The 144,179-nt window shown below is 46.2% G+C and overlaps 1 protein-coding gene, 1 long non-coding RNA gene, 1 other non-coding gene and 1 pseudogene across 8 annotated transcripts; 3 read left to right on the top strand and 1 right to left on the bottom strand.

Moving 5' to 3' along the window:
• Nucleotides 1-21,302: 21,302 nt before the first annotated feature.
• On the top strand, nt 21,303-21,409 carry LOC136490340 (small nucleolar RNA R71). Its single transcript, XR_010767630.1, has one exon. It is a non-coding gene; the product is annotated as a small nucleolar RNA R71 (small nucleolar RNA).
• A 1,799-nt stretch (nt 21,410-23,208) lies between these two features.
• On the top strand, nt 23,209-23,924 carry LOC136488742 (uncharacterized; annotated as a pseudogene).
• A 9,471-nt stretch (nt 23,925-33,395) lies between these two features.
• LOC136484775 (uncharacterized) lies at nt 33,396-34,936 on the top strand. 2 transcript variants are annotated; one of them, XR_010766206.1, is made up of 3 exons: nt 33,396-33,822; nt 33,930-34,309; nt 34,663-34,936. It is a non-coding gene; the product is annotated as an uncharacterized lncRNA (long non-coding RNA). The 2 variants fall into 2 exon arrangements; XR_010766205.1 differs by having other exon boundaries at nt 33,922-34,309.
• A 6,020-nt stretch (nt 34,937-40,956) lies between these two features.
• Nucleotides 40,957-102,891, bottom strand: LOC136486651 (receptor like protein kinase S.2-like). Of its 5 annotated transcripts, XM_066483604.1 has the most exons (23): nt 102,633-102,891; nt 102,334-102,483; nt 100,829-101,027; nt 81,556-81,811; nt 81,232-81,463; nt 80,985-81,132; nt 80,657-80,872; nt 62,881-62,970; nt 61,370-61,489; nt 61,024-61,285; nt 60,613-60,844; nt 60,374-60,527; nt 60,084-60,275; nt 59,378-59,845; nt 58,721-58,741; nt 58,559-58,620; nt 58,179-58,233; nt 57,881-57,917; nt 57,481-57,806; nt 52,799-52,930; nt 52,328-52,476; nt 44,403-44,471; nt 40,957-41,279 (listed from the first exon to the last, which is right to left on the bottom strand). In XM_066483604.1, exons 3-23 carry the CDS (start codon nt 100,913-100,915, stop codon nt 41,231-41,233), a joined length of 3,357 nt encoding a protein of 1,118 aa, XP_066339701.1. In that variant the 5' UTR covers nt 100,916-101,027; nt 102,334-102,483; nt 102,633-102,891; the 3' UTR covers nt 40,957-41,230. The 5 variants fall into 5 exon arrangements, with proteins under 5 accessions (XP_066339701.1, XP_066339700.1, XP_066339702.1 ...); XM_066483603.1 differs by lacking the exon at nt 102,334-102,483; XM_066483605.1 differs by lacking the exons at nt 62,881-62,970; nt 102,334-102,483 and having other exon boundaries at nt 61,370-61,528.
• Between the last annotated feature and the right edge of the window lie 41,288 nt (nt 102,892-144,179).

Genomic DNA, 144,179 nt, shown 5'->3' with positions numbered 1-144,179 from the left:
AGCTAACCAGCACCCTACGATGCATGGTCGGTGGAATCAAGGGTCGAGCGGCGCCCCTTTGAGGCTTCCCGACACCCAAGTAACCTCCACCGCCTTGGTGGATGCCTATAAGTACCCACCTGCCTTAGCTCAGCTATAAATAGGACTCAAGGTGCTCGGTTGTAACACACACAAGTGAAGAAAGAGCTCTCAAGAGAGTAGCTTAGCTTAGGTTAGCTAGTCTCTAGAGTAGAGAGAGAGAGAGAAGGCGAGGAGAAGCTAGAGGAGGAGCCGAGATTGTCGGCGACCTCTTCTTCTTGTAGCTCCATGACTCTTCTATGGTAATTCTATTACCATTCCTACATTAAGTTTTGTTACATTTCTATTGTTTATGGGTTTCACCACTTGGTTAGTGTGCTCTAGTCTTATTTCATCGGGATCTAGATTAGAGTAGTAAGCGCATAGATTAAGCGTGGTGCTTAGGCTATACCTTACCTATGTTTGTGGCTAAGTCTCCGGATAGATAATGGTAGGTGGCAACTGGTGATAGCCTTGTCCATCCTCTGTATTCCACCATGATAGGCTTAGTTATTAAATCGTAGGGCCCATGGCAGACCTTGTCTAGTTAACCCACTGGTTGGTAGGCAGGCTGTGCCCCGAACTAAATAGCTGCTATTTATCATTCCTTGTTCAGGTAATACTTATAGAATAACCCATAGTATTCCACTCCTTGCCTACCCAAAATTCATAGGAATCCCTTAGTTCTAGATTTTGATCACTCCTTGTTCCCTGTGGATTCGATACCCAGGATTACTCCTTGGTGAAAAGCTACTCTGACAACCGTGCGCTTGCGGTCTATTCTGTGTGTGCCACCCCTGGTGTCAACAAGCTTTTCTGGCACCATTGCCGGGGAACGGTAGCTGATCATCTTGAATCTAGAATTAGGATTTCAATTTTCAATCCTTGTTTTAGTCTTTTATGGAAAACATGTCTATATACCAGTTTACTGCTCCACGGAGTACATGATTGGAACCACCTTTATCATCCCAGCCTATATTTTTTTGATAGTTATGAACTATGCCCTAGTTTCACAACTAAAGTTCAGGAGCATATTTTCTCCAAAGATGAGAAAGAAAACCCATAAATTCATCTGCATGAATTCGAGCAAGTGTGCTCATGCTTGCATATTTCAGGCATGTCACAAGAGACCCTTAAGTGGAAGCTATTTCCATTCTATTTGATGGGATTAGCCAAACTATGGTACACTAGAAACGTGGGAAGTGTACATGGAGAATGGGAGATGTTGCAAACTAAATTTTGCATAGCTTTTTTCCCTATCTCCCGGGTAGCTCAACTCCATCATGAAGTTCTTAATTTCCAACAAAAGGAAAAAGAAACCTTAGGTGCAGCCTGGGCCCATTTCAATGATATAATATCTTCGGGGCCCGACCTAACTATTCCTGATCTGATATTGTTGCAACACGTATATCTAGGACTTAGTAAGGAGACTGCCCATTATTTAGATATCGCTTTAGGAGGATCATTCCTTCATCTGTCTCCTCGTGGAGGGAAAGATGTTCTCAACAAAATTGCTAAGAATACTCCCTACACAAGTATTCATGATGAATGTCCTGAAATAGATAATCTTCAACCACAAGAGCTAGAAGCTCTAGAGGCCAAAACACCGACTCTTAGTCTCGCTCAGTCCTCTAGTAGCTCTCCTGAAGCAATATCCGAGCCAATTTCTGAACCCCTAAAGGAGGAAGAAGAAAGCCCTTTAGAATTTTCCTTTGAAATTGAGGATAATCTGTTTGAATATTTTGGAAATATAAAAAACTATCCTCTTCAAGCAAAACTATCTTCGAGACAACGTTTTGACCTTTTTGATGAAGAATTTAGCCGTGAAGATCTACAAGACCTTTCTGCCATCCTTAGCCATGAATGGACTATGGAGGCTGAGGTAGCAGAGAATGTTCTTCGAATTGATGGAGCATCAGATTTGGTGCACTATCAAATCGGAGGAAGGGATATAGAAGCTTCATATGAACCTATCATAGGTTTAAATTTAATATCCACATCTTTCATAGCTAGGAATCTACCCTATATTCCTCTTTATCCTATGAACCAATGTCTTAGAGACCTGGATGGCAATATTCTTGAAAGTCATGGATTAGCCAAGACTATTTCGGCCATCATTGATGGTGTGGAAGCCTTTTTGGATTTCTACGTCTTTGAAACTGCCAACTTTAATGTCATCATAGGACAACCTTGGTTCAAATTATTATCAGAAGGATTTACTAAAGGCCAATTAAATGTTCGATTTGGTAGGAAGGAATATTCTGTTCCTATCACTCGGGCAATAAATGCTATTATTGAGCAACCTCCTGATCCTGACCCTCTAGAACAAGCAATAACGCGTGTTTCACAAGAAACCGTCCAGCCTAATTTCGAGGAGGACGCTTGAAAGCTCTAGTTTGGTTTTGGTGAATTGATGAAACCCTAAGTGCTAACCTAGTTTATCAAGTGATCATGAGATAGGTAGCACATTCCAAGTGGTGAAGCAAATGAAGATCATGACATGATGATGGTGATGCCATGGTGATGATCAAGTGCTTGGACTTGAAAAGAAGAAAGAGAAAAACAAAAGGCTCAAGGCAAAGGTATAAATGGTAGGAGCCATTTTGTTTTGGTGATCGAGACACTTAGTGAGGTTGATCACATTTAGGATTGATAGCCGTACTATTAAGAGGGGTGAAACTCATATCGGAATGTGATTATCAAAGTGCCACTAGATGCTCTAACTCATTGCATATGCATTTAGGATCCAGTGGAGTGCTAACACCCTTGAAAATGTTTGTGAAAATATGCTAACACACATGTGCACAAGGTGATACACTTGGTGGTTGGCACATTTGAGCAAGGGTAAGAAACCTCACCGACGGAGTGTCTGCCCGTAGAGTGCGGATAGTCCGACGGTGCCACTGACGCCCTAGATAGGAAAGACGGAGGTCACTATAAGTGACCGGACGCTGGTCTCGGTTGGACCGGCGCGTCCGGTCAGTGGCAGCAGAGGGTGCATAGTTTCGGTCACTTGACCGGACGCTAGCGCGAAAACTGACCGGACGCTCAGGGTCTAAGTCTGGTCAGTCTGACATATGATTACGTTGAGTTACCGGACGCTAGGTGTGTCCGATCGAGCATGATCGGACACGTCCAATCGTGAAAAGTCGTCTCTGGATGCTTACTAGAAACGACCGAACACTGGGGTTCAGCGTCCGGTCACTTTGAGCTGCTGCGTCCGGTCATCACTTGACCGTTGAGATCGGGCGATCGACATTTGAAGAGAGGAGACACGTGGCACGCATCGCGTGACCAGACGCTAAGGTCCAGCGTCTGGTCAATATGACCAAAGCATCCGGTCACCCCACGTTGTGCCCAGTGAAGGGGTACAACGGCTCTATTTCGTGGGGGCTTCTATTTAAGCCCCATAGCCGGCTCAAGCTCACTCTATTTGCCATTTGCATTGACATAGCAACCTTGTGAGCTTAGCCAAAGCCCTCCCACTCATCTCCATCAATGATTCATCATCTTTGTGAGATTGGGAGAGAATCCAAGTGCATTGCTTGAGTGTTTGCATCTAGAGGCACTTAGTGTTCGTGTTTCGCTGCGGGATTCGCTTGTTACTCTTGGTGGTTGCCGCCACCTAGATGGCTTGGAGCAGCGAGGATCATCGAGCAGAGGTTGGTAATTGTCTCCGTCTCCGATCGTGGTGATTGTGAGGGGTTCTTGACCTTTTCCCCGGCGGAGAGCCAAAAGGTACTCTAGTGAATTGCTCGTGGCTTGTGTGATCCTCATCTTGTGTTGGTTGTGCGGCACCCTATTGAGGGTTTGGCGTGTGATGCCAATTAGCGCGTGAACCTCCGAGTGAGTGAATAGCCACAATGAGGAGTAGCTTGCCGGCAAGCAAGTGAACCTCGGTAAAAATCATTGTGTTCATCATTTGATTCGGAGGTGATTGGTCTTCATTAGTATTCATTCTTGTGATTGATTGGCTCCTTCCTCGACACGGTGGTATAAACAATTTGCTCACTCTCATTACATTATCGCAAACTAGTTGTCAAGCTCTTTAGTGTAGCTAGTTGTGAGAGCTTGTTAGTTTGGTTAGTGTGGCTCTTTAATTAGCCTTTGAGAGCACACTAACTTAGTGTAGTGTCATAGCTATTGTGTGGATAGAAACTATACAAACTAGAATTGTGGTAGGTGGCTTGCATTTTTAGTAGGCTAGCGCAACACTTTCTTCGCCTCATAATTGTCTAACCGGTTTGCTAAGTGTTGTTATAGAAATTTTTATTAGGCTATTCACCCCCCTCTAGCCATTAGGACCTTTCAAAGCTCAATTATTTACTCAAGAGGAAGCCAAAATAGAAGAACCCTTCCATCTAGATGAATCCAAGAGACCACCTCGACCTCCAATCGAGTTGAAGCCTCTCCTTTCTGGACTGAAATATGCTTTTCTAGACCATGATCTTGAGACCCTAGTGATCATTAGTGATAAGCTATCTAAGGCTGAGACCTATAGACTCCTCACTGTGTTAGAAAAGCATAGATCTGTTTTGGGCTATTCACTACAGGATCTAAAAGGGATTAGCCCTACTCTTTGCACGCATCGTATTCCTATAGAGCATGATTCAATTCCATCTAGGGAGCCTCAAAGATGACTTAACAACGCTATGCGTGAAGTTGTCAAGAAAGAGGTGTTAAAGCTCTTGCACGCGGGGATTATTTAACCAGTGCCTTACAAGGTGGAATGATAGTCGTTCAAAATGATAAGAATGAACTTATACCACAATGCACTATCACGGGTTGGAGGATGTGCATAGATTATAGGAAGCTAAATAAAGCCACGAAGAAAGATCATTTCCCGTTGCCTTTCATAGACGAAATGTTAGAAAGACTAGCCAATCATTCTTTCTTCTGCTTTTCAGATGGATATTCGAGCTATCACCAAATACCCATTCATCCTGAAGATCAGAGTAAAACCACTTTTACTTGTCCATATGGAACTTATGCCTATAGGCGTATGTCTGTTGGACTATGTAATGCTCCTGCATCTTTCCAACGATGCATGATGTCCATCTTTTCTGACATGATTGAAAAGATCATGGAAGTCTTTATGGATGATTTCTCTGTCTATGGCAAGACATTCGATGATTGCCTAGAAAATCTAGATAGAGTCCTCCAAAGATGTGAGAAGCACTTAGTCCTAAACTGGGAAAAGTGCCACTTCATGGTCAAAGAGGGGATAGTTCTAGGCCATAGAGTGTCAGAGCATGGGATAGAAGTGGACAAAGCAAAGATCGATGTGATCGAGCAACTTCCACCTCCCACTAATACTAAGGGAATTAGAAGCTTCTTAGGCCATGCTGGTTTGTATAGAAGGTTCATAAAAGACTTCTCTCAAATTGCTAGACCTTTGACTAGTTTGCTAGCAAAGGATGTTCCTTTCAACTTTGATGATGAATGTCTGAATTCCTTTCATATATTCAAAAAGGCTCTAGTTTCGGCCCCAGTCATACAACCCCCTGACTAGAGCTTACCATTTGAAATAACGTGTGATGCTAGTGATTTTGCTGTTGGTGCTGTTCTTGGTCAAACTAAAGATAGGAAGCATTATGCCATTTCCTATGCTAGTAAAACTTTAACAACACCACAACTTAGTTATGCAACCACTGAAAAGGAGCTTTTGGCTGTAGTCTTTGCCATAGATAAATTTAGATCTTACTTAGTAGGGGCTAAGGTAATTCTTTATACAGACCATGCCGCTTTGAAATACCTCCTTGCTAAGAAAGATGCTAAACCCCATTTGATCCGATGGATTTTGTTACTCCAAGAATTCGACATAGAAATAAAAGACAAAAAGGGAGTAGAAAATTCTGTAGCAGATCACCTTTCATGCTTGCAATTCCATGATAGTGACAACCTCCCTATAAATGATTTTCTGTATGATGATACTCTTCTAAAGGTTACACACACAAATCCTTGGTATGCAAACATCGTTAATTTCATAGTAACCGGCTATGCCCCGCCGGGTGAAAATAGGAGGAAATTGCTATACCAAAGTAGAACCCATTTGTGGGATGACCCTTATCTCTATAGAGTCTGTTCAGACGGACTCCTTAGAAAGTGTGTCCCTTTAGAAGAAGCCACTAAAATCATAGAAAGATGTCACTCTGCTGAATATGGAGGACATTACGGAGCCTTTAGAACACATGCTAAAATTTGGCAAAGTGGTTTCTTTTGGCCCACCATGTATGAAGACACAAAAGACTTTATTAGGAGCTGTACTAGGTGTCAAAAACATGGAAATATAAACACCCAAGATGCTATGCCACTCACTAATAATCTCCAAGTAGAATTATTTGATGTTTGAGGAATATACTTTATGGGACCATTCCCAAAGTCTTATGATTCCGAATACATTTTAGTGGCCGTTGATTATGTCTCAAAATGGGTAGAAGCCATACCATGCCGAGCAGCTGATGCTAAGCATGCTAAGAAGATGTTTCAAGAAACTATCTTCCCCCGTTTTGGTGTCCCTAGGATGGTCATTAGCGATGGAGGACCTCATTTTATTGATAAAAACTTTAGACGCTATTTGACTAACCAAGGAATCCAACATAGCATAGCCACACCATAGCATCCTCAAACTAGTGGGCAAGCAGAAACTTCTAATAAGCAAATCAAAAATATCCTACATAAAACTGTAGAGGAAATGGGGATAGGGTGGAAACATAAGTTGCCACAAGCACTTTGAGCTTATAGGACCGCCTATAAAACACACATCGGTATGTCTCCATACCAACTAGTGTGTGGGAAGACTTGCCATCTCCCCGTAGAACTAGAATTCAAAGCTCACTAGGCCCTTAAGAAATGGAATATGGACCTAGATTTAGCAGGGCAAAATCAGAAAATGCAAATCTCCAAGCTAGAAGAATGGAGAGAAAAGGCTTATCATAGTGCCAAACTCTATAAAGGGAGAATTAAATGATGGCATGATAAGAGAATTAAGAAAAAGGAGTTTAACCCTGGAGATAAGGTATTACTCTTTAACTCTAGGGTCCGACTTTTCGGGCATGGAAAGTTGCGGAGTAAATGGGATGGAAAGTAGTTGCCACCTCACCCCATGGAGCCATCACACTGAAAAGTGATGAAGGCAACATTTTTAAGGTGAATGGTCAACGCTTAATACTTTACTATGAACCTGACATGCAAGAATTAAAAGAGCTAGACATAATAGAGTTTATAACCTTCTAGCACCTATGCATGTTCTTGTATTATGGAGTGGGATTGGTAGTCTATTTGTGTAAAAGGGCTATAGGACCCATTCGAACGCGAGAAAAAGGTATATTAGGGATTTTGGACCCCCATATGACATGACTATGGCAAGGGGCAGGCACGGGCCATCTGGGCCACGCCGCCCGGCTCCCTGTTGGCGTCGCCTGGTGTCCAGGTGCGTCCTCTGTTATCCCACATGCGAGGGGAGGATAACCCTTGGCATTTCCTTCATTATCCCCACATGCTTATCCGAGAGTCCAACTGATTCTTGTGATCCAAAGCACGGGATAATCATGAGGAGCCTCATCTCCTTCACCTACTTCCCTATAAATACCACCGGCCATTCCTTCCATCTCCATAAGCATTCCTTTCATTCTTCCACCTCCAAGGCATAGACGCTCTAGTTTTCCACCATGGGTAGAAACCCTCCAAAAAATAGCACCGCCACTCACGCTTTAATTGACGAAATCGATCAAGAGGGGGTCCTGGATGTGCAGCCACTAGCCTACGCCACACCACCAAAGAGCCCACTGGGGACTCTGCCTACCAAGAGCCTAAGGGGAGATAGCCCAGCACCGGCTGGCACCATGGCCTCACTGCCAGCCCCCGTGAAGCGCCCATTCAACTCTCCTCCACCTAGGCAGCATCCCTAGCCACTGGACTTCTTCAGCAAGAAGCTCTGTGACGACCAGCTCACTTGTCCAACCATCGGGGACATCACCCTGAAGAAGCCGATCATGGTGCGCCTCTACCCAGCGCTGGATCTCCCTACGCCCACACCTGCTAATGAACATCGTGCCCTGGTGATCTCTGACAAGTCAGAGGATAGCCTGTCTCTCACCAATAGTGAGAGCACTCGTAGCACCACCCCAAATCCTAAGAGAGTGAAGTACGAGCTCTCTGAGCACCAACTCCCTTTAGGGTGCTACATGAAGGTGCTCCACCGCCTTGATTCTAGTGACGCCAAGACTACAAAGGGGTCACTGTCGGCCCCCTCCATGCGCCACCATCTGACTCCTCCACCCATTCATGGATCTCCTGGGTAGCTGGAGCATAGCGAGGATGAGAAGGAGGAGCTCACCCTTGAAGGGCTCCAGGCCAAGCTAGACGCCCTCAAGGAGGAGAACCTGACCCTTGGGGAAAGGGTGGCAGAGCAGGAGCTTTGGTGCTTCGACATCGAGGACAAGATGGACGTACTCTGCAAGGGGCTCACCTTGAAGCTCATGCGCCTGTTCGTGGCCATGGGGAATGAGCACCTCTATGAGGCACCACTCCCCTAGACCCTGTGGTCGATTAGGTCTTTAGATTAGGCGCTTTTTAGGTTATATTTGTTTTCGTTAGTTCATTATAGGTCGTGTTAGGTTTGCATTGTTTGTGTTAGATTTGTTTTTAGTTTAAATTTCCATCATTGTAATCAAGCGCCTAAGTAATAAATAAAGTCAAGTTAGTGTCTCGTCCGCTGGTGTTTTCCCACCAGTAGGACTTTGTTATTTCATAGTTTGTCATTTTGAATAAAAGAGACATATTACCAAAGAAGATAGTGTGGGGGAAGCCGCCATTCGGATTTTTGATGGCTTCCCACAATCACAAAAAGTGCCATCACTAAGTCGTGCACGCGCTGCAAAACACCTCGAGTGAACGACCGGCGCGAGGGGCCACATGGGCCCGTTACCCAGCACCCTGGGCCCACTGCCCGGCTCCCTAGGTGGCCGATCGGCGCCCCTCTGCCGCCGTCGATGTGGCAAGGTTGGCCCTTGGGCCCACCTTGATCCACTACATAGGTTTGCACCTTTATTTTTTCTCTAGTACATGATTTTCATGTTAAAATTGATTATTTCCATCTCTACACACATGAAAATAAATTTAAAATGGATAAACATGTGACTATGTTGATCTTTAAAATTTGACTAGTATAAATTTTATTCTATTCTCATGCTTAGAACTTGTGATCTACTTTTGTTTAGTATGGTCCACCTAAGTTGTTGATTTGTGAGATATAGCAGTGACAAAGTAAGTTGCTTTTTCTTTACTCATAACCTTGGAGAAATTTGTTTTATGAAAAACAAAATACTATGATATCATGATTCCTCATGTGAGAAAAATGCCTACCAAAGCCAAAGTATATTTACTTATAAAACCAGCACAAATGCTATTCAATCTTACTTTGAGCGTTGTCAACCTTTGAGATCTAAGTAGAGAGTTGTGTCATGATTTATAACCAAATTCACATATACCGCCTCTCTAAGCTACATCTACACAAGAAGTATGCTCATTCATTCCACTATAAAGTCTTGTTTCTCCCTATTAAAAATATATATATACACACACCTTCTCTTTCCACAGAGGACATGGCTATCTAAAGAGAGAGAGAGAGAAAGAAAGAAAAAGAAAAGAAAGCTTGAGCACAAATGCTCATGAGTTCAGCTCTCTCCAAAAAAAAGGGGAAAAGAAAAAGAGAAGAGAGAGATAGCCATGCTCCCTGTATGGAAAAGAGAAGAAAAGATAAGGAGAAAAGACATCATCCACCATCTTATCCACCCACATATCTCGGGTTATGATTGCATGACATGACCCTCCTAGGATCCATTGTTTGACTTTGCAAAATAAGTAAGGTGAATATGCTTAGCTTTGATTCCTACCTATAGCCCCACATAAGCTTTAGGATAGAGAAGGGCAAAGTACTTATTCGCATGAGATGATTATCGCCAAACACTTTTTGAGTGACAAAGAGAGCTCACATGAGGATGTACATGAATCATATGTTCTTTAGAAAATGTGACTAAAAACTCCAAGGTAGTGTGAGAAGGGAAAGTGTGACTCTTTTAGTCATAGCTATTCCATTTATCAACCGCTCAAGGTTCGATCTTAGCCACCGGAAAGATCACAGGTATGAGTATGAGTATTAGAATAATCTTTATACTAATTCAAATTTTAGGAGAAAGCATAAGTCACTCATCTCTTATTTCACTCTTTACTAGGGACGAGCAAAGGTTTAGTGTGGGGGAGCTTGTTGATGGCTTTTAACACCCTCTTTTGCCATCAACAATTAGTCATAAAACACATAAAATCATGCATGAAATGACATTTTATGTTTAGATTTCACTTGGTTCCACATGTATTTGGAGAATTGTGTTTGCAGGGGCAAAATAGGCAAAAAAGGAGCGAAAACATACCTTCTAGAAGCCATCCACATGCCAGGAGAGGTAGGGCCCACAGGGGGGTGCCGCTCGGTGCCAGCATGGCACCGCTCGGCCCCACCAGGCGCCCTGCCACGTCACTGATCCATGGGAGTTGCTCCTAAGCCAATGACAAGCCTCCATTCCGATCGGTTTGATCAACGGACGAGATTTGATGCCGGAGGATTCATGGGCCCACTATCATACAAAGAGAAGCCCCAACCGACTTAGGAACCAACTTACCGTGGGAATTTCGACTTGTGCTTCCTTTGCTACCGCCTTGGAGAACTAACCAGCACCCTACGATGCAAGGTCGGTGGAATCAAGGGCCGAGCGGCCCCCCTTGATGCCGCCCGGCGCCCATGTAACCTCTACCACCTTGGTGGATGCCTATAAGTACCCTCCTGCCTCAGCTCAACTATAAATAGGACTCGAACAAGTGAAGAAAGAGCTCTCAAGAGAGTAGCTTAGCTTAGGTTAGCTAGTCTCTAGAGTAGAGAGAGAAGGCGAGGAGAAGCTGGAGGAGGAGCCGGGCTTGTCGGTGACCTCCTCTTCTTATAGCTTCGTGGCTCTTCTATGGTAATTCTGTTCCCATTCTTGCATTAAGTTTTGTTACATTTATATTGTTTATGGGTTTCACCGCTTGGTTAGAGTGCTCTAGTCTTATTTCATCGGGATCCAGATTAGAGTAGTAAGTGCATAGATTAAGCGTGGTGCTTAGGCTATACCTTACCTGTGTTTGTGGCTAAGTCTCCAGATAGATAGTGGTAGGTGGCAAGTGGTGATAGCCTTGTCCATCCTCTGTATTCCACCACGATAGGCTTAGTTATTAAATCATAGGGCTCGTGGCAGACCTTGTCTATTTAACCCCCCTGGTTGGTAGGCGGGCTGTGCCTCGAAGTAAATAGCTGCTATTTATCATTCCTTGTTCAAGTAGTAGTTACATAATAACCCATAGTATTCCACTCCTTTCCTCCCCAACATTCATAGGAATCCATTAGTTCTAGATTTAGATCACTCATTATTCCCTGTGGATTCGATACCTAGGATTACATCTTGGTGAAAAGCTACTCTGACAACCGTGCACTTGTGGTCTATTTTGTGTGTGCCACCCCTGGTGTCAACAATAGCGATGGTGAGGGCTATGACCATTGGAACAGAGGCCGAAATGTGGATGCGATGGGGGTTACGACGTGGCTGTGAAAGGTCTGAGTGTAGTAGTGGTTCTTCCTAAAATCTAAACATCACGATCATATTACCATGGTCTTCCTAGCAGCAGTTGGCATGCTTGCATAGGCACCACGTCGCACTCCACATGGTCATTATACCTCCCAATAGAGAAGGGAACTGTCACAACATGGTTCACACGCAGCGCACCACAATCATTAAGCCACTGCATCTTGTATGGATTAGGATGCCGCCGTTGTTTAAGTCCCATTCTATCAACCAATTCTTGACTTGCAATATTATTGCAGCTGCCATTGTCAACAATAATTCTACACAACATGTCTTTGATCATGCCTCGAGTATGGAAGAGATTGTGTCGCTGCCCATTCTCTTCTTTCACAGCAGTAACACTAAGCACTCGAAGAGAAATAAAGCAACTATTATCACCTTCATCAGGTTGGATCTCATTCCCTTCATTGCTCTCAGTTTCTTCTTGTATGTCTTCGCCTTCTCTATCACTTTCAGATTCCCATTCACCCTGTTCATTTACAATCATAGTCCTCCTACTTGGACATTGGGCAGCAACATGTCCATGTCCATGGCACTTGTGGCACACAATTTCTCTCCGCTACGTGTAGAGGAAGTAGCAGCTGAAACAACAATTGGAGCTGCTGTAATTGCAGCAGGTCATTGTTGATTTTCAGGCGATGATGCTGTAGAAACCGCCATCTTTGAAGGAGCAATGGATGGAGAAGGCCTAGCTGTAGCACCTTGGAACCGACCCCCACCAAAAGAAGTACCGGACTGCTGCTTGTGCCATGGGGCTGCAATGGATTGGCCTGCATATGATCTTCCACGTGCCTCTTGATGAATCTTTCTTTCAGTGTGCATAGCTTGATCAACAAGGTCTTGCAAAGTATGATATGAAAACATCTCAACAAAACTAGAAATTTCTTCATTGAGTCCACCCAAAAATCTTGCCATTTGTGACTCCGGATCCTCTCTAATTCTAGCCAGCACTAACAGCAACTCCATCTCCTTATAATACTCATCAACCGATCTTTTTCCTTGCTTCAACATTTGCAACCTATTGCGAAGGTCACGCTGATATCTTGAGGGTACAAATCGCCTTCTCATCACTTGCTTCATCTCTTCCCATGTGTTGATATGTTCACGTCCCAACACAAGTTGATTCTCCTGTATTTGATTCCACCAAGTGAGAGCATAACCAGAGAACTCAACTGAAGCAAGATTGACACACCTCTTATCAGAAAGATTATGCACTCTAAAAATTTGATCAAACTGCTCAGCCCACTCAAGATATGCATCTGCATCTTCTCTTCCAGTAAATTTTGGGATACTCAACTTGACACGAGCAATGTTGTCCGGGTAATCCCTATTATGATGACCACGATGATGCTCCCTATCTTCATGTCCAGCACGCCGGCGACAATCTCGGCACCGCTCAAACAACCCATCTATCGGTGTTTTAGACCGGCGGGCCCTCAACCAACTAGTAAAAATGTACTACGTGCCCCTAATCCCGGATGGTGATGCAAAGAGACACAAGGTTTATACTGGTTCGGGCAATGGGTGCCCTACGTCCAGTCTGAGAGATCGATCTTGTATTCCTTGCACCGAAATGCTCGTAGTAGGGGGTTACAAGCAAGGCGAGAGAGGGAGCTAGTCCCAGGTCCCTGCGTGGAGTGGCGTGGATTGCTTGAGATGTTGATCTCAGGCGGCAGGGAAGCGTGCGCATTACAGAGTGTCGAGCGTGTGTTTGTCTACCCCGTGAGCTTGTGAGCCTTAACTCGTCGTCCCTAGAAATAGCCTCGGTCTCTCCCTTTTATAGTTGAGGGGGGGACAGGGGGGATACATGTGTTAGCTACGTGGCATCGTGCGAACAGAGATGGCATGTCCGAGCCCTGTAGCCTGCTACTGTGGTGGCACGGTTGATGGAGTGGTTCTGCCCTTGAAGTGCTGGAGCAACGCGCCGGTCACATCTGATCCTATGCGACGTGGGAGCTCAAGTGATAGCTTGACGTAGGGCCTGGCAAGCGATGTGCTGGTTGTTGTGTGTTGACCGCGCGAAGAGCCGAGGCTCTGTCGGTGCCGAGGCCGAGCCATCGTGGGGGGGCTCGGCGGGCGCGAATCCCGAGGTTGTCGAGACCCTGAAGTAGACTGCCGAGGCACGGAGGGAGCAGTTGGTCATGTACACTGATTCCGAGGCTATAGTAACTTGGACTTGACTCCGCACGCCGCATTGTTCCTGGAGCAGGGGTTAGGTAGCACAACGTAGTACGGGCGCCGGTCATGGGCACAGCACCGAGCACAGCGACCGGTAACCCCTGCGCCGTCCTGTCCTGGACGGCATGGCTTCGATGTGACTAGCGTCTCGTCAGCCACTCCGTTGTGTCGAGCCGTCGTTCGGTTGATATCGCGGGAGTGGTTGAGCACGCCGGTCGGACGTGACATCTTGTCCGAGAAGTTGGTCGAGGTGGAGGCGACGGGGTTGTTTTGCCGAGCCAGCCTTGAGTCGAGGCGGAGAATCGGCGTCTCGTCCGAGGCTGTACGCGCGGGGCCTCAAGCGAGACGGAGAATCGGTTCCCTAGCCAAGGCCTTTCGCGCGAGACCTCGAGCGAGGTGGAAAATCGGTAGGCCGTCCGAGGCCTTCCGTGCGAGGCCTCTAGCAAGGCGGAGATTAGGTGGCCTCTGACATGTCCGGGGTTTAGCCAATAGTTGTCCCCTGGCTTTGATTTTGACGGGGTCTAAGCGATTTTTCTATTGTTGCATAGGGTACCCCTTCTCGTGGTACCCGACAGTAGCCCCCGAGCCTCAGGGAGAGTGTGAGCGCTCTCTTTGAGGTTTTGATGAGGCTCGGCTTGCAGCAGCTCCTAGCGGGATGGTGTTTCGTACTCGAGGCCTCGGTGGGTGCGCGTGAGCGCACCCGCCGGGTGTAGCCCCCGAGGCCCTGGAGGAGTGGATTTATTCCTCCAGGGGCTTTTCTTACGTCATGAGAGGGGTTTGCATTTGCCAAGCCCATGAGTGCGAGTTTGGGTCACTGAGCCTCGGCAAGGTTGCAGGAAGAGCCCCCTAACCTCTGCACGGAGCGAGAGGGCCATCAGGGGTTCCTCTGGCTTTTTGTGCAGCCCTCACGCGTCCTTTTCGTTCGGAAGGAGGGGTGGAGGGTGCTATGCTACCCTCAGTGGGCACGAGCAGTGACACCTCCGGTGAGCTGTTATCGGGTAAGTCTGAGTGGAGGCCCGTGCCCCATTCGATAGGGGTTGGCTAGCGGTCCAGAGACGCACTCCAAGAGTACCAGAGGGCTTCTCTAGTGGGTGCCGAGGCCGTTCGATGGGCCCCGGTGGCTCGGTGCCTCCCTATGGTGGGACCCCATTCGGAGACCTCCCTGCCGGTCTCGAACATGACTTAGGGCGTCCCGAGTGATTGTTTGCTTGGGCCTTGGCCATGCGCGGGCTCGCCCATAGTTGTCCCTGACTCTGCTGCCCTAGGGCGGCTATCAAAACCCTCGGGGGCCCAGCCTTCGAACCCCTGGACCGTAACGGGCTCGATGCCCTTTATCGCATTTTTCTGAGTCTTCAAGTGCGAGCTTAGGTTGCTTGTCTTCGTCTTAGGTGCAGGAAGAGACCTCGAGCCTCCGCACGGAGCGAGAGGGCGGTCAGGAGTTCCCCTGCCTTTTTGTGCGACCCTCACGTATCCTTTTCATTCGGACAGAGGGGTTGTTTGCCGAGCCCCCTCGAGTGCGAGCCTGGGTCGCTGGGCCTCGGCAAAGTTGCAGGAAGAGCCCCCGAGCCTCTGCATAGAGCGAGAGGGTGATCAGAAGTTCCCCTGGCTTTTTGTGCGCCCCTTGCGCATGAGGGTTTGTTTGCTGAGCCCCCCTCGGGTGCGAGCCTGGGTCGCGGGGTCTCGGCATATTTGCAGTAAGAGCCCCTTAGCCTCTGCACGGAGCAAGAGGGCCGTCAAGAGTTCCCCTGGCTTTTTGTGCGACCCTCACGCATCCTTTTCATTCAGAAGGAGGGGTTGTTTGCCGAGCCCCCTCGAGTGCGAGCCTGGGTCGCTGGGTCTCGGCAAGGTTGCAGGAAGAGCCCCCTAGCCTCTGCACTGAGCGAGAGGGCCATCAGGGGTTCCCTGGCTTTTTGTACGACCCTCGCGCATCCTTTTCGTTCGGAAGGAGGGGTGGAATATGCTAGGCTACCCTCGATGGGCGCGAGCGGTGGCACTTCCGGTGAGCTGTTATTGGGTAAGTCCGAGTGGAGGCCCGTGCCTCGTTCGATAGGGGTCGGCTAGCGGTCCAGAGATGCACTCCAAGAGTACCAGAGGGCTTCTCTAGTGGGTGCCGGGGCCGTTCGATGGGCCCCAGTGGCTCGGTGCCTCCCTACGGTGGGATCCCATTCGGAGACCTCCCTGCCGGTCTCAGACACGACTTAGGGCGTCCCAAGCGTTTTGCTTGCTTGGGTCTCAGCCCCGTATGGGCTCGCCCGTAGTTGTCCCTGACTCTATTGCCCTGGGGTGGCTGTCGAACCCCTCGGGGGCCCAGCCTTCGAACCCCTGGACCATAACGGGCTCGGCGCCCAGTTCCTTCGTCTGAAAGGAATTGGGTGGGGAATATCCCCCCATCATCGGTTTGACAACAGCAGGCGTGCCTTTTGAGGCGATTTTCTCGGGGAGGTGGAACGGCGCCTGCCACTGCAGCGGTCGGACGCGACGCCGTGTCAGCGGATGGAACATAACTGTTCACGTGATTAATGAGGAAAAGGTGGGTACGTGGGAGGTAAAATCGGATCTGGATTAATTGTGCCGGATTTGAGGGAAACTTTCCCAATTTCGTCGCCCGCCCGTTTCGCCTCCTTCCTGCATAAATACGCAATGAGCCTTGCCCCTCCCCTCCTTACCTTTCCTGCATTCGCCTTTGCCGCCCTTGAGCCGTTGCTAGAACAGAGAGCGCCGGGGAGAAGTAGAGAGAGAGGCAAGGTAGAGAGGGCGAGAAAGGCTCACCGCCGTAGTCGTACTCTCCGCCGCACCCATGGCTAGCGCCGTTGTCATTGAGGCGGACCCTTGGGGTCAGTCCGACGTATCCGTGGAGACGCTCCAGTCGCTCGTCGACGATGGCCTTCTCCGTCCGGTTACCGACCCCAACAGGCCGGAGTGGATTGCTCCGTCGGGCGAGCCGGAGCCGAGGCCACGCGACGGCTACGTTGTGAGCTTTGTGTCCTTTCACGAGCGCGGCCTCGGCCTACCGGCAGACCGGTTCATGCGGGTCCTCCCACACTACTAAGGCGTGGAGCTCCACAACTTCAACCCCAACTCCATCGCGCAGGCGGCCATCTTCGTCGCCATCTGTGAGGGGTACCTGGGGATCGCTCCCCACTGGGAGCTGTGGCTCCACCTCTTTCGGGCGGGACATACCACCAAGCCGACGGGTACGTCGGGCACGAGGAAGGCGGTGAGGGCCGGCGGCTGCACTCTCCAAGTGCGCCAGGACCGTCAGCACCTTTACATCCCGGCCCAGCTCGCGTCAACCAATCGCTGTTGGTACACCAGCTAGTTCTATCTCCGCAATGACGACAGCGGACTTCCCCCCTACACCGGGCGGATCGTGGAGAGCTGTCTAGAGAAGTGGAAGTATGGCATCCCGAGGGAGGATCAGCCCAAGCTGCAGCCGCTCCTGGAGGGGCTGGAGAGGCTACGGAGCCGCTGCCTTACGGCGGCTGTGGTCGTGGCTGCCTTCCACCACCGGAGGGTGCTACCGCTGATGGCTCGGCGGCGGCGCATGTTCGAGATGAGACCAGATGAGCCGATCGAGGGCATCCGGATGTTCGCCTCCACCCTCTCAGACAAGGAGATTCTTCGTCGGGTGAGGCAGACGGTGGAGGCGAAGCTGAGGAGCGATGGCCTGACCCCCATTGTGATGCGCCCATCGCGGGGGTTCCTCTCCCTGGTAAGTCACACACCGTTGCAGCCCCCGAGGCCTCCCCATTCCTCACCATTTCCTGTTCCCTTACCCGTGTTTGCCATTCCTACAGGGGATGAGGGATGTGCGAGCCTCCCCGCCGCATGTTCCCGAGGACGCAGCGCGGCGGGCGGTGAACCGGGCGCACGCCGAGGCGTAGAAGAGGCGGAAGGACACCAAGGAGGCAAAGCGTATGGGGAAGATCCTCACGCGTGAGGGATTGGAGAAGCGCCGCTGGCAGCAGAGGCAAGACGGTCTACCAGTGGAGTCGTCTCCGTCGCCGTCACTGTCGACGGACGCTTCGGATGGAGATGACGAGAGCGAGAGGGGGCGGGGTCCCCTGGACCATCTCCCTAACATCAGGGAGACGGCGCCCGGGGCATCGGCGAGCAGCCCGGCGCTCCCAGGAGGAGGAGGAGGGGACGCCTCAGGGCCAGTGATCGCCCGCCCCGGGGCCGAGGCCGACACGCCCGAGGCGTGGGCGTTGGGAAAACGCGCCGTCAGCCCAGTGGGCTCGATGGCAGAGGTGGAGCAGGTGGCGGCGAGGGCGACGCAACTGCCCCCGCAGAGGACCGAGGGGGTGCCGGAGTCCGGCGAGGGTCGGCTGGCACTAGCGGATACGGAGGTCGTGCCTCCGCCGCCGGCACCGCCGTTGCAGAGGCGGGTCGCAGTGCCGAAGCGGTTGCACCCCCGCTCGAGGTGAGTGTTTTTTCAGCGGAGTTCGTATCATTTCCCTCTCGCTTTATGTCATATGCTAACCAAGTGGGTGTTTCGCCTTCAGCCAGAAGCGCAAGGCGGAGGTGCCTGCCCTGGCGCCGCTTAAGTCGCTCAAGGTGAGCATGGGCTCCACTGCTCATCAGGTGGTGGAGGCGCAGGACGCCTAGGGGGAGGTTACCGGGGTGGCCACGGAGCGAGCAGGGGAGGAGACGCCTACGCCCCGCGAGGCCGAGGCCCGCGAGTTAGATGGGGCCGAGGCGCCCTCAGTTGCCGAGGCCACCGAGGGTGGGACAGAGGCCCCCCGGACTTTCGAGGCTGAGGCGATGGAAGCCGGGGCGCCCAGGACCGCCGAGGCCGAAGTGGCAGGGACCGGAGCCCCCGAGACCACCGAGGCCGAGGTGCTAGGGACCGGAGCCCCCGAGACCGTCGAGGCCGGGGCGGCGGGAGCCAGCGTGAGCGTGGCGAAGCCGGCGGCCCAGGAAGTGGAGGTGGAGGCGAGGCAAGCCTCAATACCGCCGCCGGTCCAAGGCCCGCCGCTGTTGCAGGAGAGCGCCCGGGAAGCGGAGGTCCATCCGATCTCCTCCGATGATACTTCCCATGCGAAGGAGGTGGTCGACGCCGAGGTGGCCGGCACCGTGGAGCAGCCGGCTCCGAGCTCGGGAGAGGGAAGCTCGGCCCTCGTGTGGGTACGACCCGAGCCCCGCGGGTGGGATCACCTGCGTGTCCTGTGGCAGAGCTGGGACGACCCTGAGGGGGAGCCGCTGTTCGCCCTTGAGGACGCGGCCGAGGGGGGGCGCTGGGACACCTTTGAGCAATACCTCCAGCTGGCGGAGCGGTCACTGTGGACAGCGATGTCCGTCGTGGCCGACGATCTGCCCGGGGTCGCCTAGGTTCGCGCCCTCTTTTCTCATGTAGTGTCGTCTTTTTCCGAGTTTTCTCGTAGTGAATGACCCCTGTTTTGTTTATCTAGGAGCTTGAGACCTGGTCCCTCGGGAAGTCATTGTTCCTCCGACGGGAGAGGGACGTCTGGGACCAGCTCCAGCGGCAGAAGGGCTTGCTTGCTGACGCCAACAAGTTTCTGTCGGCATGGAGCGTGGAGGTAGAGGACCTCCGCCTTCGCTGTGCCGATATGAAGGCCGAGGGAGATGGAGAACTAGTTTTATACCTGACAAAGGTTGGATGCGACCAAGCGACAGGGAGAGAGGCACCGAAACCACGAAGACTTTGACTCGATCTTTGAACGATCGCAAAACCACAATCTAGAACTAATCCACACAAAATGGTGCAGTCGTACTGAAAACCATAGAGCACAAACTAGGGGAACCCAAAGGGATCTCTTCATAGGTCCAAGAAGAACAGGGAAGAACAAAGGTTTCAGTAAGGCACTCGGCAGCTCGGCTGCAATATGAGGGGTTTATCAATTCATCAAAAGGTTTCTAATAGCTTAGAGACAGGGGATATTTATACTAGGAACAACTCTCCTAGTTAGGTGCGAAAACAAAATAGAGTTTCTGAAGATAGGCAATGTGAAAGGTCCCCTTGAGATGGATTCCCGAAGTGGTCTCACATGACTGTTGGCCTCCAGAGCAGTCTCCACTAATCTAGCCATAACTCCTTATTGAGAAGTCCAAATGACGAACTGTTTGTTGGGTGTGAAAGTAGATTCAAAGAGCTTTCCAGCAATGTGCAGCATGCACCACAAAACTTTGTAGATTAGTATAGTTTTGCATGGGAAGTTGTACCAAATTCTGCCTCTGGCAGACTATTGACCTTCTGCTCACTTTTTCCTAGGTCCGGTCGTCCGTCCGTGTTACTTGTCATCTGCGTTACTTTTTCCTGGGTCCAGTCGTCCGTCCATGTTACTTTTCCGATGGAGCTATTTTGTAGCACCGTGTCTTGATCCTTCATCCATGTGCCTTCCACGTCTTCATGTGTAAACCAAAGCATCGTCAAGATAGGACATTTCGGTAGTATAGCATTCTCAGAAGTGTTAAAATTACAATCGGTTAGGAATGAATTCACCTGCTCTTGTAGTTTCTTGGCATGGCTTCTTATAAGTGGCCCTTGATTTGTATCCTTTGGACTTGAGCTAGCATGCACGGTTGGGAGGTCCTCGTCAGTCGAGGAGATAGCCGCAATTTGATCAGAGTGGAGGCTTATCGATCCTCGTGGTAACAAAATGATAGTTTCAACTGGATCCTCTGGTTTCGAGGGATCTTACCTTGCTTGAAGGATGGGACAATAGCCGCTAATTGAGATAATTGTGTTTCTATCATTTTATTAAAACTCAATTGATTCTTAACGATAGAAGAAAAGTAGTCCATTTTCTCAATAAGGTTCTCATGAATCTTGTCATTAGCAAGCAACTTCTTATTTATGCTATCAATGATTTTAGATTGGCCTAAGACAAGATCTTTCAATGAAGGTTGGTTATTGTAATTGTTGTTGAAATTAGTATTATAGCCATTACCTCCATTACCTTGGTAGATGGGGCATGAATTCCATCCTCCTTGCTATTGAGATTGATACCCATTGTTGTTGCCATTGATGATGATGATGATGATGAAGTTCACATCCTCCCTTGTTTTGGGGCAATTGTTGCCCGAATGATCATCTCCACCACATACCTCGCACCAAGGATCAACTTCAGTGGCCTGTGCGGTGGCGTAGGGTTGAATGGCCTCGTGATCCTTCTTGGAGTTGGATCCTTCTTCTATCTTCTTCATCAAGAGGTCCATTTTGGCAGACAGCATGTCCACCTCATGAACAATGTGCCTACCTATCTTCTTTGGCTGGTGGTGTTACTCATTCCATCCTTGATTTGTAACCATCTTCTCAATGAGATCCTTGGCATCTCTCACATTAAGTGAGAAGAACGCTCAACAGTAGCATCCAGGTGACTACAAGCCATGCTGGTCAGCCCATGGTAGAAACCTTGGATAAGGAGTCAATCTTCTATCCCGTGATGAGGACAGGCACGAATGTACTATTGGAGATGCTCCCATGCTTCGGGGATCATCTCGTCTGGTTGTTGTTGGAAGCTTGAGATTCTTCTAGGAAGGGTGTTGGTCTTGCCCATTGGAACAACTTCTTGAGGAACGCGTTGGTGCATCTCTCCTAGGTGGTGGCTTCATTTTGTTGGCGTAGAACCATTGATTCACCTTCCCAAGCAAAGAGAATAGGAAAAGGTGAAGGTGGATGGCGTCGGACGTCACCCCCTTGATGGTGAAGGTACCACACACACCTCCATGATGTGTTGGAGGTGGGCATTAGTGTCCTCATGGGGCTTCCCACAAAACAGGTTGGCTTCCACCATGTTGATAAGCGCAGGCTTGAGGTCAAAGGTGGCATCCCCTAAGTTAACTTGAGGTCCCATGGCCACCTTAGAGATTGTCTTTTGGGCCATAGCTTCCTTGAGTGGTGATGCAGCCGTATTGAGAATCCCAAAATTTATGAATTTTCTGCTCCAAATCACCGAAACAGCAACCATGATATCAGACTTGATTATTGACCAGCAGGATTTGTAAAAGCAACCCGTAAAACTGTTTGGCCCTAGAGCTTTGTCTGGAGGAAGTGTTAAATATTATATGGGTCTAGGCCCATATTTTATTTAATAAATCAATTAATTCTAGGCCCATATTAAATGTTGTGGTACAATATAGTTTGTCATGTATGGGATTTTGACTGATTGTTGACTCAACTTAAATGGGCTACACACGTGTGCACCTATAGAGAGGTTGAAAGAGGCTAAAGGCGTGCCACACGCGCGCGCGCCGCCTCTGAGCCGAGCTGAGGCGTGGCGTGGCATAGCGTGGCGAGCGAGGCATTGCGTTGCGTGCCCGAGCACGGGTGTGGGTTGGTTTTGCCACTTAGGCTGGCTAAGGAAGAGGAAGGGGTACAGGCGCGATTGAAGAGGAGTTACTTACGGGTCAGTTACCATCCACTACGGTGGTGATTACTAGTAATCACTTCGATTGATTCTTCTTCGTCATCTCTCTGGTATTACCTTCCCTCCCGTCTCCTTGTTGCCTGACGCGAAAAACCACACCTTCCTCCTATTGAGTTGCATCCGAGTATTCCCCGTGCCATCCTCTGTGTGCACGGAGTTTTGGGAGAGCAGGCCTCCGGAACCGACATTCACATCAGGACACCTACTCGGATGTGTGCGGGCGATCAGGTTTTTGGGGAGCGTCTCTGCGACTGCTTGTTGTCTTCCTTCTCGCTGGAACATCTTCATCTTCTTCCTCGGATCGGCTTCGTCTACTTCCTAGTGGATGTTCGAGGGACAGAACTGCGTACATCTTCCTACATCAACTTTGGTCCGCGACTTCGAGCAACTCACCATGAGTGGGAATGGAGCCACCGGTGCTTTGAGCATGGGTCCCTCCACTGGGTATATCTCTATTTTCGAATTGGTTAAATTCAATCTCATTTCTGCTATAATCAGTATGCTATTCATGAACATATTTGTTGCTAATCTGAGTAGTAGTAAAATTACACACATGCACATATTTATCATCACTATTTTGCTATTAATTTTTTTGGATTAATTTTAACTTGAAAATGCCTAAATTCCTAACCATCCAAAAACATGATATTAGGCAATTTTCTGTTAGTGGTTTTGTTACTGCTTTGAAGCCAAATGGTTTTGATGGAACAAATTACAAGAGATGGCATGCTAAGATGGTGTTGTGGTTAACTGCTATGAACTGCTATCACGCCGCACAGGGGAAGCCTAAACAATATACTCCTGAGGAGGAGCAAAAGTTTATGGCAGCTGATAACCTATTTCGAGGCGCCGTGATTAGCGCACTTCATAGCAAGTATGAGGACAACTACATCCATTGCACGACAGGCAAGGAATTATGGGATGCACTTGATGCTAAGTTTGGTGTTTCTGACGTCGGTAGCGAGTTGTACATCATGGAGCAGCTGTTTGACTACAAAATGGTTGACAACCATTCTGTGGTCGAACAAGTTCATGAGATATAGGGACTGGCTAAGGAACTTGAACAGATCCCATGAGTGTTGCCCGACAAGTTTGTGGCTGGCGGTATTATCGCTAAGCTGCCACCTTCTTGGAGGGATTTTGCTACCTCCCTAAAACACAAGAGACAAGAGTTTAGCGTGGCTGAGCTTATTGGGTCTCTTGATGTTGAGGAGAGGGCGAGAGCAAAAGACACGCGTAGGAAAGGCGTTGAGTCTTCTAGTGTCAATATGGTGCAGAAGAAAAATTCAAATGCATCTCATAATAAGTAGAAGAATAACAAGCAAGAGAACAACTCGAAGCCTAAACAAACAACCACTTTGAAAAAGAAAAAGAACAACAAAGATGTTGGTTGCTTTGTTTGCGGGAGTGATGAGCATTGGGCAAGTTCGTGCCCAGACCGCAAATTTAAGCAAGAGAAGAAATCTACAAACATGGTTGTTAGCGAGGCTAAAGGAGGAACATCTGGGTATGGTAATTCTATACCTACTGTTCTTTCAGTTTGTCATTCGCCTGAGTGGTGGATGGACACTAGGGCTAATATTCATGTGTGTGTTGATGCTTCTTTATTTTCTTCTTATCAGGTCGGTAGGACTGGAGCCTTGCTGATGGGTAACGGATCCCATGCGCATGTTCTTGGTGTTGGTACAGTCAATCTGAAGTTCACTTCGAGAAAGACGGTGCTGTGGAAGAACATGCGGCATGTCCCCTCCATCAAAAAGAATCTAGTTAGCGGCTCTCAATGTTGTCGAGATAGTTATAAAATTGTCTTTAAGGCCAATAAATGTGTACTGTCAAAGTATGGAACTTTTGTTGATAAAGGTTATGATTGCGGAGGCTTGTTCTGCTTATCTTTGCATGATGATGTGTGTAATAAGATTGTGAACAATGCTATTATCCCTGATGAGTCAAATATTTGGCATTCACGTCTTTGTCATGTTAATTTTGGTTGTCTATCACGGCTTGCAAATCTGAATTTAATCCTAAAAATTAATTTGGTCAAAGGTTCTAAGTGCCATGTGTGTGTGCAATCTAAGCAACCTCATAAGCCTCACAAGGCTGCGGACGCAAGAAACTTGGCGCCATTAGAACTAGTCCATTCCGATCTATGTGAGATGAATGGAGAGTTGACTAAAGGTGGCAAAAGATATTTCATGACTTTTATAGACAATTGTACTAGATTTTGCTATGTGTAGCTGTTAAAAACAAAGGATGAAGCGTCAAATTATTTTAAGATCTATAAAGCTGAAGTAGAAAATCAACTTAAGAGGAAAGTTAAACGGTTAAGGTCTGATCGTGGTGGAGAATACTTTTCAAGTGAATTCTCTGAATTTTGTGTAGAACATGGAATTATTCATGAGAGGACACCGCCATATTCACCACAATCCAATGGGATTGCCGAAAGAAAGAACCGCACTCTAACTGAGTTGGTTAACACCATGTTGGAGACAGCGGGTCTATCTAAGGAATGGTGGGGTGAAGCTATTTTGACAGCATGTCATGTCCTGAATAGAGTTCCTACAAAGAACAAAGAAATCACACCATTTGAGGAATGGGAAAAGAAAAGATTAAATCTCTCATATTTGCGCACTTGGTGTTGTTTGGCCAAAGTGAATGTGCCAATTAACAAAAAGCGCAAACTTGGACCTAAAACTGTTGATTGTATTTTCCTTGGTTATGCTATTCACAGCATTGGATATAGATCCTTAATTATAAATTCTGGGGTACCTGACATGCATGTTGGTACTATCATGGAGTCCAGAGACGCTACATTTTCTGAAAGTGAATTTCCCATGAAAAATGCGCCTAGCACATCTAGTCATGAACCTATAATTCCCCATGAGCAATTTATTCCAATAGAACATTCCAAGGAACCTCATATGCATAATCCTGAGGAGGATGACATTGTAGTCACTCGAAAGAGTAAGAGACAATAGACTGCAAAGTCTTTTGGTGATGACTACATTGTGTACCTTGTGGATGACATACCAAGAACCATTGAAGAGGCATATTCCTCTCCTGATGCTGACTTGTGGAAGGAAGCAGTACGGAGTGAGATGGATTCAATTATGTCTAATGGAACTTGGGAAATTGTTGAAAGACCTTATGGGTGTAAACCAATAGGGTGTTAATGGGTGTTCAAGAAAAAGCTTAGGCTTGATGGTACAATTGAGAGGTATAAGGCAAGGCTTGTGGCCAAGGGTTATATCCAGAAAAAAGGTGAAGATTTCTTCGATACTTATTCACCTGTTGCTCGATTGACCACAATTCGAGCGTTACTTTCTCTGGCTGCCTCTCATGGTCTTATCATTCATCAGATGGATGTAAAGATGGCTTTCCTAAATGGAGAGTTAGAGGAGGAGATCCATACGGATCAACCAGATGGATTTGTAGCAAATGGTCAAGAAGGCATGGTGTGTAAATTATTGAAGTCCTTATATGGCCTGAAACAAGCTCCTAAGCAGTGGCATGAGAAGTTTGACAGAACTTTGACATATGTCGGCTTTGTTGTGAATGAAGGTGACACATGTGTATACTATCAGTATGGTGGGGGCGAAGGAGTAATCTTGTGTTTATATGTTGATGACATACTGATCTTTAGAACCAGCCTTAACGTGATTAAGGAGGTCAAAGACCTTTTGTCTAATAATTTTGAGATGAAAGACTTGGGAGAAGCTGATGTTATTCTTAATGTCAAGTTGCTAAGAGAAGGCAATGGTGGGGTTACACTTTCACAATCCCACTATGTGGAAAAGGTATTGAGTCACTTTGGGTTTAGTGACTGTCAACTTGCTCCAACTCCTTATGACCCTAGTGTGCTATTAAGAAAAAATTAAAGAATAGCAAGGGATCAATTGAGATACTCCCAAATTATTGGTTCGCTTATATATCTGGCTAGCGCTAAGAGGCCTGATATCTCGTTTGCTGTGAGCAAACTAAGCCAGTTTATGTCAAATCTGGGAGATAATCATTGGCGTGCTCTTGAGAGAGTACTGTGCTATCTGAAAGGTACTATGAGCTATGGCATTCACTATACTAGGTATCTAAAGGTACTAGAGGGTCTCCGTGATGCTAACTAGATATCTGATGCTGATGAGATTTATGCCACAGGCGGATATGTGTTCTTGCTTGGAGGTGGCGCTGTTTCCTAGAAGTCTTGCAAGCAGACCATTTTAACGAAGTCAACTATGGAAGCATAACTCACAGCATTAGACACCCTTGGCGTTAAGGCCGAGTGGCTTCATGAACTCCTTATGGATTTACCGGTTATAGAGAAACCTATACCTGGTATTTCTATGAACTATGACAACCAAACTGTGATAACTAAAGTAAACAGTTCTAAGGACAACATGAAGTCCACAAGGCATGTTAAGCAGAGATTAAAATCTGTCACAAAATTGAGAAACTCCAGAGTGATAGCGTTGGACTATGTCCACATGTCTAAAAATCTGGCAGATCAATTCACTAAGGGACTATCACGTAATGTGATAGATAGTGCATCGAGTGAAATAGGCTTGAAACCCACATGAAGTCTATCATGGTGGTAACCTGTTCTATGTGATCGGAGATCCCGTGAAGTAGGATAGTGAAACAAGCCAGGGATAGGCTATGAGGAAAGACCCTTAACTAAACCCATGTCAGATGCACTTCTTTCCTTTTCTATAAGGCAGGTTGGTTTTATACCTTAATGTGTTTCAAAGTGGTTTGTTGAAGCAAAGATGTTGACCTATAGAACATCTTTTGAGGAACACACATATGTGAGTTCGACTGCTAGTCATAGTCTATGAGTTTTGGGTAGTCTCTAGATACTCATGAATGGGCCAGGAGTATGACTTATATGCTCCAATCAGAGGGGATGTTTTTTGCAACCTAGTATCAGTAAAGGGCCTAGGTGAAACTTATTTTGCACAAAACTGTCAATTCAAGGCATAGTCCATTGTATAGTTGTGAGTAAGCGTAACATTTGCTCTAGGTGGAAGTTCAACTTGACAGTCTCTATCGAAACACTGGTATATCAAACGACAGAGAGAAATGAGAGCATTTCTTATGTGCCCTAGAATTTGGTGGGGATTGTTGAATATTATATGGGTTTAGGCCCATATTTTATTTAATAAATCAAATAATTCTAGGCCCATATTAAATGCATGCTGTGGTACAATATAGTTTTAGTCCCGCATGAGATTTTGACTGATTGTTGACTCAACTTAAATTGGCTACACACGTGTGCACCTATAGAGAGGTTGAAAGAGGCTAAAGCCGTGGCGTGGCGTGGTGAGCGAGCAATGCGTTGCGTGGCATGCACGAGCGTGGGTGTGGGTTGGTTTTGCCACTTAGGCTGGCTAAGGAAGAGGAAGGGGCACTGGCGCAATTGAAGAGGAGTTACTTACGGGTCAGGTACCATCCACTACGGTGGTGATTACTCATAATCACTTCGATTGATTCGTCTTCCTCATCTCTCTGGTATTACCTTCCCTCCCATCTCCCTGTTGCCTGACGCGAAAAACCACACCTTCCTCCTGTCGAGTTGCATCCGAGTATTCCCTGTCCCATCCTCTGCGCGCACGGAGTTTTGGGAGAGCATGCCTCCGGAACCGGCGATCACATTGGGACACTTGCTCGGGTGTGTGTAGGCTACCAGGTTTTTGGAGAGCGTCTCCACGACTGCTCGTCGTCTTCCTTCTCGCTAGAACGTCTTCATCTTCTTCCTCGGATCGGCTTCGTCTACTTCCGGGTGAACGTTCGTGGGATGGCACTGCGTACATCTTCATGCATCAACTGTGGTCCGTGACTTCGAGCAACTCACCGTGAGTGGGAATGCAGCCACCGGTGCTTTGAGCATGGGTCCCTCTGCTGGGTATATCTCTATTTTCGAATTGATTAAATTCAATCTCATTTCCGCTATGATCTGTATGTTATTCATGAACATATTTGCTGCTAATCTGAGTAGTCGTAAAATTACACACGTGCACATATTTGTCATCACTATTTTGCTATTAATTTTCTGGATTAATTTTAACATGAAAATGCCTAAATTCCTAACAGGGAGTTGCTTAATTGTTGCCTGAATTTCCTCTTCTGTGAATGGTTGCTCAAGATCAGCCAAGTCAAGAGCATTGAGCCTAGCTCTGTTAGATTAATGGTGTACTCTCTATCCATGCAAGTCCCAAGCAGGCCCTCATAGAAGTCATCGACAATTCTAGATTTGTCCTCATGATTGGTATATATCTGCCCATCTGCAACCAACCTAGTAATTAGGTTCTTCCTCTTCTTGTGTCGAGCATCAAGTTGGAACAGCTTTGTGTTTGCATCCCCGTCCCTCACCCATCCAATCCTTGACCAGAGTCGGGCAATAATTCTTTGGAGGGAAGCAAGGGCAAGGCTGTGCTTCTTGAGATTATTTTTCAGCCATGCTTCTCCAGGAGACAGGGTATGAGAGTCCTTGGCAATTTCAAACTGATGGAGAATCTCCCGAGCTAAAGTGAGCTGTGAATTAATATGTCCAACATTCCTGTCACTCCAGCTTTGTAGCCCTTTGGTGACTGCCTTAAGCTTCAGATCCAAAGTTACAAAGGGGCAAGGTCCATCGGGAACAGAACCCTAGGCTGCAGCAACAGCTTCCTGGAAGCCATTGAGCTTAGCCAAAAGGATTCAAAATGGAAACGCCTTTTACCTGCCTTGTTGTCTCTGAGACTGAGCAGTAGGGGACAATGATCCGAGTCATCTGAACTCAAGCTTTGCAGAAGATAGTTAGGAAGTCTTTCCTCCCAATCAACTGAACATAGCACCGTATCCAGTTTGACCGGTAGGAGAATTTTGCAGGTTTGACCTTGTAAATTTCCGACCAGGGAGAGGTATGTCTTTCAGGGCAAGATCATTTATGAATCGTCTGAAGCGTCCCATCATAGCTCGATTGTAATTGGACTTGTTCTTGTCCTCGTCTTTATAGATTAAATTAAAGTCCCCAGCCATCATCCATGGCCCAGGGAAAGCTTCTCTGATGTCACGCAGTTCCTGCAAAAATTGCACCTTTTCCTCGTTACCTTGTGGACCATAGACACAAGTAAACCACCAGACCAGCCCATCATTTTGACAGAACTGAATAGAAACACTGTGGTTGTCGACTCGCCGAGCTCCTGTTGTCCCCAAATGACTACGCCAAGCTACCAAAATGCCGCCACTGGCTCCCAAGGAAGGGACTTCGACAGAATCACAGAAACCAGACCCGAGAGCAGATAGAAGAACCCTTTGGGTTATAGCTACTACAAACTTCTAACCCTTGCACAACCACGAAAAAACGCTGCAATAGACCCAATTTGGTTGCAAAAGGTAGATGTTGCAACCAAATCATGTTCGTTGCCAATGGTTGCAAAAAGTCACGTTGCAATAAGGTATTGCAACCATTACTAGTTTGACATTGCAACTGTTGGTGTTTGTTGCAACCATACCTGTCCGTGGCCACCTTTACTATTACTATAATATAATAAATGAACTTTAATGCATCCAAAGGGCATTTTTATGAAACAAATTACAAATATTATCTTAAAAATTGATGATAACATCAATATTAATCTCATCTAATAATTCTTCTCAATGTATAAAGTTGCAAACCATTTAACCTTTCTTGATAGACCTCAAATGATTCTTCAACCTTTGAAAAGGAACATCTTTTAAGTAATTTATCAAAAATATGTTGTACTAGATTCAACATTAAAATCAAAATTCAGTAAATTACCTAGTTGAGAAATTGATATAATGATTATCCCCTAATAAATATTCTCAACTCTGAGAACACAATGCCCTATCTCTGAACCGTATGGCCTATGGGAATATGGGATTGCCAAATCTTGTCCTCTAAAGAATAAAAATTGGAGGTAAAGATAAATTGAATATTGATTAAATATATAATTGCCATAGATGGAATATATTTGAGGTATGGCGAATTGATAGCGTAAACTGAACTTTCTAAACTGAGTAGTAATGAACAAACAACAATTAATCAAGAGGCAGCAGGGTTCATTCTCGGTGCTCTCGATTGAAGAAAGAATAATTAAATAATAAACAACTGAACAAAAAATAATTAAATAGGTTTGTGACTTCGTGTGATCTTAGCATTTTGCGGCTTGCAGGGCTACGGCTGCAGCACCAGGCCTCCAGCAGTGTTCATATGAATGGATATATTAATTAACTAGACTGCGAAGCACCGGGATGGCAGCCAGCAATTTGCAGGGGCATATGCGCCGGAGCTGAGGTATGGCGAGGCCCATACTTCGCCCTACCGTGTCCTCCGCCAAAGGAACTTAGGAGCAATTTGTCAAACGTCTATCAAGATCAACAAAGGAACTTAGGAGCAATTTGTCAAACGTAGATTCACTACGCCAGATTCGCACGGTAAGAATAGGGGCATTTTTACTATAGGGGCGGCTGGGGTTGGGGGCGCCCCTACAGTGGGCGTCCTCGCGCCCCAGCAGCCCAGCCGCCCCTACAGATGGCACTGTAGGGGCGGCAGGTAACCTGAGCCGCCCCTACAGGTGGGGCTAATCTGTAGGGGCGGCTCAATCACCAGCCGCCCCTGCAGTGCCCATTTGTCTTTTTTCAAATTTTAAAATTTGAATGGTTCAAATTTAGTTAAATGATAAGATAACCAAAATAAAAGTTGTAGATCTTGATGAGTTGAACAACTTTTGTATTCATCACTTTTATATCTGAAATCATTAAGGGTTTGAACTTGTCAAATTTCAAATTTCAAATTTTAAAATGTGTAAAACATTGTCACATCCAATTTTGATCAAACTTAAATGTTGAAGCATGATTTTAGAAATTTTTAGGAAAAAAAAACCATCACATTTGGAGTTAGTATGAGGGAGAACAACTAGTTACAAAGTTTACCCACAGATTAAAAAGAGAAATTACACTGTTCACTATGATCATGTGTGATTTCTTTTTTTAATCTGTGGATCAACTTTGTAACTAGTTTTTCTTCCTCATACTAACTCCAAATCTGATGATTTTTTTTCTAAAATTTTCTAAAATCATTCTCTATCAATTTATTTTGTTGGTTTTGTCAATATATACATATGAAAAATTTGAGCAATTTAAATTTTGAATTTCAAAAAAATGCAACTTCAGACAAGATTTTGGTATCCCAAATAATTTCAGCTGAAAAAGTGATAAATACCAAAGTTGAATAACTCATCAAGATCCACAACTTTTGTATTGGTCATTTCTTCATATGACAAAGTGGTAATGACATTGTTCACAAATGTGACACATCTCTCATAAGGTTTTAGAAACTATATGAGACATGTGTAAGATTAGTGAACAATGTGTGCTAAGAATTTGTCAAATGAAGAAATGATCAAAATAAAAGTCGCAGATATTCATGAGTTGAACAACTTTGGTATTCATCACTTTTTATGTTGAAATCAATTTGGGTCTCAAATTTTGGTTCGAACTTGTCGTTTTTCAAAATTTCAAATTTGAAAGGTTCAAATTTTGTCAAATGATAAGATAACCAAAATAAAAGTTGTAGATCTTGATGAGTTGAACAACTTTGGTATTCATCACTTTTACATCTAAAATGATTAAGGGTTTTACAATTTGGTTTGAACTTGTCAAATTTCAAATTTCAAATTTTAAAATGTGTAAAACATTGTCACATCCAAGTTTGATCAAACTTAAATGCTGAAGCATGATTTTAGAAATTTTTAGGAAACAAAACCATCACATTTGGAGTTAGTATGAGGGAGAACAACTAGTTACAAAGTTTACCTACAGATTAAAAAGAGAAATCACACTGTTCTAGAAGATCCTTATGATCATAGTGAACAGTGTGATTTCTTTTTTTAATCTGTGGGTCAACTTTGTAACTAGTTTTTCTTCCTCGTACTAACTCTAAATATGATAATTTTTTTTCCTAAAATTTTCTAAAATCATTCTCTATCAATTTATTTTGTTGGTTTTGTCAATATACACATATGAAAAGTTTGAGCAATTTAAATTTTGAATTTCAAAAAAATACAACTTCAAACAAGATTTTGGTACCCCAAATGATTTCAGCTGAAAAAGTGATAAATACCAAAGTTGAATAACTCATCAAGATCTACAACTTTTGTATTGGTCATTTCTTCATATGACAAAGTGGTAATGGCATTGTTTACAAATGTGACACATCTCTCATAAGGTTTTAGGAACTATATGAGACATGTGTAAGATTAGTGAACAATGTGTGCTAAGAATTTGTCAAATGAAGAAATGATCAAAATAAAAGTCGCAGATATTCATGAGTTGAACAACTTTGGTATTCATCACTTTTTATGTTGAAATCAATTTGGGTCTCAAATTTTGGTTCGAACTTGTCATTTTTCAAAATTTCAAATTTGAAAGGTTCAAATTTTGTCAAATTACAAGATGACTAAAATAAAAGTTGTAGATAATAATGAGTTGAACAACTTTGGTATTCATCACTTTTTATGTTGAAATCATTTTGGGTCTCAAATTTTTGTTTGAACTTGTTATTTTTTAAAATTTCAAATTTGAAAGGTTCAAATTTTGTCAAATGACAAGATGACCAAAATAAAAGTTGTAGATCTTCATGACCTCTACAACTTTGATGTTTATCAAATTTTCATTTGAGATCATTTGGTGTCTCAAAATTATTTTAGTAGTTTTGATTTTAATTTTTTTAAATTTAAATTTTTTTTCCTATTTTTAAAGGTTCAATTTTGCAATTTTAAACTGTTGTAGTTGTTTTAGTTATTGTATATGTAAATATATCTATAAAAAAATAATTATAAAATTTTGTACTATATTATTTATTATTTACATGTGAATAATTTTTTTTCCCATTTGCAGCTCTGGGCAATATTTTAGGGACCAAAATATCTATTTCGCCTTTAGCCTGATACTTGAGATCGGCCCAATACATCTGCAGGCCCAGCTGGAACCTTCCTCACCGTGAGCCGTTGATCTGTAGATCCAATGGTTGACATCTAACATGCCTCTCACGAACCCTAGTATATAGCCGGAGAGGACGCATGTCTACGCAGCCCTCTTGCCATCGCTGTGCATCCATCCCTGTCTCCTCTGCCACCCTGCTCCCCCCACATTTGCATCTGGATCTCACGAACCAGCATCGGGCTCCCTCCCGGCACCGGTCGGTGGATCCTACAGCAGCAGCGGTTCTGAGCCTCCCCACTCCCACCGGCACACAACGGACGTAGGTGTCGGCGTGGCTCGAGCGTGCGGACGGTAGCCCCTAGGGGCGTCGGCGGCCTGTCCTGCGCACACGGCCAGCCCCGACGGCGTTGCGGCCCGATCTGCACCGGCCTGAGCCCAACGCGGAGGATGGCAGAGGGCGCAGGGAGAGCGCGGAGGATGTGGGCGAGTGCGAGCTCGGCTCCGCGGCGGCGCGGCCGCCACCTCCTGCTCGGCCTCGCCTCGCCCTTGCTGCCCTGCTCGCGCTGGCCTCCGCCTCCGAGTCCGACCACAAGGTGCGTGCACTCGATCCTCTGCAGTCCGCTGCAAATGTTTGTTAGTTTGTTCAAATGCCTAGCTATGATATGCAGTTAAAAAAATTATTACGTGTCTAGGAGAGCAGGATCTGGTGGGGGTGACGTCCAGGAGCTTCGATCCAGCCGTTGGCAAGGGCGGTGTCCAGGAGCTTCGACCTGGCCATGGCGGTGTCCAGGAGACTCGATCCGGCAGGGGCAGCGGCCAAGGGCGCAGGATCCGGCCCCAACTCCAACGCCTCGATCTGGCCATAGCAACGTCCAGAAACGCATCTATCTGTTGCATCTTTCTGAGCCCTTTGAGAGGCCCATCCATGACGTCCAGATTTGGAGTTGGGACGCGGTTTGTCCTGCTCCTCTCTTCCGTTCTTTTTTGTCCCCTTTTCGTGGTGTTGTTTACCCTCTGTGCATAGCTTGCAGTTTGAAGCAACGGGCTGTAGGAATTTCAGAATGATTCAGAAACAAGGCAGTTAAGTGTTGGCCATTGGGATACTTAATTACTTCATGCATCACATAGCTCCTTTTGTCGAATTTGATACAATATCTGTGCAGCAGGATTCATATATAGTTCTGAGCCTGTTAACTTCCCTCTTGCTCTATATTAGGATGCATCATGGTCTGACAAATTCTACATGTATTATCACTTACCTTTGCAAACTTTCCACTTGTCAGATTTTTTTTTAAAAAAACAACAACATTGTGTCCAACTGTATATTGGTTAGTAAGAATCCTGAAGACTTGCAGCATTACAGTTTTGTCTTTGTGCTAATTGTATAGTGACCATACGCCAATATCTAATTGTGTATTCTTAATTATTTGCAGATTGTGCAGTCACAAGAAAGATTGAAAAATCAAGAAATATCAGGAAAGCAGCAGTCACAAGAGATTAAAGAACTCATCAGCGGGGAACAATGCCCTCCATATCTTGATTAACCTTAGTTCTGCTGTATTTAGTCAGCCTTAGTGTATGTATATCAATCTTATTCATACCTCCTTGCTGATTCAAGATGAAATGGATTTTTTTTTGGTTTTTTTGTGATTAAGAAACTGTGAATGAATTTGGACATGTGGTTTTTTAACTGTGGCTGACTGCCGATCTGGATGTGATTATATATATATATATATATATATATATATATATATATATATATATATATATATATATATATATATATATATATATATATATATATATATATATATATACCTCCTTGCTGATTCAAGATGAAATGGATTTTTTTTTGGTTTTTTTGTGATTAAGAAACTGTGAATGAATTTGGACATGTGGTTTTTTAACTGTGGCTGACTGCCGATCTGGATGTGATTATATATATATATATATATATATATATATATATATATATATATATATATATATATATATATATATGGTCAGATTTGAATTTGATTAATTTTTTTTTTGCTGAAAAATTCACTGTAGGGGCGGTTCTTGATTGAACCGCCCTTACAAATACACACAGTAGGGGCGGCTGGTGATACAGCCGTCCTTACAGAAGTCCACTACAGGGGCGACTGATATTACCAGCCGCCCCTACAGAGGGCACTGTAGGGGCGGCTGAAAACACCAGCCGCCCCTACAGAGGGCACTGCAGGGTCGGTCAGGAAACCGCCCCTACAGAGGCACCCTCTGTAGGAACACCCTGGAAAGGGCAGCTGGCGCAGCCGCCCCTACAGAGGCTCTAGAGCCGCCCCTACAGTTAATTTCTGTAGTAGTGATTGAACTAGAGCACCTGATCAATGTGTGAACTCGACGACTCGTCACTCGCGTAGACGTATTCATGTAGACGTGCCTTCTGGCTAAGTGTCTAGCTGTCGACAAGGTCGCCTAGAGCGGTGAGGGCACGGCGATTGAGCGGCACCGGCGACAGGGATACCAGTGGCTGCAGGGAGGCCGCGACCACACCTAGGAAAGAGGAAGCGACGATGCCTATTAGGAAGTCGATCGTGCACATGTACGTATACATACCAGATCCGATCCTATTTCAACACCTAAACGGGTTCTACATTATTTTTGTATGTTCCTTTGACTACTAATGACACAAACACATCTATGTTGTAGTGGTAAGCACCTATCTTCTAAACTCTGAGGTCTCAAGTTTGAAATTTGCTGGTTGTGATTTTTATTTAAATTTTTTACTTAACCATTGTGCTCGAGAACCTTAGGTATTGCAATGATTTATTCTTTCGTTGCTATATATACAATCTTTTTGCAACGCAAGAGAATATTACATACAACAAAGCATAATCATTGCAACGTAGACATGTTATTAATTTGTATAACCTTCTGTGGCCACTAATGACAAGAACACAATTACGATATAGTGGTTGTGTAACACCCCAGTCCATTATTAGCATATAGTAGTTGTGAAGTTGGCCCATGTAACCCAGGTGGCACATGTGGAGTTGTTGGTGGATTTAGTACCACCTTGGAAGTTTAGGAGGGTGAGGGCCAGCTTATAAGTCTTGTCGTTCCAAAAGTAGCACCTTTGGGTTAACCCTTTTACACGAAGCGATGACTAACGTATAAGAGGGGTGCTACGCGTATGCAGGCCCGTTCCACGTGCGGAGCTAAGCCATATAAGCAGTTTTGGATGCGGGGTGTTACATGTTAGTAGCTTATCTCTAGAGTTAAAGGTCTCAGGTTTGAAATCTGGTTACACATCTTTTTTTTAATTTTTTTTCCTAAAAGCGTCGTGCTCAGTTTTGTACGCGGGGTGTTACAGCTTAGTAGCTTATCTTTAGAGTTAAAGATCTCATGTTTGAAATCTGGTTACACATCTTTTTTTTTAATTTTTTTCCTAAAAGCGTCGTGCTCCCGATCCTCAGTGATTGCAACGATTTCTTTTTTCGTTGCTATATGTACAGCTCTTTTGTAACGCAAGCTGACTATTATGCACTTTCACAACACCAATAAAACTGCCTGCAACGCAACACAAATCAAATCAGGGCAACAGTGATCACTTATTGCAACCGGTCTACAATTGATTGCGATAGCACTTACTTTTCGCAACGATCTTCATACTTACGGCCACAAAACAATTTGCGTGGCAAAAATCCCATCTATCGCAACCGAAAGTGCAAATTGTTGCAATAACACCCACTGTTGAAACCAAATCTTGTCGCTGCGACAAAAAAGCGTGGCATAAGGGTCCGAAGTTAGTAGTGTAACGTCTTTGTTTCCTGAATAGACACAATATCCGACTGTGTGGAATCCACTATGGTGCGCAAAGAGTCCTGTCTCGACCAAGAATTTAGCCCCTTACATTCCATATCAAGGTTTTGGAAGGATCCATAGAGAATGAAAGAAAACTACCAAATAACAAAAAATAACAGGAACAGCTCAAAACTTTATGAAAAACACAAACAATCAACATGTCACTTCTGATATGAGGACAAATCCTATGAGATTTAGCACCCGTGAGTCATCATTGTCATTCCATTCAGACAAAAGGCACCACCATGCATGACAGAATGAAATAGGGCTATTGTAACACCCCGGGTGTTTTAAATACTAAAACCTACCACGTCATCATATGCATTGTACATCATTTCATATTAGTGAAAACTTTGATATGCATACACTAAAACAAGATTACAATTATGTTATATGTGTTGCCTTGTATGGTTTGGATCGAGTTCAAAGTGTTGTTTGGATTTGGATTTCCGAAAACCCTTATTTCCAGCAATTAGTTTTACCCGAAAAAACCCATTTCAAAATCTAAGCACATTTTGGGGTTGAGCCTTACAGCAAAAGTGTAGAGCTTGTCGAGTTGTACAAAGTTGGTTTTTGGAGTTTTCAAAGTTGTTTTATAAAAATTGAAGTAATTTGAAAAGGCGTAATTCTTTAAATGTTCCCTTTTTTAATTCAAATTTGCATTTCAAAATGTAGACCGAATTAGGGGGTGGTTATAAAAGCAAAGTTGTAGAACTTTTGATTTTGAACAACTTTTATTTTTGGAGATTTTTGAGTTGTTACATAAATTTGGGAGTAATTTGAGTTTCAAATCGGATGGCAATTCTGTAAATATGGTGAACAGTACTCGCCGCTTAAGCTACACCGCCGGCGACCTTCTTCTCGGTTCCAGGCGCGCGCGTGGCCGTCCTCAGCTTCGTGCTAGCGCGGGAAAGGCTCCTTCGTGGCTTCTTCTTGCTTCTGAGCCGCGCTATTTAGCTTGTGCCGTCGCCGTTCGTCTCCTTTCTCCTCTGTTTTCCCGACGCCGCCGCCGAAGCTCCGTCGAGCTTTCGCCGTCGATTTAGCGACTGTACCGTCTCAGCAAAGCGCTTCACAGCTCCGCCTAGTCCTTGCGCACCCAGCCAGCCAGCTCTGGTCACCTGACTTCGCCGGGATCTCGCTGTGCGTCACTTTCTTCCCCGCGGCCGGCAGTACTGCCGTCGAGTCCGCATCACCGTGGCCAGCGTTCTTCGGTGCGTTTCTGCCCTTGATGAGCATGCCTTCAGCTTCGCCACGATGCCATGGTGCTTTGTGCCCGGTTGGTTGACCGTTTTGTCCATCGCAGCCACCGGAGCATCGCCGTCGTCGAAGATTGCTCCGCCGTGATCGCTGTGACCGTCGACCTGCCTATCCGTTGTTCCTCCGCCTCGTCCATCGCCTTCAACGTGTTCGGGGTGAGCTTCTGGTTCTTCCCGAGCTGTTTGTTTAACCGCTACCGCACTTGTTTCGCCGGCGTAGCGCCGCCGAGCCGCCGTGTCCGCCATGGCCGGTGTCAAGCTCGAACCTCGCCGTAATTAGTCCAGCTGGTGCCCCAAATCAATGCGCCTTGTCTTGCGTCGCCGTTGGTCTCACCGGTGGCGAGAAATCGTCGGTCGTCGCCGTCATCGCCGTAGTCAAAGCGGGAGGAAGGGGATGACAGGTGGGGTCACCTTGTCAGTGACTCAGCGGTTTCAAAATGAATTTTTCCTTTTTCAGAAATGGATGAATAGTATGAGTTTTTGTTATTTTTGTGTAGAATTATTTAGAGCTCCAAAAATTATGAAAAGTTTTGTGTGACCTCTCTGTGATGTATATTATTTAATAAAAATATGAAATGTTGTTTTTTAGTACTTTTTGAATGTGATAAAAATTGCTCAATTAATTAATAAATGAGTTTTCATGAATTTTCTAGGCTTATTTATTTATCCAAAAATTATGAAAATTGTTTTGCCACTTAGTTATCATGTGATGAACCTTTACAAAAATTTTGAGCTCAATTGGAACAAGTTGATTTATTTCATAATTTTCAATTAAATAATTAATTCATAAAAGCAAATAGTAACCTTTAATGATTTAGGTTTTGATTGAATTTTGGATTGAGTGATGACCTTGGGTCATTAGTTGATAATGATCCTTGGCAATGGAATTAAGTGTTACAAAAAGGTTTAGTTAGTTTGACTTGTAACTGTACCGCGTAGGAAAGTTGTATTCAAGTTGTTAATTTTGCATCCATCATCGAGCATCATGTTTTATATCTCGCATCATGTTAAACATGGCATTGTTACTACGTATAGTGAACGAAGGTGAGCACGTGGTAGTTAATCAAGTTGTGGAAGAAGTTAATCCGTCTGTGAAGGTTGGAATTGAGATAGGTGGAACGACTCCGGAACCTAACTTTTTCGTCAACGAAGGCAAGCCCCGGATGCATTTAAACCTACCTTGTGATTTACAAATTGATTTCGCTTTTGCTTTTCTTTACTGCATTAAATGATTAGAATTCGAGTGCAAACCTAATTGGTGCATTACCAACCTTGTTCTTCCATATCTACCTTGTTACCAGTTTAATTCGTATATGCCTAGTTATGCTTAGCTATGCTTAGAACGATGAGAGTCGGGTGATTACCTGTCACCTGCAAGTTTTAAATGGATCTTTGGTTACTTATGTTATCATGTGATATGGGAATGTGGAGTAATAAATCTAGACCAGGCGAACTCAGTGTATGGGAGCCACAAGACATGGAGGTCTTGTGAGCGGGTTCTTTCCGCCTGTGTCGATTGAGGCCCGTCCGTTGTTGAACTGTGTGAGGTGAGACTTTGTAGTACTAACCACATACTCTAGTAAGCCTTAACTTGGCGATTCTATTACGAGAATGGCTACTCGCGCACTGGGTGTGGAGAGATGGCGGGAATAGCGTGTACCCACGTGGCAATGGGCTGGATTGGTGGAGTACTGTATTCTCGGGTGGCGCGGACCCGTTCTTGTTTTAGAGGATCTGAGGGTAGGTTGGTATATGTAGGTCGGGGACCTACATATGTCGTGTGGTCTAGAATTCCCAGCTGGGTTTTAATCGGTTCGAATCGTCGTTGCTCCTCGGTTATGGAGACTCACTTCTCTGTTCATCATCGTAGTTTAATAACTGGAACTCGAATAAGGTTTGTGAAGGTGCTGGATATGAAGTTTCATGATCTCAATGCGGATGATGTCAGCTTTGTATATGATCTTTATGAAGTTTTGAATGTTGATATAAAGAATGTTGTTAAAAAGCTTTTACGCAAAAGAACTTTGATTATTGCTAAAGCCATACCTTGAATCCCTGAGCCTGCATTCCTGCGTTATATCAATTTTTTTATTTCGGTTAAGTCTTGTTGAGTACTTTTGTACTCAGGGTTCGTTGACCCTTGTTGCAGGTGAGCCTCATGAGCAGGTCTGTTTTGGGTCGTGCTGCATGACTGTTGTTCAATGCGATGACGATAAGTAAATGTGTGGCCCTTGGGCAGGGCAGTTTAATTGTGTGTTTTGTATTATGTTATAATGCAACTCCACTATTATGTTTTGTAATAATTATCGAACTTAGTTGTAAGGTTTGAAACTACTGTTTTGTAAACTATGTTATTGTAAGACTTCCGCTGATTTACTCTGGTGTTAATATTTGAATAAATGTTGTAATACTGCAATGACTCTGTAATGTGATCCTGCTCGGAAATCGTGGATGATTCGGGGTTCTCCGAGGACACCCGACAGTCTTCTTAAGTTACCAGGAACATATGCATAGTTGTCAGAAGTCGTCGGACAGTGACAGGTGCATATGTGCCCTATAATTTAGGAGGTTCTGCCACAGCTATGCTATCGGGCTCTGGCCAAGCATGTTGCAACGTAATGCATATATCTAATCTTGTATTCTTGCCACCATAGCATGCATCAATTTAAATCACACTGCAATTACATGTATAAAAAATATTACAGTACAACACCTGGAATGAGGTTCAGACGATGTGCAAAGTAATGCTTATATCCCACACATGAACAATCTCAAAAGGAAGGAAAAATGTCCTCAGCAAGGCTTAACGTACAGTCGTTCCTTGCCAATTGAATTGCATTTTTATCATGATTTTATCACTGTTGTCCGTTCCATGTAGGAAGGTCTTCGGTCTTCACGACTACTTCATTTCCATGATGGCAATTCCTTGGCGACAAGCAACCACAACCCTACACAAGTTAAATGTACGGTCCTCAAGAGTTTTATGATGGTCGAATAACAGATCATGTAGCATCAATAAGTTCTTTTCTCGATCACACAAAAGGTTTGCACGTCTTTGTATTAAGGTTGAGAAAAGTTTGATACAACACGCCTTAGCGGCACCCTAGCGGTCAGAAAAGTTGTACATGGATGCTCAGACCCACTCTAGTGTACTAAAATCTACATTGTTACATTGGACATTGATCAACCCAAATTGCGACGCCGGCTATGAGCCCTATGCCCGTGCCGCCGAGCGGCGGCGGCACCGCTTGTGCGCACCCACGTCGCCCTCCGGCGGGAACAACTCACGAAGCGCCTACATATTGCCGGGGTCACCGCCGTAGATTTCTTCGTACGCTTTCAAGGCCGACGTAGACGGAGACGGCATCTCGCTGGTTAATCCTAGGCGCTTCAAGACAAGGTGCTCACCTCGCTTGGACGCTGGGATATGTGACAGGCTCTGCACCGCTATCCGCTTGCTCCTCTTAGGGAGCGTGAAAAGTGCACGTCCGTCATTGGTCGTGTCATCTTCGGGCAGCTCCAGGAGTGGCGGCTGCCTCGCCTTTGTGATTCGCTCGGTAAAGCTCTTAAGGCGTCTATCGGCGGAGGTCGTCTGAGCGGATGGAGTGCGGTCGTCGGCGTTCGTGGCAGCCACGACCGTCGCGTCTCCCGTGGGGGCAGCCCCGACCCGTGGTGAGTCAAGGCGTGCCTCGGCTTCCACGATGCCGGGCTGTCCCCCCCGTGGCGGCGTGACCTATGGTGGCCCCTGCACATGCGACGACGGAGGCGAGCCCGTCATCCACTGTGCAGTCTTGGCCGGAGAACAAGTGTCCACCAGTGATGCATCCACTTCCTGAGAGGCGGTCGCCAGAGCAGTCGAGCCCCCAGGCACTGGTTCTCCTACTGGGGTACTCGCAACAAGCGAGGCAGCGAACTCCTCCAGCATTGGGTCGACCCATGCGGGAGGCCTCGAGCACGTGCACAGCTCCAACGCCAGCGGGTCTAGCTCAGTAGCAGGGAAGCAGCGTGTACCAGCATCAGTAGTGGTTGCGGTGTTGTCATCGTAGTCGGCCGGCACACCTAAGCTGACGTCCCTCGCCGGCTTACTCCGGCGTCGTCGATGGGTTCCGCTGGCGCCCCCCGCGCCACTTTGCACGGCCCCATCTGAGCTCGGTGGACCGCTGCGGGGCGCCTGCTAGGAGGCCATCGGGTTGCCGACCCGAGCGGGGAGCCACGGTCGATCACCACCCTTCACCGCCGATGTCGTAGCATGCCTGGGCTGCTTGCAGTCCCTAGCGAGGTGGTGGAAGCCGCGGCAGCGCGGATAATGCTGTGACAGCCGGCAAGTCGCTACCCGGTGCGAGTAGGAAAGGCAGTTAAAGCATCTGTCATGAAACTCCGCGGGTACCCTCCGGGTCTACAGAGGTTGCTTTGTGTCGCAGTGGGTCTCAGCCGAGGCGGCCGCAGGTCGCGCCTCCTGCTAGGGGAGGATCTCCTGCCACCCATCGGTGTCGGGGGCAGAGACCCTTCCACGATGGCCGAGACACTAGTGGACAGGTATGCGGCCTTCCACTGGCCGAGCAGGCAGGCCGCGCACCAGCGCGGGGCACGGTCGGCTGCGCTTCATCCGCCTTCGCCTGGTACCCTACCAGCCAACGTCTGCCCCGCCACGCTAGCTGTTGCGCTTGCTCCGACCCCCTGCGTGCAACTCGACGGCGGCAACACCATGCGTGCCTCCGGCGACGGTGGCCTCCGTCAACGGCAATGTTCGCTGCGGCCCACACCGAACTGCGCCGAGGTAGGGAGTTAAAGAGATGGCCGGTGACACCTCCGCATCAGAGGCGTCAAAGTCCTCCTCCGCCCACCGACGAGCCTTGGAACGCCCCATCATGCTCCCACCTGGACCGACGGCCGTGGGCCTGGCCGTACGGGGGCTTCCCGCGCTGGATCCTGTCGTCCCCACTGCGGATGGTGCCTGCTGCGCACCTGGCACACCACCGTAGCCGGCCGTGGCATCCGACGCAAGCGGCGGCGGCGGCGACCCGGAGGTGAGGCACCCAGCGGAGTCGGAGGCTGCATGGGAGGCGAGATCTGCAGAATCGGAGGCTGCCGGGAGGGGAGGGGAGAGGGAAGGGGAGAGGGGTGGGGGAGGGGAGGTGGAGGGGCATGCGCCGGCACCGCCGGTGACGACGGGGAGGGCGCCGGGCACGCTAGGGTTGGGTGGGGAGCCAGACCTTCCTACTCATGGCTCGCGTGCGGGTGAGGAGAAAGGGAGGGCGAAGGAGATCTAGGTAGGGGAGGGGAGGAGGCGGGGAGTGGGAGGGCGCCGGAGCCGGCGGCGGCGGCAGCGGGCTGGGAGCCAAGGCACTAGGGTTGGGGAAGGGCTGGGTCGGGCCTGCTCACGGCAGTTTAGATCATATCAACAGAGCATCAATAAGTTGGTCTACATATATCTGAATTGTTGTACTAGTTGCTGATATTTTAAGCCAAAGTGATCTATGCGGTACTATGGAAAAATTCAGATACATTATTTATTTATGAGAATATAAGAGATTTTGCTTAAGTATTGATTAGATGGGATGGTCATTTTATTCATGTGGTTGGGATGGGCTATGGAGCGTATTTCATCGATTATGCCATGATATTATCAATGTTATGTGATTGACCTATTTCTAATGGCCATTTTACGGCGGAGACTCTATGGAAATTTTTAATAATTTTCAATCTTAGTAGAAAAATGGGTGTTGCTTGGTATTCTCTAGCTATGTGCATAGCCAGGGTGTTAAAATACAATCCACCATGACTTGGACAATCAATCAATCACCTAAAGCTGGCCTAACCATTAGTTTGCTCTAATCAAGAGCTGGAGCAGCTACATGATGAGGGGCATGCAAGACTTTTCCCTCCCAACTTAGTTTCATCATAGAAATCCTAGAAGATATTATATTTTGGGACTGAGAGAGTAATAGATGTGCCACGTCAATACATTTAATATGTATTATAACAATTTGTACATGTTTATCTAAGATGTAGCAGAAAAGCATTAACATAATTTGATTGATGTCTACAAGAAAGTGAAAAAAAATTATTACCTTTCGACGCTTTTTATATATCCGAAAGCAAAAACTGCACCGAGCTTAATTCCAAATATGTCTTCGAGCCTGCAAGATTAAGAAGGCAACTATTGAAACTGTATGCGCAATTTGCTATCCACAACTATGAAACTGTATTTACAAAATAAACTTATATGACAATAATTCTTAGATTGATACATACATACATATATAAGAACCATGCTCTTCATTTCCCTAAAACACACAATCCTCGTCATGGAGCTTTGGAAACTTACATTATAAGATAACAGATGAACAAGAAACATAGGTTATATCTTTAGTCAATTATTTTTTCTGTGTTGATATTATGCCAAGTGAGGTGATAGATGAAGATGATGATTCATTGAGAGTGATACCTCCAACTTCATTTAATGATCAAGACATGATAAGCAATAGTGGTGCTCATGCTCAAGTTGATGCTCAAGCTCAAGTTCAAATGCAAGATCAACCATCAAGCTCAACTCCAATAGCTCAATTAACTAGTTCAACGCATGATCAAGTCACTCATGCTTTGTTGAACTAAGCTATTGCAAGATATCACCCAATTGATCAAATTATGGCTGACATAGAAGTGGTGTTCAATATAGATTAAGACTATCATACTTTTATGAGCATTACTCATTTGTTTCTTCAATTCAGCCAACTAATATAGATGAGGCATTGCAGGATCCATATTGGGTGAATGCAATGCATGAGGAGATCAAGAACTTCACTCGCAATCAAGTTTGGAAGTTGGTTGAAAGACCCAATAACTATAATGTGAATGGTACTAAGTGGGGTTTCTGGAATAAGCAAAATATGGATGTTGTTGTAGTGAGTAACAAAGCAAGATTAGTGGTGCATGGCTGTACTCAGGTTCAAGGCTTGGACTTTGGAGACAGTGGCGCAGCCAGGACTTTTGTGGTGCCTGGGCGAGACGCGACGTAGTACTACCGTGCGCCCATTACCTACTAGTAGGAGGTAATAGCTCAAATAAATCAAAACCATTAAAATTTTTAATTTTATAAATTAATTAAATAAATAAATAACATATAAAAAGATAAAATTTCTCCCGAATCCTATAGTATCATCGGATGAAACTGAAGTGAGCCACCCTTCCATTCTTGGTTCATGCACACCGGACCCTTCCTTTCTTGGTTGTACACTTTACACTACTACACAAAAACTTTTACGCAGCGTTTACCAAATGGGCTCCGAGGTGGGCAGGCCGGTTGCCCGCCTCCATTATTGGGTGGCCGGACAGCCAGCCCAGCAACCAGCTCGGTTAATTTTTAACCGAGGCGGGCAACATACAAGGTCTGCCTCAGTTAATATATATTAACCAAGGCGGGCTTTCTAACGCAACCGTCTTTGTAAATCATTAACCGAGGCGGGCATTCTATCTCAACCGCCTCAGTAAATCAGGACCAACCCACTAGCCCACACCAGCCCACTATCGTCATCAATATATAAGGAGCACTTAGGTTTTCCAGTCGCACTTCACTCTCCCCCCCCCCCCCCACAGTCGCGCAGCCGAGCGTCGCGCTTCTCCCTCCGAGTCGCGAGCCTGACAGCGCCCTCCACTCTCTCCCTCGCACTCTCCCTCCTGAGCACGGCGGCGCACCCCCCGAGCACGGCGACGCGCATGCCCTCTCCCTCCAGAGCACGGCGGCGCACCTTCTCCCTCCGAGCCCGACGGCGCCCTTCTTCACCACAGCCAGTGGCGACGCAGAGATGCCAGATCCGGCCGGTGGCGGCGCAGGGAGGCCGGATCTAGCTGGTGGCGGTGTAGGGAGGCCAGATCTGGCCGGTGGTGGCTGTCCAGAGCAGCACCACCGGTGGCGACGGCGCACCTTCCTCTCTCTCTGGCGGGCGGCAGGCCCCGGTGCGCGCGGCCCTGCCCCGATGTTCTGGCCCCGGTGTGTGGCGCGTGTCCATACCCCGGTGGTGCGTGGGCCCCGGGGTGCGGCGTCCCAGCGGCGTGCGAGGCGGCCAGCTCCCTCCCGGCGGCTCTCAGGAACTGGCGGCGGCGCGGACGCGCGAGGCGGCCAGCTCCCTGCCGGCGGCGCTCAAGAACCGGCGGCGGCGCGGACGCGTGAGGCGGCCCGTTCCCTCACGGCGGCGCTCAGGAACTGGCGGCAGCGTGATGAGCGGGACCCGGTGGCCAAATCCATCCTCAAGAAGGTCTCCTCTCTCGGTCTACTCTCCATCTCCCTTTCTCACACTCCATCTCCTTGCAGATCCAGATCCAGATCCAAGGCGACGGTGGCACGGCGGGCTGACAGATAGCTTCAATCTACTCTCTCTCTCTCTCTCTCGGTCTACTCTGGGCGGCGGACGGTGGCGGCTCCTCCCGGCGGATGGTGGCACGGCGGGGCCAGATCTGGCTCGTATTCTGGGAACGGGCTCACCGGCGGGCTCTGGAACGAGTTTGCCGGTGGGCTCGAGGATTTTTTTGTTTTTTTATCAATTAACCGAGGCGGGTGTTGTAAAGAGTCCGCCTCCATTAAATGATTAACCGAGGCGGTCATGGCAACTGCCTCGGTTAAGGCCACGATTAACCGTGACCTTTCGTCCGAGGCGGTTGCAAAAACTACCTCGGTTAACCCTTTTTACCCGCCTCAGTTAATATTCTTGTAGCAGTGGTATGAGAAAACTTACGGAAGCGATTGCGGTAGTAGGCAGTTAGGTGTGTCCGTGTTAGATGCATCGTGGCCGGAGGGTTAAATTTCTTTATAAGTTCATCAGATGTTAATCCATCATATATAGAGCGTTACGTTAACGTGTGGATATTTTGTCTTAAAAGTAACAAAAGTATACACTAAAATACTAGGTGAGCACGGGCACCCACCCAGGGTGGTGTTTCCAGAAGAATCCACCAGAAGAATCCCAGAAGAATCGGATCCATCGCGGATCCGCTAAAATACTAGGTTCACCAGGCATAGGGATTACGCAGGATCCCAGAAGAATCGGATCTAGGCGGTGGTGTTTCCACGGACGGAGTCCGTCTCCTGCATGACTCGAGGAAGGAGAAGACCGGCTACCAACTGGGCTCTGCCTGGCAGCGATTGAGGACGCAGGGCCGCACTGGCAGAGAGACAGAGGAAGGAGGGTGTCGGCGGCCTGCTCTACTGGGCCGAGGCCACTAGGCCTGCCGCGGCTGGGCTTGCGCGCGAGAATGGGAAGGGAGCTAGGACTACGAGAGAGACTGGGCCTGCGGGGTGAAGAGCAGGCCGACTGGGTCGCTGGCCTTCAAGTAGGCCTGGGCGTTCGGTTCTACCGAACCGAACCGATCGGTTCTTCGGTTTTTCAGGAAGTTCGGTTCTCAGGAAACTCGGTATCGATCGGTTCTTCAAAAAACTCGGTACCGACCAAGTTCGGCTTCGGTTAGTTCGGATCGGTTCTCGGTTCCAACCGAACTAACCGACCAATTATTGAACATGTTACATTAGAAAAATTCAGCAACATTTTGGTTGTTTTCAAGGCATAAATGACATGGCAACATATGCAAATCAATAAGTCATAACCAAATAACCACAACCAACACATCAGCACATTCACAAATCACAAGTTCACAACCCAATTACTGATCTCTTGGTACAGATTTACAAGTTCCTCCCATCGGTTTCGTTCTTCGGTTATTTCGGTTAACCGAGGGGAGGAACCGATTTAACCGAACAAAGTTCGGTTCCTAAGAACCGAGAACCGAACAGGTAACCGAAATTTCGGTTCGGTTCTCGGTTAGTTCGGTTCGGTTCTCGGTTCTCGGTAAAATTTGCCCAGGGCTACCTTCAAGCCGAAAGAGAGAGAGAAAGGAATTCCCTTTTCTTTTTTTGAACTCCATTTTTCAAATTATTTTCACAAGGGAGTTTAATTCAGTTTGAATTTGGATTCAAAACCATACAGTACAGAAACAAATATGCAACAGCATGTATGCACAACAATATTGCTACATCCTATGATGAATTTTATTTTAATGAAAAAAATTAGTTTTCCTATGTTTTCACGAGCACAAAAATTCATAATTAACTCAATTTATCTCCATTTCAAAAGACGTAAACTTTAGGGTGTTACAATTCTACCCCCTTAAGATGAATCTCGTCCTCAAGATTCGGAAGATGGTGATCAAAAGATATGGATGCTCTGCCTTTATTTAATCCTCATTTTCCCAAGTTACATCTTCCTCTGATTGGTTACTCCTTTGCACTTCACACACTTTAAGTACTCTTTCATTAAGAGTCATCGGGTAGTTTCTAAGGTATCGGCTAGATAATCTGTATAAGCGTGATCGTCTGTATTATTGATCTCCTCCAAAGGTGGTTGTTCCTCCACATTGACATCCAAAAACTCATAGTCCACTTTACAATCCTCAGTGTACACATCTTCTAATAGGTCATTCTCGTATTCCTCAGGTACAGGTTGAATACCCTCGTACTCAATTCTTTCTCCTGATGGTGTTGTTAGAAGCACCGAATATTGGGCATACTTAATCACTCCATTACAAGCAAATAACCATCCCTTTCCAAGGATAACATCAATTTCCATTAACTCCAAAATAATAAGGTTTGCCACAAAGTTCACCCCCTTTATGTCAAGACTAACTTTTGGGCATATGCGGCCAGCCTTCATTTCTCTCCTAGAGAATTTAACTAATTGGAAGCATAGTTATCTTATGATCTTTTACATATTCGCTAGAGATGAACGAATGTGAAGCACTGGGGTCAAACAAAACCATGGCGGGGGCTGAGCTCACTAGAATCAAACCATACATAACCTCCTTAGCTTCATGAGTGGTAATCATATCAACATTGTTTAGCTTTCCTTGGATATATTTTCGCTTTAATTCATTTCCTTGCACCTACTTCTTATGGACCTTCTGTTTTTGTACCCACTGTTGTTAATTCAGGCTTTGATTACTCTTAGCAAGCTTCTCAAGACAGTCATTTACATGGTGTCCAATCCCACCACAATCATAATATCCCTCACTAGTAGGAGTATTAGTCTTCATCAGGGTGCTGGTAGGAGGTGATAGACATGGCTCTTGAGAGTTGGAGTGTTGTACTTCATCATTGGATTGCTGATACTGATGGAGTTCCTGAGGAGGATCAAGATTCCACTGACCAGTTGATTCTTGGTACCACGTGTGTTGCTACTTGCAGATTGGTATTGCATTCTCCTTTTCTTTTCTTCCATCTGCCGATGCTTGTTCTCAATCACAATTGCCCTATCCACCAATGTTTGGAAGTTGGCATACACAACGGTCATTAGTTGCAGTTGGAGTCCATCATTCAGTCCTTTCAAAAAGCGTCTTTGTTTCTTAGCATCACTATCCATCTCTCTTGGAGCATAGCGTGACAACTAAGTGAACATGTCACGATATTCACACACCAACATGGATCCTTGCTTCAAGCTAAGGAACTCCTCTTGCTTAAGCTCTATCAATCCTGTGGGAATGTGGTAAGATCTAAAATTTTCTCTGAACTCCTACCAAGTGATAGCAGGAGCATTATTGGGACGTCCATACTGGAATGATTCCCACCAGTCCAAAGCAGTTCCCTGCAGTTCACCAGAAGCATAAAGCACCTTCTCATGATCATTACACTGGGCTATGTTAAGTTGTCGCTCCACAGCTCTAAGCTAGTCATCAACTTCTAGTGGGTCGCTTGTATGAGAGAATCTCAGTGGGTGTCCCTTCATAAATTCACCACGCTTGTCAATAGGTGGTGCTTGATGCGGGTTGTTCAACACACTTTGAGCAATCGTCTGTAACAGTTGAGTCTGCGTCATCAAAACCTACTCTATGGTTGGAGGATTTGATGGCAGTGGATTAGAATTGCTAGGATTCCTTCTGACACCATGCGATCAATCATAGCATTCTTAACTGTAGCTTCAAGAGATGACAAGATAGAATTGATAGTATAATAGACAAGAGAAACCCCAATCATAGAGATAAATGATTCTTCCAAATGAAGCACTAGAATGTAAGAATCTCCATCTTGCAAATCCTTCAACCTAGCTACCCCCCTTAAGAAAATATCAACTAGGGGCGCAAAAGGGTAGTTTGCACCTTCTTCTAGATAAGTGAGCTAGCATAAAGACCTTAAGACATCCAAGAGAATCTCATGTGCAAAGGTATGAACAAACAATCCTTGCGAGCAAAAAAATAGCAGTGTAGTAAAAGAGCTATAACTCGAGTTTTGTTAATCCAATAAAGTTGTAGTTTATACTGTTGGAAAGCTTATGAAATCCTCTACATCTTTCTTATAGGCCACTTTTCCATATTCTGAGTTAATTTGGTCGAAAACAGTGCACAAGAGAAACTATTCGAGGCTTCGGACAGCACAGATGTATCGCCTTGTGATTTTCGTAACTCTCAACCCATAATAGCTTTGAGGGCGGTTCTTGTGGCCACAGAAAGATATTGAAGTCTACTATAGTCCAGAATTATCGCATGATTTTGGATTGTCCAAAACCCAAGATATAAACTGATAAAGGCATGTTGCTCCAAAAGAAAGGATAGAGAGAACAGGAGAAAACCAAAACTCAGCTATTTATTTCATTAAGCGTTATGCCCTAGGCCTATAAACTAAATAAAATTATGGAATATTCCACAAAATCATTGCAATCATTACAAAGATCCAAAACAAGCATAAGCATAATGACAAATCAGCTGAACAATAAAGGTTCACACTTCAAACCTGTCCTATAAACTAAATGAAATTATGGAATATTCCACAAAATCATTGCAATCATTACAAAGATCCAAAACAAGCATAAGCATAATAACAAATCAACTGAACAATAAATGTTCACAATTCAAACATTGACAGGTTTATAGTGAGTCCTACAGTCAACATTGCTCTGATAAAATCCACTCTACACGCTGAGTGAACCACACCTACTACCATCCCACTTACACTTTCGTCCTTGCTTCGCGTAAAAGGATTAACCTAGAAATTGTGGGATGGACTCTAGAAGGCTTATATGTTGGTCTATCCCAACTTCAACAACTAAGGTAGGACTAAACTCTCCACGATATCTCATTAATATGGGCCAAATTCCAAACTAGACCGAATAACACAGACATGTACTCCGTTGGACACATATGCCATCATTTAAATTTTGTGCTCATAACGTATGTGTCACATGCAACTGATGTTGGATTGGAGTTATCAAGCAATTAGATACTAACATCACTATTTCACATCACCATTGATTTAAAAAAGTGATAGGCCTTGATTGCGTCCATCACTTTTGGCTATGTAAAAGTTGGCTGCCTGACAGAGTGGACATGCTTCACTTTTAGTTGTTAGGCCACTCTTAGTGGGGGTTTCATGTCACCGTTTCTAAGACTCGCATGTGTTGAAAACACTTTAAATAAGTTTCATATCCATGAAACTCATTTCATCCCATAAAACTTTTATAAATCACTCTTTATTAATACTGTGCCACGTCAGCTTATTTAATGACTATGAAACTCTCATTAAATCCTCATTTAGACTGGCTCACCATATCACTGATGAGATTAAAAAGTGACGGGTATTAAGTGTATGCCCTTCACTTTTGGGCCTGATGAGAACTGTTGCTGCTGAAGGCCTGAAGCAAACCTGCCTACATCTACTATTCCTTGCAGAAGAAAATAAACTTCCACATCCGCTACAGCTGTTCGAATATCACAGTCGAGCAGGGGCGGTAGACAATAGTCTTTTTTTTTTCTTTGACGTTCGTCAACAAGGAGATTAAAAAGAGACTGACAGAAAGCTTATCACCTTTCAATATGTTGGCGGACGAAAGCCGTCACTTTTATGCTTTAATAACGCCGTATTTAATTATTTTCACGTGGTTTGAAAAGTATTGGGAAGTTTTTCTCAAATCCTTTATTATACCGCACAGAGATCATACAGCAAACAGGCAATGCTTTATACCTGTATGTATCGGAGTTCCATGTGCGGACAGTCCCATCATGCGAACCTGTGAGTAGTAACGGAAGTTCTGGGTGACGATAGACAGAAGAGATACGGTCTGTGTGCCCTTCGAGTGTCTGAACACATGTTTCTGTCTCCAAGTCCCAGATCTGCGGGAAAAAAATTAAATTGATGAAGCACTATCACGTACTTCCTTCGTCGCTAAATAACTGTCGCTTTTGATTTCCGTGTCATAAGTTTGAATGGATTTGTAGAAAATACATACAACATTTGTATCTCTAAACAAATTTATTATTATGAAAATATATTCAACGATCTATCTAATAATATTAATTTTGTACCTTAAATATTAATATATTTTCATATATATTTAGTCAAAGTTGTTTATCAGAAGCGAAAACGACATTTATTTAGGGACGGACGGAGTATACACACAAATGCAGTGTTGTAGTTGTAAAAAAAATGACATACTTGTGTTGTCCCATCCGAAGAGCCGGTAACCAAACACTGTCCAGTATCACCCGTGTAGGTTAGAACACAAGGCAGTTCGACCAGATGATCAGACAGTGTTTTTTTGCACTCAGAAGAAGATATATTCCAGATCTGCAAGGGCATACAACAAAACAGCACAATTAATAACACTATTACAAAAATAATTTTGCGAGATACTATCCAAACATTAACGCAGGCGGTCGCAGCGGCAGCGGGCTCGGTGGACCTCGGCAATAGGCTTGGTGGGCCACTGGGCTCGCGGGCCATCTTTTTTTATTATTTTGTGAATTTCATTTACACATATTTCCCGTCTGCGAACATCTTCATTAACGCAGATGTTTTCGTGCAAGCGGATTCGATGTCCGCCTCTGTAAACGCTATTTGCCTGCCTGGGATAAGTTTTCTGTAGTAATATAAGCCTTCATGTGTAAAATGTAACCACAGATGTCCTTAACAGCAAACCAGCCTACATTGCATGAAACATCCGTTCAAAAAAAAAGTTCGTTTCTAACCATCCAACGTATTATCACCAAGGAAACTTTGACCACAAACCACCGAAACAAATAACTTTTCCATCTGTCTAGCTTCAAAGGAGGCATTGTATTTTCTCAAAATAAAAAGTTTGATTTATTCTCTAAAATTCATAACAAAATTAATTCAAATTACAGAAATATTACAATGCCACAAATTTTAAACCCAAATATTTTTTAAACCCCAAATGTTTTATTCCTAGCAGTCACTACATCCTTTATGTCAATCTCCAATTATATTACAGTGCCAAAAGATCATTTAAAAAATGACGCACATGGCAACGAGCAGTGCAACACTGGAAATCTAAAGGTTCTTAATGGAGCGTCCTTGTTAATCCTCATGAGACATAATAAGAAAAAAAATTATAAATTCTAAAAAGACAGAAACATTGGGTCTTGTATTGAGGAGACTATTGTCATCATTAACAATAAGCGATTATATCTGTTTTTTCTAAAATAATAACACCCATGTCATTACAAAACTAGTCTAAAGTAACCTCTAAATCTTGATCAAAATTGCGCACCACTACCGTTATAGAAATGATGTAAAGTAAACTTCTAATCATTATCTTAACAAACCACTTTTCCCATTATAAAAAATATTGTACAGTAAATTTCGATCTTGAGTAAACCACCTTATTATAATTAAAATAGCATAAGTCTAGATCTACATTTAACATTATTAAAAAATTCCAAAAATACTTTTATGTTACTTGATCCTTTCGTCACTAACATAAAAAAAATTAACTAAGCGAATCAAAGGTCACCTCTAAATGTCCAACTCAGTTTTACCACCACCATTATTACTAAAATAACCAAAAGTAACCGATAAATGTAAATTATATATCTATCATTAAAAAGTGTCCAAAAGTTAAATCAGAAGAAGATAAATTAGAGGCCTCAACGGAGACTCCATGTTAACTCTCACCGGACGCGCTAGGAAAATTAAAGATGAATAATAGAAATTCTCACATTAATCAGAAACATCTGACCATTAATCAGAAGACTCTAACTATTTATAACCATTAGATCTATTTTATTTAAAGAAACTTACTCACCTCCATCGTTATAAATAGAAAATAGCCTAAAATATAATTGCCTAAAAACAAATCTGGCCGCACGGGAGAAAATATTGTTCGGCCGTTGATTAATAAAATATCTAATATAATAGGAATTTGTGATCAGGTTAAAAGTTAGTTAACATATTATAAAATATTAGTCATTATGTTAACGGTTAGCCTAAAATATCAATGTCCAAAAAAACTAATCTGGCCACATAGGAGGAAATACTAATCGGCCGTTGATTAATAAAATATCTAATAGGCACTACGGATCACGTAATGGTTGGTTAATATATTAATAAAGTATATGTATTAATAGGATATCAACCCATGATGTTTCCGGTTGGTTAATCTTTTAATAAAAAATCAAATAGAAATAAAGTTTGTCTAGTAATATCAACCCGAACAGAAAAGGTACACTTGACCTAGACTACCAGTAAAAGAGCTGTGTCAGTCTAGAAAAACGAGAAATTTTTTTTCTATAGCACGGAAACAATAAACCATTTGTTTGGCATTTGTTATATTGTTTTTATTGTACATCGATTGAAGATAATTCAACATAACTCTTAAATTTGCATCTAAATCAACCATGTTTTAATTATGAGTGACAATTCAAAATAACCATCTAAATTTATACCAAAAGTATCCATCTCAGCCATTACGAAAGATAATTTAAAATAATCTCCTAAAATTTTTATATATTACTCGCATCTACCATTATAAAAGATAATGTAAAATAACTACTAAGTTTGCATTCAAATTATCATATATGCCACTATTAAAGGTAATGTAAAGTAAATTATCAACCTCAATCCATTATAAAAAAAAGTAAATAAAAAATATCTCAAATCCTCATGTTATTAATAAATATATATATTATGAAATATCACCCAATATTCATAAAGTACTATATGTATCTGTTAAGTGAAATACTTATTCTAATAACTTATGAAATGTTCCTTTAATAACAGATAGCAATGACAATGATAATTCACTTAAAGATATATGGATACTCTACAATAATAAATTTTTAAGTCATTATATTAAATAAGTTTATATATTTTAACTAATAAACTAATATTCTTATTTTAATTTTAAGCAGTCTATATTATATATAATACTACACATAATGTTTTGACATAATGAAATCCAACATCTTAAGTGTGGTGGTGCAAGCTGAAATGACCATTTGGGCTGTTGTGAAAATTGACGTGTTCAGACCCGGAATTTTTAATAAAATAAAGAACCTAAATTTTAATAAAAGATACAATAAAAACTAGAGTTTTAGCTTTAAAATGTTTATATATTATGCAATTATATTAAAATTTGATTAAAGTAAATATATCTAATGTACCATCATGTAACACACAAATGTATAAAAATAACTATATATTATGTTTTAGTAATCATGAAAATATTTTATTTCATATACTAATGATACTAACAAGTTATTTAAAATTTATATTAATGACCATGACATATAATTTATAAAAGTTTATGCCTTAGCTATTTATACATTCTAACTAAAACGTTTGGTATGACTATATTGATTATATAAGCATTACTGCACATATAATTTCTTGAAATAATTAAAACATCTTGAGAAGTGAGGTAGGTTAGTCCATACCACATGTAGCTATATCTTACTGGTATTTGAGATTCTTTTATGGTAAACAATCATTATAAGACTTTGGTATTTATGTGCTCTCCATGTTAGCACCTCTACGCCATCCATGATCTTAGATCAAGCTCTACCATGGATCTTAATTGATGTAGTGCCGATTTTAAATGTTATTTATGGCATTGTAGTCCTTAATATTGTAGTTTCTGGTGGCCTAACATATCCTTATTTTAAAAATTACAAATGAGAGTTAATAAAATGTACAATAAGTACAAGAATTTTGATTTAACATGAGAATATAAAAGAAGTAGCAATTAAACTTAGATTCATGGAGTCATAAGATATGAGCTGCAACAACAGCCATCACAGTTTAATCTAATGTTTGAAATAAATGTGCATTAAAAATAAAAGGTGCCATGAAAAGGAACAAACTATGGATATGGATGACAAAACATTTGGTTATCACAACTAGATAGAGAGTACAAAATATCTATTGTGTCTATTGTGTTGGAGAATGAACAAAGTGTAAAATGTGTAATTTAATATAAGTAATTTTTATTAGTTTGAGATGTTAAACAATAATTAATCCTTCTCCTTATGTCTCCCACAATTCTATCCCATGCGAGATCATGGTTAGAGGACTAACTCATATTTGCAGGTAGAATTAACGTTCTAATTTGTTCTATATCCATACAGTTCAATTCATAAAGAGGGACATCCAACATGCTAATAATAGACAAACAGCCTGTTCGGCTGGGCTTATACGGTCGTAAACGATCCTGGATTATAAGCTGGAACAGTATTTTTCTCTCACACCAAACCAGCCAAACCAGCCAGCAGTAAATAATCCACGATTGTTTACGGCCTACCGAACAGGCTAAAAGTCTGCCATACTGGGACACAAAACAAAGGAAGAAAAAGAAAATAAACAACCGTAGAATCAAATTAATGTTACACCCACTTCAAAAAACAATTAATGTTACATTATCACCAGTGCCACACAACGATCTAAATCTAGATTGAAATAAAAGTTAATTGTATAAAGTAATTTTTATTAGTTAATATATATTAAATAAACAGGGTTTTCTATTACTTAAGTATCTCAAAGTTAGCCCGTGCGGGAGCACGGGTCGTTGATGGACTAGTGACTAAAATCAAAATAACTCCAACCAGAGTACCAATAGATAGTTTATACTTGTAAAAAAATAATCATATAGGTTTCATAATTTTGTGATGTAAAATAATTAGTTATGACTGTTTTATTTAGAACAGTATACCTTTTGTTTTCGAGAAACACAAAACCATCTTGATGGCCAAGCTTGTCTGGTGTTTACAGATCGGTGGTTAAAAGTTCTTGGTGTTTAAGTTGCATGAGCGAAATAAACTCGGATAATATATAGTTAGATGGCTCTCTCCTTGGTGACTACTAAGACCTAAATCAAATGGTACCTTGATTGTTTGGTCCAAGGATGCACTGGCAAAACTGTCGGTGTCCACTGGGTTGAAAACCACTTGCATCACTGTGTCAGAGTGGCCCTCTAATGTTCGAATACACTCCCAGCCCTTCTCCCAGTCCCAAATCTTTATCAGGTGGTCGTCGGACGACGAGAGCACAAGAGGATCAGTGGGATGTACAACCAATGACCTGATGTTACCCTCGTGAGCTTCAATGCTTGTGACCTTTTCGTCTGTATCGTAGCTGTATACGTAGATAATCCCATCGCCATCACCAGCCACAAGGCATTCCTCTTGTTCAATGAATTTGACTGAACTCACTGTAGTTAAAATAATTACCAATAGCATTGGAGTTGAGGCAAATAAAAAAAAATACTGATGTCAGAAATCAAACCCGGTCTCTGTGTAAAGTCGAAGCAGCTCTCTATTTCCTGCAGATACAAGAACTTATTTAGTTTTATGCATTATTCACTACCAAAATGGTGGAAGTCTCATAGTGCACTAAGTAGTAGTAAAAACACTATCACGAATCCTAGCACATGGGAATGAATCCTCACTAGGAGGCATTTGGCAGAAAAGAGCTCATACTAAATGTTGAATGCTAAACACTAGGAGAACCTCACATCACTAGGAGAACCTGTAGACATTTATATACAAAGCATGAGGACTTATTTCATCTAGTTGAAATATACCTGTTCCTGGTAGTCCCAAATATAAATGTCTCCCCCCTGATGGCTCGTCATTATCCTGCATACACATTGCGAAATTTAAAGGCAGGAAAGACTAAGGGCGCGTTTAGATGCAATTTTTTTTGGGTTTTGGCTACTGTAACACTTTCGTTTGTATTTGGCAATTAGTGTCTAATTATGGACTAATTAGGTTCGAAAGTTTCGTCTCGCGATTTCTCACCCAACTGTGCAATTAGTTTTTTTTCGTCTACATTTAGTACTCCATGCATGTGCCGCAAGATTCAATGTAATGGGTACTGCGCAAAAAATTTTGGTAACTAAACAGGCCCTAATCAACCTAGACAAAAGAGAGAATAACGCCACTCAAACTACCACACACTAACCACGGCTCCACTGGATGCACTTCCACACACAACACCTGTGAAAACTTCTTATTGGATATGATCTGATCAGCCAAAATAGTGGAACACCGACCATCACCATTAGTGAAAAAGCTCCATTGTGTACGTAAAAGGCAATGTTGCAATGAGAGAGAAGGATGCTACCTCAATTTCGTACTGGAACGGCTGCCAGATCACCATTTACCACAACATCAGAAAACAAGATGAAGTTTACGGGAATATATGTTAGTTTAGTATAGTATATCACCTCCGTCAGGACAAGAATACAATTCTAGTTCTACTCCTAGTAAAATTATTTAAAGTTTAACCAAGTTTATAATTAAAAGTATCAATATTTATGATACCAAATACTTTATCCGTCCCAAAATTATTGCATTCAGTTTTCAAAAAGTCAAACTTTGTTAGGTTTGATTTCAAATATATATGTATAAAACATAAATATTTTTAATGCACAATAAGTATCATTAGATTAATAGTGGAATATATTTCATAATAAACATATTAGGAGATACACATGTTGATAATATTTTTTATAAATCTAATTAATCTTTAAAAAAAATTGACTGCACGAAAAATGAGATGTGTTGTTATTTTGGGCTGGAGGAAATACATACCATGTGAAAGTATATATACTAAATAGCGTAACGATACTTCTTTGATATTGTAAGTATTGATTTTTTTTTTATCAAAATTGGTCAAATTCGAGATGGTTTGCCTTGATACTATGAATTGACTACTTTTTGATACGAAGGAAGTACATCTTGACATGTTTTATGTGTTTACATAACATGCCGGGCTTACCTGGTCAAAAGTTGCCTCTTTCGGTAAGTCAAACACAACCTTGAGCTTGTGCTCATGCACATTGTCAGCCCCCAACCCTTTCGCTTCTTTAAAAATGTTCTTAAATAATGTGATACCTACTGAGTGTAGGTCGGCATTCTCGACGTTGACGCCTTTATGGACAATACAGCTTTCTAGAGAAAGGACTTCGTCAGCAAGAAGTTGCTCGTGCCCCTTCATTGTGACGACAAGGGTGTAAGTGGACCGCGGTGGCACAACTCCGCACAGCAACGTAGCAGCGACGTATCGCTTTGGGTTGTTCGTGAGAAGCTTAGCAGCGACGTAGTCGTCTGTCCTGTTGATTAGACGCAGTGGACATGAGAACGATTTATTTTGCTTGAAGGGGAAGCGAAGCTGCGGAGGGTCAACGTAAAGCTGCACAGAGGACGTGGGCGTTATCTCATCTGGAGATGAACTATCGGCCCTTATCTGCAGACGCAGAAAAAAACGTTGCCAAGTTAGCCGGGAGAACACAAGCGCTTTTTGACGAGAAATTTGAAAAAGGCACCTACTGCTGTTTACTAACAATATATCAATACGGTGCACTACCTATTCTTATCTTACCAACAAGGATACGTGCTAAAAATTTCAGACAGAGCAATGTAATGAAACCGAATGAACTGATGAACATAAATCGTCCGAATGAAGATGCCTCAAGTGTTCATACCTGGTCAAAAATTAGCATACGTTTCCCATTGAGCTTATCAACAATATCCACTATGGAAGGTCTCTTGTTCCGATCAGGCTCCACACACTTCATCGCAATTAAGATGCATGCTTTTACTTGCTGGAGGCCATTTGCATCTAATAATGGGTACCTGTATATTATTTGTTCATCTGTCTTCCAGTTTTCTTGTACCTAAGAATTAATAGGATTTGATTCTTGGTGATATTGTACTAACTGAATGCATGGAAAGACTATAAAACTGATGTTTGAACCAAGGAAGGCTGTCTTACATTGTCGACAAATTTCCTTGCAGCTTTGTCTTCAGAGTCATAGACTGCACAGTTCTCTCTAGTCGTGATCTCCATAATAAGCATGCCTAAACTATATATGTCTGACATGGTGGATATTTCGCCCCTGTATAGATATTCGGGAGCCATGTATCCACTGCAAGAGTTTATCAAAGAATCAAATGTCATTTACTTTATATAATTTGGATAAAAATCATGTTTCACTGTTTGTTTCGACTTACTTTTGTCCCATAACATTGATTGTGTACATCCGGGTCTGCTCTTGTCCAAAGAGTCTCGAGAGACCAAAATTGGCAAGCTTTGGCACCCAGTTATCATCGAACCATATAGAGTTAGGCACAAGACTCATGTGAACAAGGGGGCGATCCAATTCCTTATGAAGGAAATGTAAACCCTGGCAGATCCCCTTGATTATTTTGAATCGTGTGTCCCAGTCAATTGAACTAGTGTGCACTGAAGAAGTACAAAGTAAAGAAAGTGTACTAATGAATTGTAAGTACTCTAAGATATATAGTACTTGCTTACAGTAGTAGCAATAAATGAATATTGAAAATAATATCTCTTTTAATTTGACACTAGTAGGAATAATAGAGAAAGAAAGACAAGCGTGTTGGATATAGTTCATTACATACCATAAAGTTGTTTCTCGAGACTTCCCTTAGCTAGATATTCATAGCACAGACAGCTTTCAATCGCGTCAACAATTACATATTTTCCTCTATGCTGAATCACTTTCTTCTGCGCTTCATGGCAGAATCCCACCAGCTGTACTATATTTTTGTGCTTAAGCGCCATAAGATTTTTAACCTCAGTTTCAAATGTTATGGCAGCACGCACTGGTTCATTTTCATCAAGCCTTTTTACTGAAATTACGCCGCCTGTTGGCAGAATCCCCTGTTGAACCTCCAATGAATTAGTATTTACTAGGATGATTTTTGTATCGGAAATAATTATTATAATCATAGGGCCCAATCATACCTTGTACACTGTTCCAAATACTGAGCCACCAAGTTTTCGCTCAGTAGCGAAATCAAGGGTAATTGCCTTCAAAAAAACAGCTCGCATATTCGTCGGTAATGATAATGTACTTCCATGACTCTGCATCACCGCCAACAAGGGACCGCTGTAACCATTTCTCTTGTTTTGTTTGCTTTTGATCAGTAAACAAAAAAAACACAGGCGTGCATGATATAAAAGCTACCCAACGATATAACTACCCAGCGATATAACTGGTAAGGAAAAATATCATTCCTATATATAGCCTAACATGCCCCATTGAGCATCTGGATGTATTTCAGAACTGTTAACATGTGCATCTACACCCCCTAAGTGTATTTTTGGGAATTAATAACAAAATAGCCAAGGGGCTAAGAGCAACTCCAAGACTCCATCTAAAAGTAGATGTCAAATTATATGATTGAGCCAGTTTGTAAAATAAAAACCTTCTAAAAAAAGTCGAGTTCTACAACAGCTTGTGTAAATTTTTCCTTGGCTATATTTAAAACTGCCACGTCATCAAGTTTCATCAAGTAATGATAATGTACTTCCATGTCTCGCATCGTCATCCAATCGGTGGCAGTCCCAGCTAAGCTTGTGTCCAAGGCGGGCACTGTGCGGGAGGCCGACGACGTGCAAGGAGCCACGCGGACATGGCCGTCCGACGGGAGCTGCATGGACGGGGAAGGAAGATGACGCGGTTGGCAGCGTGCAGGGAAAATTCATCCGTGTGGGAAACGGCCAGCGAGGCAGCGAGAATTAACGCGGGGAGGCGAATGGCTAGCGGATACGGCATGCTATATGTAGCGAGCGAGAAGTCCTGAATACATGACTTGTTATTTTGGAACACAGGATAGAAAAGTTGTTGGAGCCCTATTTTTTACAAAAATTTCTAAAATTTGACTCCAACACCAAGATAGCTCCTCTCTTGGAGTTGCTCTAATGAATTTCACAAGTTTTGGATAAGCTTTCAATCATAAGATGCAAAGTGACAATTGACCTCCTCTAATTTCAAATGTTTGCAGCATATAGACCTACATATGATTTAACAATATTTTTTTTAATATGATTTTAGAAATGCTATACTACAAGGGGTATGTGAATTCTTATGCTTCAAAATGTCTCTATATTCAAAAGAATCTTTACAAACCAGTGAGAGGCACAAAAACTCGTGAACACGTAATTTCTAACCACTAAGTTCTTTGTCCACCGAAGTGTGTCCGGCAGGTTATCAGGTCATCCAATAACTGAAGAATCATCCGATGAGTCTCTAGCAACGGGTGCTTAGTTTGAGCAAGGGATTAAGATCAGGAGGTAAGGGATTAGGGAGTGTGAGATTCTTTGCCGTCATTTCAGTTATGGAGGCTCCTTCAAGTTAGTAGTTCGCAATTGTTATGTGTGGAGCCATGATAAATACCTAGACACATAAGCATTTTCCATGAAGTTAAGCTCCCATCTCTATTGGTGAGATCCAAGATGTTTGTACCACTCACCTCTTTGGAATAATTTGAGTAAATCATCATGAACTTCATCTTAGCGGTCACATGAGGGATGATAGGATGCACAATACCAGGTTCTTTATGCTGAGATCATCAATGGAGACACAACTTCAAATGTGGGAGTGAACTATGGTAGACAAATATTGCATCTCTTCTGTTGAGAGAGATTAACATAGCCTTCTTGAACCCAGTGATGTATAGTTAGAAGACAATACGGGACAATAGCACCACCGATGAATTGACAATGGGCTTGCTTGCCCAACAAGACAAATCATTCATAGTTCTAGCCTACAACTACATGTAACTATGTTGTAAATGCCTAATTTTCTACTCCATTACATATTTTAGGGTTGAGCATAATTGACAGTGGGGCGTTTGAAAGTGCATCTAGCCCTTTAGTGGGTTTTGGATGATTGAATGGCAACGTGATTAAAGGACTAACCCGTTTGCTAAGTGTGGACAGGTAATAGGTTATCTCATAGGTACTTAATGAAAGCCAAAATGATATGTTGTTGTATAAACAATCTAGTTCAAGCACAAGACAACAATGCAAATGGAATTCATGTGAAGGCTTATTTATTGTGGGATTTCCATGTACTATGTGAAAGCAAGCTCGTGATTATTAGTTAATGAGACATGAGGGATTGCATATGGAATGGTCTCATATTTGAAGCTTGCTAAATTAAAATGAAAAAGATAACAATACATATGAATGGATGATTCAACACAAGATGTGACTTGATGGCTTGAGATGGTGAAGATAGCAAGGAAAGGCTTCGAGGTACTAAGCAAGGGTGAAGGGCAAGCGACGGCTTGGTGGCCGAAGAACCTAGCTAGGGTGAAGAAGAAAGTACTTGCATTTAGTTGAGGTACTAATCAAGCTAAGATGGTCATATTGATGTGAAGGATCAAATCTATAATGGAGTGTTTGATGGAAGTGACTTGATACATTTGGGATTATTCAAATTTGATGAATGGAATCAAGTCACATGCTCAAGATGGCTATGCTCAAGTGAAAAAATCAACATCAACATGTTTGCACCCTTACTTGATGAAGATTGGAAGGGACGGCATCAACTCGAAAGAGATCAACTCAAGTGGTATAAATTCATGTTTCCTTTGATCTTGAGTTTAATAGGTATGCCGTACTATTAAGAGGGATGCATCATGTTGATAGATAATTATTCATAAGTGCTTAAGCCAACCCATGTGAGTTTTAAGTATTTGAGAGACAAAAGAGCTAACTGATTTCTTGCTGGTCTGGCATTACCGGACGTGTCCGGTATTCATACCGGACGTGTCCGGTATGCATGACCAGAAGCCAACGGCTAGTTTCCAAAAGCCTTGAGGGTCGGGAGTTCCGACACCTCACTAACTTTAACTCAGTTACATGTTTTTCAAATTTGCTAAGGGTCGGGAGTTCCGACGTGAGTCGGGAGTTCCGACGGTCGGAAGTCCCGGCATTCATCGGGAGTTCCGACGCCTCACAACTTCACTGTAACTTAGTTACCGTTGGCGCAGTGTAAGTCATACTGCATACCGGACGTGTCCGATATGGCAACGGCTATAAAATGGCTAGTTTTTTAAGGGGGCTATAAATACCCCCAAGCCTCCACCTTTGGAGGCTGCTGATTCTGCTGAGATAGACACACGTTTTTGAGCCTTGCCAACTCTCCTAAACTCTCTCTTAGTGAGTGTGTGATCCAAATTGCAAAATCAATTTGTGGGTTAAGAGAGAATTTGAAAAAGAGAGCAAGCCACCACTTGAGCACTTGTGCATATTGTCAATCTCGTGATTCGCATTTGTTACTCTTGGACTCTTCAGTCCTAGACGGCTAGGCGTCGCCGGAGAGCAACCGAGAGATTGTGGTTGCTTCGGAAAGTTTGTAACGGTTGATTCCGCCGCCTCGGAATCATTTAGTGAAAGGAGGAAAAGGAGTTGGAAAAGACTCCGGCTAGAGTGACCTTCGTGGTACCCTCTAGGGTTGACCTTTGCTGGGTTGCCCGTAGCCCCCTCAACGGAGAGTAGGACTCGAACGAGTCCGAACTTCGGTAAAACAAATATCATGTCTCAATTCGCATTTCATTTGATATTTGTGTTGCTCCAGCTCTTGTGCAGGTTCTCTGTGTTTACTGTCATCTTTAGTAGGTACCTGCAGTTTGGTTTGAAGATAGAAATCGAAAGGAGCAAGTTCGGGGCTGTTCTACAGAAACCGTGCATACCGGACACGTCCGGTATTAGAGCTCTGTGCTGAAAATATTAATTCGCTGTTCTAACTTTGTGTTGCAGAGTTGTAGCTTCTAGATATATTCTTTATACCTTGTACACTGTGTGGCTAACTTGTGAGGGGTGGTATTACTCTTATTTAGAGTTTCCAATTTGGAAACTCCCTTTACTAATTGTTTCTGCATTTAAAGGTGTTAATTTTCAGAAACGCCTATTCACCCCCCTCTAGGCGGCATCTTAGGTCCTTTCAATTTGTATCAGAGCGAGGTTCTCACTTAAAGCTTCACCGCCGTGAGAAAAGGATGTCGACGTCTATCGAGTTGGAGCCGGTGCTTCTCCAAAATGATGGTTCAAACTTTCTAACTTGGTCAATACATGTACTCAATGCTTTTAGAGATATTAGTCCTTTTGTTGAGCATATTGTGGATGCAAGCATACCTCTTCCTATAGTTGATTGGAGCAACTACAAAAATTTGTCAAAAGAGGAAGAGATATGCGTGCAACTCAATGCTCAAGCTATTAATATTATTTTGAGTACATTGAGTGTAGAGGTTCAAGATGAGGCAATCTTCAATGGACAACCACCTCCGGAGAGTGCTCATCTCATTTGGACTAGACTTTTTGATTTATATGGAAAATCCAAATGTGATGATGCACTTGAGATCGAGTCAATGGAAAGTATGTCCATTGTGTCATCATACAGCGAAGAAGCCTCACAAGACCTCAAGAGCGCCGAGCCAGAGCAAGAAGTGCAAGCAGCGCATGACCTACTGTCTGCCTGCACATACCGGACATGTCCGGTATGCCTACCGGACGTGTCCGGTATGGCCGAGGCAGCAGACCAGCAAGCAGCTGTTTGCAACGATGCTCAAGCCCGGTGGTGACCAAGTGATGAGTCAACCTCAGTATCTCATGATACTCATCACTTGTGTCTCATGGCCAAGAAAAGCAAGAAAAAGAGTAACAAGAAAGATCAAGAAAAGGAGAAAGCACAAGTAGATGATCAAGATGAGAGTGATGTTGAAGTTGAAGACAACTACAACCTTGATCATCTCAACCGCAAAGACAAGTTCATCATCATGAAGATAGTTGAAAAGAATGATGAGCTTAAAGAAGAGATTGAGAAGCAAGAGCAATCACTTCAAAAGCAAGAATTGTTTCTCATCTCCAAGATGGAAGAACTAAAGGCTCTAAGTGAAAGGTATGAAAAAAATGTCAATTGAGCATGCTTTAGTTACTAAATCCTCTTCTAGTGTTTCACAACTAGAGAAGAAAAACTTGGAGCTCAAGGCAAGGCTAGATGAACTATCAAGCAAGTATAATGTGCTACAAGCAAACTATGTTCATCTAAAGTGCTCTCATGATGAAGTAGTAGAATCAAGCTTCATGCTTGAGGTAGCTCATGAGGTTGTGATCACATCGGTAAAATTCTCTCAACCTCTCACACATTCACTCACTAGTACCCCATCTCAATTAAATATTTCTTGTACTAATGAGTGTGCTCCTCAAGCAATCCAATCTTCGATTGAGCTAAATCTTATAGAAAACATAGAGCTCAAAGAAGAAGTGCAAAGATTAAAGAAAGATGTGATTCGGTTGAAGGGAAAGGAGAAAGCACAACCTTCTCAAGATAACCGTGATAACATGGTGAAGAAGCTTGAGAAGGGTTCAAACCTTGCCTCCTCCAAAGCCCAACAAAAGAATCACATCTCAAGCAAGGCCAACCCAACCAAGAGCAAGAAACAAGGAAAAATGATGTGCTATGGTTGTGGATTGTATGGACATGAGTGGGCTATGTGTCCACACAAGAGTTGGGCCGACAAGGTTGAAACCGCAAATCAAAAGGCTTCTACCAAGAAATGCCCAATGTACAAAGAGGCAAGAAAGGAAGCCCAAGTTGCAACAAGAAGATGCTATGGATGCAATGAGATGGGCCACAAGGTTGATAGATGTCCATACAAGCAAAACAAGCATAGAGCAAACAAAGGCCGCATATGCTATGCTTGTAAAAGAAAAGGGCATCTAAGCTATGAATGCCCAAATGGTAACTCACCTAAGCCGAACACATTTGTTTATCATGATATACTTAGGAAGACCACAAATGGAGTTAGCATTAGTAAGGTGATGTGTTCACCACAAACTAGTGCTAAAGCCATTTGGGTGCCTAAGCACTTGTTGACTAACTCAAAAGGACCCAACAAGAGTTGGGTACCAAAGTGTGCTTAGGTTAATGATGTAGGTACTTGGTGATGAGATGAAACCATCGGGGTAGTTGAGCAAGCAATTTGACAATATTCACTCAATCTATCAACTAATTCTTATCATAACCCCTTATATGGTTGACCCGAAGATAATTCAATGAACATATCATATATTTCATCCTCACCATTGGTAACAAGTACCTAAACTTTTCAGATTAGCCACATTGTTTGTTTCGTGTTCTATGGTTCACAAATAGGTACATTTGTGAAATAGTGAAAGTGGCTAATTAGATTTAATTAAAAGGAATTTTACTTTGCTATATGATGCTTTTGATCGCTCTCTAGTAGAGTAATTTATTTGTTGAGATGCTAGTATACAATAAATAATAAAGCTAAACAAAGAATCACAAGCAACAAATTAATTGTGTCTGTCCTGCACCTATCGGACGTGTCCGGTATTACTATCGGACGTGTCCGATATGGCCAGGGACAGAAAGTAAGTGTTTCTGTTTTTGTATTCTGGACGTGTCCGGTATACCTACCGGACGTGTCCGGTATTGCAGCAACCAGAACACAATTTGAATTACAACTGAGTCTTTGATCCGTATATTTTCATATATCCTTAACTTACTCAGAAGCTTGTGATTTATCAAAACTAAGTGGATTGTGAGCATCTCTTGAACTCAATTGTAAATATGGCAATTTTATTAGGTTTATGGTCAAAATGGAAACTTGGCTCTCAATTTCTTAATAGAATAAAAGTGCTTGTTGAAAGTCATTCAAATTACTTGAAGCACTCATTTAGGGGGAGCTAAATTTCTATTTTGCACCATTGTGGACTAACAAATTTATCTAGTATTCTTTGTAGTTCTTTGGATGAAAATGTATCTAGCATGATTATTTGGCAATTAAGGTCAACATAAAGATCATCATGCTATTTATCTTCTTAGTGGTATTATTGTGGGCTCAAGGCAAAGGTATGTGTTTACATACATACATTGTAAGTGCATCTAAGGCCCTTTATATGTTAGAATGTGCATTTGTGTGACATAGGAGAGATGTTTTTCAAAACCCTTAACTAGCATGTGTAGGTGGTGTGAATTTGAAAAACTATTTGAATCTTGGTCTTTGTGACCTAGCCTTGTCATGTGATGATTATAGCTCTCCTTGATTGTTTGATTGGCTAATCACACATGACATGGCTTTCTTAAGTCCACAATCTACTATGTCTCTCTCTATCTCTCTCAAGTAAGTGAAATCTTGTTTATGCCAAATATTTGGATAAGAGAAAATCATTTTATGGCATTGGATAAGAAAAGTGATGATACTCAGTTTGGATCAAGATAAGATACCTTTTTGGACTGGGAAATAACAGAAAAGGGGATTGGAAGAGAGAAAACACATTTTGGAATAATTTGGGCCGCCCGCGTATACTGGACGTGTCCGGTATGCTACCGGACGTGTCCGGTATGAGCGGGACTATAAAACCGAGCGTACCCCTTCGGCCCAGACAGACTTGTTCTTCCAAAGCCAACCAGCCGACTCCCTTCTTCCTCACCGAGGGCGACCGAGGATTTCACCAAGGAAAAGGAGAGAAGGAGATCGCATTGGAGAAGGCTTGCATCAAGATTGAAGGCCCGGGGACTTGGATTTCTCATCGCCTTCTCATCTCTCCTCTCAAGGTACCCTAATCACGGACCTCGTCCGATCTTCATGGTCAATGCATGATTTTGAAATTCCTTCGGTAAATATGCTGCATTGGTGATATAGAAGCAATGCCCAAAGTTTGGAATTGATCCATGATGTTTTGAATCAAGGAACCCTAGTTAGGGTTGCTCAGCAAAGTAGGCTCTCTGCTCTCCTTTGATTCAATCCTATCCTAGAATTGTTTGTTAGGCTTAGCTTCTTTTGTATCTATGTTTTGCAAACTTTTTGACAGTTGTATGTCAAGATGATTGTAAAATCATGGATAAAAGATTCTATGTCTAATCGCAATTCAAGAATAAGCTATGGGCATGTATCTAGAATTCTATGAAAATCTTTGGATATAGGACAGCAGCCATGAGTGGACGACAGGAGCCGAGGTCCAAGCACAAGCATGATCCAGCACTTGAGAAGTACAAGAAGGCGAGACAGGAGATGCATCCTAGATTCAAGCCAACCAGCAGGAGGTCTACCAGGGCTGCCTCTAGTGCAGCAGCTCAGTATGCAGAGGGATCATGGAGCTCTTCTTTTGACACTAACACTGATGAGTTTAGAGTGGAGTCTAGAGAAGAAAGAAAGAGGAAGAGCACTGACAGAGGATCAGATGACGATAGCTCAGATGAGGAGCAGGAGATTGAGGAGGAGGAGCCAGTTCCTCCAGTTCAGCACCAGCCTGGTCAGGGGATGCATTATGGTCTCCTTGAGACACGTCTACCAAATGTGCCCTCCTATGTTCCCAGAGTTGACTATAGGGGAAAGGGTATGACCAGGAGAGCTAGAGATGAGCGAAGGGTTGATCCGAGGGGCTTACCTAAGGTTCAGTACGATCACCACTTCTAGACAGCCTTTCACCTGGACTTCTACTCCAGTGTGATTCTCACCAGGAACCCAGTGATTGCCAGGTCTCAGTGGATTGACTGGCAATATATTAGAGAGTTGCAGAAGGCCTCAGTTGATCATGCCATTGCCATCTGCCAGAGCATAGGAGTTTATGAGATCATGGAGTTCTAGCATGACTGGAACACAGAGGTAGTAGCTCAGTTCTATGCTACTCTGGTCGTTGAGGAGGATGAGAGGCGGATGCACTGGATGCTTGAGGGCCAGTGGTATAGTGTTGACTATGATGTTTTTGCTGCCCAGCTTGGCTTCTCAGAGGATGATCTCCAGAGGGATAGGATCCACACCGTGCAGGTGTTACCTTCTAAGCAGCTCGCATATATGTATCCTCCTGGTGGTGAGAGAGGAGCTGTGGGGAAAGTTCTAGGTCTTCACCCTACCTACAGATACCTGGATAGGATGTTCAGGAAGACTATTGACTGCAAGGGTGGAGACAAGGGCAACATTGCTGATTACTCCAGGAACCTACTCCACAGGATGGCACCTGATGCTCGGCCTTTCAGCGTATTTGACTTCATTTGGTCTGAGATCAGGAGTGTGGGAGAGAGGCCCCTCAAGGGTTGTGGTTTTGCTCCTTATATCATGCATATGATTGAGCAGGTGACAGGGCACACATTCGAGTATGATAAGATTCACAAGGCCCTGAAGATTATTGCAGATCTGCCTGAGACAGGGTTACCTCCAGCAGAACCAGGAGGAGGAGCAGCAGCACCAGAGGTAGATGCACCTGGGAGTGGTGCACCAGCAGGAGCTTCACCTTCACCACGTGCTCCTTCACGTTCTACTTCATGCCATGGTAGTCCTCCCTCGCCTATCCATAGGCTTTTCAGCTCCATATTTGGGATGTGCCGAGACATCCAGACCAGGCAGCAGAAGGAGAGGGAGGCTAGGAGGAAGGATACTCGGACTTTGAAGCAAATTGCTTCTAGGCTTGAGCTTGAGCCTCCTAGGTCTCCACTATCAGATGAGGCAGCTAGTGAGCAGGAGACTGAGGAGCAGCAGCAGGCCAGATATGACAGAGAGTATGTTGAGTTCATACAGCGACTGCAGCAGCAGCAGGCACCTGAGCACCCTGACACTCTACCACTTCAAGCTCGTGTGCCTACTCACTCTCAGCCACGTCCCAGCACTGCAAACAACTATGCTACAGATTGGTGGAGTGACCTGACAGGTGGTGGCGGCTACTACAGCTCTGGTGGCTATGACCCATCTGGTGTAGGTGGTTCTCGTCTAGCTGGTGTTACCCGCTCTGATGACGAAGATGCTGGGAGAGACGAAGATGATGATGATGAGTGATGCTAGAGATTAGTGACAGCTTGTAGCCCCTTTGTCCTTAGTATGTCATTGTTGGACCTTTGTGGTGATAGATGACAAAGGGGGAGAGAGACTGATTAAAGCTTCAGGATAGTTTCATTTGCTTATCTTTGTACCTGAAGAATATGTACTACAGGCTGTAGTTTCTTGTTTTTGAACTTCATTGATGTATCTTGGATTTGAGATAGACATGTATCATGTGAGAGATGAGACTTATGATTTATCTATGTATCTCATGAGACATGATCTTAATATATATATTTCAGTGGCTTATGGACTTGAGAAAATTTGTAATGAGTGCTATGTGTGAATTACATGAGTTATATTTATTGTCATAAGGACTATACATGCTAGAATGAAAATATTTGATGTGATGCCTTTCTATTTATTCTTGTGTGATATATCTTGTCATATGCATCACGGTTTCACTTTGTCACACACACTTGCACCCCACGGATGAAATGATTTAGGGGGAGTCTCCTATATGTTTTAGTATGTGCAATTGACATTTGAGGTCATTTTGTGAATTCTAATCATAAGCACATATTAAGGGGGAGCCTCTCATAAATCATTGAACCCAAAAGTTTAAATGTTTATATCCTTGTGTAAGCTTTAATCAAGTTGTCATCAATCACCAAAATGGGGGAGATTGAAAGTGCATCTAGCCCTTTAGTGGGTTTTGGATGATTGAATGACAACGTGATTAAAGGACTAACCCGTTTGCTAAGTGTGGACAGGTAATAGGTTATCTCACAGGTACTTAATGAAAGCCAAAATGATGTGTTGTTGTATAAACAATCTAGTTCAAGCACAAGACAACAATGCAAATGGAATTCATGTGAAGGCTTATTTATTGTGGGATTTTCATGTACTATGTGAAAGCAAGCTCGTGATTATTAGTTAATGAGACATGAGGGATTGCATATGGAATGGTCTCATATTTGAAGCTTGCTAAATTAAAATGAAAAAGATAACAATACATATGAATGGATGATTCAACACAAGATGTGACTTGATGGCTTGAGATGGTGAAGATAGCAAGGAAAGGCTTCGAGGTACTAAGCAAGGGTGAAGGGCAAGCGATGGCTTGGCGGCCGAAGAACCTAGCTAGGGTGAAGAAGAAAGTACTTGCATTTAGTTGAGGTACTAATCAAGCTAAGATGGTCATATTGATGTGAAGGATCAAATCTATAATGGAGTGTTTGATGGAAGTGACTTGATACATTTGGGATTATTCAAATTTGATGAATGGAATCAAGTCACATGCTCAAGATGGCTATGCTCAAGTGAAAAAATCAACATCAACATGTTTGCACCCTTACTTGATGAAGATTGGAAGGGACGGCATCAACTCGAAAGAGATCAATTCAAGTGGTATAAATTCATGTTTCCTTTGATCTTGAGTTTAATAGGTATGCCGTACTATTAAGAGGGATGCATCATGTTGATAGATAATTATTCATAAGTGCTTAAGCCAACCCATGTGGGTTTTAAGTATTTGAGAGACAAAAGAGCTAACTGATTTCTTGCTGGTCTGACATTACCGGACGTGTCCGGTATTCATACCGGACGTGTCCGGTATGCATGACCAGAAGCCAATGGCTAGTTTCCAAAAGCCTTGAGGGTCGGGAGTTCTGACCTGAGTCGGGAGTTCCGACGGTCAGGAGTTCCGGCATGAGTCGGGAGTTCCGACACCTCACTAACTTTAACTCAGTTACATGTTTTTCAAATTTGCCGAGGGTCGGGAGTTCTGACGGTCGGAAGTCCCGGCATTCATCGGGAGTTTCGACGCCTCACAACTTCACTGTAACTTAGTTACCGTTGGCGCAGTGTAAGTCATACCGGACGTGTCCGGTATGCATAGCAACGGCTATAAAACGGCTAGTTTTTTAAGGGGACTATAAATACCCCCAAGCCTCCACCTTTGGAGGCTGCTGATTCTGCTGATATAGACACATGTTTTTGAGCCTTGCCAACTCTCCTAAACTCTCTATTAGTGAGTGTGTGATCCAAATTGCAAAATCAATTTGTGGGTTAAGAGAGAATTTGAAAAACAGAGCAAGCCACCACTTGAGCACTTGTGCATATTGTCAATCTCGTGATTCGCATTTGTTACTCTTGGACTCTTCGGTCCTAGATGGCTAGGCGTCGCCGGAGAGCAACCGAGAGATTGTGGTTGCTTCGGAAAGTTTGTAACGGTCGATTCTGCCACCTCGGAATCATTTAGTGAAAGGAGGAAAAGGAGTTGGAAAAGACTCCGGCTAGAGTGACCTTCGTGGTACCCTCTAGGGCTGACCTTCGCTGGGTTGCCCGCAGCCCCCTCAATGGAGAGTAGGACTCGAACGAGTCTGAACTTCGGTAAAATAAATATCGTGTCTCAATTCGCATTTCATTTGATATTTGTGTTGCTCCAGCTCTTGTGCAGGTTCTCTGTGTTTACTATCATCTTTAGTAGGTACCTACAGTTTGGTTTGAAGATAGAAATCGAAAGGAGCAAGTTCGGGGCTGTTCTGCAGAAACCGTGCATACCGGACACGTCCGGTATTAGAGCTCTGTGCTGAAAATATTTATTCGCTGTTCTAATTTTGTGTTGTAGAGTTGTAGCTTCTAGATATATTCTTTATACCTTGTACACTGTGTGGCTAACTTGTGAGGGGTGGTATTACTCTTATTTGGAGTTTCCAATTTGGAAACTCCCTTTACTAATTGTTTCCGCATTTAAAGGTGTTAATTTTCAGAAACGCCTATTCACCCCCCTCTAGGTGGCATCCTAGGTCCTTTCAGCGTTGTAAATGCAACAACCATTTTGTCCATGACATCAACCTAGAGAAATACACTCTCACCTGTTTGAACTCTCGAAGGAGACAAAGAGACCATATCCAACCCTTCATTGACACACTGAACAAGTAAGACAAGCTACTCATACATTGGCACCAATAGTGAAAGGGCCTCTAGCTGAGTTGGTTAGGTGGTATGAGTAGCAGTCCTCGGGTCCTGAGTTCAACTCCCCATGGGAGCAAATTTTAGGCTGGGTTGAAAACATCCTCTCATCTTTCCCACGCCAAAGCACAAGGTCTAAGGCCTAGCCCCGGTTGTGGTCATTCTCGCACGGGCAACGGTACCGCTGTGTATGGGTTGGTCAGGGGTTCGGGGATTTTCTTAACCTGCGTGAGAAGGTCATTCTTCTTAATGCAATACCTAGGGGCTGTCTTACCGCCCGTAGGTCAAGTTTTTTTCATACATTGCGACATATATTCGTCTATTATTAGCTTTCATCATTATATTTCACTCTCGTATTTGTCCCATGGGTCCTTCGAGAAGTATAAGAAAAAGTAGCAAGAAATATGATCGTTTTGGAATTTTAGTTTCACTGTACATGAGGCCCATTCAATCGCAACGTAGCCCGTGGACAATGACTACTACACACTACAACAAATATGTCATCTTATGACGTTTATGGCATGACATCTGACCAAAAGGTCACTAAATCGATCAGTTTATGACGTTTGTTTTAGAGGCATTTAAACTTAGTGACATAACTAAATGCACGTCACAACAAACGTCTTAAAAGTAGTGAAATTCCTTATTGTGGCAATATTTGTCGTGTCATAAACACTAATTTGCAATCGAGGAGGATTGTTGCCTTTTTATATATGCACAATAAGGTCGTATGAAAATATGAAAAGAAATACTAAATGTTCATCATCGCCGGTTCCAAACCCCTTAACACCGTCGGTTTTGGCCCCTCGGCGATGAAAGTCGTTGGTGATAAGAATGGTCATCACCACTGGTTGGGAACCGGTTTCTGTTACCAGCCGGCGGTGGTTAGGATTTCAGAAATTCTAAAATCAGGTCAAAAAATAGCAAAAAAAATTTGTTTTAATCTAGAGAAGCCCCTGACCAGCCAGTCACATGATCGCAAGTCACGCGATTGTACACGAGCTACATGGTGGTGGGATTCGAACCTAATACCTGTGTCCTCGCATGTAGCTACTCTAACCACTTCACCCCTAAGTCACCTATGTCTATATGCATATTCGTTCCCCTAGTATTCACTTTTCAAGATTTTAAAATGAATATTTTGGACCGTAAACGATTTCAAATGAAAAGTCATTAACTAGAAAGTTGTAGTTCTCATTAAGATCTACAACTTTGGTTTTGGTCGTTTCTCCATCCGAGGCCGTTTGACAGATTTGAATTTCAATTGAGAACTTGAGCTATACTTTTAGGACCTCAAATGATTTCAAATGAAAATGTCATCAACTACAAAGTTGTTGGTCTTCATCGAGATCTACAACTTTAGTTTTGGTCAATTTTTCATCTAAGGTCGTTTGAAAATTTTGAATTTCAAAATGTTGAGATACAAATTTGAGACCATAAATGATTTCTAATTAAAAAGTTGTCAACTACATAGTTGTAGATCTCATTTCTTGTCATTTTTCCATTAAGGTCATTTGTACAATTCAAAAAAAATTAAAATATGAGAACTTCCAACAGAATTCTAGGACCATAAATGGTTTCAAATTAAAAAGTCATCAACTACGACTTTGATATAAAGTTTGTTTTCATCCAACTTTGTTTGAAAAAGTTATAATTTTATTGTGTTGCAGCATGGTCATCATCGCCCGCACATAAGTCAAACCATTGGTGAAAGTGATTTTCACCGCCGGTTTGTAACATAAACCAGCGGTGAAAATGGGTCGACCATCACCGTTGGTTGATAGCATGAGCCAGCGGTTGAAAGCCCTATGTTTGGTTTCGGTAGTTGAGACAACTAGTGGACTAACCTATATCCTAGTGTTGTGTATGAGATAGGTTAGGTCCACACCAAGGTTGAGCAAGGATGGCATGCATGGTGATGATATATGGTGGTGGCCAAATGGTGATCAAGTGCTCAGTTCTTTGAAAAGAAGATGGAGAAAAACAAAATGCAAGGGCTCAAAGGAAGGTATAAGCTAGGGCATTTTGTTTGGCTGGTCTAGACACAATATAGTGCTTGATCGGGTTTAGGATAGATAGCCGTACTATTAAGAGTGGAACTCGAAGTTCAAAATGGTTATCTAAGTGCCACTAGGTGAATCGACTCTTTGCATGTGTATTAGACCTAGTGAGGATGCTAAAAACCCTTTGAAAATGTCTCTGAAAATGCTAACTCACTTGCACTAAGTGGTGGAACAATTTGGAGTTGGCACATTTGCAAAAGGGTGGAAGAAATGAGCTAGAGGGCACCTCACGGAGGCATCAGACTCTAACCGTAGGCACGTTGGACCAGCAGAGGCTGGGTCCGACGGCTAACCCTAGCTCAAGCGCATGCATAGGGCCTCTAAGTCTTGTCGGACACTGCTATTTGGTCCGATGAATTCGGTCCGATGTTCATCGGACGGACGCGATGGGCGCTCTGTTCACCAGAGCGGCCTCGGCTAATAGCGCGCGAGAGAATTCAAAGGGGTCGTCGGATCGTGGTGTTTGGTCTGACGAGCCGCATCGGACCAGTCCGACGGGCAAAAACCCGTTCTAGGAGCTTACTGGACCTCATCGGACTCTAGTGGCCGATGGTCTGAGGGTTGTCGGACCCTAGGATGTCGGCCCATGCGAGCAAGTGCGATTGCAGTGCCGCTGGGCGCCAACAGCCACATGGCGCAAGCAGAGGCCATCGGACCCATGCGGTATGGTCCAATGGAGGGTACTGTTCATTCCAACGGTCCCAATTTCATCCCAATGAAGGGTAACGGATAGCTCTCTTGGGGGTTATAAATTAGGGTTGGCTAGCTTATGGTTGGTTCTCTTAGCTCTACAACATTGTGACACCCTATTGAGCATAACCAAACACCTCCCTCTCATCTCCTTGTTGATTGCTCCATCCCAAGTGAGATTGGGAGTGATTCTAGTGCATTTGTGTCGGGGTTATGATACCTCGGGTATCTCAAGACACTGATTAGTTAGCCGCTCGGGGGGGCAACACTAGCCCAACTAGCAGAGGCCTAGCAGCCGCCCAAGCTACAAAGGCCCCGAGCCAAGCACCAAGCCATGTGGTCCATCACGACCTCTCCCTTCTCCTTCTGCTGCACGCTATGTAGCACCACACGACCTCTCCTCCGTCTTGACCCCTAGGATGGAGTAGAGGGAGGTCGAGCTCCACCAAGTACGCCAACCCTAACAAGGGCAGGCACGCTCCACTCACTCCGCTAGGACTGAGGAGATAGCTGTCCCCCGTCTCGGGACAGACGCCATCCCTACGCCACACTGCGTGGACAAGACAACACCGCCAGGCAGTGACGACCAGTACGGCATCCCACAGTCCAAATTAAGCCCGACAAGACGGGCGTATGACCCCACCCACTACGGGATGGGGCACACGACCCTAGCCTTGACTTTCAAGACCGACCAAGACACCAGGGACCTCGACCTCGTAGTCCAGGGTCGAGGCCATCAACACTACAACCAGCAAAGGCGACCAACGACCCAGGAGTGGGTACCTGCCCCTGCACTATCGCCACGTTACCACCGGGAGAACAGGAGACAATTACGAAGGCCACGGCAAGATCACGTCGCACAGGTCAGTTGGCGAACCACCGCTGTGCCAATAGTGCCATCACGCCCGGCATTGTAGCATCATGCCACGCCATCGGAACAAGACCATGATGACAACCACGCCAGAACGTGCGTTGATGCTAGGACAAGACGGGCTTGCTTGCAAGCCAAGCTACTAGTTTCTCTGTGCCTTGGGCTCACGGCCACTCGGTCGGGAGAACCCATCTCTATCTGCAACATGGCCCCCAAACTTTATATAAGGGTAGCCAGGCCTCCCATCTAGGGGACGGACTCTTGAGACTTCATTCGGGCATTCATCCACCTCGCTCCTCCTACCTCTTTCCCTTAGCTTACACACCCTATTGTAAGAACTTCAGAGCATTCAACCAAGGAACATGAACTCGAACTTTCTCAAATACTAGACGTAGGGCTCTGGCCTAAAACAGTATAATTCCTTGTGTCTTTGAGTGCTACCATCGTCTTCCTAGAGCAGCGTGGCACACGTATAAATTCACTAGTCGGTTGACAAAACACCGACAATTTGCATTGAGTGAGAGCATCTAGTGGCACTAGTGATCAAGTTGAGCTGTGGTATTCTTGTTACTCTTGGTGGTTGCTGCCACCTCGATGGCCTAGAGGCAGCGGAAGATCATTGAGCGGCTTTTTGGTGATTGTTGCCGGCTCTGATCCATCGATTGTAAGAGGCTCTTGTGCTCATCCCCGTGGGACATCGTGAAGAGCAACTCTAGTGGAATCGTGGCTAGATGGAGTACACTTCTTGAGTGGTTCTTTGTGGCGCCCAAGTGGTGGGCTTGGCATGTAAGGCCAATTAGCGCGCGAACCTTCAAGTTGGGACTTGCCACAATGAGGACGTAGGTTGCCGGCAAGCAACCGAACCTCGGAGATATATCTTGTGTTCACTTGCCCCATGCATTTCGCTCTCTACTCACTTGTTCATTAATTTCATACTTGTTCTTGTGAGTAGTTGCTTGATTGCCTTGATAGCTTGAGTAGCATAGTGTTGATCATAGCTTGTAAAAGTTAGTTTATTTATTAGCTCTTGCTAGTCTTGATAGTTTGATAGTTTGTGTGATTGTGTGACATAATCTAGAGACCAAGCTACTAGTATTGATTAGGAGCTTGCATTGGGTGAATTAGAGCTATAGCAAGTAGTTGCAATTAGGGCTATTTATTGTACTAATCATCTTGCTCTAGTAATTGTGAGTTTGTAGGAAAACTTTTATAGGCTATTCACCCTCATCTAGGCATCTAGATCCTATTAGCGATAATGATAGATTATCACTGTCGATTTGTGTTACTAGCCAGTGGTGATAATTGACCCTATTTTCACCAACGGTTCAAGAACAGGTGGTGATGAGCATTACCAAAGGCTTGGTGCAAACTAGCAGTGAAAGTGGCGGCAGTGATGATGAATTATGTAGTAGTGCATGATCAATGCGGATTCTGTGTCATGCATTTGATGTGCAGCCTCATCCAAGATGTCTATTGCGGCGCACAGGTTCCCCCTTAGTCAATTGACGACCTAGTGACCTAATTTGAGTGTATAGCATTGCATGTCTTAACTGTGTTTGACCTTTTTCCTATGTTGCAGAAACTAGGGTCAAGTACAATGGAGTTGGCCGCTTTGGAGATATCTGGGTTGCAAGAAGAGGTTGCCGGTTTCATTATTAACCAAATCATTAATCCGAATGGTGACCGTTGCCTTATCTAATGCAAATGTTCTTCATCTAGTAATGTCGGTTTCATTATGGACGATCTTATGTTTGTTTGTGTTCTCAAACATGTCATTGTGGTTTGATTTGGTTTATGGACTCATGTCTCGGCATGGATGTAAATTTTGGTACATTGTGTATTTATGTTTCGGGCCTGATGTAACCCAAATACTATTTGTATTGTTATTACTACAATTGTATTTTGAAAAATGCAATATCACCGCAGGCCTATCCAAATCGTTGATGATATGGAAACAACCCGGCGGTGATGATAGTGGCAACACCGCTGAAAAATGTCGCACCGGTGGTGATGGACAAGACATCATCGCCGAATCAAACTCAAGGGCAACGGTGATGGCGCCAACATCACCGCCAGATCGAATGCCGACCGACTGCGCTGGTACCTACATCACCGCCAGATGGTACGCTCGACTGAAGTTGATGTCTACAACATTTCAGGTGGATTGTATGCTAGACCAACGTTGATGTCTCCATTATCACCACCGGATGGTACACCCGACCGACGTTGATGACACCATCATCACTGCAGGATCCTTTGCCGGACCGGCGGTGGTATTCATCCGATTGCCACCGGATCGAACTCTAACATGGTGGTGATGGTAACGACAACACCAGCAGATTGAACGCTAATCAGGCGGTGATGAAGTTTTCTACCACTGGTTTCGAAACAACGGTGATAACCAAGGACATCACCAACAACGGGGATAACCGGCAGTGAACGGGGGTTTAGAACCAGCAGTGATGAACTTTATTGGTGCATTCACTCCCCAATGTTGGTTTTCATCCCAAAATCGTCATGTATTATCCTTTTTGAGCTACCACTATGGAATTAAACTACTTATGTTCCCAAATACTTAAAACTTTATTTGAGAGTCGCAATGCTATTTTTTATTTTTATCCTATTCTTTGACCTTGTAAAAGTGAATAGTTCAACTACCTAGCTACAAAAGTTGTATATTTTTGTTTCTCTATAGAATATGAGTGCACAACTTTTTTTATCAAGAATATGCTTACAACTATTAAAATTTCTGGATAAATGACTTGAATTACCTTTGACATATGTTTTTATAGTTCTGTTGACATGTGACACCTAGATTAAAACTCGTGAGCATTATTCTAACTCTAGAACCAAGAATATGTACCTCATTCATTGAATTTGCTTTATCATATGTACTCTTTTCTGTCTCAGCCAATTGGTCAACGATGTATCCAATGTTCGGCCTTCTTTGCCTGTCCTCGATTGTGCATTTTAATGCTATCTCTATGCATTTCTTCACCTGTTCGCACTGGCAGTCTATGTCGATTGGTTGATACCCTGGTATTGCTATTATTAGCCTTTTCCTCCATTTTTTGTGCACCTTCACAATTGAAACAAAAGTGTCACATTAATAGTATCCACACACTTTACAAACATGTTTGGATGCAACATTATATTGATATTGATAGAAACATGTAACAACAATTCCTTACTTGTCTAATAAATTTACGTGTCTTGTCATCTCCAGGGGAGTGGGCTGCTGGTCCACAAATTATCTTTATAATTATGACACCCAAACTAAAAATGTCAAACTCTTTGGAGATTATTTGTTGAGTGATGAATTCCGGTGGACAGTATCCCCTGCATTATACCATGAATCACACATTTAATGGCGTGATGAGAATTTGGCTTAAAGTACAGCGCAAAGGAGAGCACATTATTATGCAGTCATAAGCTTACAATGTTCCTAATACGCTCAGTGTCTTTTTGCTTGTCTCTTCACCAAGTAGTAGTCTAGATAAACCAAAATCAGCAATTTTTGGCACCATATTATCATCCAGCAATATATTGTCAGGCTTTAGATCGAAATGCTGGACAGGACTTTCTAGCCCTGTATGAAGATATTTTAAACCCATACAGATCCCTTTAATTATTATATATCGTTTTTGCCAATCCAATCCCTGATGTTCATCTGCAACCCAAAAAAAGAGAGATTCACAGAATGTACGTGGAAATCGGTTCCTCAGGCTAAGGTGACAGAGGTGATGTAAAACAGTATTGCACCTGATAGGTGCTTCTGAAGGCTTCCATTGTGTAGATACTCAAAGCAGAGTGCCCTGTGTGGCATTATTGCCGTAACTTCTTTTCCATTATACTCTGTAACTACTGGTTCATCTTCGTCACAAAAACCAACCAGCCGGACAATATTTGGGTGCTTGAGCTTAGTAAGGTTGTTGAACTCTTTTTTAAACGCATTTCCACCAAGGTCTTGATCACGAAGCACCTTCACAGCAATTTCTTGCCCATCTTGATCCTTTCCCTGGTTGATTGTTTCTAATTAATATGATAAACATGATCCAGGTAAAAATCATTTCTATTGAAAAATAATTGTAAGCACATTCCACTTTTGCTAAATAGTACTATCTTTTTTTCCCCAAATTGTAAGTCGTTCAGGCTTTTTTAGGTACATAGATTTGCTACACACTTAAATATATATTATGTCTAGATAGATAGTAAAAAGTTACGTATCTGGAAAAAGACACATCAACTTACAATTTGGAATGGAGTCATTCACATCGACGAGCAGAAGAGCAAGGATGGAAGAATAGAAAGGGGATTTATGCAATACTAGTTTTGCCATTTTCGTTGATAGTTCATAGTCACGGCTGGCGCAATCTATTTGACAGTCTATTCCGCATTTCGGCCAGCCCGTATGACCCAACTCACATAGATTTATTTACAAGGCTCATTGGCCCAATAGCTGAACACAGCTTTAACAACTATACCTCTTGTAACGTGGCTTGCCCATGTAGCTTTGTTGACAGGCCACGAGACGATGCCCTAGCAAGCAGCGCTCTCGACTCCACCGGCGATAGCCATCAGAGGCCTTTTTTCGACCGATCGACCGACGATCCTTCACATACTCCCATTCGGGCTGATCAAGGGGTCGACTAGCCCGCCTGCCCGGCCTTGGCGGGGTGCTCGTGGGGTCTGTTTTGTCAATACAGATCGGTTTTCTGTGGAGACACGATGGCGAAAGGTGATCGGGATGTGGAGGGGCTGCTGCAGAAGCTGCATCACAGCGACGAGGAGGGATGGCATTGTCTTGGCGAGGGATTCCCATTTAGTAAGCTTCTGGCAGGCTCCGGGGAGGAGCGCTGCCAATCATAATGAGTTATCTCAGTTGGAATGAGAGTTGCTTCGACCACTGTGTGTCCTCAAAACTCAAGTTCACATAGCTCGGGTAGAAAGTTTGAAAAGTACTATTGGTTTTGATTGTTCATTTGCTGTAAGTAGTGCAGGTCGCATTGGCGGACTAGGCATTTTCTGGAATAATCAAACAAGGGTGGAGATGATCATTACAGAGAGCGGGGAAGAACCGTGGCGGCTTACATGCATATATGGTGAAGCGCAGATGGGGGAAAGACACAAGACATGGACATGATAATATCAATCATGGCCATGTCACAACTACTGTGGTTATGTATCGGAGATTTCAACGAGGTCCTTCATAGGGTGGAACATGTCGGTGTCCAGGAGAGAAGTTTAGCCCAGATCGTAGAATTTTGCGAGATGGTGGATGTGTGCGGTTTCTATGATTTGGGTTATTTTGGTCGCAATTGGACCTTCGAGAGAAAGGTGTCGAGGGGGGGGGGGGGGGGGGGGGGGGGGGGGGCGCGGGATGTCTTGGTGTCGAGTCCGGCTTGACCGGGCTTTAGCCATGACCGAGTGATGTTCCAGATACCCAATGGCTAATGTGCAACATCTTACTTCTGCAGCCTTGGATCATGGGTCAATTGTCCTTAGATGGTGCCAGGCCCGAGGGAGGAGTAGAAGGAGGAAAAGAAAGCATTTTAAGTACAAGCTGATGTGGGAAACTCACGAGGAGTTTTCTTCTATGGTGGCCCAGACCTGGCAGTAGGGTGGACTCACAGGGATGCTGCTGTGGCCGGCAAGCTGGGAGTCTGGAGTGTGAACTCCTTCGGCCACGTTCGTGAGGAGCTGAAACAATTGAAGGCCATTAGAGAATCTGCGGTCGGACCCAATGCAGGTTGGCCCGTCGTACGTTGAGATCAAAATTGCTGAAAGGATTATGGAGCTTAATCACAGAGAGGAAATCATGTGGAAGCAAAGATCTCGAATCATGCTAGCCAATGAAGGAAGAGGAATATTATTACTAAATTAAAGAAGCCCGATGGGCAGGTGACAGAACATAACCGTGAGATGGTTGAACTGACTCTAGAGTTCTACAAAGACCCCTACAGATCAGAGGGGACGGAGGAGTTGGACAACCTCTTAGAAACAGTGCCGAGGAAAGTTACAGAGGAGATGAATTCTCAGCTGGATGCCACTTAAAACGGCGCTTTTTCAATCCTACGAAGGCGCCCGAACCAGATGGATTTCTAGCTCATTTTTTCAGAAACACTGGGACTTGTGTGTGGAGAAGGTATGTGCGGTCGTGTTACAGGTGTTGAAAGGGGAGGACGATCCTTCTGATATAAACAACATATGCATTATTTTGATCCCCAACGTGGAGAGGCCAGAAGAACTAGGGCAGTATCCACCAATCAGTCTGTGTAACGTCATTTATAACATAGCATCAAAGATTGTGGCGAATAGACTATGGATTATTTTACCCGATGTGATTTCGGAAGAACAGTCAGCTTTTATGCCAGGACAGCTCATTACGGACAACATCATCACGGCATATGAGTGTTTGCACTTCATGTAGAAGAAAAGGGCACAATATAGTAGATGCGGTGAAACTTGATATGAAGAAAACGTATGATCATGATTATGGTCAAGATGGGGTTTAGCCGAGGCTAGGTGGAAATGATCATGAGGCTGGTGTCGTGGGGTCGAAACCGCGGCAAGCACGGTTGTTCGAGGGGGTGTCAGAGTACGTGTCTCCAGTGGCTCGGCTGGATTCAAAAACACAAGAATCACTGAGGGGACGCAACGGTTTATCCCGGCTCGGGCCAATCGGTGTCCAACGTCCAGCAGCTGATGATCCTTCTACTCAAGAGCACCCAAAATCGGGGGTTACAACAGAGTGTACGTGAGAAAGAGAGAGATTTGGTAGGGGGATCGCTCGGTGCAGATCCTAAGAACGCCTCGCCGCCGGTGGAGCCTTCCCCTCATCGGAGAGGAGGAAGACTACGGGTGCGGTGGAGGAGCTCTCGGTGCCCCTCTCTGGGTTGCTCTGCTCTCGGTGCCGAGCTCGAGCGGATCAACGAGGAGTGGAATGATTCGTCTGGAATCGTCCTCCCCCTCCTAGGATCCGACATATCCCTTATATACCGAGATAGATCGGGTACATGGCGGTTTGGGGGTTGAGCCTATGGTCTACATGCACCGGAGTCTAGGCGGGTCTTGCCACGACGCTCTGTGGACCGTGGCGGTGTCGTGGAGCCAAAGAAGCCCTAGGTGTCGTCCGGCTGCTCTGTTCTAACGTGCTGAGTGTCAGGTTGTGTCGAATTGGACCGGCCTCCCCCAGGTGTGGCTTTCGGAGGCTTCTTGGTGGCGTAGGCGGCCGACTTGAGGGGCTGTCGCTTGGGCCCAGGAGCCCCCGAGCCCCTGGAGGCCGCGGAGGAACTTGTCCTCTTGTGTCACGCCTCGTGTGTGACCCTGTCGGGGGAGCGGTTGGCAGAGCCACGCCCAAGGGGCAGCACTGGGGAGCCCCCGAGCCTTGGTTGGCTCAGGGCGTGTCTTCTTGCGCCCGGTCCCTAACTGGCGCCTAAGACCTGGAGGAGGCCAAGGATCGGGTCTAGGCCTCCATCGATTGGGAGCCTAGGGCTCGGGCAAGCCCCCGAGCCTCGAGCAGAGGCAGCGGGCATGCTCGGGCTTGGCCTGATCCCATGACCTGAGGGTATGAGCGAGCGTACCCGATGGGTATAGCCCCCGAGCCCTCGGGCGATCCTGGAGAGATTGGTCAGGGGGTCCGTCGGTCGGGAACCCTTGATCCCGAGGCTTCACATACCCATATGTTACGATCTCGTCAGGAGCCCCCAAGCTCTTCGTGGCCTCACTTAGTGAGATTCGTGATGGTGACGAAGGGCTAAACACGATCTTCTGGTGACTGAGCTTGTCTTGGCGGGGATGACTTCCGCTAATAGGAATGCGATGCCCTTCATGGGGCCCCTCCTCAGTGTGATGGGGGTGCTCGACTATCGGGGCCGAGTGATGGTGGTGCTGACCCCCTGTTCAACCCATGTTGCGCGAGTCCGTAGCCTAAGCGAGGGCTCGGCGAACTCGTCAGGGAGTTGCCGACCTTGGGCCTGGAGGCACCCTCCTTACCGATCTAGGCCTGCTGTGGGTCGGGTGATCAAGAGTGTCTAGGCTCTGGCTCGGGGCCACCTAATCACCCGGCGCGCCACGCCCTTCTGGGGCTTCGGTTGCATGCCCCGATCCTCTTGGGCTGGCCTTCTCAGGCCAACCTTTGTAGCCATAGGTCGAGGCGCGGGGAGCGAGCCGAGCTTGGATGGGAGCCCTCGTTGGGCTCACTTCTCAGCGGCTCCCGATCCAACTTCAGGGAGTTGGTTGGTTTTGGGGGCATGTTGCCCGGGCGCTCGTCGGTCGGAAGGCCAGGTTCCTCCGTCTGGGGAGTCGGCGTAGCCCTCGAGGCCATCGTGGGACCTCTTTGTCAGCGGGCGAGGTGGCTTCTTGGCGTGCCCCACCTTCAGATGTCTTACACAGGCGGTTGATGGCACCTGGGCTGCCGCGCCTGTCGGAGGAGTTATGGCGTGCACTCCCGTGCCATCCCACTTCGCCTGGGAGATGGAACATCAGGCCACATGGAGCAGAGGAGTCACGACACTTGGTTCGCGTGGATCCAGGCCGTTGATGGCAGTCAGTGGGCATGAGGGGAGTCAGATCCCCTCAAGTCCCATGAGAAGACATGCACAGAGTGGGTGGCGCGCTTGGTGGAAAGTGGAGCGGGGACTTGACTTGATGTCAATGCCCTCCTGACTCTGCCTTTACTGCGCGGCTATCTCCATGCAACCGCTCTGGGGCTCATTGCAGGGATTGAAGAGGCGCCCGGTCGGCCCCCCAAGGCCCCTTTGGGCGTCGATGGCTGATCGGAGGGCCCAGAGCCGCTCACAGCGCGTCGACTGGGGCTATACAGGGGAGCCCCCGGGGGTGCGGTGCCTCTATCCCTCCTCTAGCTTCTTCTCTTCTTCCTCACATGTCTAACTCTTGGTGGCCATGGTGACGATGAAGTGCGACACCTCACTCTGAGTGAGCCTTGCCTCCTCCGCCGGGCGATCGCTCCCACGAGAGTGAAATGATTCCAGCCAAGGAGGGGCGACGACACGAAGCTAGATGCGTCTATCGCGTTCCCCTCCTATGGAAAGCTGAAGGACTTCAGCGATGTATCGCTATAATTTCCTTCCGCCTTCTAACAGGCAAGGGGAGCTACGACGCGTTGGTCGCTGCCCCTCCATGCCGGCGAAGGCGGGGGCTCGGTCCCGTGCCTGGGGCAATGGTCGACGTCGCCCTACTTCGGACCTCGTGGAGGAGCCCCGAGGTTGGCCTACCGGTCTTAGCCAAGCACACCGCAGGGCCCCAACCTAGAGGTCGGGCGTGCCCTACCATCCTTGCCAACGTATAGGGGGCAATATTTTGTTGTTTTTTGCCGCCGTATATTGTAATCGGGTCGTTCCCAATTAATAAATGAAATTACTTTCATTTGTAATCTCATTGCTCACGAGTCGTGCTCGGAGACTTGGGTCCCTCGTTGGGATGGGCTATTACAATAATGGCCTCATTGGCCAAGATTGTCGTGCCTGTGCTACTAGTGGGTAAGTCCATGAGAACGCCAGGTTTACGGTCGCTCCGTGCCCCGGTCATGTCCCCTAGAAGGGAGATCCTTGGCTTCCCGACTGAGCCACTCATATAGTTCTCGAGCTCGTCTGTCGGTGCTTGGGGGCTCGATGCCTCCCTCGGTGGGTCACCACGAGCGGCTCAAGGTCGGTACTCGGACATCACTCGATGGTCTGCCTATTTCGCTTCTAAGCGACCGGCTAAGGCCTCTGGTGCTTGACCATGAGCGTCCCTTGGACTTTTTAGATGCCTCGGGCAGCCTTGAAGCCCGGTGGGCTAGTCGTAGAACCTTCAGTGATGCCCCTTCTCGGGGTCCCTTACCATCATGTGGTTGGGAGACATGATCCGATTATGGATCGGGATGTAGAGAGGTAGACAGAAACGAAACGAAATGGACACAAGAGAGGGGAAAGATGACATAGGTGGAAATGTGATGGTCGGGGATGTCTTGTTAGCACTCGCCAATCTTTGGGCCGGTCCCCTCATCGTGTGGCTCGCTACATCCATCCCGACCTCGCTCACCCGGGGGTTTCCAATCGCGGCCTTCCTTCAGAGAAAAAGGGACAGCAGTTGATAAGTTAGTTGTTCCTTAGACGCATCCGAGCATTCTGCTGAACTCACTCGAGAAAAGGAGAACTGTAACAAGATAGAGAGAGCAGGAGGGTCAGGAGAGCGAGATTTATCTTGGTTTTTGTTGTTGGAGAGGTAGGCCGACAAAGGGGGTCAGCTGGCGTGTCTTGGCTTGGGAGGTCAGGCTACTAGGCAGATGGCTCGGCGATGGCTTTCCCTCATGGGGAAGGGTCAGAACTCACCTCGATTGGGTTAGACCCTTCTGGGAGGCCAAGCGCTTAGATGGAGGGGCCAGTCGAGCCACCGCTATCACCAGGAGCCTTAGATGCCTTGCCGACGCTCGGTTGGTCGAGCACCGCCACTACCTTGGTTCCTTCATTTGCCGGGGCCTTTCCTATGTCGCGGCTAGAGCCAGTGAGACCATAGGGGGGGGGACAGTGCGGCTGCTTGGCTGACACAGTCCTACTCGCAGTAGTAGGCTTGTTCAAAGCTGCCCTCGACGGTGATGACCCCATTGGGGCCGGGCATCTTCAGCTTCATTAAAGTGTAATTTGGGACGGCCATGAACTTGGCAAAGCATGGTCGGCCAAGGAGAGCATCATAGACACCGGGGAAATCCACCACTTTGAAGGTGAGTGGTTCCTTCTGGAAGTTGTCCGGCTGGCTGAAAGTGACATTGAGTCAGATGCGACCGAGGGGCATGACCTCCTTCCCCAGAACGATCCCGTAGAATGGCGCCTTGCTGGGGCGCAGAATACTCCATGGAATGCCCATCCAATCAAGGGTGTTGACATAGAGGATGTTGAGGCCGCTGCTCTCGTGCATCAGCACCTTGGAGAGGCACGTGGTGCCCATGGTCGGGCTAAGCACGAGTGGGTAGCGTCCCGGATGAGGAACCTGATCAGGGTGATCTCCCTAGTCAAAGGTGATGGCCGTCTACGACCATCAGAGCCATGTCAGGGCGGCGAGGGTGTGCATGGCGTTCACCTCCTGCTCGGTGATGCGACGCTACCGGTGAGACTCATACACCTAGGATTCCCCAAAGATCATGAGGCATTCTTCGGCCTCGGGGAATCCAGCGTCCTCATCCTGGGCGCCATCCGCTGGCTCACTGACCTTCGAGGTAGGCTTTTGGGCCTTTCTTGTTGACCAAGGGTGTCGTGGATGTAACCCCTAATGGTGGCGCAGTCTTTGAGGAGGTGCATCGATTGTCCCCCATGGAACGGGCAGGGAGCTTCAAGCGCCTTTTCGAAGTGCTCGGGGCACGCACCATGCCCGCGGGGCTGAGACCTAGCAGCGTGGTTAGCCACAGCCACCATCTCCTCCCCGCAGCACTTCTGGTCCTTGGCTCCAGTCGTGACGACGTAGGGACGAAGCAAAGGTCGTCACCGCTGTCCCAACCACTGAGGTGGCCGGTGGCCCTGGCCTTACCATTGAAGTAGGCCTCGACGGCCTCCTCGCTGGTGGCATACTAGGTGGTGACGTCCAGAAGTTCCCACATCATGTGCGGGGTCTCACAACTAAGCGCGTGGATGAGTGCTTTGCAGGTCGTGCCGTAGATGAAGGCGTTGATCACGTCGGCGTCGATGATGTTGGGGAGCTCATTGCGCTTCTTGGAGAAGTGATGGATGTACTCTTGGAGGGTCTCATCAATCCTCTTCCTGCAGTTGCGGAGGTCCCATGAGTTCCCGGATCAAGTGTATGTACCCTAGAAGTAGCCAAGACTAAGACAGAGTGAAGCTCGCCCTAGCAGTGGATGCTGCCGGGCATGAGCTGTTTGAGCCATGCTCTGGTCAAGCTCGACAGAAGCAGAGGAAGGTACTGGATGGCGAATTCATCGTCTGACCCCCCAGTCCTCATGGCGAGGCGGTAATCCTCCAGCCAATGGTCCAGGTTGGTCTCGCCGTCGTACTTGGAGATGCGTGTTGGTAGCCGGAATCGCCTAGGGTAGGTGGCCACTCGGATCGCTGCCCCGAACGTTAGGGGGCCGAAGTGATCCCGGGCGAGGCCTCCGTTCCACTGCTCGAGAGTACGGGGTTACACCTGAGCGTGGCGCCTGGCCTCAATGGTGTCGCGTACGTCGCGGTTGTCGCTGATCCGGTTGCGCGTGGGCGGACGGTGAGGGGAAAGCTCGCGCCTTTGCTCCTATTGGGGCTTGGCGCCCCTGGCCCACGGTCAGTCAGAGCTACCACCGGAGGAATCGCTGCTGCTTCCTCCCATTAGTCGGGCGTGTGCGTCAGAATGGTCCCCATTGATGGTGGCCGTCAGTTGTGATGGACTAGAGGGTCCAGCATGGCGCTAGGAGGCCTAGCTCTCGGCCTGCTGCTTGAGGGTGACACGAAGGAGCTGCCTTGCCTCGTGTAGCCGCTCGTTGGTCTTCGGGTTCGGCGTGTCGAAGATGTCCTCTAGCCGACATGCGGCGGCCGCCATGTTGTAGGCTGCACAGGGGAAGCGCAAGGCACTGCGAGCCCCTGTGCGAGCATCATCGTCGTTGACAGGGGGCTGCGTGGCTTGCTAAGATGCAAGCTCCTAGCTTTGGAGCTCAAGCTCTGTCTCGGCGGCCTCTAGGTCCGCTTGCCAAGCCTACAACAGAGCCGCCTTCTCGAGAAGGTAGTTCGCGCGGCTGTGAGGACTCTGGTGTGGCAACATGAGCTCGGGCGCCTCCTCGGTGGGATCCTCGCCATCGATGTGGTAGCACATGCGAGGCGGGGCATAGCAATCGATGCCGTCGGAGTCGTACTCTAGGCCATTCCCTAAGAGGATCTCAAGGAAGGTGTGCAGCGAGAGGATGTCGACCCTTTCCATGCTAGAGAGGACGGCGCTCTGTGGTGCCTTGTGGCTGACAAGGTACTCTAGCTCTAGTTGGAAAGATGCCGCTAAATTATGTAACCTGAAATGCAGGTCTGGGAGGTAGTACCAGAAGTGCTCGGGTGGCGGGAGCACCTCACCGGTGGCGATCTGGTGATGGACGATGGCTAGCATGTAAAACATCTGGCAGCGGTCCGACATGGTGGTGATCAGGCCCAGACCACGCCAGATCTATCGGGCCAGAACCTCGAGATCTACTCCTAAGAGACCCAGCGGAGGGGGCGACGCCTGGGACTCGGTGCCCGCCGACGCAGCCCCATTGAGTGGATGAAGCTAACCATGGTAGTCGGCGACGTAGGCTAGGCTCCCGAAGTTGAGGACCTAGTCCGGAGCGAAGGCATCGGCTGTGATGAAGAACTCACCGGGGAAGCGAATGCCGCCGTTAGGGGCGGCGTCGCTTGCTCCAGCGACGAGGCGGGTGGCTCCAGCCACCGTAGAGCCTGAATCGCACTTGACGCTGCCCCCTACCTGGCGCACCAGCTATCACGGGGTCGAAACCACGACAAGCATTGTTGTTCGAGGTGGTGTTAGAGTATGTGTCTCCGGTGGCTCGGGTGGACTCAAGAATACAAGAATCACAGAGGGGACACAACGGTTTATCCTGGTTCAGGCCAATCGGTGCTTTATGTCCAGCAGCTGATGATCCTTCTAATTAAGAGCACCCAAAATTAGGGGGTTATAACAGAGTGTATAGGAGAAAGAGAGAGATTCGGTAGGGGGATCGCTCAGTGCTGATCCTAAGGATGCCTCGCAGTTGGTGGAGCCTTCCCCTCGTCGAAGAGGAGGAAGACGATGGGTGCGGTGGAGGAGCTCTTGGTGCCCCTCTCTCTGCTGCTCTGCTCTTGGTGTCGAGCTAGAGCGGATCGATGAGGAGTGGAATGATTCGTCTGGAATCATCCTCCCCCATCCTATGATCCGACTTATCGCTTATATACCGATAGGTCGGGTACATGGCGGTTTGGGGGTAGAGCCTATGGTCTACATGCGCCGAAGTCCAGGCAGGTCTTGCCATGGCCCTCTATGGACTATGGCTATGTCGTATAGCTGAAGAAGCCTTGGGCGTCGTCCGGCTGCTCTGTTCTAACACGCTGAGTGTCAGGCTATGTCGGATTGGACCGGCCTCCCCCGGGTGCACCTTGCGGAAGCTTCTTGGTGGTGAACGAGGCCGACTCGAGGGGAAGCAAGCTCATGAACATTGATTGGTTGCATTTGATATGTACATAGTCATGTGCTTGGTTGCATTGCATAAGTTTTTAAATTTAATACGCATGCTTGTACAGCTTGGTTCATAGTCATGATTTCATTAGTGGTTCACATTTCATATGGGTGAAGAATGGATTTCAATATTGATGATTGGTCTTCACCAAGCTATAAATTGGACTTCACATTGCTATTCGAGTAATGAAGTGGAATCTATGTGACTATCCTCTACTCCAAGATAGCAAAGGTATCATTGTAATGTGTATGATCATTTCATCCCTTACTAATATATGGTTAGTGCATATAGTACATGCTTCATAGGATCATGCATAACAAATGAAATTTTAAAATTCATAGCCTACCACTATTGCTTGAATGATTAGTTGAATCTGAGTTTGTTCATGAGCTAGTGAACTCAAGTACTTGATTTAATTTGGATTACCAACAAGTGACAAGTACAACCTCGATAAGATAACCTCCATATGAGTGTGAAGAAGCTTAGAGAGTGTTCAAACTGAACTTGGAAGCTTAGGCAAATCAATTTAGTTCAAGTCAACTTAGAAGCTCATGATAAGTAACAAGAGTACAAGCATAAGACAACAATGCAAATGAATATCTAATTTGTTTCAAGTGGTATCTAGACTCAAATATATCATCAAGTATTCACAAGTGGTGTCTAGAATAACTCATAAGTGATGTCCTACAAGTGGTACTCATGAAGATAGAGAATGTTCAAGAAATGGTTTTTATTGACAAATCAATCATACACGTGGCATCACATCTCTACACATGGTATCAATCATACAAGATGGTGGTTCCACAAGTGATCCTCAACTTTAAGTGATCATCAAGTAAAGCAAGTTCCCTCAAGAACTCAAGTTTGTCAAGTGGATGACCCATGCTATGACATAGGGGGAGGTGCCCCACCAATTGGTTTCAAGGTCAAAGATCCTTCATGTGGTATCTTAAGAGCTATACAAGTGATGTCATTCCAATATTTGGTAGTGTCCATAAAAATGCAAGATTCAAGCCTCAACCATCTACCCCAATGCAAGCCTTTGCATCAATGAGAAGCACACCTTTTATGGAAATTGATGACAAAGGGGGAGAGATTGTACAAAGATATGAAAGCTTTGGGAGAGATTGAGACAAAGAAGTAGAGGTTGGACATGGATATGAACAAAGAGGGAACAACATTGAAGAATGTGAGAGGATCAAAAGGATCAAAATTCTTAGACAAGAGAAGCACACAAGTAGGGGGAGCAAGCTCATGAACTTTGATTGGTTGTATTTGATATGTGCATAGTCATGTGCTAGCTTGCATTGCATAAGTTTTTAAATTTGATACGCATGCTTGTGTGGTGTATGCTAGTTGTAGAACTTGATTAATGATTTGATAACTAGCATGCATAGTATGGTAGCTAGACTTGTATTTCTACACGTGATACGGACCTTGCTTATAATATTGATCTCATGGGGATTCTAGTATTTTTGTTGTCTAGCTACTCATGGTGCTAAGGATGATGTTAAAAGTACAACTCCGATTGGTATCGTGCTTCAAAGGTTTATTCTATACACCTTAGCATCATTTGGTAGTAATTACTCTCCCATAATTCCAATATATGCATATGTGCGAGCTTTAAACCAAACACTCTAGCACATATGTAGGGGAGCTAATACTACCAATTCGGGTTTGTGGTACTTGTCCAAAATCATTTACACATGGTAAAATTGCTTGGGCAAGTAACATGAATTCAAAAGAGCTTAATTTTCATATCTTTGTAAAGTTGTTATCAATTACCAAAAAGGAAGAGATTGAAATGTCCTTGTTTGATTTTGGTAATTGAGTGACAACCTAGGTGGACTAATTGTGTTTGATGTGAGATACACAGAAAATTAGTCCACAGGTATATGTGTGTGAGCAACATATGTCATGGTGGTGAAAATAGCTCGGAGATGTTGCAAAGTTCACACATGTGATGAAGGAGCTCATTGCATATGAGACATGACATGGAGTCATGTGACTAAGGTGGAGAAGATCAAGACAAGGCTTGGCTTGACGGACCGGTTGCAAGAGTGAAGGGCAAGTCGAGGACATGGCGCCAATGGACCGAAGCAATGGTGAAGAGCAAGTGACGTCAAGATCGATGAACCAATAAGGTCACGTGATGATATGAAGTGGATCATATCATTTGTGATATGGTTGGTGCATGTGTTGCATCAACATCGGAGGAGATGGAATAGAATACGCAAGGCACAGGTATAACTTAGGGCATTTTATTTCACCGGTCAAAGGTTGTGTAGAGAAGTTTATGACTGGGTTTAGGATAGATGGTCGTACTATTAAGAGGAGCAAACTTATTTGCATATCGGTCATCTAGTGCCACTTTAGCGATCTAACTTTGCGACGTTGCTAGGATCGAGTGGAGTGGTGAATTAAGTGACTAATCCTTTGAAAAATGTTTGTGAAAATGCTAACACACTTGCACTTGGTGGTGTACATTTGGTGGAGTTGGCACATTTGCAAAGGAGAAGTTGTTGGAGTTGCATTGGATCAACATGGAGAAGAGAGAGAGGTTTTTTGGTGTACTTCGAACTATAGGATGGCTCTTGATTTGGAATTCTAAATTGATCCATTGTGATTTGGATCAAATATGCAAGTGGGTTGTGTAGCCCTCTGAATAAGCTTTCCAAAATGTTCAAGATCATCGAAATCGGAGTTCGGGGCTAAGAGTTATAGCCGTTTTAGAGCTGAAAGGTCTGTGATCGGACTCTGCACGTCCGGTCAGCACCTGCGAGTCCAGTCACAGCGTCCGGTCAGTGTTATTAACATGTCCAGGAGTGACCGGACGCACAGAGAGTCTGGTCAGTGATGACCTGAAGCATCCAATCATCAAAAGAGCTCTCTGGAACCACTCTGGAAGTGACCGGACTCTGGGAGAGTCGAGTCCGGTCATAGGAGAAAGGTGAGTCCGGTCAGTTGTGCAGAAATGCGTTGGTAACCGGACTCGGCCTCGGCGCGTCAGGTCGTTGGCCCTAAAGCGTGTCCGTTCAGGACTATGCGCGCGTGGGAGCTATCCATTGGAGCCCAACGGTCGGCTTCAAAAGGAGGGGAAGCGTGGCGTCATCCTAGCAACCGGACTCTATGACCTACGCGTCCGATCGTTATGACTTGCGAGTCCGGTCAGTGCGTATTTTGTCCAGTGAAGGGACAACGGCTCTTTTAGCCCTTGGGGCTATAAACAGAAGTGGTGGCCAGCCTTGGGCTGGTTGCTAAGCACCCTCATGCCTATGTGGCTTGTGTAGGAGTGCTTGGATGCCCTCTAACCCACTTGTGCTTGCAAGGGTGCGAATCGATTGCGAGTGAGTATGATTCTAGTGTGTTGCATCGTGAGATTGCATCGAGTGGCACTAGGTGCTCGAGTTACAAGCCGGTGCTGCCTGTTACTTTTGGAGGCTGCCACCTCCTAGATGGCTTGGTGGCTTGTGACTCCGTTGAAGCACGCGAGAAGATTGTACGGTGCTCTGGAGGAGGATTTGTGAGGGGGATTGTGCTCACCCCACGGGGATCGCGAAGAGCAACTTTAGTTGAGCATGTCATTGAGCTACCCTCACTTTCAGGGTAGGTTCTTGCGGTGCCCAATGTGTGGGCTTGGCGGATGATGCCAATTAGCCACCGAACCACCAAGTGAGTTGTCGACACAACGGGGACGTAGCTTGGTGGCAACCAAGTGAACCTCGGGAGAAAATCACCATGTCAACATTGTCTTCATCATCTTCTCGGTGGTTTGCATTCCGTGCACGCTTGTATCACTTTCATTTACAGTGTGCTTGTGTAGTTGCTCTGGTGACTAGTTTAGCTTTAGTAGCTTGCTAGTTACCTTCTTGCTTGTGTAGCATAGAAGTAGCTCCCTTGCGTGGCTAATTTGGTTTTAGTAACCTTGTTAGTCACATTGCTTAGTTTATGTAGCTAAGTAATTTGCGCTCTCTAATTTGGCTTATGTAGCCTTGTTATTGAGCATTGCTAGTAAGCTTAGGTGGCTTTGTGCTTTTGCTTACTAGATTGTGTAAGAGCTCCCTCGGTTGTGTGAAGTACTAGTTGCATAAGTTTGTGTGACCTTGCAAGCTAGATTGGTTAGGTGAGCTCTAGCTAGCCCGGCACCTTAGTTGCTTGTTTAGAATATTTTCAAGGTGCTTGATAACTTAGATAGAGGGGTGTAGTCTTGGCTAGACCGATAGTTTTAATTACGCACTTGTATCGGTTAGCCGACACGATTAAGTTTTAGAAATGACTATTCACCCCCTATCTAGTCCGCCATCTCGACCCTACAGTCGAAAGGGAGCCTAGGGCTTGGGCGAGCCCCCAAGCCTCAGACAGAGGCAGCGGGCTTGACCTGATCCCTTGACCTGAGGGTACGCGTGAGTGTACTCGATGGATATAGCCTCTGGGCGATCCTGGAGGGATCGGTCGGAAACCCTTGCCGAAGCTTAACATACCCATATGTTAGGATCCTGTCAGCTGGTAACCTCGGTTTCATTCTCGGTACTTTTTAATGGTGATAGGCTGGAAAGCTTCAGACCATCCTGGGGGATTCGACTAGGAGATCCAATCTCTCCCTATCTTTTCTTGCTAGCGGTAGAGGGCCTCTCGTGCCTCTTAAAATCTAGAGTTCAGTCATTGAGCTTAAGTGGTATTATGGTGGCTCCATCAGCACTGATGGTGAGTCACCTTCTCTTTGTGGATGAAGGCCTGCTATTTTTACCTGTACTGTCATGCTTCGGGTCAACAGATTAATATGGAGAAGTCATCCATCCATTTTGCTAAGGGCTGCACTAACCAAATTCAGGAGGAGATTAAGGAGATGTTGAATATCCATACCGTGGCGTTGAATGGGAAATACCTGGGCATGCCTACGGATGTTGGAAACTCAGTGAGCGGGGGGGGGTGTTCAAGCATCTAAAAGACAGAGTATGAAACAAGTTATAAGGTCTAATGGAACAGTGCTTATCAGCGGGAAGAAAGGAGGTCCTCATCAAATCAATAGCCCAAGCAATACCAACCTACTCCATGTCTTGTTTCAAATTACCAAGGGGCCTATGCAAGCACGTCGACAGCATGATGCAATGTTTTTGGTGGGAGCACCGAAGGAAAGTGTCGGACATGTTGGGTTGCATGGAAGGAGAAGACTAAACCAAAGTATATGGGCAGTCTTGGCTTTCATGACATGGAGCTTTTTAACTTAGCTCTACTTGCTCGCCAGGAAGCATGTCGACAGCATGATGCGGTGTTTTTGGTGGGAGAACTGAAGGAAAGTGTCGGACATGTTGGGTCGCATGGAAAGAGAAGACTAAACCAAAGTATATGGGCGGTCTTGGCTTTCATGATATGGAGCTTTTTAACTTAGCTCTACTCGCTTGCTAGGCTTAGCGAATTTTCCAGGATCCAGGGGCCTTGAGCTCGCTTATCCTAAAGGCGGTTTACTACCTGGATGGGGATTTTTTGGAGGCTGTTGTTGGTACTTCTCCATCGTGAACCTGGAGATCAATTGTCGATGGGACGGATATTCTGATTCAGGGTTTGATCATAAGGATTAGCACAGGGGAGCAAACTGATATCTGGAGGATGAACTGGTTGTCGACGGATGGATTAATGTGGCCCGTGTTGCACTGGGGATGATCCCCCACACAGAGTCTACGAGCTGATTGATTAGATGATTTGGGTCTGGGACCGACACCAGGTGAACGAGCTCTTTATTCCTATGGACGCTGATATCATTACTAGCTAGCATACCCCTATGCACATCGGCGCAAGAAGGTTTTTGGGCTTGGTAGTATGAGAAATCGGGGACGTTCTCGGTTAGATCCACCTACAGAATTTTGGTGCACAATCGGGAAAAACAGATGGCCTGGTTAGAAGACACGGCTAGCAGATCGAACACAAGGGCAGAAGAGAACGAGTGGGCTGAATTATGGAAGGTTAAAGTGCCTCCAAAGGTCAAGGGTCTTCCTATGGCGGCTAGCACACCACTCAATCCCAACTCATGATGTACGTCATCACAGGAATATGGCAGATAATAATCGTTGCAGTGTGTGTGGCGACACAGACTCCTGGAAACACTCCCTCCTGGATTGCCATATGGCAAAGGCAGTCTAGGCGTTGGAGAAGGAAAACATCACTGAGGTCTTGAGTCTGATTAATGAAATAAATGCACAAGCATGGTTGTTAGTGGTGCTAAAAACCCTGCCTCATGACAAACTCACAAGGGTGGTGCTTCGGCTATTGGGCAATATGGCATGTGAAGCGCAAGGTCGTTCATGAGGATGTAATCAAGAGCTCTCTATCGACACATTGCTTTAGGGAGAGGTTTGTGGCTGACCTGGAGATGACAAAATCTTTTCCAAGCAGTCGAGGAGGTGGCCAGCCTACGCTGGCGTCAAGATGGATCCCCCCAACGCCGGGGTTCATAAAGGTTGTTGGATTATTCATTTATTGCTAAGGAGGCCTAAGTCTTACGAGGGTAGTCCCAATGCTAGAAACTACATGTAGTTTCTATACCTATTCATTTCTATAGACACTACGTATAGAATCCAAGCCTATAGCGGTTTGTTTCATCTCTCCCCCGAGCGCTCCCCTAGGGTGACTCAGGGGCGACCGCCGCAGCACCCCTAGGGCCCCCCTCCCGACCCTCCCCTCCGGCCACCGTTGCCGCCCACCAGCGTCCTCCCCCCTCCCGCCCACCTCTCTCTCCCCCTCCCAATCCTCCATCACCGTGACTTCCCGGTGCTTCTCCGGCGAGCTCGTCGGCTGGCGGCCCAGATCCAGGTTCCTCTGGACCAGATCTGGCCTCCTCGTCGGTGCGACGGTGGAGGCCGAGCGGTCGGGCCTGGGTGGAGGCTTCTCCGACGTGTTGGTGCGGCCGGCCAGGCGGCGGATCTAGGCCCCCTGTGTGCAGATCCAGCGCCTGCTGCCATAGTGGCATGGGTTCGGCGCCTGCTGCTGCCGTCCAGCGGGGTGCTCGGCATGGGCGGCCTCCGGGGCCTCTCGTTCCGCGCCAGGCCCCCATAGCCGTTGCTATGGGGCGCCGGTGGATGCGGCCATTGCTAGGGCTGCGCTCGATGGGCGGCCAGATCCGGGGTCGCCACTGGCCTGGCATGCCGGCGTCCACGTAGCGGGGGCTACCGGTCACGGGGCCGGCCACCGCCGTCAGGTGACGCGTTGTGACCAGATCCAGCTATCGCTGCTCGTCCTGAGCCTGGATCGGCGCAGTGTCGACGTTTGCACCACGGCTGTCATCGGCCACGGGGCCGGACTCGCGTGGGGGTCAGGTCTGCCGGCCTTGGCTCTGGCCCCGGTCGGTCCATCCCATCTGCGGAGCCACGTGGATGGTAGGCGCACTAGGGGCTGGTGCGGCGGGGCTCATGGGACTCAAGGTGAAGCGGGGGTAGTGGCACGGGTTCTGGGCGAAAGCTCAGCCCGGTTTCAGCCGAGCGGACGACGGTGACGCCTTGGACGCCACATACCTCCTTGGAGGCATCGCTTCGGAACCTCGTGCTTCTGCGCCAACATCACCGGATTCTGGGCAAATGCCCTGCCTTAGAACCCTCTAAGGCCAGCAATGATGGCATCTAGGATCGTTCTCTTGGGCGCCACCTCCTTCCTGAAGGCGTCGCTGAAGAATCCCCTATGGCCCGTCGCTTGTCCCTCGTGTGGTCGCCATCTTTTGTGGTTCCTACCATTCGCTCCTGGTGGAGTTCCTCGCTGTGCCTGTGTGTGTGTGCCTTCATTCTACTCGCTTGGGTCTGTCATGCTGCTCTTGACCTTGCCGTCATCGTCTTGCTTATCTGACTGATGCTTTGTCGTCGTTGTCGTTGGTCTCCTCTCGGCCATTTGGTGCCGAGAGTGTCATGGCCGCTCCCCTCTGTAGATTCTTTGTCGTAGGGGGTCGCTTCTTCCTCGGCGGATGCTTGGCCGTCGGTGGAACTCTTGGCGGATGCTTTGCCGCACGTTGGCTCTTGGGTCCCGTCTCTGGTAGATGCTTTGCTACTGAGAGCGTGTGGACCCTCTTCTTAGCGTATGCTTGGCTGCCATGGTCGCTTGGTCTTCGTTGGCGGAAGCTTTGCCGCTGTTGCTGCTGGATGCTTCTATATCTTATCAGGGTGGATGCTTTGACACCACGACTTTGTCTATCTTTAGGCAACCCTTGCGTGTTATTTTTATTGTAGGCTCAGTTGTAGGTCCTTGGTGTTGAGGGCACTCGCTATTCTTTCTTCTCTTCTCTTGTTCCTATGCTTATTCCTTTGTGTTGTCTCCAAGACGTGTACGGCTGCTCGCCGTGACTCTCTTCGGAAGTTGTAAACTTTCCCGCTTCTCTTAATGAAGCACATGCTAATGCACACTTTCGAAAAAAAACACTACGTATAGAAACTATGGTCCCAATGGATAGTTTCTACGAAACTATTTTCTATCCAATCACATACATTCTCTCTCCATTCTCTACCAATCACATCCCTTTATGTCTTGGTTCTCGTATAGACATAATTTCTAACTTAGACCCGGTTTCTATGATTTTTGCTCTCTCTTCTCAATAACTACCTTGTCACATCAGCAAAATATTTAGGTGACAGTATAATTAATATCCATAGAAACTATGGTGGTTCATGCATTGGGAGTGCCCTGATCTATTATATCTTAAATTATTGGTTGCTGGATTTTTGGGCCACATATGTGGAGCACGTGCTTGTATATAGTACTAGTTTAAAATAAAAGTTGAGCTGTACAGACTACAAATATGTACAATTACCAAGTAGTACTGTGCTAGATTTATTGCTGGAGAGTAGTGGGCTACCCGGCATTGTGTCTGCCTCGTAAACGTACCTTGTAAACCACTCCAAATGTGCCACGGCCGATCTCCTCACAGAAACCACTTGTAATTTGATCCAGTAATTTCCATGACATATCCATTATTGGCTCTGATTATCCTTGTTACCTCTTCTTTCAGTACAAGAATCCTCCAGTAATATGATCGTCCTCTAGTGCCTATGCTTTAAACATGCTGGCACGTAAAGTGTAATACCTGAAATTTTTATTAAAAAACTTAATATACTGATGTGTGTAGAAACATAAATGAATTATTTATCTTTTTCAATCACCTTAAGTTTTCGTTAAATAGATTGATGTATTCAACTCTATATAGTATCAGAGTCAGACCTCTAGCTAGTCAAATCCTAACTTTTTTTTAGATAATAGTCAAATCCTAACTGACACAATAAAATAAAATAATTGTTCGCTCATATTTCCACGTTTAAGCTGGACTGAAACTGCCTACACGTAAGGAGAATTGTTAAGATATATTGAATTGCCCACCATTTCTTCATCAACTTAAGTTTCTAGGTTCAATCGGTTAGCACATGTAACTCAACACGGTAGACTAAACAATGTTAGGAATTGACTTCTAAACCAGAACTCATATGAAAGCAAACTTGTTGAAATGAATCTGCTTGACAACTAATATGTAGAAAAGCCCGTGGTAAGCCAAATAAGTTCAGTTTCACATAGGATTTTGTTTTCTTCTATGGGGAGAAAAGGGGGGATTTGCTTGGTTCCTGATCGACTAGGTGACTTCCTGTGCGGCTGCTGTTAGCTGCTCCTAGTGCTGCTGCAGTACCGTTTGACAATTCCAGCCACCATGCTGCGGTGAGTCGCGGCGGCTGCTTTCTATTTTCTCTTCCAGATGCTGCTTTTGTCCTTTTAACTGCCCCATGTGTTGGGCTGGGCTAGCAGTGGATATTTTTGGAGGCATTGATATGTTGATCTATTGCAGCGCAAGCTTGGAAGAGAAACTAGGCTAGGGAGGAAAGGAGGAGGAAGAAAAATTGACATTCTGCTTGCTTGCCATGCCCAACCGGGGGTTAGCGCACTACTAAAGACCCTGTTTTGTTAATTTACCGGATAGGCCTTGATTACTATGGAGTTTCGTTATTTTAGGCAAACATGTAGATTGGAGAGGTGGTGAAACCTGATTAGCACAAATCACGTATCAGGACTTGTTCTACTGGCCGTTGGCACTTCGTTTTGGTTAGTGCTACTGCTACAGATCTGAGACATGGCAGTTTATATTTGGGCCATAAAGATCTATAGAGATAGATCGAAAAGGCTAACTAGATTAAGCCAAAGTACATACATTTTTACTCTTATTAGTAACACTTAGTACCCTTGACACCTTATGAGTGAGATAGGATGAGCTATTGCCTCAGTCGTCGGATCCATTATGTATGTCATACTATATACACCGGCAGATATTTTACAGATTCTAAATGTTACGAACAGTTATCAATCCAACCCTACGAGACTCACAGGATGAATGTGAAGAATATTTTTACCTACTTATGAAGTACTGAAGATATGTTCCTAGTCTATGAAGATGAGAAAGAGCACGATCGAAGTGGTTACACCCATGTAAGCTTCTAAACGGACAAATATGGCAGCAAGTCGTAATTCAATCCTGTGTTCTGCCTCGGAGGAGCAGTAAGCTGAAAGAGTTTCATGGACATTCATAATCATACATTACACAAACAGAACAAAGTCGCCATGTTAGATTTGGAAGTAAACAGATCCAGCTGGCGCAAATAAACTTCCCTAACACCTTTCTGAAATAAATAGCAGAATCAGAGTCACTAACCTGAAGCAATCTTGCAGATGGGCACTCTCGAGTCTCGTTGAAGAGATGGCGAGGAGAGGAAAGAAGAGGGGAGCAACCAGTGAGGTAGGAGTAGATGATGCATTTTATCAAGATTGATGCGAACAGAAGTATTGTATGTAGGACCTCTGCATTGAGCCCAAGGGAGAGGACCTGCTAGTTGACTGGGCAAATACCTACACGCGCATGTGCTGGTTGCAGCAAAAGCTGAGACCGAGCCAAGAAGCGAGTTTGCCTGCACGCGTGAAGTGAAGGCGAGGGACGAGGGGAGAGGGAGAGTCTGAGAGAGAGAGCAAAACGGCGCCACGTGTTCTGCTCGTCGCTACGCGGAGTCCATGAGACCATGACCCAGTTGTGGGGCCGGTGATGAGGTTTGCCGGTTTGCTGGATTCGGAATTCGGGAGAGAGGATGGAACAGACTTAACTAATGTAATTAAATTTATGTAGAAAGAAAAATATCAAAGCGAGTACTTGTGTAATTCTAGTTTCATTTTCATCAAAGCTAGTACTAAGAATAATATCAAAGCGAGTATTAATGTAATTTTTGTTTCATCAAATTATCTAAAGCTTAATTAATTGTTTCAAGAATAATATTAAAATAGATTTAGTGAAGAATTTAATGATATTTATTTGGTATCATAAACATTAATAAGTTTTTATATTAATTTTGATCAGATTCAAGATGTTTTGCTCGTACTGTATTAATTTTTTTCTAGATTAAAAGAATATAAGAATAGAAAGTATAGCTTAAAATTTTGGACCCCTATTTTGGAGAAATATATTTTATATTTTTTTATTTTGGAAGAAAGGAAAAAATATGCAAAATATCCTGCAATACAAATAAATATGAATATGAATGGATCTTGTTGGGGGAGGACCCCCGGCGTACCCTCGGCCTCTAACCCAAACACTTATCTCTGGATTATGCAGCAGCTAGGATGACGAAGGTGTGGGCCACGGCTGGACCCTCGCGGCGAAGGTTCGGGATGCGACCCACTGTCGCAGGACGAGGCGGCCGCGGAGTGAAGCCTCGCCGAACCGACGGTCTCATCGCAAGGCCGACGGCGTGAAGCCAGGTGGAGACGTTCCACGAACGGAGACGGACGGCGTCGTCCGGGAGTGGTTAGAGGAGGTGCTGGAATTTACTGCCCTGCCCCCACCGTTGTGTGTCCTGGCCACGCGTTGTATTAAACCATTATGTAATTTCAATCCACCACCTGATATGCCCTATAAATACTCGATGAGTGGCACTGTTCTGGACAGAGTTTTTATGAATTAATGGACATTTATTCCTAAAATTTATTATCCTACCACCTTTTCGCAAGCTAACTCATTCCTCCGTCGCGCTCCGTCTCCCCTCCTTGTCCTTGTCGAGGGTGGGAGGCCAGGTGTTCACCCCACATATCTATACAAGGTGGACGTGCATAGTTAGGTAACATTTTTATTGGAACCTGATATATGCGGTGGATCCCAATGCGCATAGCTGATCTAAGAGTTTTTTTTTCTTTGAATGTGATATATCACATTTGTTGATGGATCTTAATGTGCACGTTGGATGAAACTTCTTATTTCGTAACGTGGCATATTTTAATGTGAAAAACGTATACTGGATTAAAAAATGATTTTTTAACATAAATATGATTATTAGCTGTAACGTTTATAGATGTGTAATACGAGTACCTAATAGTTACATATGATGCATCATACACATGTAACGTTTTGTTTTTGTTTTTTTTTTAACAAAAACATTTATTGATGACAGGATAAGGAGCGAATCCAAAATTCCTAAATGCTGAAAATTTGTATTGTCAAATCTTTTCATTTAAAAGAAAATCAATGGCTCAGCTTGGTTTGACCTGTTATCTCATTTCCATCTTATAATATGAAATAGGTGACACGATTTTGTTCATTGGATCTAAAGTTTATGCTTCGAAATCACCTTGCAACGGTTGTGATATTGTGATCCCCTAATTACCTTGGGCTTGGCTAGCAGAACAAAACAGGTTAGCGCGGGCCCTCTACCCTGCTTTCCTTCAAACCTTGTGGGGTTAATTTTTTTAAAAGAAAGAAAGAAAAAGACTTGTGGGTTTTTGACAGCCGGAGCAGGAAAGCCTGGAGAAAGCACCGAGATTCTCTGCACCGCACTACTGCAAACTTTAGGTCCGTTTGGTAGAGCTCATACCGGCTCTAGCATATTTGACACATTCACTGTTTATACACTGTTCATATGAGATATTTTTCTCTCTCCTCTCACATCACTGTTTATACACTGTTTATGCACTGCGCTACTGCAAACTTTAGGTCCGTTTGTAGCAATCTTGCAATGGCCACCCTCCTTGAAGCGATGGTGAGCAGAGGAAAGGAAAGGAGAGGGCAGCAACCAGTGAGGTAGGAGTAGATTATGCTTTATCGAGATTCAAGATTAATGCGAACAGAAGTATGTTGGTTGTTGGACCTCTGCATTTGGCCCAAGGGAGGAGACCTGCTAGTTGACTCCAAGTCTCCAAAGCGGTGCATGTGCTGGTTCAGCAAAAGCTGATGCCGACTCAAGAAGCAGGTACAATAATTGCGGTGCATGTGCTGGTTCAACAAAAGCTGATGCCGACCCACGATGTTTTAGTGTGCGTTTAGTTGGGGAGAAAGTTGGAATTTGGCTACTGTAGTACTTTCGTTTTTATTTGGCAATTAGTGTTCAATCATAGACTAATTAGGCTCAAAACGTTCGTCTCGCAATTTCCAACCAAACTGTGTAATTAGTTTTTTTTTATCTACATTTAATGCTTCATGCACGTGCCGAAAGATTCGATGTGATGACTACTGTAGCATTTTTTGGGAAAAATTTTTGGAACTAAACGAGGGCTTAGAGAGAGAGCGCGCGCGCAAATCGGCCTGTCCGGTAATGATGGATTTGCTGGAATGTGAGAGGATGGAAGATACATAATTAAATTTGTAAAGAATAATATCAAAGCGAGTAATGTAATACTACTTTCGTTTTCATCATAGCAAGTGCTAAGAGCAACTCAAAAAGACTCTATATATCCTTCCTAATTTATAGGAAATTTTTTCCTCCAACAGCATCTTCAATTGGATCACCAAATAGAGACATCTTCTATTTCGTATTTCTCGCTAGCCCAAGTGGATAACGAGGATGGCTGCCTAGAGTGCGCACAAGATATATAAAAGATGTTAGAAGATACAAAGATATAGAAAATGATTTTTACTCAAATGACTCTCCATACGATGATTCAGAGAGTAAATTTTTAGAAAGACACTCTTGAAGATGCACTAGTAATAATATCAAAGCGAGTACTAATGTAATTTTAGTTTCATCGAATTACCTAAATCTTAAATATCTTTTAAAGAATAATATATCATTTATGATAGCAAATATATATTACTAGAAATTAAAATAGATTTAATGGATAATCTACTGACATACTTTTTGGTATCATAAACATTAATAACTTTTTTATATAGATTTTGATCAAATTTAAGATGTTTTGTTGGTACTATATAATTTTTTTCTAGATGAAAAGAATATAAATATAGATTGGGTGCATGTCTATAATCATAGCTTAAAATTTTGGGACCCTACTTTAGAGAAATATAGATTGAGTGCATGTCTATAAGATAGGGCAATCAAATCTAACAAAAAAGTATGCATATGAATGTATGTATACATACATGGTGGACGTGCACAGTTGGTGTAATTTTTTATTGGAATGTGATATATGTGGTGGATCCCAATGTGCATAGTTGATGTAAGAGTTTTTTTTTCCTTTGAATGTGACATATCACATATGTGATGATGGATCTGAATGTGCATATTGGATGAAACTTCTTTTTTCTTAGTAATAACGTGGCATATGTAAATTAATGTGAAACCTGTATACTTGATTAATATATTATATTTTAGACCTAAACTTGATTATTTGTTGTAACGTTTATAGATGTGTAACATGAGTACTTAATAGTGACATATGATCATACATAGGTGACACGATTTTGTTAAATAAAGTTTATACCTCGAAAGTCGAAATGTCCGCGCAGCGGATGTGATCCCCTAGTTTAGCTAGCTTGGGCGAGGTTAGCAGAACAAAACAGATTTCTGCCCTAGTTAGCTCTGCCCTGCGTTGCTTCAAACTTTTTGACAGTGGGAGCAGGAAAGTGTAGAGAAACTACCGAGATTCTCTGCAACCACTGCAAATTGGAATTTCTTGCAGCCGCGGGACTTACGAGGGAAGTGGGAGCCACTAGTGCCGTTCACACGGATGTGGCCTACGCATCTTTTTTTTTTTGAAGGGTGTGGCCTACGCATCTTGACTTGGCATGAGCGCGCGAATCAGTGGAATGCTGATGAGGACCTAACCGAATCCACTTTTGACGACCCCTGCCTTTTTTCGAATTTGAAACAAACAATTATGCACGCTTTCCGTGTTCGCCCGGGACAGTTTCAAATCATGACTACATTAGACGGTTTCCAACCATGCATGGCCTTTCATTCGAGAAATCTCTAGTAGGACCCTCAAACAAGACCCTAAACTATCAGGCACATTCTTGGTGAGGAGATCTGTTTCTTCCGAACTTATTGAAAGGAAAAACACAAGCCACAAAAGCATTTAGAATTGCAGGTCTACTGGAAGAATCGAAGACAAAGGACTATATGCATAAATAATCAGAAGTATTGTTGTATGAAGAAGCAGGCGATCACTCGACGCGAACCTCCACCACTTGTGGCATCTTCTGGCGCATTCTACTTAACTCCCACAGGATTTTGAAATCCTTATGCAGAGACAGTAACCACAACTTCCTTAAAGACACAAGGGATTCAAATCCTTCAGGAAACTTATTCAGTTTCGGCAGCGCCACAATATATAAACCTTCAATATTTGGAAGAGCATCCTTCCCAACTGTCAACTGGTTGACATTGAGCATGTTCTTCAGTATTAGTGCCTTTAGTAGTGGAAAAGACCCTTCAGAAATAACCATTGTCTCTGTGCTGCTCACCCTATTAAGGCTCAGATAGCTGAGGTTTGGCACATGTGCAGCAATAAGCAGTAGCGGGTCTTCCTGAAGACCAGACCAGCTTAGAGCTAGATACCTGAGGTTTTTCCCATGGCCTTGAAATATTGGGCACTGCAGTTGCAGTGTTCCGGCAGCCCAGCGGCCCCTAACGATCAATCTGTGGAACTGCTTGGACTGGCCGTCGACGTTTAGGCCGCCGACCGGTCAGCAAGCACGGGCACAGACCCAGACACGCACGAGTGCATGCGACTTCGGCTGCAGCACCGTCCACCCCGCCGCTGCCTGGCCTAGCCGGCCACCGCACGGGGGCACGTGCATGCGCAGGCCTCCGACCGCCTGGCCTAGCCGACGTGCGTGTGCGGGGGCCAGACACTAGGATCTAGGAGAGGTGCATGCGGCTTTGGCCATAGCCCCAGCCACCCAGCCACCGCCTGCCCTAGCTGGCGAGCGCGCAGGGGCACGGGCACGGGCACGTGCAGGCCTCTGGCCGCTACCCCGACCACCCGGTTGCCCCGTGGCCTAGCCGGTGTGCAAGAGCAGGGTCGAGACACTCGGATCTAGATAGCACCGAGCACGTGGAGTTGAGGGAGACGCCCCTGTCGCTAGAAAGCCCGCCGCATACGAGGCCGATGCCGGAGCGGCCACCCCTGCTCCCCCGCCTCTATCCTACGTTGCTCGTGGTCGAACACCACCGCTCGGAGCAGAACCCTAGTGGCCACAGCCAGACCTCCCGGCCGCTACCTGACCTAGCTGACAAGCGTGTGGGGGCACAGGCGCACGCGGGGCCTCCAGCCACCGCCTGGCCTAGCGGGGGTGCGTGCGCAGGGGCTAGCGCTAGCCCTTTGCCACTAGCGAGACGCTCGGGCCTCCGGTGGTTCTTTCCTATTACGGTAATGCTATCTAGCGAGGGTTCGTCTGGCCGGACGCGTGCCTTCGCTGAGCCTAGGGATCAGGTCTGACTGGCCCATCATATATTAAAAAATCTGTACACTTCCACCGGGACGGAACCGCCCGTGCCACGCGCCCCTGCACCTCGCGCCGGACCCGCTTCACGCCATGCGCCCCTACGCCTCACGCCAGACCCGCCTCGTGCCACGCACCCCGCCTATGCCTCGCACCGCGCGCCGTCCACGCCTCGTGTCAACCTTCATTGGGCAATAGCAAGTAGATGAGCACATGTTGCAACTGTATGTTTCATGCGTTTTAGATGTATGTTGCATATGTTTCATCTGGATGTTGCAAAAGTAAATATGGTGTTGCATATGTTGCAATGGCTATACACTTGTGTTACAAGTGTATGTTTCAAATGTTTTAGCTGTTTCAAATGTATGTTTCAAGTGTTTCATCTGGATGTTGCATATGTTACAATGACTATACACGTATATTGCAATTCTATTTTCAAAATGTTTCAGCTGTTTTCATCTGGATGTTGCATATGTTCTAATGGCTATACACGTATGTTGCAAGTGTATGTTCCAAATGTTTCACCTATTTTCATACGTATGTTGCAAGTGTTTTATCTGGATGTTGTTATATGTTGCGGTAGTTATACACATATGTTGCAAACGTATGTTTCAATTGTTTCACCTGGTTTCAATATGTTGCAGCAGGTGCTGTTCCCCACGCGCTCTGACTCGCGGGCACGCACCCATCCAATGCTGCCTATCTCTGTCATGCGGGCCAACGCTACCTATCTCTATCATGCAGGCCAGCTCCAATAGTCGAACGTGCACGCAACGGGTGGTCAGTGCCCAAATGGCTGAGCACTCCCTGGTCAAAGTGCATGCGCACATGTAGAGCGCTAGAGCAAGCCAACGACGTAGAACCGGATGCCCCTACACCACCAGGCTTGGTCCCCTAGGGTGGAGCATGCAGCCGGGGTCAACACGGGTACGCGCACTATGCTCCCACCCTCTCTCTCGCATGTAGCTAGGCAGGCCCCATGCACATGCTCTCCCTATAGGTGCAGCAGCAGCACGCGTGGACCCAGCAGCAGTAGCAGCGCGGGGTGCGAAGCATAGGGCAGGCGCAGTAGCAGCACGCGTAGACACAGCAGCAGCAGCAGTAGCAGGCGCGGTGCGTGAAGCACTGTCGGGGACCAGTACTAGGGTACCCGAAGAGGAGGAGCTGATGACCATCAACATTGATTCATCCGAGCAGTCAAGGGCGTGACTACAGCTCCAACTGACCTCTGGGGGCGGACTCCGCCTCGCCCGACCCCGAGGCCATGGGCTCCGTCTTGCCCGACACCGAGGTCATGGGCTCCGCCTCACCCGACCCTAGGCTGCGGGCTCTGCCTCACCCGACCCCAAGGTCATAGGCTCCGCCTCGCCTGACCTCTAGGGGCGGGCTCCATCTTGCCTGACCCCGAGGCCACAGGCTCCACCTCACCCGACCTCTAGGCCTCGAGCTCCGCCTTGCCCGACCCTAAGGTCGTGGGCTCTGCCTCACCCGACCTCTAGGGGCCTACTCCGACTCTCTCGACACCGAGGCCACGGGCTCCACCTCGCCCAACACCGAGGTCACGTGCTCCGTCTCGCCCAACATCGAGGCAGCGGGCTCTGCCTCGCCTGTCCCTAGGGTCGCAGGCTCCGTCTCGCCCGACCTCTGGGGCGAGCTTTGCATCGCCTGACCCCGAGGCCATGGGCTCCACCTCGCCCGATCCCAAGGCCCCAGGCTCTGCCTCGTCTGACCTCTAGGCCTTGGGCTCCACCTCGCCTGACCCCAAGGTCATAGGCTCTGCCTCGCCCAACCTCTAGAGGTGGGCTTCACCTCGCCCGACACCGAGGCCATGGGCTCTACCTTGCCAGACCTCTAGGGGCAGGCTCCGCCTCGCCCGACACCAATCCTAAGGCCATGGGCTCCGCCTCGCCCGACACCGAGGCCACGGGCTTCGCCTCGCTTGACCCCAAGACCGTAAGCTCCGTCTCGCATAACCCTTGGGTTTGTGCTCCACCTCACTCGACCCCTTAGGTACGGGCTCCGTCTCACCCAACGGAGTCCCATACCACCGCCAACCACTCTAGGTCCAGGCGTATGGGCCTGGGTCAAAACTCTGACACTAGGGAAGAGACTGGCACACCTTGATGTAACTCGCGGCCACGACGGGCCATACCTGAGGATTCACATCAAGAACAGCGTCGGACGTACCGATGCTGTTTTGCCTAACCCTCGTACGAATACTGATAGGTGCATCAGTTCACCACGACATCTGCTAGGACGGAGTGGAGCGCCATGACCGGTAGAAGACGCCTGTGCATGGCGCTAGTGACGGACAAGGCCATAATGTGGTGCCATTCCTACTGATATCTATAGAGTCGGTGGGACTCGCATGAAGGAGAAGAAGGGCCTAGTGATCCTGAAGGCCTTTGTCTCTCTCTGGTTCTTCTCTTTCCCTCTGCTGTAACCCATGCTTTCCCTTGGACTATAAAAGGGAAAGCAGGGCATCCCATGAGGGGCATCGGACGAACTCACCGAGATCCGACTCAAGCTAGATCAACACAAAAGCACGACTTTAGTATATGGCCGAACAGCGACCAAGATCTCGGCACCTGCTCACTCTTTCCACCAGAGACTTGGGATGCTTTCCCTCTCTTGCCCGTTTGTAACCCCTACTACAAACTTTTAGTGCTAGTAACACGAGCAATAACAATGAACTGGACGTAGGGACATTCTGCCCGAACCAGTATAAACCTCATGTCCTCTAACCACACCATCCTAGCCAGACACGCAATATTAGAAATTTACTCCTCTGTGGTAACTCGAAACACCGACAGTTGGCGCACCAAGTAGGGGCCTTTTGCGCATCTTGACATCCACACCAGGCCTTGGATGGCTAGTCACAACGTCAGCTGGGTCTCGGGCGCGCACGTGCGCTTCAGGAACCTAGACTCTATCATCACGACGGAGGGAGAGTTGGTCCGGGCTCCCATCGCCGTCTGACATCTCCACTCCACCAGCCTCGATGCGATCGACGTGGTGCTTGAGGAGCTACAGCTGCATGCACTAGAGGCCCATGCCCCCTGGGGCGACCAACTCCTTGGCTTCGATGAGGGAAAATGTAGGGTGATCGGCGAGGAGATTGTGAAGCTTTTGGCAGCCGGGTTCATCAAGGAAGTATACCACCCTAAGTGGTTAGCCAATCCCGTTCTTGTACGACAAAAGAGTGTTAAATGGAGAATGTGTGTTGACTACACGGGTCTCAACAAAATGTGTCCAAAGGATCCATTTCCTTTGCCACACATAGACCAAGTAGTCGACACAACCTCAGGGTGCGAAACCCTTTGCTTCCTTGATGTGTACTCTGGGTACCATCAAATCGCAATGAAAGAGTCCGACTAGCTCGCGACATCTTTCATCACCCCATTCGGATCGTTCTGCTACATCACAATGCCGTTCGGTCTAAAAAACATGGGGGTAATGTACCAGTGTTGTATACTCAAAAGTTTCAGAGACCTCATTGGGTGAACCGTTGAGGCCTATATGGATGACATCGTGGTTGAATCCAAATGGGCTGACTAGGTCATAGCCAACCTAGAGCAGACCTTCGTGAAACTCTGAGCAAACGGCATTAAGCTCAACCCTGAGAAGTGCATTTTCGGGTCCCAAGGGGTATGCTGTTGGGTTTTATCGTCTCTGAGCGTGGCATCGAAGCCAACCCAAAGAAGATCTCGGGCATCACAAGGATGGGCCCGATTCAGAACATAAAGGGAGTACAACGAGTTACAGGGTGCCTCGCCGTGCTCCGCCGCTTTATCTCGTGCCTCGGTGAACGAGGTCTCACCCTCTATCGTCTCCTGAAGAAGGCCGACCATTTCGAATGGACGCCAGAGGCCTAGGAGGCACTTGACACTATCAAGTAGCTTCTGACAAAGGCCCCAATCCTGGTCCCTCCGACCGATGGGGAACAACTTCTGATCTACATCGTGGTCACCACACAAGTGGTCAGCGCCGCCCTGGTGGTAGAGCGAGAAGAAGAGGGACACACCCTCAAAGTGCAGCGTCCTATGTTCTTCATTACCAAGGTCTTGTCCGATTCCAAGACCCGCTACCCCCAAATCTAGAAGCACCTGTACACTGTCCTTATCGCCAAGAAGAAGCTGCGTCACTACTTTGAGTCACATTTTGTGACGGTCATGATGTCCTTCCCCCTCGACGAGGTTGTTCAAAACAAGGATGCCACGGGAAGAATCATGAAGTGGGCACTCGAACTGATGGGTCAAGGCATTTCGTATGCCTCCCAGACGGCCATCAAGTCCTAAGTGCTGGCTAATTTTGCTGCAGAGTAGATCGAGGAGTACTAGACGTTGTACTTCGATGGATCGCTGATGAGGAAAGGCGCCGGCACAGGGTAGTCTTCATTTCGCCCCTCGAGGTACGCATGAGGTACATGGTTCACATCCATTTCCCCTCCTCCAACAATGTGGCCCAATATGAGGTGCTCATCAATGGCCTGCGCATCACCATTGATTGGGTATCCGACGCCTCGACGTCTAGGGTGACTCCCAGCTGGTCATCGACCAAGTCATGAAGGAGTCAAGCTGCCACAATGCCAAGATGGCTGCGTATTGCCGAGAAGCCTGCTAGCTGGACCATAAGTTCAACGGTCTTGAGCTCAATCACATCCCAAGGCGTCTCAACATGGCGGCCGATGCACTGGCGAAAACAGCGTCCGGCCAAGAGCCGGTGCCAACGGGCGTCTTCACCAATGATCAACATAGGCCTTTGGTCCTCTACGTAGAGCCAGAATAAGCCAGTGATGGGTCACCTGCCCTAGGCTCAGGGGCTGACCAACCGTTGACTCCATCCAACCCTGAGGTCATGGAGCTTGACGATGATCTAGGGATAGAGCCTGACCCTCTAGATGACTGGAGGATGCCTTACCTCAACTACCTCCTCCATGAGGTGCTACCGATGGACAAGACAGAGGCTCAGCGGCTCACGCATCACGCCAAGTCCTTTGTCCTTATTGAGGGCATGCTCTACAAGCGAAGCCACACCGGGATCCTACAACGCTACATCCCCATCGAACAAGGGAAGCGGTTGCTGAATGACATCCACGATGGGGTCTGCGGTCACCATGCCGTGCTCAGAACCCTGGTGGAAATGCATTTCGACAAGGCTTCTATTGGCCGACCGCAGTAGCCGATGCCGAACAGACTATACGCACCTATGAAGGATGTCAGTACTATGCCTGACAGACCCACCAGTTGGCCTAAGCACTCCAAACGATCCCCATCACATGGCCATTCGCGGTCTATGTGGCAGAACCTCCTAAATTATAGGACCCACATGCACCTGTCACTATCTAATGACCTCTGATGACTATGCATATGTTCCCAGTAACTTAAGAAGACTATCGGGTGTCCCCATGGAACCCCGAATCATCCATGATTTTTCGAGCAAGATCCCGTTACAGAGTCATTGCAGTATTACAACATTTATTCAAATATCTACATCAGAGTAAATTAGCGGAAGTCTTACAATAACTTAGTTTACAAACCAGTTGTTTCAAACTTTACAAACTAAGTTCGATAAATATTACAAAACGTAGTAGTGGAGTGGTATTATAACATAATACAAACACACAAATAGATTGCTCTGCCCAAGGGCCACGCATTTACTTATCGTCATCGCATTGAACAACAGTCATGCAGCACGGCCCAAAACAGACCTGCTCATGAGGCTCACCTGCAACAAGGGTCAACGAACCCTGAGTACAAAAGTACTCAACAAGACTTAACCGAAATAGAAACTGATAGACTCAGGAATGCAGGCTCAGGGATTCAAGGTATGGCTTTAGCAATAATCAAAGTTCTTTTGCGTAAAAGCTCTTTAACAAAATTCTTTACTTCAACATATAAAACTTTATAAGAACCACATATGAATCTGCCATGATCCGTAATGAGATCATGAACTTCATATCAAACTCTTTCTCAAATCTAGCTCAAGTTTCATTTATTAAACTACGATGATGAACAGTGAGTTGAGTCTCCATAACCGAGGAGCAACGACGATTCGAACCGATCATAACCCAGCTGGGAATTCTAGACCACACGACATATGCAGGTCCCCGACCTACATATACCAACCTACTCTCAGATACTCTAAACAAGAATGGGTCCGCGCCACCCAAGAATACAATACTCCACCAATCCAGCCCATTACCGCGTGGGTACACGCTATTCCCGCCATCTCTCCACTCCCAGTGCGCAAGTAGCCATTCTCGTAATAGAATAGCCAAGTTAAGGCTTATCAGAGTATGCGGTTAGTACTACAAAGTCTCACCTCATGCAATTCAACAACGAACGTGTCTTAATCGACACAGGCGGAAAGAACCCGCTCACAAAACCTCCATGTCTTGTGGCTCACACACACCGAGTCCGCCCGGTCTAGATTTATTACTCCACATGCTCATATTTCATGATCACATAAGTAACCAAGCGTAACCAAAGATCCATTTAAATCTCGCAGGTGACCGGTAATCACCTGACTTTTATCGGTCTAAGCATGGATAAGCATAACTAGGCATTTACGAAGTAAAACTGGTAACAAGGTAGATATGGAAAAACAAGGTTGGTAATGCACCAATTAGGTTTTCACTTAACTCCTACTCACTTAATGCAGTAAAGAAAAGCAAGAAGCGAAATCAATTTGTAAAACACAAGGTAGGTTTAAATGCATCCGGGGCTTGCCTTGGTTGACGGAAAAGTCTGGTTCTGGAGTCGTTCCACAAATATCAAATCCGACCTCAACAGGAGGATTAACCTCCTCCACAACTTGATTAACTACCATGTGCTCACCTTCGTTCACTACACATAGTAACAATGCCATGTTTAACATGATGCGAAATACAAAATATGATGCTTGATGATGGATGCAAAAATAACAACTGGAATACAACTTTCCTTCGCGGTACAGTTGCAAGCCAACAACTAATTAAACATTTTCATAAAACTTATTTCAATTGCCAAGGATCATTACCAACTAATGACCCAAGGTCATCACCCAATCCAAAATTCAATCAAAACCTAAATCATTAAAGGTTACTATTTGCTTTTATGACTTACTTATTTAATTCAAATTTATGAAATAAATCAACTTGTTCCAATTGAGCTCAAAATTTTTGTAAAGGTTCATCACATGATAACTAAGTGTAAAAACAATTTTCATAATTTTTGGATAATTAATTAAACCTAGAAAAATCATGAAAACTCATTTATTAATTAATTGAGCAATTTTTATCACATTCAAACATTACTGAAAAGTAACATTTCATATTTTTCCTAAATAATATACATCACAGAGAGGTCACACAAAAATTTTCATAATTTTTGGAGCTCTAAATAAATCTACACAAAAATAACAAATTACAACACTATTCAATCATTTCTGAAAAAAGGAAAAATTCATTTTCGAGAAGAACCAGGAGCTCACACAAACAACTCGGAAAGAACCAGCTAGGAGCTCACACAAACAACTCGGAAAGAACCAGGAGCTCACACAAACAACTCGGAAAGAACCAGGAGCTTACACAAATAACTCGGAAAGAACCAGGAGCTCACACAAACAACTCGGAAAGAACCAGGAGCTCATACAAACAACTCGGAAAGAACCAGGAGCTCACACAAACAACTCGGAAAGAACCAGGAGCTCACCCCGAATGCACTGGAGCATAAAGCTAGATCGGAAGAGCAACGGATGAGTGGTTCGACGTGCACAGGAAGCACCAGTAGCTCACCCCGAGCTTGATGGAGCAAAGAACAGGGCCGGAGAAGCAACGGTGAAGCAGGTCAACGATCCGAGCAACCACGACGGAGCAAACACATCGACGGTGGCGGTGCTCCGGTGACTGCGGTGGACAAAACGATCAAACAACCGGTCATAGAGCATCACGAGATCAAGGTGAAGCTGGAGCTACGCTGAGCAGGGACAAATACGCACCGGAGAGCTCTGGCCACGGCGACGCGCTCGCGACGGCAGTGCTGTTGGCCGCGAGGAAGAAGAGCAACGAACGGGGGTTCCCGGCGAAATCAAGTGACCAGAACTGGCTGGCTGGGTGCGCAAGGAGCAGGCTAAGCTAGGACAGGCTTTGCCGAGACGGCAACGGCGCTGAATCGACGGCGAAAGCCCGACGGAGCAGCGGCGGTGGCGTCGGGAAAACAGAGGAGAAGGGAAAACGAAGAACGACGACTGCACAAGCTTTAAAGGGCGGCCAGGAAGCAAAGAGAAGCCACACAGGAGCCTTTCCCGTGCCAGCGCGAAGCCAAGGGTGGCCACAGTCGCGCCTGGAAGCAGAAGGAAGATCGCAGATGGCAAATTGGCTTCCGCGGTTACTATTCACCAAAATTACCAAACTGCCATTCGATTTAAAAATCCAAATTACTCCCAAATTTATGTAAGAACTCAAAAATATCCAAAAATAAAAGTTGTTCAAAATTTAAAGTTCTACAACTTTGCTTTTATAACCACCCCTAATTCGGTCTACATTTTGAAATGCAAATTTGAATTAAAAAATGGGACATTTAAAGAATTACGCCTTTTCAAATTACTTCAATTTTTTCTAAACAACTTTGAAAACTCCAAAAACCAACTTTGTACAACTCGATAAGCTCTACACTTTTGCTTTAAGGCTCAACCCCAAAATGTGCTTAGATTTTGAATTTGGTTTTCAGGGTAGAATTTAATTACTAAAAATCAGGGTTTTAGGAAATTCAATTCAATACAAAGAATTTTAACTCAATTCAAGCCATACAAGTCAACACATATAACCTAAAGGTAAACTTGTTTTAGTATATGCATATCAAAATTTTCACTAACCCATGAATGATGTACAATGCATATGATGACACGGTAGGTTTTAGTATTTAAACACCCAAGGTGTTACAGTCTAGGGGCTCGATCTAGTCAGATCTCTCGAGAGGGTGCTCGGGAGCTATACGCACTTGCTTGTCACCAAAGACAAGTTTACAAAGTGGATAGAGGCTCAACCGATCTCCACGATCAAGTCCGATCAAGCCGTGCTGTTCTTCCTTGACATCATCCATCGCTTTGGGGGTCCTAAACTCCATCATCACGGATAATGTCATGCAGTTCATCGGAAAGAAGTTCCTCCAATTCTGCGATGAATACCACATCCATATCGATTGGGCTGCCGTGGTGCACCCCCCATGCTGAGGACATGACACCCATGCATATGACCAGGTTTGGCACATGTGTCGACGAAATATGGTCGGCAGTCTACCTAGGGGTATGCCCAAGGTAGTAGATTGTTGGCAGACAGATGCGCAAACCACAAACAAGACGGTGACGCAAGACAGACATGAGGTTTTATCCAGGTTCGGTCGCCAAGAAGGCGTAATACCTACGTCCCGCGTCTAATTTGTACTGTTGTATGCCAATGAGAGATGTTTTTAGAGGGGTCCCCTGCCCGCCTTATATAGTCCAGGGGGCAGGGTTATAGATCTGGAAACTAATCCTAGCCAGTTATAATTGCCATATATGGCCAGATAAGGATTCCTATTCTAACCGACCAGGATCTTGCTTGATCGCCAAATCTACCTTGACTCCTTGCACGGGACTCCGATCAGGTTGGCCGGGCCACACATCGTCTTTTGGTGGACCGGACCCACTGATCCGGGCTGGCCCAAGCCTAGCCCTAAGGGTATAGGGGTTAATACCCCCACAGCTAGTCCCTGAGCACTATGTATTATGCTGTAACACGCCACTTTAACCTTCTCCAAATAGTGAGGCTTGAGTCTTGACATCCCTGACCACTGTTGTCGCCGGAGAAGTAGGTTGTTCGAATAATGTATGGTGCTCTTGAGAAAAAAGAAAAAGATTTCCGTCCTGTGAAGTGTGCCCACTTGTATTTCTAAAAAGAAATGTAAGGGAATCATGAAATGTAGCATCCTTGATCAGCAGAGGCGTAGGGGTCGAAAAACAAACACATTCACCGCAAGGTGAAGTGTGCCCACTTAGTCCCCGAGCCTGGTAGTAGGTGACATAGGCACGTGGTGCCAGGGTCTAAAAAGAATTCCCAGTTAAGTTGAGAACCCGATTGTCGTACAGGCAATACGAGATGCACCGGCAGGTGCATCGTACCGATGTAGTCCCCGAGCTTGCTAGAAGGTGAAGTATGAGCCTTGTAGCAAGGTCTAAATAAAAGTCTCTCAACAGTATGTGAGTACAAATCACATGTAGCCGAGGAGAATGATCTCTGAGCAGTGGCCGGGATAGTCCCCGAGCACGATAGTAATCCTTACATTCAGTCAAAGCATAGGGGTCGATTAAATAAACACATTCACCACACGGTGAAGTGTGCCCACTTAGTCCCCAAGCCTGGTAGTAGGTGACATAGGCACATGGTGCCAGGGTCTAAATAAAAGTCTCTCAACTGTATGTGAGTACAAATCACATGTAGCCGAGGAGAACGATCTCCGAGCAGTGGTTGGGACAGTCCCCGAGCACGATAGTAATCCTTACATTCAGTCAAAGCATAGGGGTCAATTAAATAAACACATTCACCACACGGTGAAGTGTGCCCACTTAGTCCCCGAGCCTGGTAGTAGGTGACGCAGGCACGTGGTGCCAGGGTCTAAAAAAGAATTTCTACTGAAGTTAAGAATCCAATCGTCATGCAGGCGATACGAGATGCACCGGCAGGTGCATCGTACCGATGTAGTCCCCGAGCTTGCTGGAAGGCGAAGTATGAGCCTTGTAGCAAGGTCTAAATAAAAGTCTCTCAACTGTATGTGAGTACAAATCACATGTAGCTGAGGAGAACAATCTCTGAGCAGTGGTCGGGACAGTCACCGAGCACGATAGTAGTCGGAGTAGTTCTTGAACACGACAGTGGTCGGAGCAGTCCCCAAGCACGATAGTGGTCTGGGCAGTCCCCGAGCATGGTAGTGGTCTGGGCAGTCCCCGAGCATGGCAGTGGTCTGGTCCATCCTTGAGCACAAGACATGCAGCAAAAAAATGAACGCCGCTTGTATTATTATTTGGTGTATTTATTTTATCTCCTTACTCTGTCAAGTCCAATCTGACACGTCTGGTCAAAAAAGTAGATGGGTATAGCGCATCACTCTGTCTTCTTACTCCTTCTGGCAAACAGTTGCTTGGCACCTGTATGGAGGTGCATCAGTGTGGGCCCTCTCACACTATCAACGAAGAGGCGCATACACTGGTAACGAAGGGGCGCGTTTATTGGCGTAGATCTCGAGGTTGTGAAAACAACCATCTGCGGCGCGTGCGCATGTCTCCCAAGAATCTTGGGCGGACAAAACGACGGAGCTCTTGGTTATTTATAATATAGAACTGGTAAGTTACTTTTTACCGATCCCCATTGTCATTCACCGCCGCAACCTTCTTCTTCCTCTTGCCAAACCCTATTCCTCCAAAAATCATCACCAGTCCCCCCTCCACCGCATCCACCCCTTTAGCAAGGGCAGATTAATGGCGAAGAGAGACGCCCAAAAGAAAGGGGGAGTCATGGCGAAGGAGTGGTGGAAGTCAAGGAGCAATGAGCAGACCATCGAAGACCTTGTCGCCATGGGAGTGCTGCACAACAAGGCACTCGTAGGATGGCGTGCGCCAGAAGGAGAAAGCTTCCTCGATCCACAACCAGGTGAAATTGTGGTTTTCGAGGATTTCTTCAAGCGGGGTTTTGGGGTTCTAGTGCACCCTTTCCTTCAGGGGCTCTGCTTGTGTTACGAGATTGGGATTTGCAATCTGCATCCCAACTCGATTCTTCTTGTCTCCACGTTCATCCATCTTTGTGAAGCCTATGGTGGCTTCTAGCCCCATTTCAACCTCTTTTGCCACCTGTTCTGTCTGCGGAAGAAAGGGAGCGGCGGCTCGAAGATAGCCGGAGGCGTATACCTCAATCTACGTGACGGTATGAAGGCCTAGTACTTGCACTGCCCCTAGAACACCTCACTAGACGAATGGTACAAGAAGTGGTTCTACATCCGTGAAGAGCCGAACACGATCACCCTATGCGACGTGGGGTTGATTCCGGAGAAGAAGAACAGCTGGTCGGAGAAGCCCGAGAACTTGGAGCAGATCGCAGAACTGCTTGGGATGATCCCATGGGGAAAATTGGACGGTCCAAGTGTGGTCGGTAACTTCATCAGCCGAAGAATCTAGCCCTACTAGAAGAGGGTGCATCCTGGATACAAATACCAGGGGAGCACAGATCCAACGAGGACCAGGAAAGAGGCGCTTGACAAGATCGAAGTCAAGGCCAGGATTGGCGAGCTATTTAACGTAGCTGATCCCAATTATGTCAGGTTAAGCGACATCGAGCACGCCTTCAAGCTAGCCCGACCTCCCCCAAAGGTAAATGATACTTCCTTGTACCTGCAGAGTTATGTTGTAACAAAATTTGACTGTGTTGTCGCCTTTATGTTTCCCAGAGCAATGGTCATGACCGGGCAGCAGTGTACGTGTCTCCACCCCCTAGTGTGGATTGGCCGCAAGTTGCCAGCCCAACCGCCTAGACCAGTGCTAGGACTGAAGGCGTCGACTGGGCGGTACTCGGGGTTGGGGAGGAGGCAGCGGCTAGGGCTACTGGCAAGCGGCCGGTGGCCAACAAATGCCGTCAGGCCATCTTCCCCCTTTCAGACAATGAAACAGAGGATGTGGACATCTTCCGACTCGTCCCTCGAAAGAGGGGGAGACAAATGGAGGCGACAGAGCAGGGTGGCTCCTCTGTGCCAGCAGTGATCGCATCACCGACCACTACAACACAGAGGACAAGTGGAGGAAGTATCGAGGAGCAAACCCCGGCGCCAGTACCGGTCGTGGAAAAAGACCCGGTGGAACCCACCGAGCATGTGGAGCAGGCGCGGTCGAAGAGACGCTCCTTTGCCATGTCATTCCATGCTTCCAAGCTGTAAGTATCTGTAACCTTGATGTAAGCTTATAATTTGTATTGAATAATACTGTCTTCTGAACTTTTCTCTGATATATTAGGTTGGCGTCCACCGAAAATCCCGACCAGCTAGCCGAGTGCGGCACGACTTCGCCATCAATGGCGGAAAAAACTGCCCAGCAGCCAGCTGTGGAGGAACCTATGGAAGAAAATCCACCGGCACCTCAGTAGACGAGCGGCCAGACGGTAGTCCCCGAGCAGCTGGTCGAGAAGGGAGCCGAGCCAAGTACAAGTGCTCCGAGCACTAACCCTGCTGAGGGGGACACTTCGGCGCCAAGGGGACCAGACCAAGCTGAAGAGCAGTAGGTGGAGGTGGCACAGAGCACGCTTGCCGATGCTACAGCTCGTGGGAAGGCCATAGTGGTCACAGAGACTACAGACTCCAGACCAGCGCCACCTCCAGGACAAGAGGACGAAGTAGAAGAGGTCCTGGGCCGTCCCCAAGACAGGCGACAACATGTATATGTGTCGCGCTGGCGGAACGACGAGTGGGTCATGCATGAGGAAATCCCGGAGGTCGAAGAGACCCTAAAAGTTGAACGAGCGGCAAAACATCTGGTGACAGAAGTCCGGGTATGTTTGGCTTGACCACTTGACTCTACTATGTATTCGAACTGTCTGACTTAGCTTGTTTATATGTAGGACTTGATGAAGACCGCAAAGTACCGAAAGAGGTGCTTCGACTAGATTGAGGGAATTACGGCCAACAATAGAGAACTGGCGGCCGAGGTGGAATGCTTGTGCCGCCAACTTGAAGCCGCCGACCAGGAGAGGACGGAGTAAGAGGCATAGAACCAGAACCTGGTCGGCTAGCTCAGTAACAAAGAGCAGGAAAAAACAAGTAAGTTTTCATTTTATCATAGCAATTGCATGACACGTGTTGTTGCATTGTTGGTAGTGACAGCTATAGTGTAGGTTTAGAAGCCGAAGTAACCCACCTCCAAGAGGAGAATAGCCGTGTGACCGCCGAGTGTGGTCGGCTGAAGGAGGACAATGAAAAACTATCGCGCAACCAGTCTCAACTTTAGGACCGCACAACCAAGATGAAGGAGGAACTGAAAAGTGAGTATTCCAGACCACCTTTCTCATTCTATTGCCCACCTTACCTTGTCGTGCCGTTACATTTTGATGTCTTGTACAGTTTGCAGTTTTAAAAGTCAATGCCAAGAAACATCTAGAAGCCGTGATGAAAGAGCGTGATGGTTGGAAGGCACGATGCTAGGAGACCACCGAGGATCGGGACACATGGAAGAACCGGTGCCAGGAAGTGGCAACTGGCATTTTGCCCATCCTCGACCTTATCGACCTGGTGCTCACAGAGGAAGAGCCAAGGATGCCCTAGCTCGGGCTGGTCGAGAGATGCAGAAAAGCATGGGGATGGTTCCAAGAGTTCGTGAAGGAGGCGGGTGAGTACACGGGTGCACATGTGCTAAGCATGGTGCGTGCCCACTACCCCCTGATCGATCTCAAGCGCCTGGAGGGTGGATACCCAAAGGAGGTAGACCCAGACAAGGCTGAGGAACTTCGAATGGCCCAGCTGGACCTATCGTCAAAGATAATTGGCGACATTAACCTATGCGGAGGCGGGACAACACCTGTACAGGGTACGCCATCGACAAATCAGCTGGGAACGCCATCAATTGCAAGCCAACCAACGAAGCCTGTGGTCTCGACCAGCCAGGCATCGGCGGGGCCATCCCCTTCAGCTCGACCAGCACAAGTGTCCGCGAGACTCGAGTAGGATATCGGAAGCAGCGAGCAGTAGGTGCCACGCGCCCTGACCAGCCAATGTAATAGGCTTAGAGCTGTAGAAGGAGGACATAGTTGTGTTATTGTAAACTTGGACCTCTTCAGGCAAGCTTCTAATAACGTAACTGTATATCATCATAAGCTTTTTTGCTTTGTATAAAACATATTTAAGCTTGAAACTCATGTTGGTGTAACTAAGTGAGAACATGTTAACGTTCTATTTAGTTGTACCATTTTGCTCGACACATCATCCCAAAAAGTTTGTGCGGCCCTAGTTTGCCATGTGGCCAGAGTGTGAGGTGCGTGACCTGTGCACACGTAGACGTGGACAAGTCAAACCAAGGGAGACCTGCCGATCACCCGTAACATAGAGAGCGGATCCCATGCACGTGTTGGGAGGAACCGGAGACAGGGCCTACTCCGAAAACCGTAGGAGTGGTGGTCGGCTTTTACTGGCTAAGTTAGAATAACCATAAAATTCGAAGTGACACATTAGAGTTGTCGGAGGAATCATAATAGCTTTATTGAAGTAAATCGAAAGTACAAGAGGAGTACATATCTCAGTAGTTAAGCATAGAAACGACTAAGCTTGTCGATGTGCCATGAGTTTGGTACGTCCGTACCGTCCAGGTGAGCTAACCTGTAAGACGTTGGTCGTGTGACTTCCTTGATCATGAAGGGCCCCTCCCATGGGGCTGCAAGTTTATGGACGCCAGCCTAGTTCGTCTTCCACTTCAGGACCAGGTCCCTAACCACAAAGAATCGCTCTTTAACGTTCTTGTTGTAGTACCTGCACAAAACAGCAAGGTATTTGGCCGTACATACACAAGAATCGAGCCGCTTCTCTTCTGCACTATTCACTTCTAGCTCCCGCACTTCATTGACCTTGCCTTCGTCAAAATTCTCTACCCGTGCTGATCTAAAAGCTATATCTGCTGGGAGGACTGCCTCAGTGCCGTAAACCATAAAGTATGGTGAGACGCCGGTGTTACGACTGGGCTGAGTTCTGAGGCCCCAGACCACGGCTGGTAACTCTTTGAGCCATCTTTCGGGAGCTTTGTCATTTTCTCGATACATCCTCTTCTTCAATGTGTCCAAGATCATGCCATTTGCCTGCTCGACTTGTCCATTAGCTCTAGGGTGCGCCACCGAGACGTATTTTACTACTATGCTCATTTCATCGTAGAAGTCCCAAAAAGCATTCTCGGTGAACTGAGTACCCAGATCAGTGATGATGCTGTTGGGTATGCCGAAACGGTGGATGACCTAGTCGAGGAACATGATAGCCTTTTCTGAGGATGCCTATACCAAAGGCATGTATTCTATCCACTTAGAAAATTTGTCGATCAGCACAAAGACGCATGTAAATTTCCCTAGAGCCAGTTTGAAGGGCCCGATCATATCCAGTCCCTAGCATGCGAAGGGCCAAGAGGCTGGTATTGTCTGGATCTCATGTGCTGGTATGTGGATTCTCTTGGCGAAGAACTGACAACCCTCACAGTGGCGGACTAGCTTCTCTGCGTCGGCTACTGCTGACGGCCAATAGAACCCTGCTCGGAAAGCCTTACCGACCAGCGTTCTTGAGGCCGTGTGGTTGCCATAGGAGCCAGAGTGGATTTGGTCTAGGAGATGTTCGCCATCCTTCTGGGTTATGCATTTCATCAAGATTTCCTCCTTTGCGTTCTTGCGCCATAGCTTGCCATCGACGAGCAGGTATTGCTTACAGCGACGCATTAGGCGCTCGTTTTCTGTCCGTTCAGTGTAACCGCTGCCATCTGTTAGGTATTTGATGAAAGGTATTCTCCAGTCGGGCTCATGAGTGGTCGGAGGCGGCTCAGTGGTGCTCGACGCCGGAACCATAGCCACCAATTGCTGTTCTGGAGGCTTGTCTGCCATGGAATCTGAAAGGATCAAGATGCCCAAGAGGGGGGGTGAATTGGGCTAATTCTAAATTTTCTTGCAATAATCAAATCATACGGATAGCCCAATTAACCCCTTGTGCCTAGAAAAGTGTTTATATCAAACTAATGCACAACAACCTCGCAACCAATGTTCCAAACTTACTCTAGCAAGCAATTCTATGGATGTAAAACAAGTATTGAATTGCTCAAGGTAAATACTCAAAGTAAGTGCTCAAAGTAAATAGAGAGAGAAAGGAACGCGACGATGTTTTGCCGAGGTATCGGAGAGTCGCCACTCCCCACTAGTCCTCGTTGGAGCACCCGCGCAAGGGTGTAGCTCCCCCTTCATCCGCGCAAAGATCAAGTGCTCTCTACGGGTTGATTCTTCGACACTCCGTCGCGGCGAATCACCCAAAGCCGCTCACAACTTGAGTTGGGTCACCCACAAGCTCCGCCGGGTGAACACCAAACTCCCAATCACCACCAAGCCATCTAGGTGATGGCGATCACCAAGAGTAACAAGCACGAACTCTCACTTGACCACGCGAAGCCTAATGAGAAGATGGATGCACACTTTGCTACTCTTGATTTGCTAGTGAGGCTACTCTCTTGGATTCTCAAATCACAAACACCTCACTAGGACCTTGCTCTTCTTGGCACTCACAAACGTGTTTCTCAGCTGTTGGAATGAGCAAAAGATACTCCACTCACGAGTGGAGCTTCTATTTATAAGCCAGCCTGAAAAACGAACCGTTATGAGTTTCTGCGGGATGACCGGACGCTCCAATCGTTTTGACCGGACGCTCCGGTCAGTTCAACCCGCGAACCAGTATTAAAGAGTCGACCGGACGCGTCCGGTCGCATAAAACCCTTACTGGAACCTTACTGGACTCGACCGGACGCTGAACCCTCAGGGTCCGGTCAGTACTGACCGGACGCGTCCAGTCACTCTTTCCCAAGTCTGGACCCTTACTGGAGTCGACCGGACGCTGGCCCTCAGCGTCCGGTCACATGACCTTCCAGCGTCCGGTCACACCAGGCTTGTTCACCTCAGTCAAATGAACTGACCGGACCCTGCGGCTAGCGTCCGGTCGCACCGGAGCCAGTGTCCGGTCAGTGTTTGACCCTCCATTCACTTCCAACTTCCGAACATATGTGAATGAAGTATGCTCCAAAAGATCTTAGGCATTCATAGGAGCTACCTAGAGCTAGTTTTAACAGGTGTGCAACACACCTAACTCACTAGACTTAACTAGGTCAAGCTACCCGTTCATACCCCCCTTCATAGTACGGCCAAAGGAAAAACAAAGTCCTAAACTACTCTAAGTGTCTCTCCAACTTTAATTGACACTTAGAACTAGTTATCCTTAACCTTGTCGTCCATCCTTTGAAAACCGAAACGATTTCCATCGTAGGGGCATGACAACCTCGATTGCCCAATCGATCTCCATTACCATGACCTAACTTAATGGCCTCTGCAAAACACACGTTAGTCATAGTAATCTTGTATTGACATTAATCACCGAAATCCAACTAGGGGCCTAGATGCTTTCAATCTCCCCCTTTTTGGTGATTGATGACAATACCACCTCGAGTATGTTATGGAGTGAGGTTTTTGACGGGCTTGGTTCATATAAGCTTTTGTCAATAAGAACAAAAGAGTTAGTCAAGCTTATATGACCTAAGCCAACACAATGTACTCAAAGGATATGAATTAAGCATGAGTACAAATAACAAAGCTCATTTGCTTCGAAGTATAAACGCGGAAGCAAATGCAAATGAGCATTACCCAAGTGATATGACATATAGAAAAAGCAAAGTAGAAGTCACACATGTCAAATATCACAATCACATAGATAGCACTATCACATATATATAATAGTATGCATGAAAGTAAACACACGAATGCATAAGTAATAGTGTATCACACAAATAAAACTCCAAATGTATATAATAAGCTAATACTAGATAACAGGCTCCCCCTAAAACTCGCTCCCCCTAAGTCTACATACTCAAACCCTCTCCCCCTTTGGCGTCAAACACCAAAACCTAGGGGTCGGACGGCGGGGCTGCAGCGGACGAGTCGGGCGCTGAAGTACGTGGAGCAAGATGGAACTGGGCGCCATCATCATCTGACCCTGAGCTCTGAACTGACTGACCCTCTGAAGCAGGAAGTGTCGCTGAAGCGGTCTGGGTCTGAGCTAGGGCTGGTGCTACCTGTGAAGCTGCAAGTATGTCTGTCGTAGGATCTGACGAGGCGACAGACGAGGGGAGCCTCTGAGTAGTCATGATAGCTGGAGCTGCTGTAGACAGATCGGCAGTATGCATGTGAGGCGGAGTAGGCATGCCGGTCAACTCACTGATTGATGCTCCAAGACTCCTGGAGACTGACGACTCAGGCACGAATAGTGAGGAAGTCTGCTCTGGTGAGAATCCCGTGTGATAAGGAGTGAACTGCGGGGCTACACCAGGTGAGGCTAACCACTGGGACACCTGTACAGGAGGTGAAGGAAACTGAGCTGGAGGCTGTCCCTGACTCTGAAGCCCGATGGGCTATACTGCTGGAGTCGTCGAAGTGGTAGGCGGCTGTGCAAGTTGGGGCGAAGTCTATGGCAGTGGGATCCCAATGGCTGTCACTACATGCTGCATGAATCCCATGAGCTGCTGCTGCATAAGTAACTGCTAGTGCTGAAGAAGCTGCTGCTGCCGCTGAAACTCGTCCTAACGAGCCTGAAACTGTGCGAAGTTGGCAGCTGTCTCCTGTGCCTGTCGTGTCTGATCCTGCTGCATCCGCTCAAGAATAGCAATGAGAGCGGGGTCTGTCTATGGAGCAGGTGGAGCAGAACTAGAGCTACCTGCCTCTGCATCGTGTCTGCGTGGAGGCATCTGAGGTATAGGCTGGTAGTCGTCGTCAGAGCTGTCACTGTACTCACTCACCTCCTGCTGTGCCTCTAGCTCCTCCTCCTCAGTGGCTGCAATCCCTCTGATGATCTCATCCTGCTGAGCTGCAGACTCTGGCACGTCGGGGCAATGGCTAGGCTGACTGGGTGCCTGAGGAGTGGCGTGTCTGATCCTCTGTGACAGGTTGTAAGCCGGGAACTCTGTGGTGGCACCTGTATACTCATCCATCATACCAGGGGGCTTATCAAGCACTATTCTGCGGATGAGGAACGTGATCCAGTGAGCATAGGGAAGTTGCCTGCGACCCTTGAATCCCTCAGCAATAGTATCCTCCATCTCTGAAAGAAGGAGGTCCCAGATGTCAAACACTGTCATCTGCATAATGGCATTGAGAAGCCAGAGCTGTAAGCGAGTCAGGCCCTCCCTGTATCCCAACCTAGGAAGCAGTGTCCTCCTGATGATGGCCTCTAGTACTCTCGCTGTAGGAGTCAAGTCACTGGGGTTCCTGCTCGACCCCTCTCCGAATGGCTCCTTGAAGCAATGCCACACTAAATCTGTAGGGGGCACCTGCCCTCCATGAGGACGCCTGGGAGGCTCCTGCTGTCCATAGCAAACCTCATGTATCTTTACAGGCTGCTCCTGTAGTCTCAGTATCTCCCTGACTCTGCCACTAGTCACTCTATAGTCTTTGCCTTTGAAAGCAAAGTGAATGAATCTGTGATGAGGATCAATGTAGAGCGAGGCATAAAACTGACGGACCCAAGAAGGTACATATATGCCCGTCCGTCCAATCAAATCTGTCAGTCCTGGCAAATATGACAAGTATTGCCGAATGCCCTCTCCGGCTGCTGCCACAATGGACTCTATCTGACAGACCCTCTATGATCTGAACACTGCCCCACTGTTAAGATATGCATTGTAGAAATCCTCCTGCAGTGGCGTGTAGAACCCCTCAGCTGCTCTCTCATCCCTCCTTGGAGGAAACCAAACCTCAAACTCAACAAACCTCAGCTGCTGAACCTGCCTAGCTGTAGCGGCCCTCAAGTCGAGGTGAACCACTGGAGGCGGACCCTGTGGTCTGGGCGGAGGGCGAGAACCCCTGCGCTGTGTAACTGGCCTTGGTGGAACTGCAGCACTGGTACGACTCGAGCGGCGTAGCTGAGGTGCCGGCTCGGTCTCCTGACTCTCCTGAGTCTCCTGGGCTGGCTGAGGCTCTGCTGGTGGGGGCTGCTGCTATGCTGACAGACCCTCCTCAATGGCGACCCGTCGTCCTGCAAACGTGGCAGTCCCAGCTGGACTACCGTGACGACGCTCAACCTCCTCAATCGCAGCTCTGAATGCGGGTGAAACTGGCTGGTCTGCAATGACAACTCTGCTGCGGGTACCACCTCTCTCGGCATGCTCTGCGGCCTCTACAACAGCTGCTGCTCTCACTGTCTCTGCGTCGGGGTACTTCCGCTTCTTGGATGTTACCTGCTTGGTTGACTTGCCTTTAGATCCGGCTGGCTGGCGAGGCGGGGGCCTCCGATCATCATCACCTGGGCCACCACCAACGTTCTTGGTGCGAGCCATCTGAACTGACAAGATGGTGAACTGTCGTTGATGAAGATCAACTGTCAAACTGCCGCTTTCGAGGCTTGGCCTCGATCCTTACTCGCGAGCTTGGCTCCGAGTTGACTGCCAACTGCCAGACGAAACACAACGAAACCGACTCGCTGCACGATAGAATAGATGGATATACAAATAAATACCATATGTCTAATAGATGCGAAACCCTAATAGAGAAAGCAATGTAGATGCGAATTTGAATTGAGTGGCTTTCTACCTGACGACTAGTGATCCGAGAAGAGATAAGATATCACGCGGGGGATCCTCGGAACCGAGCTAGGGTTAGGGTAAATGTCCTGAATGTAATGGTGAATCAGAGACTACAAAACGATCTAGATCACCATTGGAGATTGAAAAGTAAAGCTTGCCTTACCAATCAAGGGGATGGTAGGGCTAGGGCACTCCGGCGTGAAGATCGGCCGCCTTGGCGACGGTGGAACGGTGAGCTTGGGCGAGAGGTGGCCGGCGCGATGCTGCAGAGGTGAGGCAGGGTTGGAGCTCGGCGGCGCTTGGCTGGCGAGGGGGAGGCCGAGCGCGGTGGCACGCGGGACGGCGGCGCAGGCGCGAGGTTGGGCACGAGGAGGCGGCGGCGCGACAGGGCGGCGGCTCGGGCTAGGGTACGACGAAGTAATCCCCCAAATCGTGACAGAAAAGGAAACGGGAAAGGAGTCCTTAAGACGCGCGAGATCCACTGACCGGACGCTCCGGTGGTAGCGACCGGACGCTACCACCCAGCGTCCGGTCGATTCCAAAGAGGTCCAAATCCTCTGGAATCGGGACCGAACGCGTCCGGTGGTCCATGACCGGACGCAGGCAGGGTCCGGTCAGTACAACTTGATCATCCTTCGATCGACCGGACGCTGAACCCTTCCTGACCGGACGCACAGACGCAGCGTCCGGTCACTCCTTCAGTAGCAATTCACCTCCTGTGAACTGACCGGACGCTGGACAGCAGCGTCCGGTGCAGCGTCCGGTGCACCTTTTCCAGCAAACCTTCATCCTTCCTTCGCGCTACCTGTTCCCAATCAAATCCCAACTTGAATAAGATCCAAATAAACACCAATTGGGACTGATGTGAGCGACCTCTCTCAAACCCTCATATTTTTCAAAATATTTTGCCTTAGGCTATAATTCTTTTTAAGAAAATAGGCAATAAGAGGGCAAATGGAACAAAATGACAAAACAACATTCATGTATATGTAATACTTGTAAGTAAATCTAGTTGCTTGTCAAGTTTGATCCAAGGTTAAGCTTCTTCACACGCTTTTCGGCGGTTATCTTAACCATGTTAGACAAGCCCTATATGCATTGCCACACATTAAACATGTTGTATATTACAATGAATGCAAGGGACAACACAAGCTCAATTTTTAGTGAAGTTACTAAAATCAAGTATATTGAGCTCGTTCCGCAATCTACAAAATGTAGCCTCATCTAGCGGTTTAGTGAAGATATCCGCTAATTGATCTTCGGATCTTACACCTTCTAGTGATATATCATTTTTAGCTACATGATCTCTTAGAAAGTGATGGCGGATATCTATATGCTTGGTGCGGGAGTGTTGAACCGGATTATTTGCAAGTTTTACCGCACTTTCATTGTCGCACAAAAGAGGTACTTTCTCTAGAACTACTCCATAGTCTAGTAAAGATTGTTTCATGTATAATATTTGTGCACAACAAGCACCCGCGGCAATGTATTCCGCTTCGGCGGTGGACAAAGCCACACTATTTTGTTTCTTGGAGGACCAAGACATAAGTGATCTACCAAGCAAATGGCACCCTCCGGATGTGCTCTTTCTATCAACTTTGCATCCGGCGTAATCCGAATCGGAATAGCCAATTAATTCAAATAAAGCTCCTTTGGGATACCAAAGGCCAATGCTTGGCGTGTGCTTAAGATACCTAAGGATTCTTTTTACGGCAATTAAATGTGTTTCCTTAGGACTAGCTTGAAATCTAGCACACATACACACACTAAACATGATGTCGGGCCTAGATGCGGTTAAATATAACAAGCTACCAATCATCGAACGGTAGAGTGTTTGATCAATCGAGTTACCTCCCTCATCTAGGTCGAGATGTCCATTGGTAGGCATTGGGGTCTTGATTGGCTTACATTCATCCATCTTGAATCTCTTGAGAAGATCTTTTGTGTATTTCTCTTGAGAGATGAAGATGCCTTCTTTCATTTGCTTGACTTGAAAACCAAGAAAGAATGTAAGCTCACCAATCATTGACATCTCGAACTCCTTAGACATCAATTCACCAAATTCTTTGCATGAGTCTTCATTTGATGATCCAAAGATGATATCATCAACATATACTTGACAAATGAAGATATGCCCATCAAGCTTCTTGGTGAATAGTGTGGTGTCGACCTTCCCAATGGTGAAGCCCTTCTCAATAAGGAAATCCCTAAGGCACTCATACCAAGCTCTTGGGGCTTGCTTAAGCCCATATAGTGCCTTGGACAACCTATAAACATGATTAGGATATCTAGGGTCTTCAAACCCGGGAGGTTGATCAACATAGACTAGTTCATTAATAAAGCCATTTAAGAATGCACTTTTCACATCCATTTGATATAGTTTCATTTCATGATGTGATGCATATGCAAGAAGGATACGGATGGCTTCTAATCTTGCAACCAGTGCAAAGGTTTCTCCAAAATCTAAACCTTCAACTTGAGAGAACCCCTTTGCAACTAGTCTTGCCTTGTTTCTCACAACAACACCTTGATCATCTTGCTTGTTGCGGAACACCCACTTTGTTCCAATGACTCTTGCACCTTTTGGTCGCTCTTCAAGATTCCAAACTTCATTGCGAGTGAAGTTGTTCAACTCTTCATGCATGGCATTGATCCAATCCGGATCTTTAAGAGCTTCTTCTACCTTGGTAGGCTCATAGTAAGAGACAAAAGAGTGATGAGCAATAAATGAGGTAAGTTTTTGAGATCGAGTCATCACCCCCTTTGTTGGACTCCCTATGATGAGATCTTGTGGATGATCTTGTAGGAGAGGTGTATTTCTTCTATTGACCACTTGAGGAGGAGGTTGTGGAGCATCAACATCTTGTGCTTGTACCAACATTTGCTCATGGGAGATATGAGTATCTTCATTTTCTACTCTCCCAACTTTTTCACCATCTTGTGGTACATTTGATGAAGAAGGTTGGTTAATGACTTGTACATCATCTTCATCATCTTTCGGCTTGATGTCTCCCACCGGAATATTCTTCATAGCCTCCCTCAATGGTTCATCACCTACATCATCAAGATTCTCATGTGCTCCTTGGGAGCCGTTAGATTCATCAAATTCCACATCATATGTTTCTTCAACCAAGCCGGTGGCATGATTAAATACTCTATATGCTTTGGACTTCAATGAGTAACCAACAAGAAAACCTATATCACAACGCCTTTGAAACTTCCCTAGGTGTTGCCGCTTCTTGTAGATGTAGCACTTGCAACCAAACACCCTAAAGAAGGAGACATCCGGCTTCTTCCCATTGAGCAACTCATATGGTGTCTTGACAAGGAACTTTTGAAGAAATAGGCAGTTGGATGCATAACATGCGGTGTTGATTGCTTCCGCCCATAGAGCTTCGGGGGTGTTGTACTCATCTAGCATTGTCCTTGCAAGAGTGATCAAAGTCCGGTTCTTCCTCTCAACTACACCATTTTGTTGAGGAGTATAGGTTGCGGAGACTTCATGTTTGATTCCAACTTCATTACAATAAGCTTCTATGTTTGTGTTGTCAAACTCTTTGCCATTGTCACTTCTTATCTTCTTGAGCTTCACTTCAAATTCATTTTGAGCTCTCTTGGCAAACTTCTTGAAACAAGATGCAACTTCGGATTTGTCATGAAGGAAGAACACCCATGTATATCTTGAATAGTCATCCACAATCACAAGACAATAGAGATTTCCTCCCAAACTCTTGTATGTTGTTGGTCCAAATAAATCCATGTGTAGGAGTTCTAGCACTCTTGTGGTTGACATGAAAGCTTTGGTTGCATGAGTGTTTGCAACTTGCTTGCCGGCTTGACATGCACTACAAAGCTTGTCCTTCTCAAACTTCACATCCTTCAACCCTCTTACCAAATCATTCTTCATAAGCTTCTTGAGTGAGCTCATTCCAACATGAGCAAGTCTTCTATGCCATAGCCACCCAAGTGTTGTTTTGGTGAATAGGCAAGTCTTCAAGTTTGCATCTTCGGAGGTGAAGTCAACTAGATATAAGTTGTTGTATCTAAATCCATTAAATATCACTTGATTATCATCTAACTTGGATACAACAACCTCCTTCTCGGTGAATAGGCATTGAAAGCCAAGATCACACAGTTGCCCAACGGATAGCAAGTTGAAGCTCAATGAAGCAACATAGAGCACATTGGAGATGGAATGATCATTTGATATTGCCACTTTGCCCAATCCTTTAACCTTGCCCTTTGAATTATCTCCAAATGTTATTTTCTCTTGTCCATCTACCTCTTCATCTAGTGAGGTGAACATACGAGGATCACCGGTCATATGTTGAGTGCAACCACTATCAATAACCCAATGACTTCCACCGGTCTTGTAGTTCACCTACACACAAGAGATTCAAGCTTTAGGGATCCAAGCTTGTTGAGGGCCCTTCACCTTCTCAACAAGTGACTTAGCCACCCAAATTTTCTTAGGCCTACTCTTGTTGGGGGGACCTAAGAACATGACTTTCATCTTTCCACTCAAATCTTTTCTAAGCATGTAGTGAGCATTGAAAGCAAATGGTCTAGCATGCTTGGGCAAGGGTTGTGGTGGTGGAGTTTGACACTCATGAGCAAAGTGGCCTTCTTGTCCACACTCAAAACATCTCTTTGGCTTTGGCTTTGGCTTTGATTGTTGGAGTTGAGCTTGAGCCTTCTTCTTCTGTACACTTGCCATATATCCAATGCCACTTCTATCCATCTTCATGACGGTATTCATGAGTAGCTCACTTTGGAGATGCTTGCCTCTAGCAAACTTGCTCAATCCCACCTTGAGATGCTCTTTCTCCATCTTAAGCTTCTTGTTCTCTTCCTTGAGAATATCATTGTTCTTCTCCTCCTTGAGTTTCTTGATTTCTTCTTTTAGCTTCTCATTCTCAAGGATCACCTCTTTGTCATGATCAAGAGTTTCTAGCACAATGGTGTTGTGACTTTTCATCTCTTCAAGATCTTTCATGAGCTTCTCATTTTCACTCTTGAGCTTGACATACTCATCATAGTCATTGCACTCAACCACTTGCTTGCCTTTGCTACTAGATCCATGCTCAATGCTTTCATCAATTAAATCATCACATGAGGTAGCTATATCAATCTTAACAACATGGTTAGTAGCATCATGTGGCTCATTTGGTAAGAATTCTTGTGCAATAATAAGGGTATCATAATTGATCTTTAGAGTTGCATATTCATCTTTTAGCTTATTGTGACTAGTGATAAGCTCATTGTGTACCCACTCAAGTTTATCATTTTTATCTTTAAGCTCTTTCTTAGAAGATTTGAGCTCCTTGAGTTTGGATGATATAGAATCATTTGTTTCCTTGAGCTCATCATTAGCCTTTTCTAATGTATCACACTTAGCTAAGAGTGAATCATTTTTAGCATCAAGTTTTTCATTTGTAGCTCTACTCTTTCTAATGATCTTAGTATATTTTCTTAGTATTTTGACAAGATCATCATAAGTAGGTGAGTCATCATCATCGCTATCACTATCATCATCACTAGCATGTTCATCATCACTACTATCATCACTCTTAGTTACCTTGCGTTCACCTTTGGCCATAAGGCATAGGTGTGTAGAGGATGATGGCGATGGTGGCGGTGAAGATGCAAGATCAATAGCAATGGCGGCCACCTTTTCATCGTCACTATCATCTTCGGATGATCCACTTGATGAATCAATGTCCGTGAGCCAATCACCGACAATATAGGCCTTGCCACTCTTCTTCTTCTTGTAGAACTCCCTCTTTTTGCCATCTCTCTTCTTGTATGGCTTGTTCTTTTTCTTTTCATCTTCATCGCTTGACTCATCTTTCTTGCCCTTGTTCTTGAACTTGTCTTTCTTGGGCTTTGTGCATTGATGAGCTAGGTGGCCAAGTTCGCCACAATTGTAGCAATCCATCTCGGAGATTGGCTTTCTTCTTGAGCTAGTGAAGAACTTCTTCTTCTTGCCATCAAACTTGATGCCACTCTTATTTAGCCTTTTTAGCATCTTGGTGGTCTTCTTCACCATGAGGGCAAGGCTTTCTTCATCATCTTCATCACTTGAGCTCTCATACTCAAGTCTTGCTTTGCCCTTGTCTTGGCTAGCTTTGAATGCTAAGTCCTTCTCTTTCTTCTTTGTAGAGGATGAGCCATCTTGTGGTGTGATGTGCATGTACATCTCATGAGCATTGATCTTTCCCAAGATTTGTGTCGGTGTAGCGGCGGAAAGATCACCTTGATGTAGCACGGTCACAATGTGCCCATATTTATCAATGGGGAGGACACTCAAGATTTTTCTCACAACGTCGGATGGTGACATTTGAGTAAGTCCAAGTCCATTGACTTCCTCTACAAGAACATTCAATCGAGAATACATCTCATTAGCACTTTCTTTGGGAAACATCTCAAAAGAATTTAGCTTTTTAATCACAAGATGATAGCGTTCCTCACGCTCACTCTTGGTTCCCTCATGGAGCGCACAAACGTCCGACCATAGAGCATGGGCGTCTTTGTGGTTCCTTACACGATTGAACACATCTTTGCAAAGGCCTCTAAAGATGGTGTTGCGAGCCTTTGCATTCCATTTTTCATAATTCACTTCATCGCCTTGAAGTTGTGCGGCATTCCTAGGTGCTGGGAACCCTTGGGAGGTGGCTCTAAGAATTCCAACATCTAGAGCTTCTAAGTATGCCTCCATGCGGATTTTCCAATATGGAAAATCATCTTCCTCAAAGATAGGAGGAGGTCCATCCCCGTGAGACATCTTGCTCTAAGCGATTAAGCTTAAAAACGTGAGCACGAGGCTTTGATACCAATTGAAAGGATCAAGATGCCCAAGAGGGGGGGGTGAATTGGGCTAATTCTAAATTTTCTTGCAATAATCAAATCCTACGGATAGCCCAATTAACCCCTTGTGCCTAGAAAAGTGTTTATATCAAACTAATGCACAACAACCTCGCAACCAATGTTCCAAACTTACTCTAGCAAGCAATTCTATGGATGTAAAACAAGTATTGAATTGCTCAAGGTAAATACTCAAAGTAAGTGCTCAAAGTAAATAGAGAGAGAAAGGAACGCGACGATGTTTTGCCGAGGTATCGGAGAGTCGCCACTCCCCACTAGTCCTCGTTGGAGCACCCGCGCAAGGGTGTAGCTCCCCCTTCATCCGCGCAAGGATCAAGTGCTCTCTACGGGTTGATTCTTCGACACTCCGTCACGGCGAATCACCCAAAGCCGCTCACAACTTGAGTTGGGTCACCCACAAGCTCCGCCGGGTGAACACCAAACTCCCAATCACCACCAAGCCGTCTAGGTGATGGCGATCACCAAGAGTAACAAGCACGAACTCTCACTTGACCACGCGAAGCCTAATGAGAAGATAGATGCACACTTTGCTACTCTTGATTTGCTAGTGAGGCTACTCTCTTGGATTCTCAAATCACAAACACCTCACTAGGACCTTGCTCTTCTTGGCACTCACAAACGTGTTTCTCAGCTGTTGGAATGAGCAAAAGATACTCCACTCACGAGTGGAGCTTCTATTTATAAGCCAGCCTAAAAAACGAACCGTTATGAGCTTCTGCGGGATGACCGGACGCTCCGATCGTTTTGACCGGACGCTCCGGTCAGTTCAACCCGCGAACCAGTATTAAAGAGTCGACCGGACGCTGGCAGGGTCCGGTCAGCACTGACCGGACGCGTCCGGTCGCATAAAACCCTTACTGGAACCTTACTGGACTCGACCGGACGCTGAACCCTCAGGGTCCGGTCAGTACTGACCGGACGCGTCTGGTCACTCTTTCCCAAGTCTGGACCCTTACTGGAGTCGACCGGACGCTGGCCCTCAGCGTCCGATCACATGACCTTCCAGCATCCGGTCACACCAGGCTTGTTCACCTCAGTCAAATGAACTGACCGGACCCTGCGGCCAGCGTCCGGTCGCACCGGAGCCAGCGTCCGGTCAGTGTTTGACCCTCCATTCACTTCCAACTTCCGAACATATGTGAATGAAGTATGCTCCAAAAGATCTTAGGCATTCATAGGAGCTACCTAGAGCTAGTTTTAACAGGTGTGCACCACACCTAACTCACTAGACTTAACTAGGTCAAGCTACCCGTTCATACCCCCCTTCATAGTACGGCCAAAGGAAAAACAAAGTCCTAAACTACTCTAAGTGTCTCTCCAACTTTAATTGACACTTAGAACTAGTTATCCTTAACCTTGTTGTCCATCCTTTGAAAACCGAAACGATTTCCATCGTAGGGGCATGACAACCTCGATTGCCCAATCGATCTCCATTACCATGACCTAACTTAATTGCCTCTGCAAAACACACATTAGTCATAGTAATCTTGTATTGACATTAATCACTGAAATCCAACTAGGGGCCTAGATGCTTTCAGAATCTTCCTCTTCGATGGAAGGCGTGAGCAGGTCTTGGACGAATACGCCATGTGGGATTTTGGCTCAGGATGATCCTAACTTGGACAGCGCATCCACTGCTTGATTCTTGTCCCGGACCACATGTATGTACTCGATGCCATAGAACCTGCCTTCTAGCTTTCTGATAGACTTGCAATATGCATCCATCTTTTCGCTGGTCGTGTCCCAGTCCTTATTAAGTTGGTTGATGACCAGAGCCGAGTCTCCGTAGACATAGAGATGTTTAACGCCAAGCTCAACCACAATGTGTAGACCATGTAGGCATGCTTTGTACTCGGCAGCATTATTAGATGCTGGGAAATAAATCCTGAGAACGTACCAGAGCTGCTCCTTAGATGGTGGAACGAAAAGGACTCCTGCTCCCACACCATCAATGTTGAGAGAGCCATCAAAGTACATCGTCCAATACTCGTCGGATCCCAGAGAGGCAGGTGTGCTTAAGTCTGTCCACTTGACGATGAAGTCGATGAGTGCCTAAGACTTGATTGTAGTACGGCTTGCAAATTCCAAGGAGAAGGGGCATAGCTCCATTGCCCATTTAACGATGCGCCTGTTCGCATCCTTGTTGCTAATGATGTCTCATAGCGGGTACTCAGTCATGACCACCACACGATATCCATCGAAGTAGTGTTTCAACTTTCGGGATGTTATCAGTATGGCGTAGATCAACTTCTGAATCTGTGGGTACCTGGTCTTGGACTCATTGAGTACCTCACTGATGAAATATATTGGCTGCTGTACCTTGTAGACGTGGCCGGGCTCATCGCGCTCGACCACCATGGCCGTGGAGACCACTCGATTAGTAGCCGCAATGTAAAGCAGGAGTGTTTCGTCTTCTCTTGGAGCAGTGAGGACCGGAGGTGACATAAGGTATTGTTTCAGCTATGTGAAGGCAGCGTCTGCTTCCTCCGACCACTCAAACTTTTCAGATGCTTTGAGTAGTTTAAAGAATGATAATCCTTTTTCGCCTAACCTTGATATGAAACGGCTGAGGGCGGCCATGCATCTGGTAAGCTTCTGAACATCCTTCACCTTTTTGGGTGGCTTCATGTCCAAGACAGCTTTGACTTTCTTTGGGTTAGGGCGTATGCCGTTGTGACTGACGACGTTGCCAAGTATTATGCCAGAAGGAACACCAAAGATGCACTTCTTTGGGTTTAACTTCCACTGGAATGTGTTAAGGGCTGCAAGGGTGCGTTCTAGGTTGTCGACAAGGGTATGTGCTTCCTTGGTTTTGACAACTATATCATCAACATAAGCATCGATGAGGTCATCTTTTATCTCGTCTTTGAGGCAAGCTTGTATAGCGCATTGGTAGGTAGCCCTGGCATTCTTGAGCCCAAACGACATGGTCATGTAGCAGTAGGCGCCGAAGGGCGTGATAAAAGATGTCTTGATCTGGTCATCCTTTTTGAGAGCGATCTGGTGATAACCAGAGTACCAATTGAGAAAGGAAAGCAGCTCGCAACCGGCGGTTGAATCTACGACCTCGTCTATGCGAGGTAAGCCGAAGGGGTCCTTAGGGCAGTGTTTGTTGAGATCAGTGTAATCAACACACATTCTCCATTCATTATTCTTTTTGCGTATAAGAACTGGGTTGGCTAACCACTCCGAATGATACACTTCTTTGATAAATCTGGCTGCCAAAAGCCATGTAACTTCTACCCTAATCGCCTCCTTTTTGTCGCGAGTGAACCGTCGTAGCTTTTGCTTGATAGGTTTGGTCTTGCCGTTGACATTCAAGGAGTGCTCGATCAAGTTCTGAGGTACACCTGGCATGTCAGCAGGTTTCCATGCGAACACATCCACGTTGCTCCTCAAGAACCTGACGAGCACGTCTTCCTATTTGGGATCTAGGTTGGCCCTGATAAGGGCCGTTTTGCTGGGATCACCGTCAACCAGCTGGATCACCTTGTGCTCCTTGGACTTGATGTTCTTGCATGGAGCCTCGAGCTCTGGGATCTCCAGGTGGTCGATCGAGGTCTTCTTGGCATTGAGCATGGTCTCGGCCATGCGAATAGAGAGGTCGTGAGCCTCTGCTATTTTAAAACTATCATCTTCATAGGTATAAGCTGTGTACACGTTGCCTCGGAGGGTTAGAACTCCTTTCTTGGTAGGCATCTTGAGCACCAGATACCTGTAATGAGGTATGGCCATGAACTTGGTGAGCGACAGTCGACCAAGAATAGCATGGTAGGTGCCGTCGAAGTCAGCGACCACGAAGTTGATGTAGTCGGTGCGGAAGTGGTCCGGGGTCCCAAACTGCACAGGTAGCGTGATCTGCCCGAGAGGTGTAGAGCTCTGTCCGGGGAGAACACCCTAGAATTGTGCCTCGTATGGCTTGAGGTCCGCCTGAGCTATCTTTAGGGCGGGTAGACTGTTCTTGAACAATATATCGATGGAGCTGCCGCCATCGATCAGTACTCTGTCGAACTGAACCTTGTTGATACAAGGATCGAGAACCAGGGGAAAACGTCCTGGCTCAGGTATTGCGGCCCATTGGTCCTTTCTGCTGAAGGAGATTTCGTGGTGAGACCACGGAGGGAGCCGGGGATCGGCGAGGAGGTTGTCGGTGTTGGCCACGTTCAAGCAAGCGCGGGCGAGCAGCTTACGTTCTCATTTGGTCTCGATGGACACTTTGCCTCCGATGATGGTGTGTACATGATCTGTTGGCTTGACATACTTGTGACAAGGGTCCGCATCGTCATCGTCGTTATCCTCATTGCACTGTTCCCCTACGTCGTTAGGCTTGTCGGATGTATCCGGAGCCTATTGGCGCGTGTAGATAGACTTGAGAACGCGGCAATTCTCCATGGTATGGTTTGACTTAGGATGGAGCTGGTAGGGCCCTTTCAATGCTTTGGTGTAGTTGTCTTCATAGTTATGATGTCCGCCACCCTTTTTAACGGTGTTGACCTCGCCATCGTCTTCCTGAGCACGCTTGCTCCTGTAATCGTCACGGCGGTTACGCCGCTGATTACGTTGGTCGCGGTGGTCGCGGGAGTCGTTGCGCTGGTTGCGGCGGTCAAAATTGTCATTCCAACCACGATTGTCGCGGTAGTCATCGCGGTGTGGGGGGTGGTCGGAGCGTGGAACCCTTGCTGCTTCTTCAATAATTATCTTTTTAGCGTCGTCGGCGTCCGCATATTTCTTAGCGGTGGCCAGGAGCGTTGTGACCGATTCAGGTCTCTTGCGGAGGAGCTTGTCCCTTAGGGCATCGTGGAAGCGGAGGCCAGTGATGAAAGCCTCGATTGCCTTGTTGTCGGAGATTGATGGGACCTTGATGCGCATCTCCGAGAAACGCCAGACGTACTCGCGCAGTGGCTCATCTTTTCGATCTTGAATCTGTTGTAGATCGTATTTGTTGCCTAGTTGTTCACAAGTAGCAATGAAGTTGTCGATGAAGGCTTGCTTGAGCTCCTGCTAAGAGTCAAAGTAGTTCACCGGCAAGCTGACCAACCATTGGTGACCTGCATGGCCAACAGCGACTGGGAAATAGTTAGACATGATGTGCTCGTCAGCCATGGTTGATCTGCACACAGTTTCGTAGAGCATGACCCATAATTCGGGGTTTTCCTTGCCGTCGTACTTCTAAAGTTTCTCGAGCTTGAAATTCTTGGGCCATATGACTTGGCGAAGGTGTGGAGTAAACTGCTTCAAACCCGGTGGGCCGTGGGCAGTGCAATATTCCATACGGTGATAACTTTCATGGGATGCTCGATCATCGGCTCTCTGGTTGATGTGAGCACGCAGATCACGTCCACCGAGGTAATGGCGGAGATCGTTATTGCCATCGCGGCGATCTCGATTGCCATCTGGATTAGCCCTGTGACCGTGGTTATCGCGGCGATTGTCACGGTTGTCTCGGTGGTTACCGTCCCGGGCGTTGCGGCGGTTGTCGTCCCGACGGCGGTTGTCATCCTATCCACCATCATGGCCACCATTTCTGCCTTGACGGTTGTCTAATGGGTCGTTGTTGCGCGAGCCACGTTGGTTGAGTGGCTGTGAGCGACTTGGGTGCTAGCGGCTATGGCTTGACTCGACTGAGACGGATGGAGCCCGGGCTTGGTTTACAATCTCTGCGGTCTGGGCCATAGCAGTCGTCAGATAGGCTTGTATTTCATCACAAACCGCTTGGGTTTCCAGGGTGTTGGGTAGCCGTTGCATTGTCGCCATGGCGACGGCTATGTTGGCGCTTGGAGTCCTGAAGACCTATTTGTCCCCCACCCTGTCAAAAGCATCGTTGAGGTCACGTGGCTGGACCCTTATGCGTCGTGCCTCCTAGTCTACTTCGGCTTCGATTTGTCGGCGATTAAACCAGTCAATATTGCATGCTTCGCGTGCAGTCCTTTCTTGTTCTATTTCGCCAACTGCTGGCGGCTCGTCATTGCTGACAACATGGATCAAATCCCCTCATCTTGGCGGGAAAGACGGGAATTGTGAGAACCCTGGGGCATGGTCTGGGATATCCAGATCATATTTGACGCCTTCATCTTCGTGATGCTGAAGCTCGGTGTGGACAGATGCATTAGATGCGATGCCAGACGAGGAGCTAGAGTCGCCCTCTTGGACTGTGTGGACGGATCCTTCTTGATAATCTTCAATCCGGATCATGTTGACGAAGTTGCGTGGCTTTTGCCGAGGTCGGTGCATAACACACAGATCCAAGCGGCGTTGTAGGTTATACGCGTAGCTGGAGGCAGCGTTTCGCAGGCCGTAGGGCTGGACCTGGTGGTTCTCCATCGAGGCTTCATACTCGGAGAGCCGAAGACCCATCACGAAGGTTGGCCAGCGACGAGCGGAGCGCCCTTCAGGAGTAGATATGACCACGAGATCTGTACCAAGTCATGTAGGATGACTGGTCTGAGCTGGTCAGATAGATCTATTGTGGGGAGCGGTTGCCTGCTCATTAGGTTGACTTTGAATCATACTTACCAGAGCTAGGGTTTCAGTGAGTTTGGTGCCGACCTGATCGATGGAGTCGAGCAGGTCGGTGTTGTCGATCTGCTTCCCTTTGTAGCGGGGAAGCGGATGACGAGTCGTTGGCGTGGCTGAAGATGATGCAGGTGTGGTCGGAGCCAGATGTATCATGGTCAGAGCCGTATCCGTCATGGTCGGAGCCGTATCCACCATGGTTGGAGCCGTATCTGCCGTGGTCGAAGCCGTATCTGCCGTGGTCGGAGCCGTAGCCGATGCAGGTGAAGCAGTGGTCGGCGCAGACTGAATCCACGCCTCCTCCGGGGTCATGGCGATGAAGTCGTTGGAGTCAGTGGTCCAGGTGATCTGGCCAATGGTGAATGTGAGGCCGTTCAGCGTAGCCATGGAGCCAGAGATGATGACCATCTTGTTTGCTTGGAGAGCAGTACGCACAACCCCTACCTGGCGCACCACTATCGACGAAATATGGTTGGTAGTCTACCTAGGGGTATGCCCAAGGTAGTAGATTGTCGGCAGACAGATGCGCAAGCCACAAACAAGACGGTGACGCAAGACAGATACGAGGTTTTATCCAGGTTCGGCCGCCAAGAAGGCGTAATACCTACGTCCCTGCGTCTGATTTGTATTGCTATATGCCAATGAGAGATGTTTTTTAGAGGGGTCCCCTGCCCGCCTTATATAGTCCGGGGGCAGGGTTACAGTTCTGGAAACTAATCCTAGCCAGTTACAATTGCCATATGTGGCCGAATAAGGATTCCTATTCTAACCGACCAGGATCTTGCTTGATCGCCAAATCTG

Source organism: Miscanthus floridulus, chromosome 10, assembly GCF_019320115.1.
Source record: "Miscanthus floridulus cultivar M001 chromosome 10, ASM1932011v1, whole genome shotgun sequence".
In the NCBI taxonomy this organism is placed as follows: domain Eukaryota; kingdom Viridiplantae; phylum Streptophyta; class Magnoliopsida; order Poales; family Poaceae; genus Miscanthus; species Miscanthus floridulus.
Note: the sequence above shows the minus strand (reverse complement) of the source record. Positions and strands in the feature narration are given on the sequence as shown.

Excerpts from the sequence above, each read along its gene's own strand:
- LOC136486651 (XM_066483604.1), bottom strand. The coding sequence starts at position 100,915 with ATGGATATGTCATGGAAATTACTGGATCAAATTACAAGTGGTTTCTGT. Across the intron at positions 60,276-60,373 it reads CAAGGAAATTTGTCGACAAT|GTACAAGAAAACTGGAAGAC; the intron begins GTAAGACAGCCT and ends ATTAATTCTTAG. Across the intron at positions 58,234-58,558 it reads GTGCATCCAGTGGAGCCGTG|GATAATGACGAGCCATCAGG; the intron begins GTTAGTGTGTGG and ends ATGTGTATGCAG.